This window comes from Leopardus geoffroyi, chromosome C3, assembly GCF_018350155.1.
Source record: "Leopardus geoffroyi isolate Oge1 chromosome C3, O.geoffroyi_Oge1_pat1.0, whole genome shotgun sequence".
Lineage (NCBI taxonomy): Eukaryota > Metazoa > Chordata > Mammalia > Carnivora > Felidae > Leopardus > Leopardus geoffroyi.
The window spans coordinates 71622082-71757771 of NC_059338.1; the positions used below are offsets into that span (position 1 = coordinate 71622082).

The 135690-nt window shown below is 58.2% G+C and overlaps 6 protein-coding genes, 4 long non-coding RNA genes and 1 other non-coding gene across 33 annotated transcripts in view; 5 read left to right on the plus strand and 6 right to left on the minus strand.

Moving 5' to 3' along the window:
- Positions 1–387, minus strand: part of RHPN1 (rhophilin Rho GTPase binding protein 1) — a 10089-nt gene extending 9702 nt beyond the window's left edge. For both annotated transcript variants that reach the window (XM_045453416.1, XM_045453415.1), the window contains exon 1: positions 180–387. In XM_045453416.1, coding sequence (XP_045309372.1) covers positions 180–260 — 81 coding nt within the window. In that variant the 5' untranslated portion in view covers positions 261–387. The remainder of the gene's footprint in view (positions 1–179) is intronic.
- Positions 388–13261: 12874 nt separating this feature from the next.
- On the plus strand, positions 13262–25999 carry LOC123585361. 6 transcript variants are annotated; one of them, XR_006706112.1, is made up of 7 exons: positions 13262–13946; positions 15006–15185; positions 16360–16961; positions 19090–19302; positions 22833–23338; positions 25183–25495; positions 25591–25694. It is a non-coding gene; the product is annotated as an uncharacterized LOC123585361 (long non-coding RNA). The 6 variants fall into 6 exon arrangements; XR_006706111.1 differs by lacking the exon at positions 13262–13946 and having other exon boundaries at positions 14411–15185; positions 22833–22965; positions 23232–23338; positions 25591–25999; XR_006706110.1 differs by lacking the exon at positions 13262–13946 and having other exon boundaries at positions 14409–15185.
- On the minus strand, positions 25020–26603 carry LOC123585362. The gene is made up of 2 exons (XR_006706116.1): positions 25949–26603; positions 25020–25755 (listed from the first exon to the last, which is right to left on the minus strand). It is a non-coding gene; the product is annotated as an uncharacterized LOC123585362 (long non-coding RNA).
- A 5851-nt stretch (positions 26604–32454) lies between these two features.
- On the minus strand, positions 32455–41447 carry ZNF696 (zinc finger protein 696). Its single transcript, XM_045455824.1, has 6 exons — positions 41396–41447; positions 40246–40415; positions 39478–39551; positions 38372–38926; positions 36569–36675; positions 32455–34012 (listed from the first exon to the last, which is right to left on the minus strand). The coding sequence occupies exons 1-6, from the start codon at positions 41445–41447 to the stop codon at positions 32943–32945; spliced, it is 2028 nt and encodes a 675-aa protein (XP_045311780.1). The 3' UTR covers positions 32455–32942.
- A 9375-nt stretch (positions 41448–50822) lies between these two features.
- Positions 50823–73436, minus strand: GLI4 (GLI family zinc finger 4). Of its 12 annotated transcripts, none has more exons than XM_045453427.1 (6): positions 73323–73436; positions 63287–63428; positions 62769–62861; positions 57178–57339; positions 53730–53849; positions 50823–52999 (listed from the first exon to the last, which is right to left on the minus strand). In XM_045453427.1, the coding sequence occupies exons 2-6, from the start codon at positions 63372–63374 to the stop codon at positions 52068–52070; spliced, it is 1395 nt and encodes a 464-aa protein (XP_045309383.1). In that variant the 5' UTR covers positions 63375–63428; positions 73323–73436; the 3' UTR covers positions 50823–52067. The 12 variants fall into 12 exon arrangements, with proteins under 12 accessions (XP_045309383.1, XP_045309384.1, XP_045309379.1 ...); XM_045453428.1 differs by lacking the exon at positions 73323–73436 and adding an exon at positions 69722–69833; XM_045453423.1 differs by lacking the exon at positions 73323–73436 and adding an exon at positions 68087–68200.
- LOC123585366 lies at positions 66428–67609 on the plus strand. Its single transcript, XR_006706118.1, has 2 exons — positions 66428–67007; positions 67347–67609. It is a non-coding gene; the product is annotated as an uncharacterized LOC123585366 (long non-coding RNA).
- Positions 68082–73436, minus strand: ZFP41 (ZFP41 zinc finger protein). Of its 3 annotated transcripts, none has more exons than XR_006706117.1 (3): positions 73323–73436; positions 69722–71349; positions 68082–68226 (listed from the first exon to the last, which is right to left on the minus strand). XR_006706117.1 is itself a non-coding variant. In XM_045453432.1 (3 exons), exon 3 carries the CDS (start codon positions 71162–71164, stop codon positions 70568–70570), a length of 597 nt encoding a protein of 198 aa, XP_045309388.1. In that variant the 5' UTR covers positions 71165–71349; positions 71895–72011; positions 73323–73436; the 3' UTR covers positions 70558–70567. The 3 variants fall into 3 exon arrangements, 2 of the variants coding, with proteins under 2 accessions (XP_045309388.1, XP_045309387.1); XM_045453432.1 differs by lacking the exon at positions 68082–68226 and adding an exon at positions 71895–72011 and having other exon boundaries at positions 70558–71349; XM_045453431.1 differs by lacking the exon at positions 68082–68226 and having other exon boundaries at positions 70558–71344; positions 73323–73435.
- A 6883-nt stretch (positions 73437–80319) lies between these two features.
- LOC123585368 lies at positions 80320–84017 on the plus strand. Its single transcript, XR_006706119.1, has 2 exons — positions 80320–80459; positions 83903–84017. It is a non-coding gene; the product is annotated as an uncharacterized LOC123585368 (long non-coding RNA).
- Positions 83199–89012, minus strand: GPIHBP1 (glycosylphosphatidylinositol anchored high density lipoprotein binding protein 1). 2 transcript variants are annotated; one of them, XM_045453435.1, is made up of 4 exons: positions 85751–86677; positions 85114–85239; positions 84557–84673; positions 83199–84429 (listed from the first exon to the last, which is right to left on the minus strand). In XM_045453435.1, the coding sequence occupies exons 1-4, from the start codon at positions 85800–85802 to the stop codon at positions 84197–84199; spliced, it is 528 nt and encodes a 175-aa protein (XP_045309391.1). In that variant the 5' UTR covers positions 85803–86677; the 3' UTR covers positions 83199–84196. The 2 variants fall into 2 exon arrangements, with proteins under 2 accessions (XP_045309391.1, XP_045309390.1); XM_045453434.1 differs by lacking the exons at positions 83199–84429; positions 84557–84673 and adding an exon at positions 88750–89012 and having other exon boundaries at positions 84680–85239; positions 85751–88268.
- A 22722-nt stretch (positions 89013–111734) lies between these two features.
- On the plus strand, positions 111735–114453 carry LY6H (lymphocyte antigen 6 family member H). Of its 3 annotated transcripts, XM_045455788.1 has the most exons (5): positions 111735–111839; positions 112203–112315; positions 112790–112917; positions 113609–113728; positions 113980–114453. In XM_045455788.1, the coding sequence occupies exons 3-5, from the start codon at positions 112851–112853 to the stop codon at positions 114213–114215; spliced, it is 423 nt and encodes a 140-aa protein (XP_045311744.1). In that variant the 5' UTR covers positions 111735–111839; positions 112203–112315; positions 112790–112850; the 3' UTR covers positions 114216–114453. The 3 variants fall into 3 exon arrangements, with proteins under 3 accessions (XP_045311744.1, XP_045311742.1, XP_045311743.1); XM_045455786.1 differs by lacking the exon at positions 112203–112315 and having other exon boundaries at positions 111742–111839; XM_045455787.1 differs by lacking the exon at positions 111735–111839 and having other exon boundaries at positions 111924–112315.
- An 11174-nt stretch (positions 114454–125627) lies between these two features.
- Positions 125628–125730, plus strand: LOC123587125. The gene has a single exon (XR_006707179.1). It is a non-coding gene; the product is annotated as a small nucleolar RNA U13 (small nucleolar RNA).
- The last annotated feature ends 9960 nt before the right edge of the window (positions 125731–135690 follow it).

The window sequence follows — 135690 nt, forward strand, 5'->3', positions numbered from 1 at the left end:
CTGGCCTCTAGGGGCGAGAGAAGTGGGTTGCTGCCACAAGTCTTGCAGCGCGCTCAGACCTGAGAAGCCAGCGCCGACTCCGGAGCCCCGCGTCCGCCGGCGGCAGGTGGCGGGCAAAAGCGGGCCGGGGGTTCGGGACCCGTCCTCCCGGCGACCCCCGTCCCCGCGGACGCGCCCACCTTGCGAACGCTGCCGGCCGGTTGCAGCCGCGCACTCTCCTCGCCGGAGCCCGGGTCGTCCGTCCTCTCCTCGGGGATCATCGCCGCCCGCCGCTCGGGCCTTGCCCGCCTGGAAGCCGAGGCCGGCACAGGTCCCTCCCGGGCGCCGCGCAGGGTCCCCCACTGTTCTCTCCTCGCGGGTGGCGGGCGCGGGCCGAGCGTGCGAAACTTCCCCTTGCCCAATCGGCGGCCGAGACGACTCCAACGAACAGCAGCGCCAGCCAACCAGAGAGCGAAGAAGGCGGGCCCCGCCGACCAGGCCCCGCCCGCGCGACCGCGGAGTCCCGGGGGAATGCGGTCGCCCCTGGCAACCGCCCGGCCCGACGCCGCGCGGCCGGGCGGGCGCAGACTGCGCATGCGCCACGGCGTGCGCTCAGGGAGCGGAAAAGTTAGGGAAAAAGGAAAAAAGCAACTCCCAAAAGCGTCCGGCCCGACCTCCCGGGCGCCTGCGTGCTCGGCTCCCTGAGCCGACTCCGCAGGCTTGCACGTCGCCGGCTCGTCCCGCCCCCAAGGCAACAGCGGCCCTCCGAGGAGCCTGTCCAGCGCGTTGGCAGTGGGGGGCTCAACGGGTTCGCTGCAGCGAGTGCTGGTGTGAGTCCTCCAGCGACGCCGCTTCCCTCTCCTCTCAGCAGGCGCGGCCCGCCGGCACAGCTCGCTGCCAGAAGCTGCCATCGAAGCGCTCCCCGGAACCCGGCCCCCGCAACCTGCTTCCACAAACGACTTCGAGAACCAGCTCGCCTCCAGGACCGGCCTGGCCCGCAGAGACGGTCTGCTTCCGGAGCCTGCCCTCCCTGCGGGCCGGTCCGAGCGGTGTACCTCCAACGCGGGGCCCCGGTCACTGTGGGACCTACTCAGAGTTCCTGTGAGGCTCCCCTCACCCAACGACACCCCCTTTGTAGGGGCAGGGACACCGTGCATAAGCAGGAACCACGCTAGTGTCCCTCGAGGCCCTCCGAAGTTCCGGCCTTCCCGTCCAGGTCCCCGCTGCTGAGCCGCGGGCTCCGTCTCCCCCCCACATGCACGCGCGGGAGCCTGCGGTCCGCAGAGCTAAACCCTGTAACCAGGCCTCTTGGCCTGCCCTGGCCATCTCATGCAACAACAGCAACAAAATAAGGCGGGTGACAACTTGAAGGAATATAAAAAGTAATCCTAGAATATTACCTGACTCAGCTGTGCATTCTTTTTCATAGCCATCATAATGTAATCAGATGTCCTGGCATCTTGACCCCGGGGCAATTATAACTTGATTCTATCAGGAGGAGAGAGTTGTGAAGGAGGAGGAAGACAGGCCAAATGGAGAGGACAGGTGGAGATGCTGACATTTCGTCCTCCGAAGTCCCTGAGTGCCGCCTAAATCAGGCAACAGTGCTCCAGACGCGGAAGCATGTCGTTCAGAACTGTGGGATTCAGTACCAAATCACCAACTCCAAGAGCCACAAGGGGCTGTGGCGAGAGAGGCAGCAGGGCGCCCTGGAGGCTGCCATTCTGCTGAGTGGTTCTGGCAGAACCATATGCTTGGTGAAAGTGCGCCTTCCATAGCAAAGCCTCCCCAAAGCTTGTTTTCTAGGGGTGCATGCTTAGAAATTGGCAGCCAAGAACATCCAAAGTAAAACATAACCATTTGCAAGTGAAGAGACATTTCAAACAAGGTCTGAGTAGAAAGTTAAAGCACCAGCTGCACGTTACAAAGTACCTACAAGGTAAACAACAGTATATAAAATGTATGGAACAAAGGAAATTCTGCAAACTTAATTGAGCTTATTGCCTGTACACAGGTGTGTGTGTATATGTGTATGTGCATATACGTACATACATGAAATAAATTAACCAAATCAAAAGATGGTACAGACAGGAAATGACTAAAGATTAAAAGTTGGCCTCAGTCATATAACAAACAAGCTGAGTGTTTGGGAAAAAACAAAGTTGATAAACCCTTGAGAGGCGCGATCAGCAGCAAGGAGACACTGTATCGACCAGGATCCACTTTTGACTCCATGAGACCGAGCACCGTTGTTGTTTAGCTGTGTTCAGGGGGGAGATGTTTCTTATTTTTCCCCAGATCATCATTCGGGAAGGGTGGTGGAGGCCCCAGGGTGTGGCCACAGGGTCTCCACTCCCAGGCTCCTCCAGTTTGCTTTCAGCCTCACAACAGAGACCAGTTGTTCCTCCTCAGAGCTCATTTCTGTGTTCCAAGGAGGAAAGCAAAACATTCCCCCAGCTCCCCTAGAACTTGGTCACATGGCCACACCTGCCACAGGGAGGCCAGGAGTTCCAGCTGACACACCGTTGTTCCAAACACAACCAGGCTGTCACTCAGGACCACGAGCCGTGGCTGCCTCGGAGGGAAAACACAAGTACAGCACATTAAGAAAGGAAAAAGAACACTAACCAAGCCTCAGGGAAGATTTTACAAACTTAGAAAACATCATGAATGTCAACTGCAAGGTCTGGAGAAATGGATGTATCAAGACTTAAATGATCAGAGTTGACCCAAGAAACGGGAGCAGACAAGAAGAGACCAATAGCACAGACTCTAAACTGCCAAAGGGGACACAGACTCTGACAGCCTATCCAGTCTATCCAGTCTGCAGACAGCACGTGTCGCCTGTCAAGGGATGCCGGTGTCCTTGACTCAGCTTGCCAGGCTAAAACGCCAAATCTGATGAAAAGAAACCACAAGACACCGCAGATGGGTTTCATCAACAAACGTAAGCTGCAGACGTGCCCCACCCGTGGTTGTCGTCGCCACATCTCGTGTGACCACCTCCTTAGCGAAGCCACGTGCTCCACGGAAAGATGGCCAGTCTCAGCCCCAGAAGGTGTAGACCACTGGTGTATAAACGAAGGGTACTGGAACCATGGTGGTGGGGGAGACACTGTCAGAGGCTGGGGATGTTAAATGTCCTGCAATGCCTGTGCACACCAGTACAGACTCACTGTCCCAAATGCCAGTAGAACACAGTGATCTGCAGAGGTCACCCTAGGACTTCAGCCAGTGATTGATCTGCGCCCATAGGCTTAGGATGCAGTTTTGCCCAGTTGGTCAAGAGGGGAGCCTTCAGGGTACTCCCTGGAGAGGCCCATAGGAGGAAGCTGTCATTACCGGGTGCAACGCCCAGAACCGTGTGGCCATCTTGCGACCGTATGTCCGCAGACATACTGAGGGTGGCAGAGAACTGGGGCCCTGAGACTCCTCTGGTTTCCGATTTGCTGAAATAACCCATCTTCTTTTCAACCCAGTTGCCGCAAGGTGGGCTTCCTGATATTTAAAGCCAAAGGTGTCCTAACTCAACACAGATATACAACTTGAATATAAATAACAGCACATCAGGTCTGGCAGTGTGTTCATGCTTAATGCTCCATGACCAAGTAGGTCCCACATTAGGAACCCACCAGCCAGGGTGATCTCACCAACAGATGAGCGGAAGAAAAGCTGTGCAGGAATCTCCATGTGGCCCCTTAAACATCTGAACAATTCAGCCACTATTCTACAAAAAATTCTAAGTAAAACGGGAATGAAAGGGACTGCCTAAATTTGATAGGCAATGCATCAAATGCAGATAATGAGTACATTACATATTGAAATCTTGAAACCATCGCATTTAAATCAGGAACAAGATTTGAATGCCTGCTACTACCCCTATTCATCTGAGGTTTTTTGAGTTCTCAGTTAAGGAAATAATGCAGTAAAACAAAATCTTAGAGAAAGGAGACACAATTATCTTTATATTCAGAGAACATGGTTGTGTAATTTGAAATACCAAGAAAATCAACTAAAAGAACTATTAAAACTGATTAGAGAATTTGGTAAGGTGGCTAGTTTTTTAAATTTAAGTTTATTTATTTTGAGAGAGCGAGTGTGAGCACAGGAGGGGCAGAGAGAGAGAAAGAGAATCCCAAGTGGACTCGATCTCATGAACCTCGAGATCATGACCTGGGCTGAAATGAGGGTCAATTGCTCGACTGACTGAGCCACCCAGGTGCCCCGGTGAGATATCTAGTTTTAAGCTAACTGTATGTTATGGACTGAATTGTGCCCCCCCCCCATTCATATGTTGAGGCCTGAGCCCCAATGTGTCAGTGTTTAGAAGAGGGGTTTGGGGGAGGTGATTAGGGTCAGGTGAGGTTGTGAGGGTGGGGTCCCACAGCAGGATAAGTGCCCTTATAAGAAGAGACACCAGGGGCGCCTGGATGGCTCTGTCGGTTGAGTGTCTGACTTCGGCTCAGGTCATGATCTCACAGCTCGTGAGTTCGAGCCCCACGTCGGGCTCTGTGCTGACAGATCAGAGCCTGGAGCCTGCTTCAGATTCTGTGCCTCCCTCTCTTTGCCCCAACCCACTCGCATTCTGTCTCTGTCTCTCTCAAAAATAAACATTAAGAAGAGACACCAGAGTTTGCCCGCTTTCTCCAGAAGGCAGGCACACGGTGAGAAGGCAGTTGTGTGCAAACCAGGGAGAGAGCCCTCACCAGGAACTGAATCAGCCAGCACCTTGATCTCAGACTTCCAGCCTCCTCCAGAACTGTGAGAAAATAAACTTCTATTGTTTAAATCCCCCAGGTTGTGGTATTTTGTTACAGCAGCCTGAGCAGATTAAGACACTATATAAGGACCAATTGCTTAAAACACATACACACATACAAACACACACAGCTAGAAACAGAAATCAGGAATATTTTCAGTCACAAATGTGACAAGACTATACGATGTCTAGGAACAAATTTAGTAAGAAAATTACATGATCTACAAGATGTATACAATTTTTATTCAGCAACTTAGAACCAGACTTCAATAGTGGTTTGACATACTATGCACCTTGATGAAAATACGCACTACTGTAAAAATGTCCCTCTCCCTAAAGGTGGCTTAAACATTCAGTGTGAACAAGTAAAGTACCAACAATGTTAGAAGAAAAGGGGGATAATTTTAATAATCTCAGGGTTGAAGGAACATTTTACATCAAAACAGAATATCTAGGTACTATAGAGGAAAAGATTCGAAGATGGGACAATTTAAGACTTAATATTTCTATATAACAAAAGACATCAGGAAAACGTCAAAAGACAAAGAAGAGATTAAAAAAAAAAAAACCGATCCACGTGTGATAAATGGAAGTGAGAGCCCCAAGTAAAACAGTTCCTAAAAACTGATTCCGAAAGAGTCAAAGGTAACCGCAGGCAAAGTGAGGAAAGGTTATGCGTCCGTCCGTGTCCAACCAGGCGAGCAGACGCCACCCTGGGTATTTCAAAAAGAGGAGACTGAACACAGCCACTGGTCCGAAGCTATGGGACAGAGTGGGGGTGGAAGGTGGGGCGCCCCAGAGCCCACAGGCCATGGGTTCCAGGACCCCATGTCCGGCTGATGACTCACCAAAACAAACCGCAGAGTAACACGTCTGTGGGGGAAAACCCCACATTAGCATTTAAAAAAGAAAGACAAGGAAGAAGCTCCAAATACACCTCTTTGGGGAGCCAGCAGAATCAGCAGCTGAGTCTGGCTTCCTCAGGCCCCCGGGCTCAGGGAGATGACGGTCTTCTCCTTACACACGTCTGTATTATTGGACTTCTCTCAGCAAGAATGTACTACTGTGCTTTTGAAGTTAAAAAAAAAAAAAAAAAAAAAAAAAAAAAGATGGGGCGCCTGGGTGGCTCAGTGGGTTAGGCGTCTTGACTTTGGCTGAGGTCATGATCTCATGGCTCGTGGGTTCGAGCCCTGCGTCAGGCTCTGCACGGACAGCTGGGAGCCTGGAGCCTGCTTCGGATTCTGTGCCTCCCTCTCTCTCTGCCCCTCCCCCGCTCACTCTCCGTCTCTTTCTCTCTCTCTCAAAAATAAATAATTAAAAAAAAAAAGACTAGAAGGTAAATGAAAGAATGGAAAGCGAGGAAGTGGAAACTTTTGGTGTGAAAAGGCAGGCAAATGGTGTTGGTCATTAGCAGAGGGGGACGCGGGCCACCACGGGGGTTTCCCATGGACGGGGGCAGGAAGTGCTGAGGGAGTCTGCCTCACACCCGGGTACAGACACTTGGCAAATACGAGCCCAGTGGACTCTCGATGTGAACACGAATGTTCGGACTCGCAGGCCGGGAGGAAACTCAGGCTCCTTCGCGAGCTTCTGCAAGTCCCAAACGAGGACCGGGCTGTTCGGAAACGCAGCGGCCCTGCAGCAGGAAGTTGAAGGCTGGACCCTCGCAGGGTCTGGCACCTTCCGCACACACCAGCCCGTCTCCTGGGAGGGCCTGGCCACGGGAAATGCCGTAAGTGAACTACAAATGCGATCGGGATGTAGTGGAGAAATACGATGAAATCAGCTAGCTGTTCTAGGAAACCCTCACCTGGCCTGGACTGGGCTGCTTCGATGACTGTCTCTCCCCTAGCAGGTGCTGAAAATTTTGGGTTTGGGTTTTTTTGGTTCGATCTCGAATGACAAACAAGTGGTGGCACTTAAGTGACTTTCTTTCCTGTCCCCAAGTCTCAATTAGGTGACAGGGCTGCCGCTGTTTGTTTACATTTGCATTTTTCCAGAATGGGAGGCGGAGGAGTCAGGCTTTGGAGGCACAGGACTGGGCAGAGCCGGATAGTTTAATTACGCGTGTATGTGTTCGCAGTCGTGGCCGAGACTCTGGAGTGTGGGTGCGCACCTGTACTCGGAGAGCACACGACATAAATTGAAAAACAAATAACAGTAAAGCACGAAAAGAACATGATATACTGCCGTGCGCGCGCCGCTTGTCTGTGACAAATGAAGTAACAGGCTGCGTGGGACCACAGGAAGCCTTAATCAATGGCAGTAATAGCCACCGATGCATCAGCGGTGGGGGGGTCACTGAGGGAGGCTGGCGAAGAATCAACAGAACGTGAAAAATGAATTGTTTGTAAATACTATCAACAATTTTGTGTTTGTGAGAGAGCCATTCATCATTTGGAAACCACCCTTAGTAAAAGATGCACCTGGCTTCCTGGTGAGACGGTGCCATCAATCCCACCCGAGTCACGGGGCCGGCTCAGGGCTGTCAAAGGCCCCAGAGAACAGACACACGTATTTATTCTTATTTGAAGACACATTGAGAGGCAGTTGGAGGGGAGCGGGAAGAGCCACTGAGGACCGGCTTGCAGTGGGCACAGTATAAAAAGCCCTTTGGGAACCGAGAGAACTGAAAGTCCCCTTCTTGGGGGTGCCTTGGTGAGAGGGGGCTCTGTGGGCACTGAATGCCCACCACACTCTAGAATCTTCACAGGCCACGTCTCCGCCCTTTCCCTTCTGGACATAAAGGTGCTGGGAGTGCACGCGGGGAGGGAGGGAGAAGTCATGTTCTGGGCAAGGAAGGTGGCTTGCCTGCCGGCCTCTGAGGAACGGGCACTTTTGGGGGATGAAGCCCAAGGAAAGGGGAGCGACAAATTATTGTTCTCGTAAACTTGGCAGAGCGGCCTGGCTCCACGGGCATTGTTCTGACCACTGTGGGCAACTTTCGTCCTCAGAACAGCGCAAGCGAGACCCCCGGGGCTGGCCCCGAGCATTGCCTTAGGTAGTTGGCATTTACTGGTCTGACCACAGGCCGGCAGCGGGAAGCACCTGTAGGTCTCCCGCCACTGAGCCCTCGCCATAACCCTCTGCAGGGGATCCTACTGCTGAAGAGCCGCCTTGGGCCGGGAGGAGCTCTGGAGGGGCAGAGGACAGGTTGGGGGCAGGCTGCTGAGCTGGAGCCTGGGGGTGAGGCTGTGGGCAAGCCCCGTGTGGGCATCTGTGCTGTGCAGTCACCAGAGAACAGTCCTGGGCAGAGGACCGGCTGGTTCACCACAGGGTCAGCAAGAGGGGCTGCCGGGACCGAGCCCAAAGTCAGCCAGCGACGGACGCCTCGTCTCATGCGGGTTGAGGGATGAGGCCAGTGGAGACCTTGCCAGGAGACCTCTAAGAGGGGTGTGGACAAAAGGCTGCTCTGAGCGAGATCAAAAGCGAGCTGAAGGAGAGGAAGTGGACACAGGGAATGAACACATGTCCGGGAGTTCTACTGTAGTGGGAGCACAGGACTGGCGTGACACCAGGTCATAGGGTCGGGGTGGGCCATATGGCCGGCCGGCCTTTCACACAAGTACCGACAGTCTAACCATAGCACAGAAGGCAGAGGAAAGGGGGACACGGGCCTGGCACGTGCGGGGTTGGGAGGGTACAGGGGCTCCCCGTGGAATGTTTCTATGTGTTGCTGGTAGAGGGAGCAAGGTCCCCCACTGACCGTGGGCTTGGGCGGGGCGGGGGGAGGCAGAGGAGTAGCAGGGGGGTAGGGCTCTGTGGGTGGGTGGTTTGCAGGGGTGAGAGGGCACGGGCCGGCCAAATGTTGCCCTGGATAATGACTGTGCCACACTGATAACTCGTGATATGTAGGGAAAAAACCCTTAATTCCAAAAACTGTGATTCATTTTGTGACCTAAGCCAGAAAGATTCACATTCTAGATGGAGCTTACTCTGCTGTCACAGCTGAATACCTCATCGTCAGATAGTTTGGGAAATAATTTATAAAATATTTTTGACATCTGCCCAGCCAGTCAACTGACAACAAGGCGTTTACCCCAAACCTGGGACCACCTAGACATAGCTACCCTCAAAAATATACATCATCAGAAAATATGCATCATTTATTTACCAAGCAAAAAAGGGGGCATTATTCAGTGGAACCAAAGCTTCCTTCTCCCTGAAAACCTGTTTCTATTTTCCACGTATGACTAATTTTTAATCTTAGTGACTGAGCGGTAATGCCATTGTCACTGATGCTGACAATGGGGTTTTTTAAGAAGCATATGATAGATGTTGCCTTCATGGTATCCTTTTTTGGTTATTGTTCCTGTGGCGCTCTGAATAGAATGAGTTCAGCCTCCGTGGGGCCCGAGCAAATCCAGGCACAATTGTAGATTAGATGCCATCTCTATGCAAAGCTTTGGGGGCACATACTCGGCCGGCAGCGTGAGGCCAGCTACACGACAGAAGGCTTCTGTCTGGCCATTACTCACCAAAGCAGGAAAACAGCTATTTACTTAACGTCCATTTGTTCAGAAGGCAGGAAAACGGCATCTTTAATCATCTCAAACAAAGGCACTAGAACCTATAAAACAATCAAACTGTAACGCAAAAGAAACCTGTCCCAGCCTCCTCTGTATTTTTTCAGGTGGTTTCCCTTGACGGGGGTCTCAGGATCAGAAGACCGCCCTAGTCTGCCAGCCGCGCAACCGGAACCCTGCGCAGCGCCCTCAGCTCCTAGTTTCCACCTCCCTCCATCCTGGGCTGGCCACCTTGCTTCGGTCTCCCACGGGACCTCAGCTTCCTGCAGGCCTCCCTGCCCGGTGCGCCGTCTGCCCACTAAGGCCCAGTGACCTCTCAAATGCTAACGTTAGGATATTGTTATATGCTCCCGGACCCGCTGGTGCGCCCATACTCCTACACAGACACACACGCCACCCCACGCAGCCCTTCCCCTGCAGGCACGTACAGGTGCATCCGCCCAGGCCGCGCAGCCTTAGCACCGGCTGTTCCCCTGCGCGCCTTCCTTCCACAGTCACGTGTGAGCGCCTTCGCTAGGGCCCCTCTGGGCCCATGAGTCCGTGCCCCAGCAGAGGGTGAGTGGGGGCCAGCTAACCCTGGGGGCGTCGTCTCCGTCCTCCCCAAGCCCCCTGCACCAACCAGCTCGTCAATACCCCGGGGCCTGGCCTCGCCGCCTCCGGGGCTGCTCCCTTGCCCGTGCTCCCCGGGCCCACCTCCCAAAGCAAGCATTTGCACAAAGGCCGTGCTCCTGAGGGAACCCGGCCTCCGCTTGCACGCCCGGCGTGTGGGCGCACCCACAAGAATCACCCCATCATCCGCCGGCCCTGGCTGTGCCCTGTGCCCACAGCTCCCCGTCCGCCAGGCGTCTGCCGTCGCCTCTCCGGGCGGCCTCCCCACACTCAGTCGACCCCGCTGTGTGTTTGGGGTGCTCCCCTTCTCCCAAACCCTGCAGAACACGCTCATCTGCCTCCCCGCCCCAGCTGGCGACCCGGCGCCCAGCACACCTCGCTCCTGTCACGCGCCCACCGCACCACGTGGGCCCTGGCCACCGACAGTGCCTCTGTGAGCTTTTCTCCAACACTTTCCCATTTGGCGTTCAATCGGCCAAAGCCCCGCGTCGTCTGCGCTCCTTGAGTGTCTGGAGCCGAGTGCGCCCGGGGTGGAAGGCGTGAGGCTCCACCGCAGGCCTCTCCCGTGCCGCCCACCGAGGCGCGCATGCGCCCGCCCGCCTTCCCAGAGGGCCCCCCCCCCCCCCCCCGCGGCAGCACGAGGCGTGGCACGTGGCGGCGGTAGGGGGCGGGGGATGGCAGCTGCGCACGCGCAGAGCTGAACGTCGTGGCTGCGCTGCGCCGGGAGTGTGTCCGGTCGTTTTGGGGGGGGGGGGGGGGGATGTTCGGGAACCCGGAAGAGCCGCAGGGGCGGTGGGACCCGGTCCGTGGGCGCAGAGGGGCCCAGAGGAGGCCCGGCCATGACCTCAGCGAGCTGTTCCTGCCGCTGACCTCGTTCCTCTCGGTGACCCCGGCTGCGCCCTCCGTGACCGTCCTCCCCTCTCGCACGTGCTCCTTCTGTTCTGCGAGCTGCCCTGCCGCCCGGCCTCCTGCTCCGGCCCGGCCCGGCCCTTGCCCCGCGCCACGCCCGCCACGCAGGGAAAGCGCCTGGGCCAGCCCTCGCGGGGTGGGGGGGGAGGGGGGGGACATCCCGCTTGTCCCCAAGGGCTGTCCTGTCTCTTGGGGAGATGCTGTGGATGCGCTCACCCCTCCGCCCCCACCCCATTCCTCTACGCTAAAGGCTTCCTGCCCAGCTCCCGGCCTACCTTAGGGGGCTCCTCACCGCCTGCCTTCAGACCTGCCCTCCTCTTCGTCACTTTGCTGGGAACACCCCGGAATCTTGTAACACCTTGAGTTTACAGGGTTTTTTTCCCTTTTCTTTCAGTCTGATGCGTCTAAATCGGTAAGTTCTCCGCTAGAGTTGGCAAACGGGCTCTTCGCAGTGGAGTGTATGCCTGCATTCCCAGGACTTGGTTGTAATATTTCTTAAAAAAATTTTTTTTTAAACATTTATTCATTTTTGAGAGTGAGAGAGACAGAGCATGAGCGGGGGAGGGGCAGAGAAAGAGAGAGGGAGATAGAATCCGAAGCAGACTCCGGGCTCTGAGCTGTCAGCACAGAGCCCGGTGCGAGGCTTGAACTCACAGACTGTGAGATCATGACCTGAGCTGAAGTCAGACGCTTAACCGACTGAGCCACACAGGCTCCCCAAGACTTGGTTGTAATATTTAAAACTACAAGCGTGAGGGGCCCTTGGGCGGCTGAATTGGTTAAGCGTCCAACTTCGGCTCAGGTCATCAACTCGCTTTTGTGGGTTTGAGCCCCATTGGGCTCTGTGCTGACAGCTCAGAGCCTGGAGTCTGCTTGGGATTCTGTGTCTCCCTCTCTCTCTGCCCCTCCCCACTCGCTCGCTCTTGCTCGCGCACTCTCTCTCTCTCCCAAAAATAAACGTTAAAAAATTTTAAGCAAAACATGAGCATGAAGACATATAATCCCCCAGGAAAATGCTCAGGACCTGTTAACTGAAACTGTTCCTGGAGAGATTAATATAGTAACGGGGGTCAAGATGGAATGCCATCTGTGGACTGTCAGGTCCAATACAGACCTTGTGGGTGGGGTGTCTTTGCTCTTCTCTTGGCTGCGGGCCGACGTGAGGTTGCTGTTGCTGTGTTTTAGGTGTAGACTCAGCTGTACACACCATGGGCTCCGGGCATGACAGGTCATCGGACGTCAGTGCCACGTGTGTCCCAGCTGGCCCTCAGAGCCGACCTGTTGCTTGCCCTGGGGCCTTACACGATGCAGCCCAGCCTTGTGTGTTTTCTTACAGTTACAGATGAAGGCGGGGCCATGGGAGATGGTCACGATTCCAAGCTGTCCGGGTGAAAGATAAAGTTGCCCTATGAGATAACAGAATAGTTTTGGGAAGAAAAGGTGGCCTTTGCTGGGCGGGTTGTGATTTTTGTTCACAAGCTGGCTTGGCTCTGGTAATAGTTTAGTCTGATCGAGCCCCCCCCCCCCCCCCCGCCCCGCAGTGTCGAGAATGGGACCGGGGCAGCGTGTGCGCACAGACACGCACAGGCGGCCTGGAGCAAGGGCTTTGGTGTCAGACTGGAGAAGGAGACGGAGGAGGTGATCTGATCTTATCGCTTCTGCGTGCAGTTTCAGTTTCTTCCCACCAAAGACATTGTTTCAACGTTGGCTTTGCGTTTCTCCCCTTGGGAGTCACGTTGAAAGATTTCTTTGATTAAAGGAAGGAGAGAATACTGAACAGATGAAGCTAGAAACTCAAAGAAGTAGAAAGAAAAGGAACCAAACCCCCCAAATCAGGGAAGATGGGGGGAACACCAGGTTTGAGTCTTTTATTTGCTGTTACTGTTTCATTTTTAAAGGCACAGTCTTCAGTATGTTACATTTTTTTATTTGGGTAACCCCTGGGCCTTTCTTAGTTTGCATGTCATTTTGATAAATCTAAAACTAGGTACTTTGTGTTCACCTAAAGTTCGTTTACTTCAAATTTCATAAGGTGTGCTGCTTTTCTGTGTTGTGGGTTGGGATTGGAATCAGTCCTAGGAGGGGTGGGTGTGGTTATTTGCCAGTGTAACCCTTTTGGTGAGTTCTGAGGACCGGCAGCCACAGGCTGGGGGTGTCAGGGCCACCTGGACCTGATCTCACGTCCCAGGTGCCATATTGGTGATGGTCTGCTTAGTATTTTAACGGAAGTTCTAACTATTTATCATGATCCGGAAATGTTCCCAGTAAATGAATGTTATCTGTGGCTTGTAGCAGTGCTTGGAAAAAAGTACATTCTAGGGGCGCCTGGGTGGCTCAGTCGGTTGAGCATCCGACTTTGGCTCAGGTCATGATCTCACGGTTTGTGAATTTAAGCCCCTCATCGGGCTCTGTGCTGACAGCTCAGAGCCTGGAACCTGCTTCAGATTCTGTGTCTCCCTCTCTCTGCCCCTCCCCCACCAGTGCTCTCCTTCTCTCTCTCTTTCACTCTCTGTCTCGCTCTCTCAAAAATAAACATTAAAAATAAATTTTTTTTAAATTGAAAAAAAGAAAGTACGTTCTCCATTTGGAAAGAAAATCCAGGCCAAGAAAATGGTATTATCAGGTGGGGTTTGTTCTCAGTCCCTTTCCTCTGTGGAGGGGGGCTATAGGGATTGTGAGGGGAATGAGGTGAGTGCAGTCAAAGGGGTCCTCAGTGTGGCCTTGGCAATGGAGTTGAGACCTGCACTCCCTGAGTTTACTGAGGCCTTGCTTTGACTCAAGCAGAAGTCAGAATCCAGTGGGATATAGAACAGTTGGTAACGAGTGCTGCTTGGGGACTGGGTGTCAGTGCCTTGCACATTCACGTGACAGCTGAGACAGAGGCCTGAGGTCCAGCCCTCTCTTGGCTGCCCTTGGCCCTTTGTAGGGTTTTTGTTTTAAATAAATGATGTTGTCACAGTTTAATTGTGAACTTGGCAACAATGTAGCCACATCTTTTTCAAGACTAAAACCAAAAATGGTTTAAAAGGCACTAGGTGTTGTTGTCGCTGGCTTTCCTTTACCTCTCCTGTCTGTTTTCTCCCTCTTTCCTGTGTCGGATGATGGTGTAAATAGCTCCCTTTGTCCAGTGGAACAAAGAAAAAAACCTGATGGAAAAGACTGAGGTAGGTTTTGCTTTTGAAAAGCGTGGTGCTGTAATGAATACAGGGCTCCGTGACAGGATTTGTGTATCGCTTCATGGGGAAGGGAATGATGTTTTATATTTTTTATTTTTTTTTAATGTTATTTATTTTTGAGAGAGAGAGAGAGAGATGGGCATGAGTGGGGGAGGGGCAGAGAGAGGGGGGAGACACAGAACCCATAGCAGGCTCCAGGCTCCGAGCTGTCAGCACAGAACCCGACGCGGGGCTCGAACCCACAAACCATGAAATCATGACCTGAGCTGAAGTCTGACACTTAACTGACTGAGCCCCTCAGGCACCCCTGGAATGAAGTTTTAGAATCAGGTAGTTTGACTTGTGTTGTTCTAAATACATTTCCATTTTTTAAAAATCATTTTTAAATGTTTGTTTATTTTTTAGACAGAAGGAGACAGTGCGAGTGGGGGAGACAGAGCGGGGCTTGAACCCACGAACCGCAAGATCATGACCTGAGCCGAAGTCGGACGCTTAGTCGACTGAGCCACCCGGGCGCCCCAATACATTTCTGTTTTTGAATGCAGCGCCTGGCCTTGGAGTTCAGGAGCCGTTCAACGTGATGTTCTCCCCGAGCAGTGTCAAGTCGCATCTCCTAGTTTTCTGTCATCTGTCCTGGGGAGGAGACGGGCCGTTCCCTTCATGGTCTGCCATTTGCTGCTTCAACCGTGTCCACGCCCTGAGCGGCCTGGCCACCTCTCAGAGGACATGCGGGTGTGGTGGCCCGCACAGCCAGGCTGCTGATTTGTCCAGGTTGCAGGAACTGGGATTGTTAATGCTGAAATGATCCAAATGCTAAACGTTGCTGAAATTGCACAAAGATGCCTGGCTGGCCAAACAGAAATGCGTGTGGCCCACATGTAGCTCACGGGCCACGGTGTTCGGCCGCTTGCTGCGCGTGGACGTGGGGTTTCTCTCTGTGCCTCATGTTCTGTCCCGACTCTTCTTGTTCTCTCATGGAAAATGGCAGAAAGTTCTGGAAACCTTCATTTTGTGCTGATTTTAATTGTGATAAAATTTACATAACAGAAAATTCATCATTTGAACCATCTGAAAGCATCCAGTTCCGCGGCAGGAAGCACATCTGCAGTCTGGTGTCACGACTGCCTCCGCCTGGTTCCAGAACCCCGTGTTACCTGGAACAGAAACCCCACACTCCTCTCCCCCGCCGCCAGCTCCTGGCAACCACTCTACCAGCTTTCTGTTTCTGTGAGTTTGCCTGTTCTGGATATTTTACAGAGTGGACCGTACGATACTTGTCCTTTCGTGTCCACGTTCTTTCGCTTGCCGTGTGTTCGCGATTCACCCACGGTGCAGCGTAGATCAGTACTTTGTTCCTTTTCGTGGCTGAGAATATACCACTTTTCACTTTCCCGTTCATCTGTTGAGGAGCGTCTGGATTGTTCGTCCTCTGGGCCCTTGTGGATGTTACTGCCGTGAACATTCACGTACAGGTGTTTATTTGGACACCATGAGGTGGAGTTGTGGGTCTCGTGATTCTGCATTTGCCTCACAGAGGAGCTGCCCGGCTGTTTCCTAAAGTGGTTCCACCAGTTTTCATTCCTACCAACGGTGTGCAAGGAACTGTTTTCCCTACACCCTTGACAGCACTTGTCATTTTCTGTCTTTTTCATTCCTGCCATCCCACCGGATGTGTAGTTCTGGGTGCGGAGGACTGGCTGTGTATGCCTGGCTCGTGTTTGGCGGGTGACCCGGTGCCGGGTCTCCCCCGACGCAGCCCCACTGGCACGCGTGTTTGGGTGGCAGTGAGGTGATGCCCTGTCACCTGCGCAGGCCATTGCACCTGGTCCTCTCTCTGTCTGGTCTGGGGTCTGTTTCTGTATATATTTTCTCACTCTGGTTATTTCTTTAAAAGTTACTTTTGAAGGAGTGTTTTCTAAACCGATGCTTTCCTGGCAGGCATAGTGTTGATGGATCACTTTGCTGTCACTCCTCCTGAAGCCCCAGGAGGTCGGGACAGAGCCACTTTTGTGGCTTCCTTCTTTGTGCTTCGACTGGGGCTGTGCTCATAGATTTGCTCTTTACCAAACATTAGTAAAAAGAGAACAAAGTCCATTGAAAAGATTGGAGACTTCTACAAGATTTTGAATCTTTCCCTGTTTTTGAAACGGCAGCTTGCTGAGTGAGCAGCAGATCCATACATTTATGTATCAGTTTGTGTTTTGTTTTTACTTTTTATTTTTGAGAGAGAGAGAGCACGAGTGGGGGAGAGGGGCAGAGGGAGAAAAAAAGAATCCCAAACAGGCGTGATGGGAGGCTTGATCTCATGACCCTGGTGCATCATGACCTAAGCCGAGATCAAGAGTCAGACGCTCAACTGAGCCACCTGGGCACCCTCAATTTGTGTTTTCGGTCGGCACAGACCACCAAGCCAGTGAAGATAAAAAGCCATCCGGGAAAAAAAGCCATGTAAGCATCGTGAAGCGTGATTCTCGTGGCCAACTTTATAAGCGTCACACGGAGCGTGATGGTGATTCTTGCGAATACGAGAAGGCAGGGGATGAACCTAGTGCCTAGTAGAGACTTCTTCGTGAAGTAAATGGGTGGAGCCTGGATGGGGGTAAGGAACGGTGTTTGTGCCTGGGGTGGTGGAGCCTGGGGGTGCCGTGCGGCTGAAGCCGGAGGTTGGTCGGGCCACTTCTGGCAACGGCCACGAGGGCTCAGACACAAGCCATTTTCCGAGGCCGCAGAAACACACAGCCTCGGCTCGTGAGGCGCACTGACAGGGGCGCTGTGTCCCATCGGGTGCGGTGGGCGCTGCGGGGTGGCGGTGGGCACTGCGGGGTGGCATGTGCTCTCTGGACCCCTGTCCCTCCCTGTGAGCTCCAGCAGGTGGCCCGCCGGTGTGTTCCCTGTGTTCTGGGGCCGGGGTGCAGGAGGCCCTCAGTGGACATGAGGTGGTCCCCGAGGACGGAGCCCTGCAGGCAGTGCCGCACAGCACCCACGGAGAGAGCACCACGGCAGGTAGACACAAGGCAGGGAAAGGGGTGAAAATGAAAAGCAAACGAGAAATCAAAGGCCAAGCATCGGGAAGGAAAGGGCCGCAAGGGCTTGAGGAGGAGCCCTGGAGCAGGGCCTCGACCTGATGGGGCGGAGGGCAGCGCGGAGTAGGCGCGGTGCGGAGGGCCTTCTCTGGGAGTGAGGAGCTGACCGCTGCCTGCCGGAAGAGTGGTAGAGATCGCGGGGAGGAGTGAGACAGGTGGGAGGAGGGCGGAGGAGGGGTACAGGAGGGGTGGTGGGGGGAGGCGGGGCGGGGCGAGGGAGGAGCGCTGGGGTGAGGGCGGGGTGGGGCAGGGTGGAGGGGAGGTGGAGACGTGGCGGAGGGTGGGGGGGAGGTGGCGGGATGGGGCGGGGCCGAGGGGAGGCGGGGGCGTGGCGAGGGAGGAGCACTGGGAGGGGCGGGGCGGGGGAGGAGCACTGAGAGGGGGCGGGGCGGGCGAGGGAGGAGCGCTGGGAGGGGGCGGGGTGGGGCAGGGTGGAGGGGAGGTGGGGGCGAGGCGAGGGAGGAGGGCTGGGGCGGGGCGGGGCGGAGGGGAGGAGGGGGCGAGGTGAGGGAGGAGCGCTGGGAGGGGCGGAGGGGGGGTGGGGGCGTGGCGAGGGAGGAGCGCTGGGAGGGGGCGGGGTGGGGCGGGGCGGAGGAGAGGCAGAGCCCACGCCCACCTCAGGCCGTTGCGTGGGTGCGGAGCACTGTTAACGTCCAGTGGAGGGAGCCCTACCTGCCGGCGGTAGGGCCTTGGGGAGGCGTGAGGGATGACTACAGAATGTTCTAGTGGAGGCGCCGCTCTTGAAATGAAGGTTTTGTGGCTCTGCTGGGTTGGGTCGGCCTGGTGGCGTGCACCGCCATTCCGCAGTGGCACGTGAGCTCGCAGGAGGGCGACAACAGCATCACCGGCCAGGCGAGGTACAAGGGGCTGTGGATGGACTGCGTCACGCAGGGCACCGGCGTGTTGAGCTGCAAGATCGGCCACACAGGCCACCTGATGGCGGCGTCCCGGGGGCTGGGCTTCCTGGCCACACTCGGACACGATGGGCACGAGGTGTGCAAGCTGCAGGGGAGAGGACCAAGTGAAGAAGGCCCGGATAGCCATGACGGGAGGCATTATTTTCATCGTGAAAGGCCCTGCTGCCTCCAACAGGACAGCTTGTTCTGGCGTGGCCACCAGATTGTCACAGACTTTTTTTTTTTTTTTTTGAGAGAGAGAAAGAGCAGGGGAGGGGCAGAGGGAGAGGAAGAGAGAGAAGCTTATGCAGGCGCCAAGGCTAACACAGGCTCGATCTCAGGACCATGAGATCATGACCTGAGCTGAAATCAAGAGTCAGGTGCTTAGGGGCACCTGGGTGGCTCAGTCGACTAAGCGTCTGACTTTGGCTCAGGTCATGATCTCGCATTCGAGCCCCGCGTCGGGCTCTGTGCTGACAGCTCGGAGCCTGGAGCCTGCTTCGGTTTCTGTGTCTCCCTCTCTCTCTGCCCCTCCCCCCACCCACACTCTGTCTCTCTCTCAAAAATAAGTAAACACCAAGAAAACCCTTTTTTAAAAAAAGAGTCAGATGATTAACTGAGTCACCCGGGCACCCCTGTCACAGACTTTTATAAACCGGTGCCCCCCATGAATGTTAGGTACAAGCTTCGTCCTGCTGTCTTCATTGGCTGGGTGGGGTCTGCCCTGGTCATTCTGGGAGGTGCGCTGCTCACTTGCTCCTGTTCCGGGAGTGACAGCAAAGATGGGTACCGGGTACCCCGCTCCTACCCTAAACGCAACTCTGCCACGCAGTATGTGTGAGCTGGGACCCCCTGGCCCGGCCAGGGAGCCTATGGTGTGCCCAGCGGGTACCTGAAATGACCTGGGGCAGAGCTCAGCCCGTGGGCAGGGTGCGGAGCAGGAGCCTCGTCACCCCTGCCCTGCACACCACGTATAGTGCCCCTGGAGGGTTGGGTGAGGGAGACACAAAGAGGAGAGGCTGTGCTTTTTACACAGGAATAAAAAGGTATGTTTTGGGGGGGAAATGGAGAACCACCACTGATGCACCTGTTCCGTGGCTGCATTGCTTCTGGCCAGTCCTTGATGAGCTCCGTCCTGTTACGATCTTTCAGTGAGGAACGCACAGTACACGCGGTAACACAGGACACAATTCACAATACAAGAAGAAGGGACTTGCTGAAGGTCACATGGCCACTAAGCAGAGGATCAGACGGCGGCTGCCAGCAGCCACGTGTGGCTTTGAACCCGAGATGTGGCCGGTCCCCATGGAGTTGCGTTGTGGGCGTAAAATGCATGCTGACTTCGAAGACTCACTAGGATACAAAGTATGAACTAATGCATCAGTTTTTTATGTTGATGACACATTGAGATGACACTGTTTGGGGTATATTGTTTAAAATTAAGCATGTTTTAAAAATCCCATTCACATTCTTTTGGCTTCTAGACCATTTAGAATCCACATATGGCTGTCACGTTTGCGCTGGGCGCACCAACTCACACCCCGTGAAGGTGGGGCGGGGGCCCTAGTGCAGCCGTGGCCTTCGGGGTCCCAGCAGTCTCCGTCTCTCTTGGTATGGGCTCTCGCCTTCAGCAGCTGTTTGGGGGACATGACGTAAATATCCTGAGCCTTGTTTCTTTCATCTGCGGAGCAGGGCCAAGTGTGAGGGTGCATGTGAAGGGCTGTGGGGGGTGAAGGGTGTCTTTCGGTGTGCGATCGATTGCCTTTCCCTGACGGCTGAAGACGTTGATCTTTTCATGAGCTTGTTGGCCATTTTTACATCTTCTTTGGAGAAATGTCTGTTCAGATTCTTTGTCCATTTTTCATCGGCTTATTTGTCATTGTGGAGATGTAATAGTTACATGTTTTGGACACTAGACTCTTGCCAGATATGGGATTTGCAAACAACAGCTCTGTGAGTTCATTCCTGGACTCAGTTTTGCTCCATTGATCTGTGTGTGTGCGTCCTGATGCCAGCACCACACTGCCTCGACTACCGAAGCCCTGTAGTGTGTTGCAAGGTCGGAATGTGTGGGTCCTCCGACTTTTTTTCTCTCAAGATTAGTTTGGCTCTTCTGGGCATCTTGTATCTGGGTTGTCAGTTTCTTCAACGATTTGGGGATTTGGGTGAGGACTGGGTCACATCTGCAGATTGCTTTGGGGAGTGCCGCCCTCTTAGCACAGTGAAGTCCTTCCACCCCATGAACATGGGATGAGTTTCCATTTGTTTAGACCTTCTTTGGTTTCTTTCACCAGTGGTCTGTAGCTCTCAGTGTGTAAGTCTTTTGCTTCCTTGGTTAAATTCTTTCCTAGATATTTTCTTGTTTGGTGATATTGTAAGTTGAGCTGGTTCCTAATTTTCTAGTTGGGTTGTTTGTTATAGGTGTAAACAGACAAAACCGACTTTCTTGTGTTGACCTTGTACCCTGAAACTTGGTTGAATTCACTTACTAGCTCTAATAATGTTCTGATAGATGTTTTGGGGTTTTCCATCATGCCACCTGCAGAGAGAGTTTACTTCTTCCTTTCCAACGTGGATACCTTTTATATCATTTTCTTGCCTATGTGGTCTTTGGTGAGTGTGATTGTTTTTTTATCACGACCGTGTGGGATTTTGGCAGGTGCCTTTTCTGCGCCTGTTTAGAGATCTTACGGCTTTTGTCCTGCCACACTGTCATTCGTAGTCTGAACTTGAAAGCACAGTGACCTCAGCATTCTGATGATGGAATGGTGGGCCTTTGCTAGAACTGACTTCCGGGTTTTAGAAGGATGGCAGGGGAGAATGTGTGCCAACCTTAAATACGCCTGGCACACGGTGGGCTTGCGTGTCCGGCCAGTGGCTGCACGGCTCCTTCTGAATGGTGACCGCCACCAGGGCCTGCCTAGGTGCTGAGAGGCAGCTGCACAGCCGTGTGCCACAGCTTCCAGAGGATAGGTGTCAGTGGGGGGACGGCAGAGCTGGAGGTTGCTGAGGGTGTGCAGGTGGGCTCGCGTCCACGGCGAGACCGGGCGTGCCATGCGCTCTTGGCATGGACACCCGTACGTGTGCTCTCGCTGAGGTCAGCTGCCCGGGAGGCTACCGCGTTTTATGGGAAAGCGTTGGACTGTGAATGTACAACCAAAGAAGTTTCCCAAAATAACTTCTTCAGCACCTGGCCGAAGGAGGTGGTGCAGGTGGCCGTGGCAGCCGTCCTGGACCCACCACACCAGGGCTGGGTGCCATCGGCTGCTGCCTCTCGCAGCCTCTTGACCTCTGAGGCCACCCGGTTCTCTCAGGAAGGCCTAGTGCTCTTTGGATGTCCCCCTGACTGGCCACTGTCTTTCAGGGGAGCTGGAGAGGCAGGCAGAGGGCATGGGGCCACCTTGCTTCAGGTGCACCTGTGAGGGTGGCCACGGCTGCCACAGAGCGGGGGATCGCAGGAGCCCAGGAGGGGCACTTTCTGGCCCCCGGAAAACGGAAAGCTTTGGCGGGAAGCTCTTTGAAGATAAGGTGCTACGTTTTTATTTCTTTTCTCAGTAAAAAATATTGAGTTACGCGTGGGTCAGCACTAACCTGGGCATCCAGCTGAATCACATTTTTCGTACATGCTCGCCCATGGGACTCCCCCAGAGAAAGAATATTCTGGGCCTGTTCCCAGGCTTCCTTTGGCAGGACACCTGTGTGGCTCTGTCCCTGGATTGCTGACCACTGCATGGTGGTGTCCTCCACTGCATGAACACACGTGACTCTGTTTCCCTGTTGGCATTCAGACCACCAGCCTGAACAAGCACCTCAGGACACGGTGGACAGACAGCCTGACCGCCAAAGAGCTCTGTATCTTCAAGGCCAGCGTCTCTCTGCAGGAGCAGCTGTGGGCGCTGAGTACAGGGGAGCACGTCCCCACCCGTCAAAGGAGAAGGTGTCCTGGCTGTGCGCTGGTGCACGGCTGCTTGGTCCGGGGGAGGATGCTGCACGGCCAGCGTCCAGGGAAGGAGTGGAGCCTGTCCGGCCCGAGGGGACCGTCCACGATCGAGCCGAGTAGGAAGGGTCGGGATGTGCCTGTCTCAGCTGAGTGGCCAGCGGGACCCCAGGCCTGGTCGCCATGCCTCCCTTGCGGGGCCTGCTGCTCCCGGGCGCCTCTGCTCAGCACCCCCTCCCTCATTGTGTCAGTCTTGCAGCCGCACAGCCTCGCCTCTCAGCACCGTTGTTTCTGAAGCGCTGCCACCCCCTCTGCGCGTCCTTCCTGAGCACCAGCCAGCTGTAATCCAAAGACGGCGGGGCGGCGGGAAGTCCGGGAACATGTTGGAGAGAACACAGAGTGCTGGCCTGATGGGTGTGAGGCGGTGTCTCACTGTGGGTTTGATTCGCACCTCCCCTGTGGTTAATGATGCTGGGCATCTTTTCTGTGCCTATTGGCCATTTGTCGGTCTTTTTGGAGAAATGTCTCTTCAGATTCTTTGTGCATTTTTTAAGTTTATTTTTTGAGAGAGAGCAGGAGCAGGAGAGGGGCAGAGAGGGGGACAGAGGATCCGAAACAGGCTCCAGGCTCCACGCTGACAACAGAGAGCCCGACATGGGGCTTGAACCCATGAACTGCGAGATCATGACCTGAGCCGAAGTCAGACGCTTAACCGACTGAGCCCCTCGGGTGCCCCATTTTTGTGCACTTTTCAGCTGGGATATCGTTTCACTGTTGATCTGTAAGGGCTCATTCTTCATTCTGGGTACAAGTCTCTTTTCAAACATATGATTTGAAAATACTTTCTCCCATTCTGTGGGTTGCCTTTTCACTTCCTTGATAGTATCTTTTGAAGCACAAATTTTTAAAATTTTGATGAGGCCAATTAATCTTTTTTTGTTGTTGCTTATTCTTTTAGGTGTGGTGCTTAATAGCTTTGCCTAACCCAGGGCCATGAAGATATATCCCCAGTTGCTTACAAGTTTTATAGTTGCAATGCTTCCGTGGAGGTTATTGATACATTTTGAGTTAACTTCTGTATGTGGTGTGAGGTAAGGCTCCAGCTCCATTCTTTTGCACGTGCACGTGCAGCTGTCTCAACCCCGTTTGCTGGAAACACTCTCCTCTCTCCACTGAGGGTCGTGGCCCCTGCTGAGGGCCAGGTGGCTACACGTAGGTGTTTGGGTCACTTCCGGACCCTAGTCCTGTGCATGTTTATCCGTGTGTGTGTCCTCATGCCAGTGCCACAATGTCTTGATTCTTGTAAGTTTTGAAGTCAGTAAGTGTGAGTTCTCCAACTTTGCTTTTCTCTTTAAAGGTTCTTTTGGCTCTTTGGGGTCGCTGAAGTGTCACCTGAACTTGAGGGTTCAGCCAGCTGGGATTCTGGTAGGGATTGCCTTGAATCTGATCGATTCGGGAAGTATTGTAAGTATTTTCATTTTTGCTGCTGTTGTAAATGGAATTGTTTTCTTGATTTCATTTTTTGGGATGTTTGTTGCCAGCTCTGTTGGGGTCCCCAAGACCACCCTAGTTCAGTGACTCACTAGCAGGCCTCCCGGGACCTGGCGCCACTAAGATGGGTTGCGGTGAAAGGAAAAAGGCACGGAGCTCGGAGAGACCAGCTGTGAGCTTCTGGTGCCCTGGGTTCGCAGGCCGGCCCAGATAACTCAGGTGTAGCTGTTCGGTTTCCGAGATGGTCACGGCCCCCACCCCACATTCACTTTCATTGTTACAGATTTGGAGCTCGTGTTCAGTCATCATGACTTGGCATTTCCTCAGTCACCCTTGTGTCTCCCCCAGACCCTTTCGTCTGGGTTTTGTGCACGGGGGACAAAAGCATGTCCACAGAAAAACATTTCCAGGGCTTGGGCAGGACAGAGTGCTCAATTTCCACAGAAGTTCTAAACGCGCGTGGGTCTCTTCTTCTGCTGACCCAGGGAGTGGCCGCATCTGACAGTCCCCCGCCCGACTGCGTGTGTGCAGCAGGGGCAGCTCAGATGGAGGCCAGCGCTCCCTCCCCCTCTGCACAGTGCACTTACCTGCAAAGTCCAAGGTCGAAAGGTGAGACGTGTGGAGGCCGTGCCCACCTGCTCTGGCAGATGTGCAAGACTCTGGTGGGGATGCACTCAGGCTGTGTCTGGAGCACACAGCCCATCACACTTGATCTCTGTTGGCCCCTCCAGAACACAGGCCTTCTCCTGTGGGCTTGTCCAGCCGCAGCCCTGACGTTTGTGCAGTTTAGCACCCCACGCGCTGGTGGCCTGAATCTGCATCGTCCCCGGGTCTGAGGCCTGCCTGGGGCCTTCTGTCAGCCCTGTTCTGCTGAGGCTGAAACTCCCACAGCCACTAGTGTCTGGTCTCTGCTTGGGGGCCAATCCGGACAAGACCTTTGAATTAGGATCCCAAGCGGATGGGCGGCTTTCCTTCCGCGGCGGCACAGCAGAGACCCTGTGAGTCCAAGCACAAGGCTTTCCCCGGCCCTCATTAGCGTCTGTCCAGAGGTCAGAACCCGCCTGCTCACAGAGACACGCCTCAGGCCAGAGAGTCACCGCCAAGGGCTCATCAGCCGCCCCACCAGCTTGTCAGACTCAAGTGTGTCTCCGTTTGCAGGGAGCACCTGTGTCCCCAGAGGCTCCAGTAGGGGAAACGATGGTAAAAAGCCATCATTTAGGGAGACTCGAGTTTCCAATACTCAGCTTAAATTCTGACCCTCCCACTGGCTGCACGACACAAGGCCGTGGGGTTCCACTAATGCTTTTTCTTGGCACTTTTTCTGAGTGGGACGATCCCTTTAGCATTTATGAAGTTACCAGCATTTAACGTTTTGTATCAATATTTTACTACACAGGTGGATGCAGTAGCCACAAAATAAAGTCATTACAAAAATTCCATTTTTTTTCTTTTTTTTTTTAATGTTTGTTTATTTTTGAGAGAGAGAGAGAGCATGAGCAGGGGAGGGGCAGAGAGAGAGGGAGACACAGAATCCGAAGCAGGCTCCAGGCTCTGAGCCGTCAGCACAGAGCCCAACGCGGGGCTCGAACTCGGGAATGGCACGATCATGACGTGAGCTGAAGTCGGCACTTAACTGAATGAGCCACCCAGATGTCCCAAAATTCCATTTTTTTCTTACTGAAAATTTACTCACACCCCTAACAGTTACGGTCTTTCCAGGGCTAACCTCACAGCTTCTGGGAAGATCCCAGCTGGAATAGGAGGTGGAGGGGGGGGGGCGGGACGCAGCAGCAGTCTTATCTAAAACTTTGTTCCAGGCCAGGGACCTGATCTAACATTGCTTCTCCCACTCGGAGAGAAGGGCAATGCACACTTTGAACATTTTCGGCCCATCCGAAGCCCACTCTTGGGAATTCAGGACGCTTCCTCCCACCCACCTGGAGAAGAGGAGCCCAAGCATCACCTGCGTGGCACTGTCCCCCTCCCGGTAGCCAGGGGACCCAAGCCCGCTCTCCTGGGACTGGATCTGTCATTTCCGGGTCCCACAGGTAACTTGTACCCTCACTACAGACAGCAGCTCAGCCAGTGTTTCACGCCACGGACGATTTCACGGCCACCCGGGCACCAGAGGTATGTCCCGCCTCACCCCTTCATCCTTCCTTTGCAAAATAATGCTCTCCACACGAGTCGGTGAGTCTGAGCGCTAGGGAATCCCGCGTTTACAGCCACCCTGTCAAGGGTCCCCAGGAGCACTTCTCACTGTGGTGATTCTGTAGGAGCCCAGGACTCAGCACAGAGTCACAGCCGTGACTTCATGCAGCGAAATGATACAAAGCAAGCTCAGCAAAGGGAAGAGATGTGCCAGCTTGCGGAGTCGCACAGGACGTGATCTGCAACGACACGCGTGGGACACCGTCCACCAGGACGCTCGCTAGACGCTCGGCCCCCGGAGCGTTCGCAGGGCTGGGCACATAGGCGCCCTCCGCCTGGCACGCACCAAACTTCCGGACGCCCGGAAGGAAAGCGGGTGTTCGGCGTAAAGTGCGTGCGTGTGGACACTCCGGGCCCGGGGAGCCCTCTTACCAGCCAGGGTGGCGCGGTGCAGCCCTGGGGGCACGGCCTCTCCAGGGCAGTCAGGCCAGCCGTGCTGCCCCCCTGCCCGCCTCATGGGCCCAGCGGCTGGCAGCGCTGCTTCTCTCCCTCGTTAGCGCTAGCGCAGTTCTAGTGGGTTCCTCGGGACTTAGAAGCACGTCACCTGCAAACGGTTACTTCTTCCTTTCCAGTCTGGTGCCTTTATTCCTTTCTCTCATCTGAGCGCTCTGGCTGGGCCTCCTGCTCGGTGTCCACCCAGGCAGCCGAGTCCCGTTCCGGAGGCCACTGCCAGCGCCGGCTCTCTCAGATGACGTTTACCGAGTGGAGGACGTCCCTTTCTGTTCCTAGTTTGCCCAGATTTAGGATTTCGTGGAAGGGGGCTGGATTTTGGCAGATGTTTTTTGTGCGTCTCCTGAGGTGCCGTGTATTTCTTTTTCCCGTTGGTAGGGTGCGTTCCGTTCACTGCCTGTCAGGGGCTAAGCCATTCTCGCGTCCTTGGGACGAGTCCTATTTGGTCGTGGTGTAGCCTTTCTTATATATTGTTGGATTTGGTTTACTAGTGTTGTTTGGAGAATTTTTACTTCTTATTTACAGTGGATACTGGCCCACGGTTTTCTTGTGATGTCTTTGGTTTTAGTATCAGGGTAATGCTGGTCTCTGAGTTGGGAAGTGTTCTCTCCTTTTCTGTTTTGTGAAAATTTGTGAAGCATTAGTGTTCATTCTTAAAAATTTTTTTTAAATGTTTATTTTTGAGAGAGAGAGAGAGAGAGAGAGAGAGAATGCATACAAGTAGGAGAGGGGCAGAGAGAGGGGAAGACACAGAATAGGAAGCAGGCTCCAGGCTCTGAGCTGTCAGCACAGAGCCCGATGTGGGGCTTGAACCCACGAACTGCGAGATCATGACCTGAGCCGAAGTCAGACGCCTACCCGACTGAGCCCCCAGGGGTCCTGGTGTTCCTGCTTCTTTAACGTGTTTTGTAGAATTCGCCAGTGAAGTCATCTGGGCCTGGGCTTTTCTTTGCGGGAAGTTTTTAAATTGCCGATTCATCCTCCTTACTTGTTATAGGCCTTTTGGATTTTCCATTTCTTCCCGCATCAGTTTTGGTGGTTCGCATCTGTTCAGCTAGTCCCTCTCTCCTGGACTATCTAACTTGTCAGCATACTTGCTCCTGGTTTGCCCTTCTCACCCTTCCTGTTTCTGTACCGAAGTGTTCCCTTTGTTCTTCGTTGCCATGGCTGTGGTTCTGGAAGCTTTCTCACTGTGACGAGTGTCCTCACAGGCAGAGGGGAGTTTCTCATAGTGGGATGTGTGTAAAGGAATGCCAAGTGGTTAGACCACAGGACATTCATCTGAATAAGGCTGCATGCGCTCCTGACCTTCGGATCCCCAGAGGCAGCTGCTGGAGGCTTCTGGTCTGCCCCCCCTCCCTCTGTTCTCCCCCTAGTGCCTTCTGTCCTCCCTCTGCCCTCAGGCACCTTGGCATTTTCACCTGTGCTGTCCTGGCAGTCGTCCCAGAGCAGCCCCTGGACACGGAGCCCACACTCCTTAACTGCCTGGGGACAGATGCCCACTTTCCAAGCTGCTCTGTCGCAGTGTCTCTTCACACCGCTCCGGCAGCACGTCCACTCGTACCCACATCCAGGCACATTTGAACGTGAGTTCCTGGAAGGAGGACTGGGGTTGAAGCCCATGTGCACTGCTGTCGTCTGCCCTGTGCCATCCCAGGGCCGCGTGTACCCAGCATCTCTCAAGGAGTGTGGAGCAGGGTAAGGGGGCCTTAGTTGCCACACGTTTGATTTTCTTATAAAAGGTGGAACAGGGTGGGGGGTGCCTGGGCAGCTCAGTCGGTTGAGCTCAGGTCACGATTTCGGGGTTCATGTGTTCATCCCCACATTGGGCTGGCTGCTGTCAGTGCAGAGCCTGCTTCAGATTCTCTGTCTCTGTCTCTCTCTCTCTGCACCTCCCCCGCTCAGACTCTCTCTCTCTCTCTCTCAAAAATAAACACACATACACACACAAGGTGGAAGGGGGCTGAGCATCTTCTCAAGCGTGGAAAGGCTTTTCTGTTTGCCCCTTTGCCTGTCGTGTTTCAGATGCCTGCACTGTCCCTTTCTGTGAAGTCAAGTCTGGAATGACTCTCCCTCCATCCTGTGGAGGGCTCTTTGGTGGCGCAGGCAGTGGCCCTGCGGCCCCGGGGCTTCACCCTCCACTCTGGGAGGGTGGCAGCGAGGGAGGCGCGTGGGCCGACGCCTTACCTGGCCGGTGGGCGGGCCAGGGGCCAGTTTGGGAAGTGTGGCCCTTCTTTCGCCAGATTCCTACAGAAGCTGGGGGAGCGGCTCACGAGACTGAGCGTGCAGGCCACAGACAAGGAGGGAAAGCAGGCGGCCTGGGTCAGCGTCGTCTGGGTTCCTGGGCCCCCACAGTCAGCACAGGCCCTTCGTAGGATGGGCACCTCTCTGACTAGCATGCCTGTGACACCAAGTCCCCTGTCACCTGTCTTCCTTCCCCGAGAACTGTGGAACAGTATAAGGCCAGAAGGGGGACAGGGAGCCCCGTGTGGTGTGGTGACCCTGAGCATCAGGCTTCCTGTGTCCACCCACCCATGAGGCGCCCAGCCCGCTGGCCAGGTGTGAGCATGGCCGGGTCGCCCATGAGGCCCGCATGGTGGATACTTGGGCTGTGTCTGGGGAGGCTGGCCCCAGTAGGGCCAGTAGGCCCCTCTGCACCCCTGGAGGGGTGGCTGTGCTGTAGTGGAGACAGGGAGAGAGAAGTGGGGCTCATCCCATGCAGGGCTCGAACTCACGAACCCTGAGATCATGACCTGAGCTGAAGTCAGACACCCCAGCGACTGAACCACCCAGGTGCTTCTATTTATTTATTTTTAAAGTTTATTTATTTTGAGAGAAACAGAGATAGCACAAATGGGGAAGAGTCAGAGAGAGGGGGAGAGAATCCCAAGCAGGCTCTGCACTGTCAGCACAGAGCCTGACGCAGGGCTCGAACTCATGAACCGTGAGATCGTGGCCTGAGCCGAAACCAAGAGTTGGACACTTAACTGACTGAGCCCCCAGGAACCCCTATATTACACATATTTATCAAATATTAGTCTTACACCCCTTCCCAACTGTAGGAGGATCTCAGAGCATTTACACCCCCTTCTAGCAGACGTGCTTTGTTGTTTAGTGTTTCAGTCGACGTCCCTCTTCGATACATGTGGTGCTTGGACCTAGTTCATATCAGTCGTTTGGTTTGCTCACCGCTCCACCTCGTGTCGAAGACCATTATTCTATCATTTGCCTTCGTTTTGCAGGGTAAACTGGAGAGGCTGTTTCAGTCAAAGCTCCAGTGATAAACTGTCTTATATTTTATGTGTCTGTAAATGTCCATGTTCACTTTCTTTATGAACAATAATTTTGCCGGGCATGCAGTTCTAGGGGTCTCCTCCCAGCACGTCAAAGGCACCAACCAACTGCCGCCTCTGTTGCTTTGAGAACTCGACCGATGGTGTGACCATGGCTGCTTTGTGGGTGATTGAGTCTCTTGGACATAAAGATCTCTTCTTGCTGGTCTGTGCTTTCACTGTGTTGTGTTTAGGTGTGGATTTCTCTTTATTTATGCTGCTTCCTCCATCATGCTTCCCAGACCTGGGAATTTATGTTTTTCATTAAATAAAGAAAAGCTTGTAGGAATACTGTAAATGGGGTTCCAAAACAGTTCAGTCCTGTGAAGCGCAGCATCTCGTCCTCATGAAGAATGGAGCGAGCCTTCATACATGCCAGCCCCCTCCAGGCTCTCAGCTGTGGATTGGCACTACTCGTTTGCAGTTGCCCTTTATGACTTAACTATCGAAGGTGATGGTTTTGGGTCTTGAGGGTGGCTGGAACTTCCAGGCTGTTGGTAATGATTTCAATGTCCTTTTCCTATCGTTGATTATTTTGTTGGCCCAATTATGGGGAGACTGGACTGGTTAAAATTGGGAGTGCAAACACTCATCTTCCCCTGGTGGGGTTGGATGACGTCTGCCTGCCTGACCTACCTTCACCTCCATCCTTAACCTTGTACAATATGAGAGCTTGAGCTTGGCTGGAGCAGAGGGACCAGGTGGGCTGTGGCAGCCAGCCGCTGATGAAGTTGGAATTTGCCTAATCGTGAGGCTTGTCACTGCAGGCCCTCACTGGGTGTCCTCTCCTTCACTCTCTCCTCCTGGGGCTCCTGTCAGGTCCATGCCAGACCTTATTCTGCTTTACAAATCCTTTAACATTTCCTTTATATTTTCCATCCCCTTGTGTGTGTGGTATTCTGGATTTCCTTGGATGTATCTTCCACTACACTAATGCCTTCTTCAGCAGTGTCTAATCTGCTATTTAACCTACCCAGTGAATTCTATCAACAATTATACTTCTAATTTCTAAAAGTTGTCTTTTAAAAACTGTGCCTGCTCATACCTGATAGCCTTTTATTGCTTTCTCATTCCTGTACACACTTCATACAGAACTACTCCCTTGCCTGCATTATCTGGTAATTTCATTATCTGAATTCTGAGGTTGATGTGCACTATTTGCTGTTTTCTTTGACCCTCATTCAGTGAGAGCTTTCTGTGTGCCTGGTGATCTCTGTAGGCTCACTGCCTGACTTTATAAACAGGAACACTACAGATCTAAGTAGGGGAAGCTTTCCTCCACTGGTATCTGAGAGGTACCATGAACCTGGGACCCTTCAGCCTATCTGAGGACCTTGGCTCAGCATGGGAGTCCCACGCTCGGTTTCCCACCTCACTGGCCCAAGAGCCAGCAGCTCAATAGCTGTGGTGCCACTGAATACACTCTGAGGGCAATTCTGCCCCTACAGGCTGCACACCCCTGGGCCAAAGCTCACATCTTTTTTTTTTTTTTTTAATTTTTTAACATTTATTTATTATATTACTGAGAGAGAGAGAGAGACAGAGACAGACAGAGCATGAGTGTGGGAGGGGCAGAGAAAGAGGGAGACACAGAATCCGAAGCAGGCCCCAGGCTCTGAGCTGTCAGCACAGAGCCCAACGTGGGGCTCAAACTCACAAACCAGGAGATCATGACCGGAGCCAAAGTCAGATGCTCAACCGACTGAGCCACCCAGGCACCCCTAAAACTCACATCTTAAAAGAAATAGGTGGAGGGGCGCCTGGGTGGCTCAGTTGGCTAAGCGACCAACTCAATTTCAGCTCAGGTCACGATCCCACAGTTCATGAGATTGAGCCCCCTATCGGGCTCTGCGCTGACAGCACAGAGCATGCTTGGGATTCTCTCTCTCTTTCCCCCTCTCTCTGCCCCTCCCCAACTGGCACGTGCACACACTCTCTCTCAAAGAATTCAATAGGTGCCCTCAAGAGCCCTAGACTTGTGCGATTTTTGAGGTCCCAGCCAGTAACAGGACCCCAAATGATTCACCATCAGTAAAGTAGAGCAGACAATTACCATGAGGTGGCACCAAACCACAGCCTGACCAGGATAGATTTGGATCATGAAGCTGGACCCCAGGACTCATGGCCAGGTGACTGCTCAGATTTATCTTCCACGATAAACTTTCAACAACAGGACCTCACTCAATTCATTACGGCAGAGTTCTAGGACATGTGACAAAGACATCTCACCATTCTTACCTGGCAGGTGACACATATATCCACGACCCTGTCACAGTGTGATACGAAAGGTTAAGTCAAGAACAGTGAATTCACTTAAATTTTACTTCCTGCCTTTTCTGACTGCAGATTGCGAGGTCCTGTGGGTGAGCACATTTCTCATACCCCTTCACACCCCCTAGTGCACCCTGGCCTGCTTTGAACACATTTAGCTGATTAAATGTTGATTAAAACTGAAGAACCAGCTCAGGCGTCACCTCTCCTGGGAGCCCTTCCCGGCGTCTTCACCTTGTCCTGTCATGGGTGTGCACCTCTGTCCTGTGCTTCGTCCCCTGGAGGAACTTCTGTTCCTGGACTTTTTGTTGGGCACCGCATGACTTGTTACCCTGGTCTGTAACCTCTCTAACCTGCGAAGTCCCTGCGTGCAGATGTCACACGAATCTGTCTCTCCCAGCACAGTGGCACAAAGCCTGGACAGGTGTGTGCTGGGGAAACATTTGTTGAAAGTACCGGTATCTTAAACTCCCTTTTCTTGCACTGTGTTTCCGAGGCTGAGCAAAGAGAGCTCTCCAAGCTGCGCTCACCGAAAGCAGAGTTGTGTTCTCGCCGCCTCCCGCCAGCCTGCGCTCTCCTCCGTGTGCCATCTTTCACACACTCCCCTACACGTTTCCCTCTTCCGTGGAGTCTATTCGGCTTTGGCATTTTCTGTACCAAGGGCTGTACTTGGGTGGAGACACACAGACATAAACACAGCTTTGATACAAAGTCGACAGTGACTCCTGCCTTTTAAAAGAACTAAACAAGAACAAAAACAAACCAAAACACTGATAGACGGATCTCAAAAACCTGGAATAGAGGGAAAGAAGGAAGACAGAAAAGTAGATATTAAATCATTCTATTTACATCAAGTTCTAGACCGAGCAGAACTATAGTGACAGAAACGAGGTCGCTGCTCGCCTCTGACGCTGACGGCTGAAGGGGGCGACGGAAATAGTCTAGAATCTGGACAGAATGATGGTTCTAAAGGTCAGATCAGATGGTTTGTCCAGTCTCCGAAAACCCGCACGCGAGATCCGTGCGTTTCACCGTACGCGAATCACACCTCCGCAAGAGGCGTGTGGACGCGGGATTAGTTCCGGTGGACCCCCCCCACCCCGTCCCCATCAGAGCCCCGTCTTCGGGGAGGCCTGCGTCCCCTCCGGGAAGACCAGCCTCCCCTAAGGCTCCCTTCCTCTTCAGAGCGCGGGCCAGGGTGGCCGCGGGCACAGCACGGAAACCCCGGAGGCCGCCCCCGCCTCCCCGGCCCGCGGCCTCCCGGCGCTGCGCCCTCCCCCCTCCCCCCTCCCCGGGCCGCGGCGGGGCGGGGCTCACTCGGCGCCGTGCACGCGCCGGTGCTGGATCAGGTGCGAGCTCAGGCGGAAGGCGCGGCCGCACTCGCCGCAGCGGAAGGGCTTCTCGCCGCTGTGCACCCGCCGGTGCCGGAAGAAGCCGGACAGGGCCCTAAAGGCGCGGCCGCACTCGCCGCAGGCGTACGGCTTCTCGCCGGTGTGGATGCGTCGGTGCTCGCTGAGGAAGGAGCTGCGGCTGAAGGCGCGGCCGCACTCGGGGCAGCGGAAGGGCCTCTCGCCCGTGTGCACGCGCCGGTGCTGCAGCAGGTTGGAGCTCTGGCCGAAGGCCTGGCCGCACTCCCTGCACACGTAGGGGCTGTCCCCGCGGTGCGTGCGCCGGTGGCGGGCCACGTTGGAGCTGTGGACGAAGGCCTTCCCGCACTCGCCGCAGGCGTACGGCCGCTCGCCCGTGTGCGTCCTCCGGTGCTTGGCGGCGTCCGACCTCTGGCCGAAGGCCTTGCCGCACTCGGCGCAGCCGAACGGCTTCTCCCCCGTGTGCGTGCGCCGGTGGCGCACCAGGTTGAAGCTCTGGCCGAAGGCGCGGCCGCACTCCTCGCACACGTAGGGCCGCTCGCCGTGGTGCGTGCGCTGGTGGCGGACCACGTGCGAGCTGTGGATGAAGGCCTTCCCGCAGTCGCTGCAGGCGAACGGCTTCGCCCCGGAGTGAATGCTCCGGTGCTTCGCCGCGTCCGAGTGGCACTGGAAGCTGCGGTCGCACGCGCCGCACTGGTAAGGCCGCCCTTTCCGGGGGCCTCTCCCCCCCGCCGCGGAGCCTGCGTCGGTGGCGGCGACCCCGCTGCTGTCCCGGCCGGCCCCCCCTCCGGCTTTCTCGGAGACGGCTGGTGGCCCGGGGGAGCCTCCGGCCTCCTCGTCCCCACGACCGTCCGGAAGCCGCGGCGCCCGCGCAGGCCCCCGGGCCGGCCCCGGACCGCTCTCCCCGCGGCACCCCCCTTCTTCGGAAGCCTCCTGCTTCGGCGCTGGCACTGTGCTCGGAGCCCCCCGCTCCGCCACTGAAGCGGCATGGCCGCCGGCCGCCGGCGCCAGGGACGCTGGAAAAGAGGGTCAGAGACGTGTAACTTGAGGCCCAAAGAAGCTCTAGGACAGCGCACATGCACGCGAGGGGCGCGGTCACAGCGCAGAGCAGACACCTGCGCGCTGCCGGCGCGGTTCCTGCCAGCTCTCCCCCTTCCTTAACAGCCGTGCTCCTAGGAGCGGGCAAGGCCACGAGAGGGCGGATCGGGACCCTCCGCTGTGACTCCAGGGTGGCCTGAGCCTCTACCCACAGTCTCAGGAGGGCAGGGGACAGACGCCTGGGCTCTGCCGTATGGCCCGGGAGGCAGACTAAACCGGCAGCAAATAGAAGATCACCAAAGTAGAGATACCGGGAGGAGCGGGCTAAGAGCGCCTGGTGGCCCACGTCCTGGTCCCAGCTCACTTCTACAACCCCAGACTCCCCACAACCCACAGGGCCTCTGGCCCGCACAAGCAACAGAAGGCTTACTCAGAAATCAGTGCCAAGAGTAAGCAACAGCGACGGGGGACAGAGCCGCTGGGGCTGAGGAAACCCACTCCCGCTCCCGCTCCCCCTCGGGCCGGCTGCCCAGCAGGAGGCTGCTGCCAGCTCTAGGCCCTGCTGGCTCCCGGGCACAGACCACGCGCCCACTTAGACAAATGCCTTTAGGGACGTGGTCGCAGAACACTGGGAGGTCACAATGCGAGGAGATTCTTGCCACCTTCACAGGGCCTGGAGGGGGTACCTGGGAAGGGGGACAAGGATGCTTCCCTGCAGGTGGCCCAGTGGAGGGCAGCCCCCAGGGCAAGCCCATCAGCCTGCAGACCAGCTTTCCAAAGAAGGCTGTGCCTGTATCGCCGGACTGGGGCACTTCCCTTCTCCGCTCTGCCCCCAGAGCTGGGCACAGGTGATAAAGCCCCTTGCGTAGCCGGGGCGGGGGCAAGGCAGGTTAGGGCCCATGGGCACCCACAGCCATTCCCCATGGGTTCCCTAACGAGGGAGCTGTCCAACTGAGCAAGGGCAATGGGGCCAGGCCCAGGCACACGGCTAAGAAACAGGAGGCCCCTGGGAAGGCCCCGACTGACCTGTGGTTTGGCAGACTTAGAAATTCAAGAAAGGGTCTCGTAGGCACTGGTTATGAGGCAAGGGTCATTCAGAATTGGAATTGGAGGGAGGGGGCATGAACACCCTTTCCGGTTCCACTTGGTCAGGCCTCCGGTCCTGTGACCTGCTTGCCTCCTGGGGCAGCCCTGTGCAGGGGGCCCTCCCAGTGACAACCTCCCAGGGGTCCCTGAGGACCCCTGAACACAGAGCACCTGTTCTCGCCGGGGCGGCTTTGCCCCCGGGGCACATCTGGCTTTGTCAGAAAACATCTCTGGTTGTCAAAACTTGGAGGGGGTCATCCTGGCATCCTGTGGGGAGAGGCCAGGGGTGCTGGGGAATATCCTAGAACGCACGAACACCCCTACAGAAGGCGTCTTCTGTTCCAGAATGTCTACATGCCAGAGCTGACAGACCCTGCCGGAAGGAAGTCTTCCCGAATGGTTGTAACTGGAGAACTGTCCCCAGCTTAACATGCACGAGGCCCACCCGGGCGGCGCTGGCCTCACGCTCGCCCATGTCCCACTCGCAGGCCAGAGATCTCACGGCCTGCGCTCAGGGCCAGCAACCAACACAGGGTGCTCTTTATTCCCTGAAAATGTGTGTTCTGCTGTAACCTGTTTCTCTTCCGCCACTCTGTGTGCGTTGGCATTTGCTAAAATCATTTCATCCCAAAGCGAGGGACTGTGAAGAGCCCTGTGTGGACCGGATCTGGCCAGGGTTAAGGTCAGGTGGGGGAGGGAGAGGCCCAGCCTGGACGTCCGGGACTTGAAGGGCAGCTTCAAGGCAGGGCCCAAAAAAGGGGTGAATGTTTGTTCGTGGACACTGGGGTTCTTTGATCTCAAGGGAGAATAGAGGCAGGTGTGTGGGGTTCTGCAGAATGCTCTGGCAGCCGTGGCCACACTCCACCCAGGCCCCGCCCCCCAATGCAGCAGACAGCGTATGTGGTGGCAGAGCCCGAGGCAGGGTGTGTGTCTGCACGGAGGGGAGACGGTGCTGTCCCGAGCGCCACTTGTCCCACACCGCAGCAACAGCAGTAAACTGGATAGGAGTCCTCAGCTTCGACAGCCCTCAAGCATGGCCTTAAGTCTTCAGGACAGAGGGAGCCTGGAGCCCGAGAGGGCAGTGGGTGGGAGGCTAGCCAGATTCTCACTCATCATACTCTTCCAGCCACCTGGTCTGGGCCCAAGCTAGCCAGGGTGCTGAGAAACAGGGCCAGAATTAAGACTCTCATTCTCAGAAGTCTCCAGGGGGGGGGGGGGGGGGGGGGGAGACAAAGGGGGGGGGTGCAGAGCTGGGCCAGGAGAGCAAAGGGATACAGCAGGCAGGGGCGAGGATAGCAGGCAGCAGGGTGGGAACCGGGCCGGGCAGAGGGGATGGGGTGGTGCTGCCCCATCCCAGCTACATCCCTAGCCGCTGGGCAGGTGGCCTCTGGGGGCCCCGATTCCTAAGCTGTCCCCCCCCCAGCCCCACCTGCCTGTCCACCCCTCACCTGTGTGTGTGTCCATCAGGGTGGCCGTCTCATTGGTGTGCTGGAGACCAGACCTGGGGGCGCGCCTCGCTGTGCCTTGTGGGAACGCCAGCAGCGGGTACACCTGCCTGAGTAAGAAAGAAGACACGGGGAGGAAAATGCCAGTTTGGAAAGTGGGGACGAGCCCAGAATGCCTTCAGAGAGGTCAGAGCTGCTCCTGGAGACCCTGAAGGAGCCACCTCATCCACTGTGCCTGTTTCTGCCACTAGAAATCAAAGTCGTGACACCCCAGGAACTAGTGTCCCGGAGGATACCCCCTGGGAATGCTGTCTGGACCACGCTGGCTCCCCCGTCCTGTCCCCAGCAGACGGAGAGCACAGCTGGGTGTGGCAGCCCCTGCTCGCCCGCTGCCTGCGGTGGCTTCGCTCCATGAGGAACAAGCCCACAAGGCCTCCGGTCAGCGCTCAAACGTCTGGAGACGTGTCTAGGGAATTACTTTTTTCTTGATAATCGTAAAGATCTGAATATAAAAATATGAAACCCCCAAAAATAAAAAGTCATTTGAGGGGCGCCTGGGTGACTCAGGCGGTTAGGCATCCGACTCTGGAGTTCAACTCCGGCCATGATTTCATGGTTCGTGGAATCGAGCCCCACATCAGGCTCTGTGCTGAACGTGCAGAGCCTGCTTGGGATTCTCTCTCTCTCTCTCTCTCTGCCCTTCCCACTCTCACGTGCTCCACTAACTAAATAAACTTACAAACGTTATTTGACTGGTGCACTTTTGGATTGAGAAGTGACTTTGCTATCCTTGACACTAAAGTCTGACAGATTTAACTACACAAAGAAATTTAGGATAAAAAACAAAGAAATGAAAAAAAAAAACCTGGGTGGGGGTATGTTTGTAACATAAAGATTCATATCCTCAATGTATAAAGACCACTACGTATTAATGAGAAAACGTGAAAATTGGCAAAAGTCACAAACAAGTAACCACAAAAAGAAAGCAGACAAGTGGCCAATATATTTTTTAATATAGGTCCCTCATTTGTCCCACCTCATTTGCAATTGAGAAATGTAATTTAGGGGCGCCTGGGTGGCTCAGTCGGTTCGGCGTCCGACTTCGGCTCAAGTCGTGATCCTGCGGTTTGTGAGTTCGAGCCCCTGCGACGGGCTCTGTGCTGACAGCTCAGAGCTTGGAACCTGCTTCAGATTCTGTGTCTCCCTCTCTCTCTGCCCCTCCCCTGCTCAAATTCTGTCTCTTAAAAATGAATAAACGTTAAAAAATTTTTTTGAAGAAATAGAATTTAAAATATCACTTTTGACTCTAATGTGGCAGCACCTTGGGGGCGAGGAGAAGGTTGGGGGAGACAGGCACGGTCCTCCACCAACGCTGGAGAGTAAGTGCCCCACTGAGGGGGGGGGGCGCTGGACAACTTACAAAGGCCTTACAGTCCTACTGTGACTTCGCTTCTGGGGAGTCACCCCAACAGCGAGATCACGGGTGCTGGCAGAGACCTGCCTGTACGGACATTTCGTCTCCAACTTGCTCGGGAAGAAACCTTAGACATGACGCCATTTCGACTAAAAACAAGGGAAGGTTCAAGTGCGTGAGCAGCTGGTAATGAAGCGACCCCTGAGGCCATCTCACTGGTCAGGGGGCTCCCGAGGCCGTCACGCCGGTCCGGGGGAGACGCCCCTGAGGCTGTCACTCCCCACGGCGCACGTGCAGCGCCTTCCAAACGAGAGCCCGGCAGACACGCACGTACCCGCCCGGACGCCAGGTTCCCGCCCCGGCACAGCCCGTAGCCGCCCACCGCCACTCACCTGCAGCCCCGCCGTCCGCCGGAAGCGCCGCCGTCCCCAGCGCCGCGGCGCGGGCACTTCCGGTGACGCTCTAGGCCGCGGGAGGACTGTGCGCTCGGCTGCCCGGGGGGCCGCGGCGCGGGCGGCTCTCGGTGACGCTCTAGGCCGCGGGGGGGGACTTCGCGCCCCGGCTGCTCCCCGCGTGGGCTCCGCGCGCAGGACCCTGGCTCCGCTCGCGGCGGTGTCCGGGGGACCTCGCCCGCCCCGCCCGCCTCCCGGAGCCGCGACGCACTGCGAGCCCTGCCTCCCTCGCCCGCAGCCGGGCCCGGGTGAGGCCAGACGGTGGCCGAGGCGGCCGCGGGGCGAACGAACGAGCCGCCGAGGCGCGTGCGGGTGGAGAGCGGTGGCGGCGCCGCGGGGGCAGAGGGCCGTCCGAGGGAGGCCCGGGGGGCCCGCTCCCCGGAGAGGGGCCGGGAGCGCCCGCGGCGGGGCGGCTTCGCGATCGCGGCCCTCCTCCCGGCTGCGGAGACCCCCCTCTTGCTCCGGGTCTCCCTCGCCAGCGGCTTGCAGTGGGGGCTTCACATTGAAGGGCGGCGGGCGCTGCCCGAGGACCTAGGGGAGGCAGGACCGGCCGAGGGGGCTCTAGGCTTCACGCAGGACCGAAATCAAACGCGAGCCGGAGAAAAGTGCAAACGGCGTATTGAGCAGAGGTAGACGGTAGCCGCGAAGCGTCCGGGGGACCCGGGAAGGAGAGGGGTTCTCCCCGCGACGTCGCGTGGGGTGAGGGGCTCACACTGGAAAGGGGCCCAGGGCACTGTTGCTTCGGGAATCTAGGCTAGGGTCCGACCAAAGGCCAGGTGGACAACGGGTGTTACTCTATAAATCATCAAAACGGATGGCGAACGGTTTTCTTCTTCAGGCGTTTCCGGGTCGCTTCCTGTCCTGCGTGTGCTGCTCCCACAACCAGGTGCCAGAAGAGGGCTTTTTCTTTGCCGGCTAGAACGGTGACTTCATCCTGGGCTGCGGGTTATTTTTCTTTTCCAGCAGGTTCAGGGGTGCATCTGAGGGTGGCTGTTGTTTGTTTCTGCTCAGGATCCCTTCCCTCATGGGTTCTGATGAGAGCGCACCTTTCCTTCTGGGGAGTGCTCCTCTTCCCTTCGATCCCCCCTAGATCATTCTGGAGCCGAGGCCACACGGAGCCCTGTAGGATGAGAAGTGGAAAGGCGACGGGGGTCGGGCGCCTGCGTGGCTCAGTCGATTAAGCGTCGGGCTCCTGATCTGCTGGGGCCATGATCTCATGGCTGGTGGGATGGAACCCTGAGGCATGGAGCCTGCTTGGGATTCTCTCTCCTTTTCTCTCTGCCACCTCCCCCTCCCCTCAAAAATAAATAAACATTTTTAAAAAAGAAGAGGAAAGTGACAGACCTGGTCACATCAAGGGTCTGGTCCCGGCCAGGAAGCTTGGATTCCCTGGGTTGCTGAAGCAGCTCCTGACCGCGTGGGCTGCCCCAGGCCCTTCGAAGCCTGTGCGTGCCCCCAGTGGTGCCAAAGAGCTCCTGTTGCTGACGCTGTTGCTTTGGCGGTTGTCCACTTGACTTCAAGGGTCCAGGCCCTGGGCCCCCAAGAGCTGGCAAGTGCCCCGAGGAGCCAAGGGGCTTCTTCAGTAGGGCCGGGCAGGTGCTGAGGGAATAGGCCCAAACTCACGCTGACTGGCCTGTGGCCCCAGCCAGTGCATGTGACCTGTCCCTCCACTGATGCGGCCCGTCTGTAGCCCCAACTGTGCCAACCACCTCTTCGAGTATTAAGAACCCTGAGAGAGAGGCCACTTTGCAGACGAGGAAATCTGGATTTCCAGAACGAGCTGGCACACAGAAAAAGGAAGTGACCCGCCTCACTTGGCCGGGATAATCCCGGCTACTTTCTACCAGCAGACAGGCACCCAGTCTCTGTGGCTGGAAACCACGGCGGCCCACGTGCGTTGCTAGTAGGTGGGCTCTGCTCTGTCGGTCGTTGTCATTCCGGGGCTGGGCCCCCAGCACGGGCGCTGCTGGAACACGGCTGGTCACTAGACGGAGGGCAGAAAGAATTCGGAGGAGGCCTGCGGGCTCTTCGTGGTTCCCTTTTAGTACAGGCCTTAGGCACAGCCAGGTCCAGGTGAACTGGGCTGTGCGATCCTACCGTGGCCTGAAGAAAAAATGACAGTCAAGACCACAGAGGACAGGACTGGCCGGTGGCCAACAGTGGTGCCAGGAGGGAATGAGCCCCGGTGGTCTGAACCCACACTCCCTGCCAGGACAGTTGCCTCTTTTGGCCCCAGAGGAGCTTCAGAATGCAAGAGAAGAGGGCAGATCCCAGGCGGGGAGACCCAGAAGCTCCCTCAGTACCCTGCAGACCCCCACCTTCCCACCTCTGGCCTCCCCCAGACCCCGGCTCCCTCTGGCGCCTCTCCTACAAGCCCCAAGTGCAGCAGCCGGCCAGCCCACCCCCCACGTCCTCTGTGCAGAAGCTTTTTCAGGGCAGGTGGCATCGGTAAACACCCACTATATGTTGTGTATATATGTTGTATTATTTATTTGTAAATAATTATTTAAAAAAACACGTAAAAATTAAAACATTTAAAAGGATGATCTCAATGGAGAAACAGGTTTCCCTCTGCCTTCCAAGGAAATACCTCGGGTGTTCTGGAGAGCTGCTCCTCCCACAGGCGACTTTGCAAACTGCAAGTCCTGCCTCCTGCCCCCAAGCCTTGGCTCCCACCGCCTGCTGGACAGTCCAGCTCGGCCCCGCCCCGCACACGCCCCTCGCTGTCCCCAGCCTTTCGGGTTCAATCCCGCGTCCCAGCAGGGACTGGGACCGGACGGTAGGGGGCTGAGCCACCCCGACCTAGAGGCCGCCCGGCCCTCACTCCCACCCTCCCCGCGGCCAAGGGCTACCGAGCTGCCTAGTGGCGGTCCCCTCAGCCACGCCGATGGAGGGACGGGACTGTGTGGGGGACAGGCGCCGGAGCTCAATCCCGCACACTTGGCGTAAGGGGCCAGACAGTACCAGCGATTTGTAATAATCCTTTAAACCTGTTGTAAGAATCCTGTAAAGACATCGGTGGCCCGGTGGCCGTACAAAAGCGCCCGTGGGCGCCGGGCGGGCCGGCTGAGCCTCGGTCGAGGGTTCTGCCACGGGTGGGGAGGAGGGGGGCGCCTGTCCGGAGGACCCCAAGCTCCGCGCGGCTGCACTCGGGGCAGCGGGCTCCCGGCCGCCGGCGGCGGGAAGTGCGAGCCGGCACGAAGGCTTTCCCGCACCCGTGCGGATGCTCCACCGCGGCCGGCCTCGGCCCAAAGCCCTCCCGCGCTCAGCGCACTTGGGAGGCTTCTCCCCTTCTCCCCGCCGGGAAGCTTCCGGTGCTGGGGGCCGGGTGGGGGGGTTGGGGCGCCGGGAGGCCCGGGGGGCGCTCGGCCTGGCGGATCACTTGATCGCTTGGCTGGATCACCTGCCGGGTTCCGAGGGGCGCCTCCAGCTGGGGTCACAGCTCCGGGGGCTCGCGCCTGTCCAATCTTCCGCGTGAGTCACCAGGTTCACGGTGAGCCTGGCTTTGCTTCTAGGCTCCTGTCGGTGGTTCCTTTCCTCCCTGGGGGTTGTCTGAGGCCCGCAGGTCTTGTGTGGCAGCCCTGCCCGCCCCTGTGCACCCCCATGGCCTCTGCAGGACCCGGTGGCCCAGGCCTTGGGAGCTCTGCCCCCAGACACCCTGCGGCTCAGTCCCCTCCAGGGTTTCTTGAAGGAGAATCTGCTCCTCATTCTGGGTTCTGTGCTCACGGTCTGAAACCAGAAAGGGAGAAGGCAGATGTCACCAGACTCTAAGCCACAGCACAGAGAGACTTTGGGGACAGCACCATTATCTCAGAGACAGTGGGGAGGGAGGAAGGAAGCATGGACAGATTCCCAGGGTGGGATGGGGTGTGTGGTGGGTGATGCAGGGATTGAGGTGAGGGCGGGGAGGCCAGGCCAGAGGCAGGCGGGGAAGGGCACAGGGCCAGGTGGCAGGGCACGGGAAAGGGCTGGCGGTGTGCATCTGAACATCCTGACTCCCACACGGAAGTCAGTGCAGCTTTAGCATCCCGGAGTTTGGCCTCCCTCCCAGATGCGCCTCCCGTGGGAGATCCATGAGCTGGACGCATGGGTTCCTGCAGGGCTGTGGTAAGAGAGCCGACCCGCCAGGGCTGACGGCGCGGTCAGGTTGCCAGGGAGAAGGTGCAGCACCCTCTGGAGGCAAGACAAGGAAGCCGCAGAAACAGCTCTGCGCGGCCGGAACGAGCGCCCGCTCCCTGCGCTGCGTGGAGCCCGGCTCTGGGCCCGGCCCAGGGCGCCGGGCAGAACGGCCTGTGTCCCGCGTGCAGACTGAAGAGACGCCCGTGCGGCTTCGTGTTTCGGTGTCTGTCTCTGGCCCTCTCTGTGCTGATGTGACAAAGCAACATCACTAAGAATATCTAGAATCGGCGTACTTTTCCTAAAATAAACCAGGACTTCTGTTCAAAGATAACTGTGTAGAGACCTTTTACTTCCTTTTTTCCCTCGAACATAAAGGGATAGTAAAGAATGGGGAGCAGCGAGAGGAAGCCCAGAACCACGGCCCGAGAGGCCCCGCCTCTGGCAGGTGTGGCTGAGCGCCGCCCCCCCCCCCCCCGCCCCGCCCGGCCCTGAGGGGCCCAGTGCGCGTGCGTGCGCCAGCACGTGCCTGCGGGCTGCGGGAGACTTCCCCAGGGGGGCACAGTATTTCAGATCTGAGGTCACTCCCCCTTGGAGGACAGGTGCCTCCAGCAGGGACACGGCGGAGCAGGTGACAGAGCGATGAGCTGAAGTCAGGGTGGGTTTGACCCAGCTGCCTGCTGCCCCTCACCCCTGCCTTCCCCCAGGGCGGACCTAAGGGACTTGGGATGCCCTGAGATCGCCCCTCAAACGAGAATGAAGAAATCACAAGTGGCATCACTAACAAAAATGAAGAGCCCACGCAAAGGAACCTGGTGGCACAGAAGGGGCTGAGTCAGCAGAACGCAGAAAGAAATGGAAGGAGAGGCATCACCAGTGTCCTGGAGGAAGAAGCAGGAGAGAGGAACCCCGGCGAGCTGCCTCCAGGGGCCGAGGGATCAGCCCCACAGCCCCAAGGACCTGAATCCTTCAAGCACCCGAAGAGGTTAGAGCAGGGCTGCAGGTGAGGACGTGCGGCCAGCGGGAGGCCCCAGGCAGCCCCCACCGGACTTCCCACCCGGAGTCTGAGCGATAACAAATGGGCTGGGAGAGAGCTGGGGCGGGGCGTGGGGTGGGGAGACACCCTGGAGGCTTTACAGCAGAAAATTCCAGTTCAGCGGGGGGGGGGGAGCAGGGGGAGGATTTGCAGTACATTGAGACCCAGCAGCTGCCCAGGCTCATCTCCACCCGCATGATGCCTGTGGGATCCGGGAGAACCTGCCCCGAGGACTGCTGGGGATGCACACATAGGGCAGCTCAACGCCCACCCCTGGGGGCTCACGAAGAAGGGAGACCGTCGGAGGCACAGCGGTGCGTGGAGCCGGTGCCCAGCAGCGGTGCGCAGAGCCGCCGACTCCGCCGGGAGAGCCGCCTGCGGCACCGCCAGAGCGGGTCCTGAAGCGCCCGCAGGAGGGGGGGAGGCTCCGCTGAAGAAGAGAACGTGGGGAAGGGCCCGGGCCTGATCCCCGGGGGGTGGCCAGCGGGTTCCAGCGGAGAAACCACCTGGAGAAGTCAAAAGGGGTCAAAGTAAACAGGTGTGTGTTGAGAAGCTGTTTAGGATGTAAAGTCCTCTTGGAAGCAGGAGCCAGAATAGCTTCCGGGGCTTTCATTGTTCCTTGTTAATTTCTTGGCCATTCTTCCTTTAGACCGCTTTGTGAAAAAGGAAAATGTATTTGATTACTTAACGTCTATTCCTATGAAACGAAAAGGCAATATCGGAAGTAAAAGCCACGCGAGAAGAAGGGGAAGTTGAATGAACACAACAGAAGGCCAGGTCAGGGGCGTGGAAGACGGATCTAAGGAGCCTCACAAAGTGAGGTGGGAAAGAACAGAACGACAGTTGGAGAAGACGGGAAGGGGAGGGAGACAGAGACGGGCAAGCGGGATACTTCCAGATGGTTTTTCTGAAGAAGACCAGCAGAGGGACCGTGAGACAGTCCTTCCAATACAGAAAGGGAGCCGTGAAGCCCTCTGCCGCAGGCAGGAGCTGCCAGAGGGGTCCTGCTGGGGGGACAAGTGGATCAGAGTCCAGGGAAGCAGTCTGGCCTTTGTGCCAACATGTCGCTCCATCTCGTTCTCGGGCGCTGTTCACCACCCACCATTCTCTGGCCGGTTGCTGCCCTGTAAACCCGTGGGGCACCCTGGGGGTCAGGTGTAACAGAGAGGGACAGCCGTGCAGTGGCGCTGCACACGGAATGCAGGGTGGCGGGGTAGGAAGGCCCCAACCCAGGGTCAGGAACACCTGGGTCAGATGCCGGCACCGGCAGGTACTAGCTGCATAATCTGGGCGAATGACTTCACCTGCCCGAGACCTAAGACGGGGCTGAAGCCCTCAGTTACTGTGCCACAGGCACGTACGGACACCTGTCCTCTCTCACTGCCCCGTGCTGTGGGCGGCCGACGAGTCATCAGCACTGTATGCCAGGCCCCAGGGTGGAAAGCTGTGCTCTCTGCCTGGGAGGAGAGCCTACCTGTGATTCTCTCTCTCTGCTTCCCTCTCAAAATAAATAGACATTAAAAAAAAATAAATAAAGGCAATTTGAAAAGCGTAGGAAGAATAGAACACTCTCTGCCCCCAAAGAAATCAGTCATCAGCAACTCTAGGGAGCGTTTGCCCAGATTGTCAGCCGCTCATTTAGGCTCTGGGCGGTGGCTTACTGTTACAGCAAACTGTGCGAGGGAGAAGCAGGGCCGGCAGCTGGAAGCACGATGGGAGAGCAGGGGCCTCAGAGTCCCAGATCTGGGTTCAAACTGAGCCTGTGGTAACTCTTCTCTGAGCTTTGGCTTCCTGCCTGTAAATGAGGGCCGCCGGTGCCCGAGACGAAGTGAGGGGGGTGGTGATAGGGTGCATAGGACTTCTAGCACCGCTCCCGGCCAACCAGAGCGCTTCAAGATGTGAATGTTACTTTACGATGAGGTTAAGCATTTGGCTCAATTGTTTAAAGAACTGTACCAGTAAGTCACCACCCACAGCCTAAATGAGCCGCTGACAGTCCGTGCAAACCCTCCCTAGAGTTGCTGATGACTGATTTCTTTGGGGGCAGAGAGTGTTCTATTCTTCCTACGCTTTCCAAATTGTCTTTATTTATTTAAAAAATGTTTTCTTGGGGCGCCTGGGTGGCGCAGTCGGTTAAGCGTCCGACTTCAGCCAGGTCACGATCTCGCGGTCCGTGAGTTCAAGCCCCGCGTCGGGCTCTGGGCTGACGGCTCAGAGCCTGGAGCCTGTTTCCGATTCTGTGTCTCCCTCTCTCTCTGCCCCTCCCCCGTTCATGTTCTGTCTCTCTCTGTCCCCAAAATAAATGTTAAAAAATTAAAAAAAAAAAAATGTTTTCTTTGAGAGAGAGAGAAAGAGAGAGAGACGTGAGAGCGGGGGGAAAAGCAAAGATAGAGAATCACAAGTAGGGCGCTGACAGCACAGAGCCTGACGCAGGGCTCGAACCCAGGAACTGTGAGAACATGACCTGAGCCCAAAACAAGAGTCAGCTGCCTAAACGACTGTGCCCCCCCTCCCCCCCCCCCCGCACCACTCCAAATTGTCTTTAAAGAGCAGAAATGACTCTCACCATGAAAACAAACTCCCAAAGGCTATTCAAGAAAAAGAATATTAAAATCTGTGCTCCTTGAAGACTAGACTTAAATTTCCCTTAGATGTGGGGCTTGGCTGACTTCTGGGGGGAGGCGGACAGCCAGGGGACAGGGTGGCTGGGGGCCTCACGGTGAGCACCTGTGGCCCCAGCGACAAGGACTGGTACTTGAGAGGGAAGCATCGCCCCCCACCCCACCCCGGATCCCAGGTTCTGGGAGAGGAGGGCCTGGCCGTGTCTCCTGGGCAGGGGACGCAGGAGCCGAGGTCCCGGAGGCCGCCAGAGAAGCCATCGCGGACGAAGCGGGCCCGCCTGTCCCGAGGTCCCGGCGGGACGGGGACGGCGCCCAGAGCCCTCGGGCTCTCCCTGGGTCGCACCAGCCGGGACTCTGGCAGCTCGCTGCCAGCGCTCCTGGGTGGGGGTCAGGCAGCTCGGTGCCCCCGGGGCACGCGGACGGGACTCAGGCAGCTCTGTGCCAGCGCTCCCGGAGGGACCCGGTCTGGCCGCGAGTGTCAAGTCCTCCAGCGGGAGAACGCCTTAAAGTGCGCAGGGTGCGGAGCACAGGGCCTTGGGAATCGGCCCGCCCCGGGCTGCGGCTGCGCGGACGCCCCTCCGCGGCTCCAGCCCGGCGGGCTCCTGCGGCCCAGCGGCCTCACCGGGCAGTACCGGCGCTGGGGCGTCCGGTCCGAGGAGGCTGCGCGCGCCGCCTCGGAACCACGCGCCCATAGCGCCCCTGACCCTGACGCGGCCGAACCGCGGGCGCGCGCGGCGTTCCCCGGAAGCTCCGCCCCACGCCGCCGGCACTTCCGGGCGCTCTAGGAAGCTCGGAGGACTCGCCCGGGGACCCGCGGGAGGCGGGCTCGCGTCCCTGCAGCGGTCCGAGGGGCAGGGTGCGTGGGGCGAGGGAGCCTCTGGAAGTGGTCGGGGAGGCCGGCGCCGGAAGGGGATGGGCGAGGGGACCTGGCGTGGAGGGGCCTGAAGGCCGTCGGAAGGGCTCTGTGAGGCGAGTGAGGGAGCCCATCCGGCGTGGGACTTCAGAGGACCTCTCGGGTGTGGGGGTGGGACGCGGAGCTTGTCCTGGGTGGTGGGAGTGGCCTGCGGCGGGGTGGCGAGGGCAGCAGGAAGGGCCTGCGGAGGCCGGTGCCGCGCTGCAGCCCGGACTGACACCCGGGCGACCACGAGGTCTTACCGCAGGAGCAGAAGAGGGGCGCGGCGAGGCTGGGCAGAGGGCGGGGCCGGAGCCGCTGCGGGCGTGAGGGCAGGCTCCGCTCCAGGGGCCTGGCCGCCAGGGTCTCCCCTGGGCAGCTGCCTGTGTCGGTGCTCCTCCTTTGAGGGCTGATGAGAGCAGAGGTTCCCAACCCCGGGGCGCCGTCACTGGCACTGAGGGTGATGGGACTGAGCCCGGATTCCCAGCTTTACCCCAGACCCTAGTCTCTCTCCCCTGGGACCGGGCCTGGGAGCCTGTGCTTTTCCGCAGGTTCTCCAGGTGATGTAACTGGTACCTTAGTGGGTTCGCACACCCATGAAAATGCAAGGCAGGGGGTCTCATGTGAGGCCAGTGCCTCGTAAGAATTTGCTCAGCTCAGCATGAGAGCCCCAAAGCCAAGACAGGCGGTGTATGAAGCCGCTCCAAGGAAGAGGTACAGCTTGAGCAAAAAGGAGGGCGAGGCGGTGAAAGATGGTTGGAAGTGTATCCATTGTTTCAAAAGACTCTGCAAAGAAGCCTCCTTCTCTTGGACTTCTTGGCGGGGCGTGTGGCAGCTACAGGAGACAGTTCTCAGCCCCTCCAAACAAGGTTTACTGGACTCAGCACATGGGTCCGGCACATGGCACTTTCAGGGTGTGAGGATGGAAAGGGCTCCATTCTCGATCTTGAGTCCCCGAAATGGGTTTTCCCCGCAATGGGCACACTTGCAGGCTGCGTGCGTGTGGAGATCTCTGTGACCTTGTCAACGCACTGTGTGCACACGATGTCTCAGAAGCTGCTCCAAAAACACCCTACAGACCCAAGTTCCAAGGAATGTGCCCCCTTTCTAGACCATGACCCCAAGGAAACCCTCTGGCCTGCAGAGTCCTCTCCCACCGGCTCACTGTGGAGTGAACGCCCTGGCTGTGGCTTTGGTGTGAACAGAGAGAAGGAGAGTTTCCCCTCCTGCTGCCCGCCTGGTGAAGGTGCTGTTTCCGAGGAAGATCTCTGCCTCAGGGCTTTGCTGTGCCGCTGCACTGCAGCGGGGTGGGGTCCTGTCGGTGGTATTTCTCGGATGCTGAACGTGCTCAGTGACAGTGGTATCCTGCATGGTGACCGTGACAAGGTACCTCTCCAGCCCGGATTATATGATGTGTCCACCTGGCCTGCCTCCATAATCCCCTCCTGACTCCGGTGCGTGCCCAGCGGGCTTTTCCACACTCACTACATTCACAGGGTCTCTCTCCATGTGAACTCTGACCCCGACAACTTGACCCTCTACCCAAGGCTGCGCCAGGTCTAGTCCACTCATGGGCTTCTCTGCAGTGTAGATTCTCCGATGCTGAACCTGGCCTGACTGTGCCCGAACCCCTCCCACAGTCACGACGTTCCAGAGGTCTTCGCCCCCCAGCTCTAACGTTTTGTTACATCGAAGGTTCCGTCCACCTTGGTTACACGTGCTTACATAGCGCTTCATGACACCAGAGCTCTGCCCGTGCCCTCCACGGTCACCACATCCCCTTGTCGAGCGCCCCACGGTTTCCAGCTCTGAGCGACGGGTTGTCTGCATCCACGGCCCCGGGTCTTATGAACACCGGCGGGACTTGTGAAACGCTGGCTGCGTGTGGGTGAGGATTTCCCGCAAAATCTTGGCTGAGGCCATCTGAGCACTGAGTGGATTGTGGCCTTTAGAATCTATCTTGTGAATAACACTCAAATGCTGGAGGCCTCTGTGCCCTGTGGCACCAGACGTTAGAGTTGGTCCCTCAGCTCCACCCGAGCTCCCAAACGAGCCGCCCTCCACCCGCCCCGGTCCCGCACGCCCCGGTTCCTCTAGCCGGTGCCGCCCTGCGAGGCTCCGCCGCTAGGGGCGCCGGACGCGGCGGGCGGCGCGGGGAGGAGGTAGGGACGCGCTCCTTCCGGTGCACTTCCGGCTTGCTCTTCGCGACGTCCGGTTCGGTGGCGGCCGGGCGTCGCTTTTTGGCTTGGCGGAGGCGCTCCTCTCCGCAACTTCCTGTCTGGCTTGCAGTTTTTCCAGCGTCGCAACTAGTATAATGGAGACCCCGCGAGGGGGTCTGGGCCCAGCCCGGCCCTTCCCCAGCTCCCGAGACCCCGGCCGGAGAAACCCTCTCGGCGGGGTCTGTACCCAGCGCGGCCCTCCTCCAGCCCCCAGATCCCGGCCAGAAGTACTCCTCTACAGGGGTCTCCGGAAGAACAGTTTGCCTGGTTTTCACTAACGTCGGGATCCTGCCAGATGTGCTTTAGTGGAGAACCTTGGGTTTAGGAGATAGAGCCGGGGGATCCGACCGCTGACACACTTGGGTGACTCCTAGTGACTGTTCAGTCGTGCAGCAGAGGCACACAGCCACCACTGTGCTGCTGCACCCTGAGGACCGAGTTGGATGAAACTTGCCGTGTCGTACTCAGTCTCCTAGGTGGGGACACGCCCAGCACAGTGCAGGGGCCCAAGAAAGGGTTCTTGAATGAATGAATCAGGAACACAATGCAACAAACCATCATGGGAGAGAAGATAATTATTTTGCAGATGGTAGGCCATGAGGGTTAGGAACCCATACTTGTTAACTTCTGACTCTGGCCTGTGTCTGCCGGTTCTTCACACAATCTCATTTAGTGCTCACAGAAACCTTGTGACGTGGAGTCACCCCCAATAGACCTGTGCAACCCATATGTACCTTGCCCAAGATGGCCCAGGGCGAGTGGCAGAGCTGGGCTACAAAGTAGATCGAATGTCCTTAGAAACTGGATGCTGGGAGATCCCTCCCCGCCTGCTGAGGGGCACGTGGCACACAGCAGATGGCTCCATAGACCACGTGTTGGTTTTGCCTCTGGGTTCTCCACCATGAACCAGGGTCTCTCAGACTGAAACCCCAGGGGATCTGAGGTAGCCCAATACGGGATGTTGCGGATCAACCGAAAAAGACAAGTGTCTGGGTGACACTGGCATCGGAAACGTGCAGGGCACGCTTCTGGTTCCGTCTGCCCATCCCGGCAGCTCCGCCGAGGCAGGTGGCGTGACTGAGGAGTCAGGCTGAAGGCAGTGTCTAAGGCCCATCTCCCTGGTCACAGCCACTGGCCTGGGGATGGATGGTGAATGGCAGGGCCCCCAGCAGAGCCCCCTCCTCAGGATGGTTCCAAGGTGCCCAGGGCTGGGAATATCCCTTGCCCCTCTGGTGGCTACAAGGGGAGGAGTTGGATCTGGGCCTGCTTTAAGCTCTGCTCTGTGTCCTGGTGAGAGAGCACACCTGTAGCAGGAGGCATTGGGCCAACACTATGGCATCAGGTGCAATTCTTATCCTTGCTTGTGGCGGTGAATTCTGTGTGTCAACTTGACTAAGCCACGGGGTGCTTAGAAATGTGGTCAAACGTTATTCTGGGTATGTCTGTGAAGCTGTTTCTGGATGAGATTAACATTTCATTTAGTAGACTGAGTAAAACAGGCTGCCTCTCAGTGTGGGTGGGCCTCATTTAATCAGTTGAAAGACTGACTAGAACAAAAAGGTCCGGTTTGACTCATGCAGGCACTGCCCCATCCAGTCCTTCTAGACAGGTGTGCAGGGCACAGGCATCTGTGGGATAGTCTAGGGTGGTGTGGAGGACCGCCAGGCTCTGCTCTTGGGGGCTGCCTGCTGGGTCCGGTCCTGGTGCTGGTGTCCAAGTGCACTCTCCACGTAGAGGCTGCAGGATGACCCTTCCAGCGCTCGGCCTGATGCCACTGCTCCCCGGGACGCCCTGGGGTCTATGCGTGCAGGCTCTGCGGCCTGGTTGCTAGAGGGCAGAGGCCCCGCAAACCCTTGCGGTATCAGGGAGGGCAAAGAGTGCGAAGAAGGTCGCCGTCCCTCCTCTCTCAGGCCACAGCGCCACCAGCAGAGGCGCCTCAGCTGATGTCCTGAGACTGACGTCTACTCCTCTCCCCTAGAGCTGCTCTCACCTGGAGCGGGGGCTCATGGTGAGAGTCCAAAGTGCTTGGTGGCCACGGGGCTCTGGGAGTGGGGCCCAGAGAGGTGAGGCAGCCCAACCGCAGGGCCCTCAGGACAGGGTCCCGGCCGAAAGGCTTGGAGCTGGGGAAGTGAGGCTCGGAGTTGAGCTGGGGGAAGGGCCAGGCAGCCCCTCAGTGTGGGGATGGAGCGGGGTCGCAAGTGGTCAGGAGGGGGCAGGTGCCTGCTTCCCCACCCTGCTGAGCTCTGTCCCTACTGGAAGTCCGAAGGCAAGGCCCGGCTGCCGCTGCAGAGGCCTAGGCCTGTCTGGAGGCGCACGGTCCGGGCCCCACCTTCTGGTGTCTGGAGCACTTGGCGCGTGGCTGCGGCTGCGGGGAACCGACAGGAGGTACCCCGCCTGGGGCAGAGGCAGGGTGAGCCCCGACCTCGCCCGCCCCGCCTTGGCTCTCTGCGTCTGGAAACACCCGGCTGTGGCTCCAGATCAGTCATGAGGCCTCCAGGCCCGGGTCAGTTAGGACCGCCAGGAGGTCCCAGGAGACCAGACGCGGGACACTCCTCTCCAGGGACAGGCAGGGGCGACTCCTACTTCCGTCAATCAAAAAGAATTTATTTGGGCCACTCGGCCCGCGGGGCTGCCGGCGCCGAGCAGGACGGGGGCAGGAGGCGGGGGCTCTCTCTCCGGAGCCTCCCCCTCCATCGGGGGCCGACCCGCCGCCCCCCACCCCCACCCGGGGCCGCAGGCCGCCTGCCGCGCGCTACTCCCGGTAGTGCACCCGCTGGTGCTGGATGAGCTGCGAGCTCTGGCCGAAGGCCTTGCCGCAGGCGCCGCAGGCAAAGGGCTTCTCGCCCGTGTGGGTCCGCAGGTGCCGAAAGAAGTGCGAGCGGCCGCGGAAGGCCTTGCCGCAGTCGGGGCACTCGTACGGCTTCTCGCCCGTGTGGATGCGCTGGTGCTCGATGAGCACGGAGCTCCAGATGAAGGCCTTGCCGCACTGGCTGCAGGCGTACGGCTTCTCGCCCGTGTGCAGCCGCTGGTGCCGCACCAGGTTGGAGCTCTGGCTGAAGGCCTGGCCGCACTCGCCGCACTCGTAGGGCTTCTCGCCGTTGTGGACGCGCAGGTGCTGCGTGAAGTGCGAGCTGTGGCTGAAGGCGCGGCCGCACTGGCCGCACTCGTACGGCTTCTCGCCCGTGTGGATGCGGTGGTGCTGGATGAAGCCCGACCAGCCGCGGAAGCGCTTGCCGCACTCGTGGCAGGCGTACGGCTTCTCGCCCGTGTGGATGCGCTGGTGCTTGAGCAGCAGCGACTTGTACTTGAAGCTCTTGCCGCAGGCCTCGCACCTGTGCGGCTTCCCGGCCCGCGGGCCGCCCTGCCGGACCCCGGGGCCCGGGCCCCTGCCGAAGCCGCCCTCCGGCTCGGCGGCCCGCTCGGGGTCCCCCTCGGTCCCGGAGGCTCCCTGCGGCGGCGGCGTCACGCGCCAGGTGCCCCTCTTCTGGGGGCAGGGCGCGGTCCCCGGCGGCTGGCCCGTGGGCCGCTCCGAGCTGGACTCCTGCCCAAAGCTGTCCCCACACTTGGGTCTACGGGGAAGGCTTCTCAGAAGGGTCCTCAGGGGCCCCCTGTCCTGGTGCACCTCCTCTTCAGGGTCGCGGGGGTGGGGAGAGGAGGGAGCCGGCTCCGGCTCCGCCTCGGAATCTGGAATCAGAAACGGAGAGCGGGATGGCACCAGCAGGGGGCGCCACAGTGCTGGGGACCAGGGCGAGGGCAGACCCAGAGTGAGGCAGCCAAGCCCCGCCCCCCCTTCCCCGCTCCCAAAAGTGCTGCCCAGGCTCCCGGCAGAAATGCGGGGTTCGCCCCCTCCCGAGGCTCCGCAGGCCCGTGCCCCTCCGGAGCGCTTCCGGAGGCAGCTGTCTCCTGGCCTGGCTCCTCCACGCCCCTCCTGACACTGAAGCAGGGAGGGTCGACTTCCCAGGGATCCAAGCTCTGAAGCCTCCGGCGTCTCCGGAGAGCTCAGTGTACGGGACAGAGCCCCCGAGGAGGCATTTTGCCGGCTTCACACGGGGTGGGGGGTGGCAAAGGGCTGAGGGACCAGAGCAGCGGACAAGTGGAGGCTGAGGGCACTACACAGGGGAAAGAGGGGGCCCAGGGCGACACCCCGGCTGCTGGCAGGGGGATGGGAGCGCAGCTGAGCTGAAGACGCCGACTGACTACGGGCTCTGGACCGCACTCACAACCTGGGGAAATGTCAGCGACACGCCGGGACGGAACGGGGTAGGGGCCACTGGGGACAGAAGTGAACGCCGAGCCAGGGACAGGTGGGACTCAGTGTCCTGGCGGCGGCGGGTGCGGCACAGAGCCTGGCACGGGGCAGCCGTGGGGAGACGCACCCGTGGGCAGGGCCCGGATCGGGGTTCTGCTCACCCACCCGGCCAGCAGGTACCTCGGCCGATCCGGACCTGCTCCACATCTCGGAGATCCAGGTGGGACCGCTCCTCCTCCTCCTGCGGTGGCTGGGAGAGCACCTCAGGGCTGCAGCCAGGGGAGTCTGGGGGCACAGGGGACGGGGCTCATCTCCCCCTCCTCTCCAATCTAGCCCAGGCCTCGATCAGCTGCCTGCAGGTGCCACCTGCTCCTGGGTGGTGCCCCCGTGGAGCTGGTGCTCTCCAAGAGCCATTTGGGTAGATGCTGCAGCCACGTGACACCCCTCTCCTGAGCGTGAGGGTCCCGAGGCACTGCTTGGTTGCTCTGGAGTAGGGGCAAAGGTGTGTGCCCTAACCAAAGCCGCCTGGGCCTTCCTGGGGTGCAACCGTCACACGTTCCCCTCCCTGGGCCCCCAACTGCCCCCCCACCCTCCGTGAAGGGCCCAGGCCCTGGCCGGGCTGCGTCCCACCAGGTGGACATGCTGGTTCCTGCTCATGGGGCCCCATCCTGAAGCACCCTCCCACGCTGCTCAGTGCTGTGTCCCCCGACACCGACCGCCTCTGGGGAGGCTGTGACACGGCACCTGCACCAGGGAGAGGTTTGCTCTACCTCAGCGGAGGCGACCAGGCCTGGGGCCGGCCTTCTGGGGGCGGGGGGAGGCTGTGGGTGGGGTTCTGGGGCCACGGAGCAACAGGAACTTTTCTAAAGGGAGGGGTGCTCCTTGTTCATAAAGTGGTACAGGAAGTCCAAGCTCGGGTGTAGACTAGGGGAGGAGTGAGTGGGGTTGGGGGGGGGGCGGGTGGCCAGAGTTCAGGTCTCAGGTGCCAAAGCCAGGGGCCTGGTCTGGAAGGCCAGCCCCTGGCTGGGGGTGGGGGGTGGCGCTGCCCCCGCTACACAGCTCGTCCCGCCCACCCTGGGGCCACGTGTCTTTCTCTGTCACTTGCTCCTGCCCACGGACTGTCCCTCCAGCTGCAGGGCTCCAGACCATACCTTCCAGAACGCATTCTGGAAGCACAGCCTTGATGTGGCAGGCCCCTTGGCTGGGTCAGCACAGACCTGGCTCCTAATGTGTCTGTCCCGTTCTGCACCCCTCCTGCCCAGCTCCCTGCTCTGGAGGCACAGGGAGGGGCAGCCTCGGCGACTTTATGCCCACGACTTTATGACCCCCAGGGGCCAGCCAAGTGCCCTGTGCGCATGTACTTCCTTCACCTGCTTTGGCGGACCAACGGCTTGCCCGACACCCTCACAGCCCGCCAGCACTGTGCTCAGCCAGAGTCAGAAACTGGCTCTTGTGTAAGGAGGACGTGGGAGACTAATGGGATCCAGTCCCGGGGTGAGGGGGGTGGGGGGTGGGGGGAGTGTGAGGGGCCCCAGGCTTCACAGGGTGGATCCCACCCCCAATGTGCTTTCTGGCCCACCTCACCAACTCCGGCCTGGGAGTTGGGAAGCTGGGGCTCCATAAGTCCCAGCCCCCCTGGCTGGAGGGCCCTGGGCAGGTTCCTGAAATGCTGGGGTCTCTCCAGGGAAGAACTGGAGCACCGAGGAACCGCCCCAACAGAGGAAATGAGCTCGAGACCGCGAGGGGTAGATCCTGCCCCGGGTAACCGATTGGTGGCGGGGCCCAGTTCTCGACGACGCTGGGTCAGTTTCCAGGAGGGACGAAAGCATCGCCTCCCCTCCAGCCACGCCCCCTCCTCCAGTGACCACACCCCTCAGAGCCTGCAAGAAGGGCCTGCTGGAGGCCCCGCCTCTCTCTTCTTTAGGGTCAACCCCGGTTTGTTCCCTGGCCGGCAGGCCCTGCCCACTTGCTCCTGGACAGTCCAGGGAGCGCCAAGGCTGCTGTTTGCGGCCAACACTGCCTCTCACTGGGCAAAGTCCCAGGCACACAAGGCACTTGGATGTGATTCAGGGGGCCAAGCCGGGCCCCTCTGGGCTCTTGCTACCTGGAGACTGGACCAGGGGCAGCCTCAAGCCGCATGGGCTTGAGGGCCTGCATCCTGGGCACCAGCCTTCTCATCCCGCAGAGCCAATGTGGTCAGCATGGCTTCCAGGACAGCCCTGCCCCGGTCCCGCGTCCCTGCCACTTAGGAGTTGTGAACCGTGAGCCATGGCTTGCTGGGCCCGGTCAGGGGAGGGAGTTGAGGGCATGGGCTTGAGTCAGCCTGATGTGTTCTCAGTCCCACTGGCCTTCATTGGCTCCCGTCTGGGCCCCCATGTCCCTGTCCGGAACATGGGGATAGGTCCTGCCTTGCAGGTGGTGGTGAGGGTGGTGGGAAAATGTGGAGGTTAAGGGTCGGCCTCAGAGTCCCGACTGCACAGGGCAGGAGCACAGCCACGGGGGAGCCCCGGGCCAAGGCCCTGAACCATCGTGCGGGGGGAGGCGGCCACCCCGGTGAAGGCCTGCGGCGCATGTGCTGGGTGCCGTCCCGGCTCCTTCTGCGCAGCACCTAGCTCCGTACCCACCCCACACCCCCAGTCCGGCCCACCCCAGGGATGGGCAGGGGCCAGGAGGGCTCCCGGAGCCGGGAACAGTGTGGGGCCAGCTAGGCGCTGCTGCCCTTCCGGTCTTGGACCGACCTGGGGGGTGAATGACACGTTCCCTGTGTGTGACCTCATGCCACCCCATGACCTCTGTGGACCTCACTGCCCTCATCTGTTAATGGCCACCAGAGAGTGTGGTCACTGGACCTCGAGATGACCCACAGCCCTTGGCACAGAGCCTGGTATGTCTCAACCGTCATCCCATTGCTCACTGTGACGCTGAGACCCGACAAAGAGGGCTCCGGGCACTTGGCAAGCCATGCCCCAAGCCACGCCCCTGGGCTCAGTGCCCGCACTCTAGGACAGAGGTGGGATGAAACGCATGCTGACCCCTGACCTGGCTGTCATCAGCTCATGTGTGTCCTGAGCTGTAAGGCCAGGCCTCCTGTGGAACATGGGCGTGGACAGAACCCTGGGACTTCTGATGGCTGAGCAGGAGCAAGACCCAGGGGGCACCGCGTGCCACGGGGCGTGGACACCCCCTCAGCACCGGCCGTCTCACTAGTCATTGGCTACTTCCGTGACTTTGATATCCCGAGACTCCACCAGGAGGGTAGCACAAGGCTGGCAGCTGCATCCCTGCAGGTCCCTGGGGGCCCCAACCCAGACCAGCCGGCCCAGAACTCAGGGTGCTCTATTTTCTTGGTGTGGGAGCAAAGGCTCATAAAGGGAGACAAGAGGACACAGGGCCCTGCCTGCCCAACATGATCCTGGGGGACTGTCCCCTAGGGAGCCGTTGCTCACAAGGCTCAGTCTCCGGCCTCAACCTCAGCTGCCCATGTCCCGACCCAAGTGCAAGGGTGCAGGAGCCCCAGCAGCCGTGAGCTGCCTTGTTTCTGGCCGCGCTGCCAGTGGTGCGGGGTGGGCGGGTGGTGCAGGGAGGTGGAGGGAGCGCAGCGCAGGGTGAGTACCGTGTTGATGACCGTGGAGGTGAAGCCGGGCCTCGAGGCGGTGGGTTCCAGGTGTCCCTGGTGACGCAAGATTGACAGGGGACGGGACACGAGGGGGCTCCTGACCGTCCCCCAGGGTCGCCATCTTCCCCAAGGCCTGCTGAAGGTATGCACACCTGGGACCTGGGGAAATGAAAACCATGGCAGGATGACGGGGGTCGGAGGAGTGTGTGGAGGGTGGGGGCGATGCCAGCTGCTGATCAGCCATGGGGAGTGGGGGGCTCCTTCGCTGGTGGAGAGGGGCAAGGATGTCAAGAGGTGCCATGTGGGACCTGGGGTGAGAGGCAGCTGGGCCCCCGGTTGGTCTACCCCACCGCGGAGCGGCACCAGCACACGTGTGGGGACCTGAGCCCTCATCCCAGCGATGGCCTCGATGTCCTCCCAGCCCACACCCTAAGGCATGCTGCACCTCCCTGAAAACCTCCCACACTACAGCAGCGGGCTGTGGGTGCACTGAACCGCAGGAGGAGGAGGGTGGGAAACTGAACTCTGCCTGCTGGAGCACAAACATTCTAGATTAAATCTTAACAACACGATTCCTGGGAGGAAAACCGTCCTCCTCAGACCCTGAAGAGCCCTCAGAGGCTGCAGGCTGCCAACCACATCTGACTGCCCGAGCCTCCTTTGCGGTGGAAGGTACTCTGCTTTGATGTGGTTTGCAAGAGTGGTTCGGTCCCACGTGAGAAGAACTTTTCTTTCACACTGTGGTGGAGCAGGACTGCTTACTGGGGTGTGAAGAGGGCATGGGAAGAACAAAAGTTAAAGTACATTAAGCAATGGTTGCAAACAGTATCTGCTTCGAGGAAGTGGGGAGGCAGCCCCAACAGGGCTCCTCAGCGGCGCCTGGGCCATCCCGGTCAGCCCCCGCCTCCTGGGCAGCCCTCGGTCCCTGGTGATGGGAAGGGTCACAGACACTCAGGGAAGTGGACATAAGCGGACACAGGGTGGGGCTGCAGGCATGACATCTGGGTGCAGGTCCCCACGCTCCTAACTCTCATCTTGTTACTCGGCTAACCTGCTGGGACTCGTCTGGGACAGGGCACTCACCCCCCCCCCCCCCTCCGCCCCGGGCCGTCTGCGCGGAGGTGGCGCTCACACAGGGAAGCCCACCGGGACGCGAACACAAACTCTGGGGCCACACTGCTGCGACCGACTGGAGGCGGAGGGGACAGAGATGCCCCGGCCAACGGCTGACCTTCCCCGCCCCCCCCCCTGCTCCCCCGCTCTCCTCCCGGCCTGGAGCCCACGCCCCGCGGGGAAGGGCCCGCTCTCGGGGCGCTAGGCGGCGGAGCGCTGCCCGCCCCGGCTGAGGTCCGGCGCTCACACTCGCGACTGCGGACTTCTCGGAGCCTCCGTTCCCCACCTGCAAAGTGGGCACCGCGACGACCCCGTCGCCGGGGTTCCGGGGGCGTGGGGAGGCGCCCAGCAAGCGGACCCTCGCGATCGCCAGGGGCCAGTGAGCCCGCTGCGGCCCGCTACCCCGCGGAGGCCTCCGCTCCGGCTGGGCGGTCACCCGCGCCCCACCGGCCGAGCCCGGGCCACGGTCACGGCGGCGCGGGGACGCCCGGGGCGGGGCCCGCGGGGACGACAGGCGAGCGCGAGCGGGCGACCGGGCCGAGCATCCCCGCCGCCGCCGCCACCCGGCGCCCACTCACCTTCCGAGCGGGAGGCGGCCGCCCGCGCGCCGGCCGGAAGTGCGCCCTCGCCCCGCCCCAGCCTCGCGCGTGCACTTCCGGGACGCTCTGGGCTCCGGAGGATCGGCGCCTCCGTGGCGCGGGTAGGGCCCGGCTGACCCGGGCGGGACGGGCGCCACGGGCGCCCCCAGCCCCGCAGCGATCTCGCCGTCCCCGAGCCCTCCCGGCGGCAACAGCCCCTAGTCCACCGAAGAGCTGCACCCAAAGCATCCTCTGTGGCACCTCTTCCCTCGCGGTGTTCCTTCTGGACGGCCACCGGTTGCTGGGGAGCTGGCTGAAAACAGACTCTCCTTTTTTGGACTGTCTCAAGGGCCCCTCTAAACTGCCTACCACCAAAATGTTCCCAAAACCTAGGGCCTGAGGAGCGGCTGTTACAAAATTTCCCCAAACTTAACATGGAATTCTTCCTGCTGTTCCTCCTAAGTCTTTTTCAGCCCCGTTCTTACATCCCCCCAAAGAAATTTAGGCGTCAGTCTCCTTCTTGTTAGGAAAAGCAAAGAGCTGGAAACAGCTTCTGTGAACCAACCCAGCAGGGATGAACGTCCAGGCATTTGCTTGCCGCGCTGGCCCTGAGTCTCGGCGGGTGGACAGCATGAAGACAGGAAGGGAAGACCCACAGCCAGGGAGCCCCCAGCTGCAGGGATGCTCAGGGCGGAGGGAGGGGAGACCAAGCCCAATCATCTGGACACTGGTCCCAGGCAGGAGAGAAGCTGGAAGATCAGGGGCTTGTGAAGGACTCGCTGTGTGTGTGGGGGGGGGGGGGGGGAGGAGGGGGTGACAGGCCGGTACCAGCCCGCAGCAGTTGACTCCTGCCAAAACGTATAAAGTGCGGACAGCTGCTGCCTGCTCCCAGCTCCGCCAGCCTCACTCCCCGCACATGCAGGGTTCCAGCCGCCAGGCCCTGTAAAAATCCCCTGCGGCTCCCCTCCGCCTGATCGAATGCCAGGCCCTGGGGTATACCTGGGACAGGCCAGCTCCTGGCCTCAGTGGAGCTCACATTCTAGTGCGTGAGGGAGAGAAACAACAAATTGGCAAACACACCCACACCACAGGTGTAAAAGCTTTAAGGAAGCACACAAGGGCTCTGTGGTCCAAGGAGAGCTCACCAAGGAAGTGACATCACGGGGGGGGGGGGGGACGGAGGGAGAGAGAGAGAGGGCAAGCTGGTCACACAAAGGCTGGAGGGAAGAGTATTCAAAGCAGAAGAGCACGTGAAAGGTCCTGAGACACGAGTGTCGCCAAAGGTTTGGAAGAGCCCAGGCAGGCTGGGAGCTGGATCAAGGTGGATGAGTAGTCTGGAAGCCACGATTAGGAACCAGGAGGTACCGAAGGTCCTGGGCAGGGGAGTGAGATCTTAGGTGCATTTTAAGATTGGTTTGGGGCAGCAGGGAGGTGGGAGGAGACCGGTGGTTTAGATGGAGACCAGGCTGGGTAGGACCCGTGTTGGGGATCAAATTCTGACAGCACCTGCAGTTAGGTGGGGTGTGGGGTATGGCACCTCGGGGTTCAGTCCAGAGTATGGCCACAGGTCTGCTGAGATGGGTCGCTGGCCACAAGCCAAGTTCTGTTTTGGACGTGTGGCCCACGTGTGGCCCAGCAGTGGCTGGGGGCTCACCTCTCCCTGCTCCCCTCTCAGTCTGTCCCTCTTCCTCTCCTGGCCAGCCGTGTGTGGCCCTGCTGGTTTAGCTTCAAAGTGGGGCAGGGCACACTCCTGTTCCCTAGGAGGATGGGGAGCTGCGGGGGGCGGGGGGGTACTGCTACTGAGCCTTTTGGCCAAGCACGCTTCCCACCTGCCCCTGCCCCACTTTCCGGGGACTTGGCCCCGGTCCTGTGGTCCCACCAGCCTCCTCAGCCCAAACAGCATCCTGTCGGTGTTCAGGTTTCTGCTCAAAGCTGCCTCACCTTGCTTTCCAGCCCATAAGCCTCGTCAACAGCCCTGTCTGTACCCCGGCCCATCGCCTGACTTCGGGTCTAACTCGAGTCTTGTCCTTGGCTGGGTCCTTTGCCACCTGGCATCCTGTGCTCTGCGGGGCGCTGGGCAGCTTCCCTGCCCCCACCCACATGTATAGCACCTCCCCTCAGCTGGGACAACCAAAAATGTCTCCAGATACTACCATATCCCCTTCTGGGGGCAGGACTGCCCTCGGGAGGATGGCTGTTCCATGCAAGGCAACGTGAGTGAGGGCGTGGGGGGTGGGCCAGCCTGAGCTCTTCAGGACTTAGGGCCTGAAGGGGGTGATCCCAGGCGGGGCACCTCCCAGACCCCCTCCAGGGCTACGACCGCAGGCATCAGGCTACCAAGGAACGGGTAGTTTCCCAGAATCTGGGGCCGAGAAGACCGTGTCTATTGAGGGACACAGTACGTTGTCACACGAGGGGCCACTCTCCTGCTAAGTCCGCAAATCCTCCTCTGATTGACGCGTCAGTCTCTTACAAGTCTGGTGAATGTGAGGCAGCACCTCCCTGGGGAGTCTTGACTGCACCCCCAAACTGCAGGGAGATGAACGGGACCCAGTGAATGGGTCAGAACTGAGGTTTATTACAGGGAAACAGAGTATCCACAGGAAATAGGACACAGAAGCGTTCTGGGATGAATGGGAAGCAGCCGGCAAGGAGTGCAGAACCCAGGCAACACCCTTCTGGATTAAGAAAGCGCGTGAAGTGTAGACCATAGGAAGCAGGATAAAAACAAGACAGAACACGTCTCCAGATGTCGAACACACTCACCGAGGACTGAAGGAAAGTTCAACAGACGTGACTGGTTGGAAATTTACATTTCACGGGCCCACCAGCACCAGCTGTGCGAGCCTGTGTGCGAACAGTCCAGCGGCCACCTCGCCTGGCCACGTGTGGACAGGGCCACGCACCTCAGCAGCGGTGTAAGGAGAACCCCGGTACACCCAGAGCTCAAGCTCACCAGGAAACAAACACGTGTTCACACCGGAATGCCACGCGGGGAAGGCTGCAGTGACCTGGGGCACACGGGCTGGGACAGGGGGCGTGTGGGGCCCCCAGCGCCGGATCCACGTGTGCACTGGGGCTGAAGCCCCCCAGGTACTCCCCCTGCAGGCCTTGGACACCCGCAGAGTCCCTGGGCAGCAGCGCCAGGCTGCCCCCGAGCTCTGCACCCTGGCAGGACTCTGGTCCCGGGGCCCAGGGGTGGGGTGGGGGGGGGACCACCAGCTCGTGGTCTGTGGAACAGGCGGCTGGAGTCTGTAAGGACGACACCAGGAGACCACGAACTCTAAGCTCCCTGCACAGAGGTCCCCGAAGGCCTGGGCTGCTCCAGAGCAAAGCCATGTCCTCAGGCCACAGACCCGGAGCCTGGCCACCACTGTCCTGGCCACTCCCGCCCTGAACTGGCCCTTTCTGGTCCCAATACTGTTTCCCTTCCCTTCCCTGGACGACCCCTCCACCCTGCTGAGAACCCTACCCTCGCCTGCCCCGGTCCAGAGCACACGTCCCAAGTGTCCCTGTGCCACAGGCTTCTGCCACGAGCACAGGACCACCTCCAGTCCTGCCTCGCTCTGTGGCATGTCTGGGGGCCTAGCTCACTTGCAGGGGAAGGAATGACACTTTGGTGTCCAGACTAGGGATGGACACAAGAGGTCACTAGAAATCAAGCCCAGGTGACATCCCGGTGCCTACAGGCTCCCCAGGAAGGCAGGGGACCTGGCAGAGACTAGAGTCTGGAGCCACGGGTCAGCCCCCGATCTGTGGGGAGAGGGAGCAGAACCCCCCCCCCCCCCCCCCCCGCCACATGGCCCTCACTGCTCACTCTCCCACGGTGCTGGCTCCCACCTTCCCTCAGATTGAGGTCAGACGAGGCTGGGAGGGACAGATGCCGGCCCAACTCACGGGATGCCAGTGGTAAGGACGATTGGTGTTGCATCCCCGGGACATCCGCAGCCATCCCCGTGTCTGTTCCATTTGAAGGCCTCCATGGCGCCCCTGCTGTCGCAGAGCCCTCCGTTCAGGGCAGGGCCTCTAACTGCTCCTCCTGCAACGGGAACCATGCTCAGCGCCCCTCCCCCCACCCCACCACTTTCACACTTGGAAAAGGCCTTTCTCTGGGACTTTCCAGGAGCAGAGCGCTGGGGAGTCCTGGACTTTGCCTGCAGTGCAATCCTAGAAGGCCGGTGGTATCAGCACTGGCCTCCTGGGGGGGCGGGGCCGGAGGGGTGAACTTTGTGGCCTTCCGGGTCCAGGTTCGGAACCAGGTGAAGGCGCCCCCCGCCTCAGGGAGTTCGCCCGTGAACCCCTTCTCTCCACTCATTGGCAGGCATCTCCCGGTGTGGGTTTTCTGCCGCCAAGCTGCCCGTCCTGCCTGTGCCCCGTGTCCCCACCTGTCCCTTAGATGTTTTCTTTCTGCTCACCCGGGGGTTTCCTCTCCTCTTCCGTACAGATCTCCGTCCGTCCTCGGAGCTCGGGAATGACCGGAATTCTGTCAGGCCTGAGGTTCATGTTTAGGCGTATTGCATCAGGACCCTCTTGACTGGGGGTGATCTGCTCTCACAACTGGAATCGGACAATGAAAACCTTCTGAACAAAGAAATGCAATTATTACCTGGTTCGTTGTCGGGAAGCCACAACTACCCAAGTAAGGAGCTGGCTTCTGTCACATGGAAGCTGGTGTTTGCCAATACCGTCAGGGGGATGGGCCCCAGACCCGGAAGGCAACAGAACCGGGGGAAAAGTGCTCCCTGTTTCTCAAAAAGCTAAGAAAGTTAGAAGATAAAATACAGTAAAACCTTGGGTTGTGAGGAACTTGTTCTGCAAGATGAGCCAACATTTCTAATAAATTTTAACTTGATAAATGAGCGATGTCTCGCAATAGGGTCACAAGTGGCACCGAACATCACATGATCACAACGAAGCCAATGGTTCTTCCCTCTCTCTCTCTCTGAGGGACTGTTACGAATGCAATGTCACATTTCCGTGAAATCCTCAAAAGAAGGTGAAAGCGAGTGTCATTGGATAGGTTCCTTGCTAAAGTTGCACCAAAAGGGGCGCCTGGGTGGCTCAGTCGGTTAAGCATCCGCCTTCGGCTCAGGTCACGATCTCATGGTTTGGGGTTCAAGCCCCGCTTCGGGCTCTGTGCTGACAGCTTGGAGCCTGGAGCCTGCTTCGGATTCTGTGTCTCCCACTCTCTCTGCCCCTCCCGCGCTCATACTCTCTCTCAAAAATAAACAAACATTAAAAAATAAAAATTAAAAAAAATAAAGTGGCACAAAAAGAAAGATCTCGTTGAGCCAATAGGTGGCAGTGATTCCATTAGTGATGGTGAAAGTCGTCCTACACAGTAACACTCCTCTGTCTTGTCTCCCTCACACCAGGCACAAAGGTTTTCAAAGGCAAGTGCAGGTTAATTTATTTTTCTATTTTGTATTATGTTACAGTATGGTAATCGTTTTTATACCAATGTTTTTGGGTTGTGGAATCAATCATCTGAGTTTCCATCATTTCTTATGGGGACACTCACTTTGGATTACATGCCTGTTTTTGGAACAAGTTATGCTTGCAAACCAAGGTTTAACTGTACGTCAAACACACGTAAACTTGCAGCGTATGTGATGTGGCGCGGGACAGAGCTCAGACACCCGCTTACCATCCACACGGCTCAGGAACTAGATGCCACCCAAAAACCCGAGCCCACGTGGCCTCGCCTGCCCGAGGAGCCTTTGTCTTGAGTTTGGTGTGAGCCGTTCTTTCGTCTCTGTCTTGTTTTACTGCACTGATATTTCCAAACAACATGCTGTTCAGTTCTGCGCTTTATAATAATGACCTCCTGTGACCGACTGACTTCGCTCAGCATTCTGAGATGCACAGGTGGTGGTGAGAGTCTGTCCACTGTTGATGCTCATTTGAGTTATTTCCAACTTTTCTGACAGTCCGCGTGCTAAATGTCGCTGCACGTGGCTTTCTGGGCACCCACACAAAAGTTCTGTAAGATTTTAAGAAGTGAAATTTCTACATGAGCACGACAGGGCACATCTTTAACTTGCTAGGACGTGCTCTTTTTGTTGCTGAACAGATAGATAGCTTTTTAAAATTGCATATTGTTACCAGCACATCAAACCCAATGGGCTTCTGTCCCTGTGGTAAAATCGACATGGTGTTGATTACTTCAGCCATCGGAAGCGCACGATTCAGCGCCATTAAGTACCCACGACGCTGTGTACCCACCACCGCGATCTACACCCCTAACCTGGTTACCGTGCCCGTCAGAAACGCTGCACCCGTGAAGGTCTCCCGTCCCCGCCCCTGGTAACCTCCACTCTGCTGTTCTGTCTGCGCGCCGCACAGCAGCCGGCAGGGCCACGTCCGGCTTCTCTCACTCGGCACCATTTCCGCAGTGTGGCGGCGGGCGTAGGGGCTCGTTCCTCTTTCGGCTGAGTAGCATTTCGTCGTGTGGCTACACCACGTCTCGTGGAGCTGTTCATCTGGTGAGACTCCGGGGCATGTCCGCTGACGGCCACCACGAACGACGCTGCCCCGCGCCTCCACGCACCTGCTTGATTCCGCATACACAGCGCAGTGAACTCCGCCGACCTTCAACGTGACAACGGGCTACACCCTCGCTGACGCCTTGAGACTGTTGTCAGATGCCACGGAGACAGCAGCATCGCCTGCTACACGCCCAGGAGGGGTTTCCCAATCCAGGCCGTGTGCACACGTTACTCCCGGCCTCGCTCTAGGTGGCGCCGAGGGAAAACCCCAAGGGCGGGGGGGGGGGGGGGGGGGGGGGGGGCGAGGGGGGGCACTGGCCACACGGAGCCCTAGGGCACAGCGCTGCTACGGTTTGGGGAGATATTCTGCTTCGGCTTTAGAAAATTCTATTGTATTCCTTATTTGCGGATGTTGGATTTTAGCAAATATTTCTGCAGCTGTTAAGATAATAATATCTGTTAGTGTGAGAAATGATAGCCGCTTTAAGCCACATTGGCCTTCCTGAAACAACCCAGTCTGGTCATGCTCCACGACGTTGCCCCGCCGCGCTGGACGCGGCCTGTCGCTATTCCGTCCGGGAGCAGGTGGCGCTGGCTGTGGCGCTGACATCACGGCTCTAGTAGCTCATAAAAGGTGAGCTGGTTCTTCTTTCCAGTGTCTGAGTCCACACAAGACTAGAATTTTCTGTTTCTTGAACTCACACTACCTGACTTGAATTCTTTGGGGACACACTCTGTGCAGCAGTGACAGGGTCTTTGGGCGGCACCCTCTCGTGCTGGCTTCACCACCTGCCCTTTCTCCTAAAACCCGCCTCGTACGCGCTCACATCCACTGGCTCGGTGTGCTGTCTTTTCCTCCGACGACCTGCTGTCACCTTCCCTCTGCATCCATAACAGTTTACCGGCTCCTTCCCTTTTCCTGGACTCTATTGTCACACGATGCCAGCTTTAACAATCCGTTTTTCCTTTTTAAAATCTTATTATAGAGAAAGTGCAAGTGGGATGGAGGGGCTGAGAGAGGGGGAGAGAGAGCGAGAGAGAGAGATGGGGGGGGAATTTCAAGCAGGTTCCACGCTCAGCACGGAGTCCGATGCGGGGCTCAATCCCATGCCCCTGGGACCAGGACCTGAGCTGAAATCAAGAGTCGGACACTCAGCTGACCAAGCTGCGCCCAGAAGCCACAACAGTCCTTTCAAACAACCAACTTCTGCCTGTGTAATTCTCTCGACAGCCTCCACTCCCACTGGTTTTGATACTTTCGGGCGTGTTACTTGCCCCCTTCTGCTGCTGTTCTTATGAAGCCAGAGGCCCAGCTAGCCGACTCCTAGCTCGCCCGCTGGCGTCCCCACTGCTGGCTGCAGTGGCTCCCAGAGGTTCTGGCAGGTCCTGTTTCAGCGTCCTGGAGGCTGGAGGACTTTATAACTTTCATTATGTATTTTTTTTCTTTTGAGTCAGGTTATTGAGAGGGTTTTTTCCCTAGGATATGAGTGTCGTTTGAACAACAACAGAAAAACCATCAAGGCAGAGATTAATCTGGGAGATCTGCCTCTGGGGCCTGGCGGCGGTGTGATACCACGGTGGCGAACGCAGAAGAAACAGCCCATCTGCCTCGCCAGAGCACCAGGAGGCAAAAGTGGCCACTAACCGAGTTGAGTTTGACTTCGTGATTTTTCTCATGATTGTAAGCTGTATTTTTTTTTTAAATTTTTTTTTTTCTACGTTTATTTATTTTTGGGACAGAGAGAGACAGAGCATGAACGGGGGAGGGGCAGAGAGAGAGGGAGACACAGAATCGGAAACAGGCTCCAGGCTCTGAGCCATCAGCCCAGAGCCTGACGCGGGGCTCGAACTCACGGACCGCGAGATTGTGACCTGGCTGAAGTTGGACGCTTAACCGACTGTGCCACCCAGGCGCCCCTGTAAGCTGTATTTAAAAAACATTTCCAAGTCTATTTTTTTTAAGTGTTTTTCTGTTGTCGTTCTCCAGGCTGATGCTGTTGAAATCAGCCGCGGTCCTACCGGGAGGGGCCCCAAGGGCCAGCGGCACAGGCACCGCTCACGCATGGGAGCTAACATCCACCTCGCTAAGAACACAACACGTGACGGGAAGCTCTACACCCAACGTGGGGCTGAACTCAGGACCCCGAGATGGAGAGTTGCACAATCTACCATCTACCGCCTGAGCCAGCCAGGCGCGCTAAGGGCTGACGTTCTTACAACAGTTAGGGGGCGCCGGCCCTGCGCTCGGGACGTCCCGTCCCAACTCACTGGATCAGGTGAAGCACCATCAGCATCCCTGTGTCGTCCCTGAGGAAACCGAGGCAGCACAAGGAGGTCAAGTGATGTGCCCAAGGTCTCCTATCTCCACGGTGCCAGTGCCGGCTCAGGACGGCAGCCCCTGGCCCGAAAGCCCGAGCCCTTCACCACTCGCTTCCTCTCCAGAAATCAAAGCCAGAGAGGGGCGCCTGGCTGGCTCAGTCGGTTAAGCGTCCGACTTCGGCTCAGGTCATGATCTCACAGTTCGTGGGTTCGAGCCTTGCATTGGGCTCTGTGCTGACAGCTCAGAGTCTGGAACCTGCTTTGGATTCTGTGTCTTCCTCTCTCTCTGTTCCTCCCCTGCTCATGCTCTGTCTCTCTCCTTCAAAATAAATAAAAACATTAAAAAAAAATTAAAAAAAAAGAAATCGAAGCCAGAGAATCAGAGTATGTTTCTTTATGGACACCCACCTGCCTGCTGCTGGAGAGGCCGGGGCAAGCCTGCCGTCCTTGGGCTGTGGGGGCGCCCATCTGGCATGGCCAGGAGGAGGGGATTTGCCAGAATGGTCTCCACCTGTCGATTCCCTTTCTGGGGATCTGTCCTGCTGGCCCTAAATGCAGACGAGATATTTATCTCAGCGTGATTTATAATGCCCTAAACCAGAAACAGCCTACGTGCCCTTCTTAGGAAACCGTTAACCCTTCTGGTCAACGCACCATTAGGCAGCGGTACAAGTAAGGTGTGCTAGTGGCTGCGGCCTTCAGGATAACAGAGAAAGCAGTGGTTTTGCTCCCTCGTACGTCACGTGTTGTAACATACACGTTATGTAACAACACGTTACGTATTAACATACGTATCCCAGGGTATTATAATACTGTAGTAAATAAAAACCAAACTAAATTGAAGTGGCCTCAGACACCCTTGGACATGCGTGGGTGCTGCCATGGCCGTGGCTGACGTCCGTGTGTCCACACCCTGCCTTCCAGTACATCAAGATGGGCTCCCCCCACAGGGTTTCTTTCCACCTTCTGTGCCCAGCTTCCCCTGCCAGCACCCAGTTCTGAAGGGCGGCGACATGCACCGACGGGTGGCCCTCACACACTTTCCATCCAGAACAGGCTCAAACTGGCTGCCGCCGGTCTCTGTAAATAAAGCTTCGCTGGCACACGTTCACGCCTGTGTTGTCTGTGAGTGCTGCCGCATGTCACAGCAGAGCTGAGTGCACACAGAGCCCGTGGGGCCCCACAGCCAAGCACAGTTACTATCCGGCCCTCAACAGAAAACACCCACCGGCCTTGCTCTGGCTTCAGGACAGACCGACACTCAAGCGATTTGCTTCCTTGCTCTCAGCACACATATGTGTCTTACTTGTCTGTTTCTTTGAACTTGAGAGTGTACTCAAGGCATCATGACCCCGTGCCCCTGAAACCTTAGCGCGCGCCTTTTACAAGGATGACGTCTGAGATGGGCCACAAGCCACACCAACACGGGGAGCCCCGAAACTGAGGGCACTGCCGCCCAGTGGACAGTGTGGACACAGGTCTCACAGACGTCCCACGCGTGTCCTTTACAGCTGCCCTTCCAGCCCAGGCTCATACGCCGTGTCTCCCCTCTACATCCTGTCCCACCAGGGGCAAGCTGGGTCAGGTGTGGGAGGGCCTGCTGCGTGGGGGGCTCAGCTCAGGCAGGGGCGTGTACAACATCATAGCTTTTACAGAGAACAGGAGCAAACACCTAACCTGGAGAAACCTTCCCTCCGCGAGCACCTGCGCTCTGGTGTCTGGGACCACCTGTTTGGGAAACGCGTCTGCATCTGAATTCAGGACCTTCTTCCAGGACAGAATCCCCATTTTGGGGGTCCAGATAGCTGCAAGTGTAGGTATCAACATTTTCCTAGTAAAAAGCTGTATTACCGCCTGGCCGACAGTCACCTCATTCCCCCTGTTGCTGTCAAGAAATTCTGGGACAAACCGCACCCCGCTCTGCAGAGCATGGAACCCCATCCAGACCATTCCTGGAGGAAAATGGAGGGTGGGCACAGCATGTGGACTTGGCCGGGGGATAAGATGGAACTTGGAGGGCAGGCATTAAGAAGTGAAACTAACCTGGAGAGCTGATCCCCGGAGGGCAGGGCACACACACTGCCTCATGTCTGAAGACCCCCACGGCAGATGCAGGCTGGCTCGAAGCTGCCCTCACATCCTTGGGGCCCCCACCACGCGTCCAGGGCAGGAATCTCCCATGGTGGCAGCATCTAGGTCCTGAGTGGTCCATCTGGGTGAGTCGGGCTGCTCACCCGGGGTTGGGGGCTGGGCCAGGGGGTCCAGTTCCTGGGGATGCAGTGGGGGAAGGGGAAGCGGAGTCCCAGGACTGGTGCTCCAGCCCAAGGAGGGAAGCCAGACACAAACCACAGGACTGTCACCACGGCCAGCCGAGTGGGGACAGCAGGTGTCTGGTGCAGCGCCGTGGGGACCTGACCGCAGGCCTCCTGCCAGGCTGTGCAGGGATAGGCTCGGGACCCAGCAGGTCAGCAGTCTGCAGCCTGAAGTCTTCGAAGGAGCAGGTGAAAAGGCAGAGACCAGAGCAGGTGCCACAGGGAGGCCGCAGGGAGAGGTGCTGGGCCGCTCGCAAGCTCCAGCTGTCCCTCCCGCCCAGACGGCCGTGACACAATCACACTCACTGTCTCTGGTGCCGCAGCTGCACGCGTCTCCTCCCATGTTATCACGGTGTCTTGACCTGGAGATGGCCTGTACCCCAGTCCAGCACGTGTGTACCGGGCTGGGCTGACCGTCCGGATGGTGGTGGAGACCCACAAGCACAGGTGCACTGAGCGCACAGCCCGCGGGCCCCCGGCCTCCATCAGACGTTGGATGGGGGACGGCGGGACAGGCCCGCCCTGGATGGTTCTCACGGGCGCGAACGCCGACTCTCGGCAGACGGCTTCCCCACGCTCAGTGCTTCTTCCGCGGGTGGCGTTTCCGATGGCGAATGAGACATGAGCTGTAGGCGAAGGCTTTCCCACATTCCTTGCATTCGTACGGCTTCTCCCCAGTGTGCGTTTTCTGATGTTTTAGGAGATTTGAACTGCAGTTAAAGGCCTTCCCACATTCACTGCATTTAAAGGGCTTCTCTCCGGTGTGGATTCTCTGGTGCTTGGTGACGTCAGAGCTGTGCCTGAACAGCTTCCCACACCGATCACATTTGAAGGGCTTCTCTCCAGTGTGAACCCGCTGGTGGCGGAGGTGGTCTGTCTTATGCTTAAAGATGCGTCCACACTCGCTGCACCCATAGGGCTTCTTTCTCTGAAAAGGAATGAACACGGGAACCCCCTCGAAGTCATCTTTAAACGAAGCATCGAAGGCATCAAATAAATGTTCCTCATCCTCAGGACTCGGGCTGGGTTCCTTGCCGTGCTTTTTTGCCAACGTGGACCTCTTGCTTGGCCTTTCCTCCCCAGACGACGCTTTCTCTCCTTTGGGTGTGTCCTTCAGTGAATGCACTTCCTCCTCTGGGGTCTGGGCCTTCCTTCCACCCACGGGCTTTTCCATCGTCCTTTGTTCCCAGGAGGAGGGGCCACTGGAAGCCGGGAAGGGCTGCTGGGGAAGGCCAGGCCGGATTCTCCACTTCTGCAGAAAGCTTGTTCTTTACACACAGCTTTTCATCTGTCCGAGCTTGTACCGAAGGCTCTGGAACGGAACGTCTGCACCAGAGAGAGACTCCACCAACCCCTGTGCTGGTGGAGAAGCCACAGCAGGACTGTTAGATCGCACCAGCGTCTGGAGAGAACACCTGGGGACTCTCGTGTCACAGAATCACTAAGGGACGGATGGGGGCGGGGCGCGCTGGGGAATTTGGCCCCTTCCCTTCCCCGCTTGTGTGTTCGTTCCCCTTGGACGTCTCCTGAGCCTCTCACACTGGACGTGACCAAACGGGACGCTCGCTCTAACCCTCTCCGTGGGGCGGTGCCCCTGGGCCTGTGTCTGGTAGGATCTGACGCGTACCATGACCAGCAATCCCATGTGGTCCCCAAGTTGGGAGTTTCCCCCACCATTTTCTCCCTCCCATCTCCACTTCCTGTATTTGGGACCAGACGACGTGCTTTGGGGGCTCTAGGCTGAGAGGTGGCACGTGCCTGTCACTTAGAGCCTGGAGTCTGAGATGGATCAGACTTGGGGCTGGCTCCCTAGTGGGCGCCCTGCCCTCCCCCCATGGTCTGTCTCCACAGAGCAGCCAGTGAACCCCCTACCCCGTACCTGCCCCGGTGTCCCTCATACTTACAAGCCCTACACGCACCTGACCGGGCCCATCCCTCGGCCCTCTCCTCACTCCCGTCCTCATGTCCAGCTTTCTTCAGACTCCTCAACCATACCCAGCGCTTCCTGCCTCAGTGTCGGGCTGATTCCAGAAACAGGCCAAGCGCAGGTTTTTGCGGGGCCGGCCCCTCACTTCATTCGGAGCTCTGCCCCAAGGGCCCTGCCCAGAGAGGCCTCCTGGACTCAACCAGTGCCCCCAACTCCCTCTTCCCTAACCCGGCCCCAGACTTCCTTGTAGCACTTCACCAGAGCGAACTCCTCCCAGAGCCAAAGCCCAGGCAACTATCACCTAGACCTTGCTCACACTGTCACTGTCTGAAACACCTGACGGACCCTGTCCCTAACTCCCTCTAACAGCATCCCAATTTCGCCACGAAGTCAAACAGGGTTCACACAGCCCAGGTGTTCGCAGAAGCAGCACCCGCACGTCTCATCGTGTTTGCTGCCATCCCTCTCCTGTCTCTTTTCTGTCTCATCCGTCAGCTTCCTGGACCTGCCTCTTCTCTCAGCGCTAACCGATGGAATTCTAGCAAAAAGCCTTGACAGACCTGCAGGCTCTTTAACTATTGGTGGAAGATACTCCATGAGATTAAGGCCTTTTTTTTTTTTTTTTTTTTTTTAAAGAAAAAGCTCCAAAGGCAGGTCCTGTTTTGATTTTCCAACATTCCTTGCAGACCTTCCTTGTTTTTTTTTTTTTTTTTTCAACGTTTATTTATTTTTGGGACAGAGAGAGACAGAGCATGAACGGGGGAGGGGCAGAGAGAGAGGGAGACACAGAATCGGAAACAGGCTCCAGGCTCCGAGCCATCAGCCCAGAGCCCGACGCAGGGCTCGAACTCCCGGACCGCGAGATTGTGACCTGGCTGAAGTCGGACGCTTAACCGACTGCGCCACCCAGGTGCCCGAAAACACAGGTTTTTAAAGTAAGCTCCATGTCCAACGTGGGGCTTGAACTCAACACCCCAAGATGCTCTACTGACTAAGCCAGCCAGGCACCCCCAAGTGATGTAGTTTTAAGGTATAAATACTCTGAATTCTCTTTAAGCCTTTCCTCTTCTCCCCCATGCAGAGGCAATACATAAGAGGACTGTAGAAACTTCCCATCCTGATAAGGAGTTTGAGAATCTAGTTTCTTCTAAATAAAAATGTTTAGGGGCGCCTGGGTGGCTCAGTAGGTTGAGCGTCCGACTTTGGTTCAGGTCACGATCTCGCGGTTCATGAGTTCGAGCCCTGAGACCGGCTGGCTGCTGTCAGCGCAGAAGCCGCTTCAGAATCTCTGTCTCCCTCTCTCTCTGACCCTCCCCCGCTCATGCTCTCTCAAAGATAAACTTAAAAAACAACAACAAAAAGAAATACCCTAAGAATTAACATTAAAAAAACAATGTTTACTTACACTTGATTGGGATTCAGGCCTATATGGCCCCAAAGGCTCTACTGGAGGCAGCTTCTGGGAGGCTGTTCTGAGCATCAGGTGGGAGCCTGAATCGCAGGTAAAGGCAGCTCATCTGGGCTGAGGGGAGCATGTAGAAGTAAGAGGGGACCCCTGCTGGAGAGGGCAGGTGGACGGAGGGCAGAGGACGGAGGGCAGAGGATCGCCGCACCAGGCAAGGAGGCTGGAGTCTAGCTTCAGTGGGAACCTGAAGAAAACCAAGAACCAACATGAAATGAAGACCCACCCAGCGGAGGGCCTGCGTGGGGTTTCTCTGTGCTCCGGTCTCCTGCCAGGACTGCCACCGGGGCAGCAGCTGCCCTGAGATGTGGCTACTTGCGGGCAAGGGTCATGGCTTTTTCACCCCCGAATCCCTGGTTACTGGGCAGGAGCCAGCACATGCCGGTGCCCAGGAAACATTCTAGATAATCGACTTGTCTGCCTCAGTCGAGCTGGCAGGTGCTTGAAGGCAGCAACGGTATTTACCCACTTCTCTAAGTGCACAGCACGCCAAGTTATTAAATAGTTAAAAACGGGGTAGACCAGAGGTTCTGGCCCCTCACTTCACAGGCCTGTGGACACGAGTGCCCGCTGCAGCCGCACAGACCACTCAATCCACCTGGCCGGAGCAGGGGCGCCGGGCCCAAGGGCCGGTGCCCGCCGCGCAACGTCGGGTAAGCTCTTTTACTCTCTGGGCCAGGCCCCTTGTGCCACAAAGCGTTGGGGAGCCACCGCAGCCGAGGCCCCCGGAAGCCCCGCTCACCCTGGCCACGTCCCCCTGCCTTCAGAAGCCGGGGTCTCGGGGGGCGGGGGGTCTGCATCACTAGCGGGTCTGGGATCCAAGGGCAAACGTGCACCCCAACAGTCTCTGGGCCCCCCGCGGGCCAGCAGCCACGAGCCGTGCCGAGGAGGGGGAAAGGGACCCCGAGGGGGCAGCACGACGCACCCCCGCCAACGACAGGGCCTCGTCGGCCAAGTGTGCAGGGCCCTGGGACGCCGCCTTCACCTCGATCCGCACGGAGCTGGTCCTCGCCCTCCTCCCCGCGGCGCCTGGGAGCCCAGAGAACCCGGAATCCCCGGCTGGAGGACGGGGCGAGCGCGCCCGCCACAAGGCGCCCGGGAACGACGTCCCCCGCGCCAGGCCCCGCCGCGCGCCAGTCTTCCCGCGCCGGGCGACCGGGGCCCGCCCGGCCCAGCAGCCGGCCTCTGCGCCGACCGGAAGAGCCCGCCCCTTCCGGCGCCGCTCTAGGAGGAGGCCCCGCCCCCAGGCCTCTCAGTGGTACTCCGTGGACGGCCCCGCCCCCAGCTCCTCGTGCCCTTTCCTGGGAGGGCCTGCTCGTCCACCCTCCGCGCCCTTCCGTGCTCTCACCTCTGCGCCCCCTCCCTCGCGCCTGCCCCTCCCTCACTCCATCCTCCCTTCCTCCACCCTGTCCCTCATCCCTATGCTCACCCCTGAGACTCCTCCGTCACCCCTGCCCCCTCACTCACCCCTCTCCAGCCACCTGACTGTGCTACTCACACACAGCAGGTGCACTTGGCCTGTTCAGTTGCACTGGCAGCGTTCCCTCTGCCCGGATGCTCATCCCCAGCTATCTCCTTGGCGCACTCCCACCTCCTGCTCCGCGTCTCCAGGGAGCCCCGACTGCTCTCTGTATTAGTTTCCCGGTTCCCACAAATTTAGCTGCTTAAAACACTTGTTTGTTCCCTCACTTCCTTGGAATAGATGTCCAGATGTCCTGGCGTGGCTTAGTTGGTTCCCTGCTTGCTCTTGCCAGGCTGCAGTCGTGGTGTCAGTGGCTGCATTCTCAGCTGGAGGCTCATCCGTGGAAGGATCCACGTCCACACTCCGTGGTTGTTGGCAGGATTCATTTCCCGGTGGCTGTGCCACTGAGGGCCTGCTTCCTTTGGCTTTTGGCTAGAGGCTGACCTTAGGTCCCGGTGGCCACCCACCATTCCCTGCCATGTGGCCCCTTCCAAGGCCAGTTCCCAGCATGGCTGTTTGCTCCTTCAGGGCCAGTGGGAGAGCCTCTCTTCCCAGGTTGCTCAGATGGACTGTCACAGAACATAGTCTAACCGCGGGAGTCACCTCTTGGTACCTTCCTCATATAACAACAGAACCATAGGCATTACCTCCTGTCACCATCATACAATGTGACCTAACTGCAGGAGTGACGACCTGTGTCACCTTAGAAGCAAGTCCCAGGTGCCCCCTGCGCTTGGAGAGGGGAGCAGAGTCCATAACACCATAGTTGGTCTCTTCTCCCACCCCTGACTCCCCCACCCGTCCTGCATTTTCTCATAACACGTTCCACTAACACACTATGTAATCTCCTTATTAGTGTGTTTATCACGTACAAGCGCACCTAGGAGGGTGGGTTGGGTTCCAGACCATAGTAGTAAAAGCAAATATTGCAATGAAGTGAGTCAAATGACTTTTTTTGGTTTCCCAGTGGCTATAAAAATTATGTTTACACAATACTGTGAGTTATTAAGTGTGCAACAGCATTGTGTCTTTGAAAAAACAATGTATGTACCTTCATTACAAAAATACTCTCTTGCTAAAACCGCCAGCTGAGCTTTCAGCCAGTGCGTCTCTGCTGGCCGAGGGTCTGCCACGAGGCTGACGGCTGCTGGGTGGTCCGCGTGGCGGCTGTGAAGCTGGGGCGGCGGTGGCCAGTTTCAAAATAAGACGGCAGTGTGAGGTTTGCTACGGCCACGGACGCTTCCTTTCACGAACGATTTCTCTGGAGCAGGTGATGCTGTTTGATAGTATTTCACTCTGGGCCACGGTAAAACTGTCCATTAGAATCACCCTAGCATCCTTGAAAAAATTTTTTTTCAGGTGTCACACAGCTGGTGAAGCAATGCCATAGGGGCTGAACCCCGTGACGCACAACCGTAGAGGCCCCCCGGTGACCCTCGTGGTCTGTCAGCTTAGGGGGCATCAGAAGGCAGGCCCCTCGGTGCAGTGCCGCTCAGCCAAAGCCGTGCATCTCAAACACCTGCACAGCTTAGGGAACCGTTGCCTGGACCCCCCTCCCAGGGGTTCTAACTGATGGGCGGGGGCAGGGAAGTGGACACACAACACTGGCATTAAAAAAATTTTTTTTAATGCTTATTTATTTTTTCAGAGAGAGAGAAAGAGTGTGAGCAGGGAAGAGACAGACACAGAATCTGAAGCAGGCTCCAGGCTCCGAGCTGTCCGCACAGAGCCTGACGCGGGGCTGGAACTCAGGAACCTTGAGATCATGACCTGAGCTAAAGTCGGACGTGTAACTGACTGAGCCACCCAGGCGCTCCCAACGCTGGTATTTTAAAAGTGCCCCTGGACGATTCTACTGGGTAGCCAGGTCCAGAGCCACGGTGTTCGGGAGCACAGGTGTGGCGACGCACAAGGGGCTCAGTGAAGCCTTGGACACGGAGCAAGGTGGAGACATAAGAGGCCATCAGGTTTAGTATGCTTCCAAGAAACGCTGATTCCTTACCTGTGGGCTTGTTCCTCAGTTATGGGTCACACACCTAGAAAAACTCACATCTGACTCCTGGAGCCTACAGTTTATGACAAGGTGGGCAGTAAGTACACTCATTCTCCAATTATGTGATCTTCCCCATGTTCATCTGCGGACAGGTTCCCCTGGAGGCAAATTACTAGGGTGTCGCGTGGGTGGCAACAGGCCAGGGCAGCCCGACCCCCAGGTGACATGTGCCGCGTCCCCCGCAGCGTAAATTCACTGTCAGGCCCACCCTGGGCCGAGAGGCTGTGGTCTGCTCGCACGGCTTCTTCCAAGAGGTAAGCTTCCTTCACTCAAGCCTGTGGCATCACTCTGTGACTCTGTTTCCTTCCCGCGAGCCCGTGACTCTGTGACGGCATGCCGTCTGGAAGGAAAGGCCCCCCGCCTGTGGCTGGCGCATTCGACGCTTCCTCCTCTGCAAACATTCTGAAGTCAGGATTTCTGGGATCGGGTCTCTCCAGGCTGCGTCTTCTGCGGTGGGATGAGCCGGGTCGTGGCCCCGACACTGCCACATTCACTGCTCATCTCAGGCTCCTTTTGGGAGGACCGAGGACACGGAGTAGGGGAAGGCATGAGTGAGGCTTTCCCGTGTCTCCATTCCTCCCCCCTCCCCCCATTCTCTAAAAGCCTGTGGCCAGGTGGCCCCCCCACCCCTGCCAGCAGGCCCATCACAGAGCCCAGGCGGCCCCCCTGCCGCTCCCTCAGGCGGGATGCACCTCTGTGCAGGGATCCTCCTCTGAGGCTGGGAGGCCTGAGTGTCAGGGGACACTGACCACAATGAGACCCCTCCGCAGCTCTCAGGTGGGGGCCCGTGATCCCCCTCTTTCTGGGAGGTTCCAGATGAGCCTTGGGTCCATCGGCTTCTGCAAACCTGGCGGTCACCAGAGGGCCGGGATTCAGCAATCTCCATCCTCAGGAACGTCCTGCTTTTGGGTCAATGCCTCATCCTCACAGGGAGAAGTGCACTGTGGCCACCTGCTTCCTGTGTTGGGAGAAAGGAAGTCCTGAGACCACCTTAGGACTCAATCCTGAGGTGGGGTTGGGTCAGTGGACAATGGCAGGCCACCAAGGGGACAATGGGCGGGGGCAGGAGAGGGGAGGAGCTCAGGGTCATGGGGAGGACGGAGGCTGCAGGGGAGGGGTGCCCAGGGAGGATCTGCATGTGCCCTCCCCCAGCTGGCAGGTCCTGTGGGCCCAGAAAGGAAGGGGGCACAGCATTCTTCCTCAGCTTGCTCCCAGTGTCAGGACTGGATGGGGCACCCAGTGCCCTGAGGCAGCCCCAGGCTGGTTTCAAGGTGGGGGTGGCGAGGCACCTTGGGTAGGGGTCCCTCGGCCTTGTTTGTCGACTCCATGTTAGGGGTCACTTGTCGGGCAACAGAAGGGAGCAGGGTGAGTGGGCGGACTCAGTGCTGGGAGGGGAGAGAAGCGATGCCTCCACAGGCCAGCGTGAGGGGGCCTGGAGCCCCCACCCCCAGGAACAGCTCCAGGGGTGAGAGCAGGGGCCATCACAGTCAGCCCTGGCATTGGAGCACCGGGGCCTGGCAGCCTCCGCACGGACCCTCGGAGATGGGTTCTGCTTTTCTCCAGTTTTGTGGACAAGAGGACTGAGCACAGACAGGCTACATGGGTGGCCAAGGTCACACAGCCCGCAGCGGTCAGAGGTCAGCCCCGGGGCTGCATGGGCTCCTCTGTTGTCTTAGCAGCTCCCCCGTCACACTGACAAAGGTCAGGAAGCCTCGACAGCATCCACGCTGCAGGGCAGAGCCTTTACCCAGGGCCACCAGGCTCCAGAAGTTTCCAGCATCAGGCTCTTGAGGAGCACCCTCTGAGGGTCCCAGTACCCGCACGTGCCCTGGGGTGAGGGGCAGGCTCTGAAGGTCACTCAAGCCTGACCAAGGCCCAGAGGCTGGCCCACCGCCTGCAGCCTCTCGCTGTCCTGTGCCGCTGGCCTCTGGGACACGTGTCCTTCCTTGTCGATGGGTGAGCCGGGCTTTTGGAGGGGTGCCTCAGGCCCCCTGCTCAGTGTAGAAGCGGGGACCTCACACGAGTGCGCACTGTCACCCACCGGCGGCGCCAGGAGAGCTGACGCACTTTGCCCAGGAGGCCGGTCCAGACGAGGGCCTGGTGTCTGCAGGGCCGACCTCTTCCGGTGGAATCGCCGGGTCACAGGGCGCGCTGGCCCAGCCCCCCCCCCCCCCCCCCCCACCGCAGACATCGTGCCAGTCTGCACGCCAGCTTCCAGATTCCTCCGGAGCGCGGCATCCTCGCCGCTCTGATGACGGAAGTTGCGCGGGGCTCCACCACCCACACGTGCCACAAGCTCCCGAGGGCGGTGGTGCGGGTCCACGATCCCGGTTCCAGTGCGGAAGTGGGGCCTGGGAGTTGTTAACCTTCAAAATAAAACTTCCAGTCGTCTTACCAGCAATAATGGGTTTGTTCGGGAATGGCAGAGAGCCGCAGCCCCAGCAACGCAAGACCGCAGGCAAGTCCGCAGAGCCAGGAAGAAGGCTCTTTTACAGAGAAGAGGCGGGGCTGGGAGGGGCTGTTGTAAACTCAAAGTCCATTGGACTAAACTGGGAGCTGGAAGTGTAGTGGCTGCTCATTGGCTGGGCTGTGACAATCTCTCATTGGCTGGGCTGAATCAGCCTCTCATTGGCTGGGCTGTTGCCGGGGCAGTAGGAAATCTTCCTTCCACCTGCCCAGCGGTAAAGGAGTTGGGAAAGTGGTAGGACTGCCAGGACCCCTCTCTTCCTGTTGCATTTGCGGGAGAGTAGCGGGTGTGAGAGCTCCCCCTGCTGAAACTCCCCGCTCCCATGTTAGTGAGGTTTCCTTTCCTGACTTTTCTCAGGTGGGGTACCTGCCAGCAGGCTGAGGCGGGGAGGACGCCTTCCGGTCCGGAGGGGCTCTCTATAAGGCATGCGCATGGGGTCTGCAGGCGAGCGACCGCACAGCCTCCTGAGGCCGGCCCAGGCCGAATCACCATCGAGACCACCAGCTCTGCAGGACAGGGACACCCTGGGGAATCGGGTGGTGGGGGTGGGGTTTGCGGGTGGGGTTTGCAGAGAGGGGCGTGTCTCCATTTACAGAGAAGGTCTGCGTGCAGAACCCAGTGCTCTCGGGCCGGGTGGATGTTGCTACTGCAGAACTTATGGGGGACACGGGCATGACAAGGGCCATGACAGGTCACTGAGCACCCTGATGGACAGATGGAGGGAGTACTGAGGAAGCCAGCAGGAGCATGTAATCCTGCCTGGTGGCCAAATGTGGTCATAAAGGCCACGGGCGGGAGCCTGGTGCCTGTGAGCTGAATTCTTGGCTTTTTGAGCATGTGCTATGGCACCCCCATCTGTCTGCAGGCCCCCCCACCTGCGCCAGGCTGTCACCATCAGGCCCCATCTCCCCCATCCTTGGCAAACACCTCCCTAAACTCAGCCCAGGGCTGACGCTACTCTCGCTGCCCTCACGGAGCTCTGTCTCAGCCCCTTGTTAGTGGCCGCATTACGTCCCCAAGATCCATACGCTGAGTCCTGCTCTCAGGGCAGCAGAGGGTGACTGTGCTTGGAGATGGGTCTTTATGGAGGTGATTAAGGTAAAGGAGGTCACTGGGAGCCCTGATCCAGGCCGACTGGTGTCCTTACAAGAAGAGAAGCAGACATGCTGGGGGGGGGGGGGGGGATGAGCATGTGAGGACACGGGGACAACCAGCCTGTGTGGACCAGGGAGGAGTCCCATTCCCCAGATACCTGGTTCCAAGGGAGGGTGAGCGTTGGGGTAACCCTTGCTGCCCCAGTGCCCAAGGGGGGTGGGTTCTGGGGAGGCCTGTCACTCTCGGGCTCTGTCACTGTCCCTCTCACACCCTCTGGGGTCTGTCTGCATCCTCCCACCCCTACCCCCTACCCTGGGGCCGCCCGCTTCCTTGGGGGGCATTAGATCCCCACGTCTCTGTGCCTGTGTCCTCAGATGGTTAGAGCTCGCGGGAGGGAGGTGTGGTTAGAATCTGTCCCATGAATTATTGGAATCTCTGTGACAGCCAGCGGTGGCGCGTGGCTCCAGGCACAGCTGCGTGTGGGCAGTGGCGCATCCGGCGGAGGGAAGGGTGTTCTGTCACCTCAGGCTGGGCGTGACTGCAGCCTCTAGGCACAGGCAGCCTTGCCCAAAGGGGCAGCGTGGGGGCTCGCCCTCCCCCACCGGCCCATCATATATTCAACCTTAAAAATCCTGACCCTGGGGCGCCTGGGTGGCTCAGTTGGTTGAGTGTCTGACTTCGGTTCAGGTCATGGTCTCACGGCTCGTGAGTTCGAGCCCCGCGTCGGGCTCTGAGTTGACAGCTCAGAGCCTGGAGTCTGCTTTGGATTCTTTGTCCCTCTCTCTCTCTGCCCCTCCCTCGCTCATGCTCTGTGTCTTTCTCTCTCTCTCAAGAATAAATAAAACATTAAATTAAAAAAAAAAAACACAAAACTCCTGACCCTCTAGGAGCCTGAATCCGGTCATGAGCAAAGGCGGGGTCGTCTGAATCCTGTCTGGATGGCAGGTGTATACTTAGGGGCCACGCAGAGGCTGACAGCCACCCCTGACTTCTGGGCTGTGGCTCCTGTGACCAGGTGAGCCCTTCCGCTGGGCCTTGGGACTGGGCTTTATCCTCCTTGGGTCCGAGGCCCAGCGCACAGCCAGGCAGGCATCCAGGGGGTCTGTGTTGGGTGGTGCTAAACTCACTGGCTGACATCCAGGTCCCAATCCCTGGAGCCTTGGACGTGTGGCCTCATAGGCACAGGGCCTTTGCAGATGTGATGGCTTGAGGGTCTGGGGATGAGAGATTGTTCTCAATTATCTGGTGGTCCCAGGTCACCACAAAGGCCCTCGAAAGGGGTTGGTGGAGGGAGATTTGAGGCACAAGACGGTGCAGAGACAGAGGTTGGAGGGGGGCTGCGAGCCGGAGCGCAGGAGGCCATGAGGAAGAGAGGGAGCGGGGGCTCCTTGCTAGAAACAATAGGGTGTCCTGCGGCACTGGCCAGAGGCTGAGTACAGGAGGTGGCTCACGTGGCTGTGGGGGCCGAGAGGTGTCCCCCCTGCCTCTGCAAGCTGGAGACCCAGAAGCCTGAGGAGTGGGGGCCCCGGTGCCTGAGGACAGGGGAGGATGGACATCGAGCTCCAGAAGGGTGAACTTGCCCTTCCCGCCTTTTCATCCTTTCGGGCCCTCCCCTCGGTGGCGGATTGGGTGAGGCCCACCCACGCGGGCAGGGTCGATCTTTTTACTCAAATGCTAATCTCTTCTGGAAACTCACAGACACACCCAGACATCCTGGGGCACCCTCCATCCAGTCAGGCTGACACGTAAAACGGGCCGTCGCAGCTCCCAAAAGCACAGCCTGCCGATGCCTTCATTTCAGCGTCTCCTTGTTCAGGCGGACTTGTTGGGGTGGCGGGGACACTGGGCTTGTTGGGGTGGCTGGGAGGGGCAGTGTTTTGGGACAGGGTGCCCGGCAGGCAGGCTTCTCTGCGCCACGTCAAGTCCTCACCACATCTGAGCCTGCCTCCTCCTGTGCCCTCAGGAGCAGGTTAGAGCCCCAGGAGGGGTCAGGCTGCCCCTTCTGCTTCCCTAGGGGCAGGAATGGGGAGGGGGCAGGTCCTGGCAGGGCCCCAGGACCCCAGAGAAGAGGCTGTCGCAGAATCAGGAGCCCGAGGCCAGGGCGGGCTCTGTAGCCTGCACCTGGTGCCGAGGACCGTGAAAGAGATGTTGGGGGGTCCTGTGCACTCAGACCTAGAGCACTTAGAGCAGGCTCTAAGGCAGAAGCTGGAGGGAGAATTCTGTGACGCAGAAGCACCCAGTGCTTCTAAGGGGGGAGGAGCAAGGCTAATCAGGTCTCTTTTGGTCGCAAGGGACTCCCATCACACGCGCAGGAGCTGGGGCCCGTGGGGTTGCACCGACAACAGTTCACTTTTGCTGAATGCGTACTGCCTGCCGGGCGTGTCGCGTTCCCTAGGGCCTCACTGCGGCTGGCCCGGCCAGGAGGGCCCTTCTCCCCTCCCACCTAGTAGACAGGGAAACCCAGCTGGGGGGTGAAGGCGTTCATCTCGGTCATGGAGCCGGTGGGGCATGGCATTCACCCAGGGTCGTGGAACCGGGGACCTGGGCTTACCTAACATTTTAACTCAGTGTGGCCCCAAAGCTCTGCTGTTCTCTTATGTGCTTTAGTAGGGGGCCGTGTGGGTGGGTGTGTGCCCATGAGTGTGTGCACTAGTGGGAGTAATGTGAGAAGGGACGCACATGCGGGAGTGCACATGTATGATAGAATGTGAAAAGGCAATGACAGAGAAACCCAGACAACTTGCTTCAACCCCACAGCAATTTATTTCTCTCCCAAGGAAAGGGGTCCTAAGGTAGGCAGCGTGGGGCTAGTACAGTGGTTCCTGGTCACCAGCGATCCAGGCCCCTTCCTCCATGCTGCCCTACTAGCCTCAGTGTGCTGCCTCATGGTGCAAAGTGGCTGCTGAGCCCCAGCCATCATTTCAGGGAACAGGAAGGAGGAAGGAGAAGAAGAAAGACATGTCACCTCCACCTCAGGGATCTGTCCCCCCCACCAGACCTGGAGGTTTTCATTAATAAGGAAAGAAGGAAACAGAGAGTGGGAAACAGAGAGTGTCTACCTGCTGGAGATCCTTGACAGGCAGCAGAGGACCCTGGGCTTCCCTACCCTGGGGATGTTGAGCTGGCGGAGATCAAGGGCCTTGTTCCATACTTATCCACGGGGAAACTGAGGCCCAGACCCAGGCTTCCTCCCTCCCGTCCCAGGGCTCTGTCTTGGCACCAGCCAGGAAGGCCAAGAGCCCAGCAGCCAACGGTGCCAGCCTGGCCACAGTGGACACTGGGGCACACTTGGGTTCTCTTCCCAGCCCCTCCCACCGCCCACTTCTCAGGAACCCAGGCAACAGTCACGTGCATGGAGGCGTTTCAGTGGCGGGAGGGTGAGGAGAGAATGGGGCCGCCCCCCCCGCCCCCCACTCCGGCATATGACATGTGTTTTCTCTCCCCAGGCTGTGTGGACCCACCCTCTGAGCAGCTGAGGCCTGGACCTGAGGCCCACGTCTTGGCACAGGCAGTGGGGAGAGAGGCCGCCGATGCCGGACAGATCGGACACGCGGGGACACGCGGGGACACGCGGGGACACGCGGGGGAGGGAGGAGCCAGTGCTGGCCGTACCCCTGAAGTCGCTCCACGTTTATTCTCCAAAGCCGGGGGGTGGGGGACGGGCGGGTGGGTAAGGCACTGGAGTGAGTGCTGGCCATCCAGGGTGTGAGCCCGGCTGGGGTCGGGGTGGGACCACCCACTCAGGACCCCACGGCCTGAAGGCCCGGGAGGAGGCTGAGGAGGACAGTGGCCACCAGAGTGGGGCTGCCCTGGGGGCTCCCTGCCCCCCTGCCCAGTGGGTCCTGCCAGGGTGGGAGGTTGCAGAGTGTGGACTGGCAGCAGGTCACGGTCATCAGGGTCCCCTCCACTGTCTTGGCGAAGGGCTGACACGCGTCTGCGCACCACGCCGAGTAGGTGGTCAGAGGGCCCGACCCTGGGAGGGAACGGCTTGGTCACCAGGGACGGGCCGGGGCAGGGGGGAGGCCCCGCTCCGGGCTGTGCGCTTTCGGCAGGGGGGGACGGGGCTCCTCCCGCTGTGGCCACCCCAGTGGCCCGCTCACCGGTGTTCCCGTGGGAGATGACGGCTTTGCAGAAGCGGTGGCTGTGGACGCAGTTCTGAATCCGGTCACAACTCTCCCCCCTGTGCAGGGCCTGGCAGGAGTAACACTGCCGCAAGGCTGAGAGGCGAGGAGGGCTCAGGCGGGGCCGCGGCCCACCCCCCGCGCCTCCCCCTGCAGCCCGCGCTGCTGCCAGCTCTCACCCCTCTGAGAGCCTGCCCTGCAGGAGCCTCCCCGCACCCCTTCCGCCCCCCTTCTCTGCGCCCGGGGCCTCTGCGCTAGTCTCCCTGTGCTGGGCCTCCACCGCGCCCTCTCTGCTCCGCCAGCCCCTACGGCCTCCCCGCCCCGCAGCGGCTCCGACTCTAGGCTCCCTACTCTGGACGGTGGTGGAGGGTCCCAGCCAGGGGAGAGGTGACGGGTGTGCCGAGGGCCAGGGCTCTTCCTCCCCCTCCCCCGGCAGGCAAGGTGACACACGGTCCCCCTATGCCAGCCGCCAGCGAGCCCGGCACTCAGCGGGGCGCACACAGTGCCTGAGCCCTCGGGTCGGGGGAGACGGGCACCTCTGCCCCTGCCGCCTGCAGTCACACTGGCCTCCTCCTCCTCTTCCTCATCGTCATCGTCATAGCCATCCAGCCCAAAGTCCGCGTCGTCGTCCTCCTCCTCCTCGCCCTGCACCTGCCCTCTGCCTGGCCACACAGGCACGTCTGTGAACCCCTGCTACCCGCGCACAGGGGACACACGCTCAAGGCTGTGTCCCCTCCCCGCCCCCCGCCTGTGCTTCACCACTTCTGTGCTCTCTCCCTCCCCACCGGGTCCTCCCTGGTGGCCCCCAAGCTGGCGGCCCTGCTGGTGTGTGGCCTGGCGTTGTCTCTACCGACACCATCCGCGGCCGTGGGCCAGCCCTTTGCAGCAGCTGCCCCCCACCCGGAACCCCTCAGGGTGGGCTAGTTTACAGAAGAGGAAACCGAGACCGGGACCTGCATTTTGAAGAAGTGAAATCTGGGGCTAGGGAGGGGCAGGTTTGGGGATCTGTGGGAGCCCAGGACAGCTGACGTCCACCTCCCTCTGGCCTCAGATTCCAGCCCGATCCTTTTCTCCCCAGTCCCGCCCCCAGGCTGGGTGTCCTGAGGGGCCCTGTGGGCCCGGACGATGCTGCCCCCCCCCTCCTGCTGCAGGGGTGTCCCCTTGCCCCAGTACCTGGCTGCTGGCACAACAGCAGGGCCAGGAGGACGGCCGTGGGCACCTTCATCCTGCTGGGGTTGACGGGGCTGTGTGCTTGTCTCCTTGCTCAGGCGCTGGATCTGTGGGAAGTGGGACAAAGGGCACTTCTGGGGGCTTCCTGGAGGCCCCTGGGCCCCGGCCCCCCCCCCCCCCCCCAGCTCCAGCCTCAAACAATGGGCCTCACTCTGGCCCCAGAGCCAGGCATCAGGCCAGGGACGGCCATTTCCCTCCCTGACTTCGGGGGCCGGGGGGAAGGGGAAGTCACTGTGGTCGGCCTTGGGGGCGTCCTGTCCACCTGTGCCGCTACTCCCCAGCCTGGCTCGCTCGCTGGCCCGCAAACCTGGCCCCGGAAGCCGTCCTGCCCACCCGCCCTGCACCTGCGCCCCCTGGGAACCAGCCCCGGCTGCGCAGACACCGGAGCTTGGCGTCCCGGACCCTCAAGCTGCCTATCACTGACCTTCAACCCTGAGTCAGCCTCGCCAACGTTCCACAGCTGCTCGGAGAGTATTTTAATACAAACACCATGGCTGTGCCCGCTATGCGCCACCCCCCCCCCCCCAAGGCTTTGGTGGGTGCAGCTAGCTCTGCCTGTATCCGAGGGGCTCATCCCTCACCTGCTGAGACGGCATCTCCTCGGAGAGGCCTTCCAGCCCCCACCCACCACACACCCCATCCCTCCCTGACCTTGGAGGTACCCCCGGCCTCTCCCCATGCTGCTTGCTGAGTGGGAGCTGGCCGGGCAGGGGGGGGGGAAGCTTCCTGGGAGCCTCAGGGACCCGCCTTCCCTTCTCCTGCCCTCCAGCTGGTGGTGTATCGTGTAAAAGCCAGCCTGGCAGGCCCCCCACCTGTCTGCCCGGGGGCACCCCTCCTCCTTTACCGGCCACAGACCTGAAGGGGTGTCGAGAGCCCCTCCCCCCTTCCTGGTGGGACCGAGGAGTCGGGTGGGGCAGGGGGCTGGCTTGGACCTGGAGTCGGGGCTGCCTGCCTCAGTGCTCAGGCCCCTCCCTTGGCCTCTCTGGGTCGGTGTCCCTGACTGTCCACAGGCGGCACCTGTCTGAGCCCGGGGTTCCAGGACACGGCGCCTCCTGCAGACCCCAGCGCAGGGACTTGGCTCCCTTAGAGGGAGCCACCCCCTACCCACAGGGCTCAGGGCTGGCGGCTGGGGCCCATGTTTAGAGCCTGCGTGGTAAACGGCTCAGAGCCCTTCTAGGTCAGGGCTTCCTCCCTCGGCCATGCCCAGATCCAGGGGCAGCCCCGGGGCCCCAGCTCCCTGCCCGAAGACCCCTGCACAGCATGGACCCGGTCCTGCCTGCTCTCCCCAGTTTGGCCAGGCTGGCTCCAGTGGGTGGCTCCCCCACCCCCCAGACCTGGCCTCCCTCAGGCCACGTGGATTTAGCAGGTCATTCTGCTCTTCCTGCCAGTTGTGGCCCCGGGCGCACGGGTGGCCCCACTTCCTCTTGCCCTGGCAGAGGAGGAGACCGTGGGGGCGGGGCTTTCCTTGGGGCCCTGTGCTGTCCTGCGCTCGGAGCCCCTATTCTATCCCTACCCTCATCCTCCGCGTGTTGGCCTCTGTTAATCTGATCCAGACCTGGGAAAGGGTGAAGTGTTTCTGGCTGAGGGGCAAAGGTCTGACATCTGTGGGGACAGGAAGGGCATCTGTCCCACCTGCAGGACACAGGAACGGGGGAATGGAGCTTTGGGGGGCAGATGTGGGCTGTGGGGACAGATGGGGGTCTCCACTGCCCTGCACCCCCACTCACACCCAGGAGCCTGTGACGTGACTGTCAGCGTCTCAGAAGCTCATCTGTTCGTTCCTCCAGGCGTGCGGGCACCCATCGTTCGTTTGTTCAGCCTGGCCCCCACCTCCCCCTACACACATCCACACCCCGGAACCCTCAGTGCTCATTTTCTCTAGTCCTTGGACACCCCTGACCCCATCCCCCTCAACCTTGCAGAGTCTCACCTCCTCTCTCCCCGCAAGCACTGTGGTGGAGGGTGACCGAGGGTCCCCGGCATCCGGCACCACAGTGGAGCTGCCCACAGCCTATTAGCGCCCCCCGCTCCTGCCCCCTCAGCAGGTTACCTGGCCCCGCTTCTCTGGGGACCTCTGGGGGTCCCCACCGTCCTCCTCTGGCCCTGATGACTCCAGGGACCTCACGGAGGTGAAACGTATGGTGTTCGTCCTTTGTGACTGGCTGATTGCACTGAGCAGAATCCTTCAGGCACACCCATGTTGTCGCGTGTGACAGATTTCCCCTCCTTTTTAAGGCCGAACAGTCTTCCGTTGTGTGGCCCCACTGCATTTTCTTTACCCATTCCTTCAGCCCCAGACGGACGCTGGGATGGCGAGCGAGTTCTGGCTGCCGTGACTCGCTGTGTGCACATGATGGGCGAGTGTCTTCAGGTCCCTGCCTTCACTCTGGGTGTGTGCTCAGGGCTGGGGTTGCTGGAGCATATGTGAGTCTCTGTTTAATTGGTATTGGTGTCTGTCCTTCTGCATGTAAACACACATGTGTGTCTCACTAAAAAAAAAGATAATAAAAAGCCTTGAAAATCTCCGTCTTTCCTTACCACCTCCTTCTTTGTGCGGCTCTCCGGGCGAGTGGTGACATTCACCAGCCAGGAGCTGAGCTCTCATCCATTGGTCACTAAGCACAGGCTTCCACGCAGAAACATGGAAGGGGGTCAGAACAACCCGGAGGTGGTGACTCCAGCCGCCTGGCACCCGCCTCCGCCACGCCGCCTGCCCACCAGGCCGCCCCTCCCTTGGCCTGGGGCACTGGAGGTCCACTAGGCACTGCCATCCCCAGAGACCCGCTCCTCACTCTGTGCCCCTGCTGAGGGGTTCCTTGCTTGGCCCCCCAGATGTCTGGGGCACCAGTGCTTTATATTGGGGCTCCCCTTGGGAACACCCATGGGGGGGGACATCATGCGTGTCACTTATCTCATTAGAAATCAATCTCCCTCACACTCACATCTTAGAAAAACTCTGAAAATTATTTTGCAGGGTTTCTCTGCAGCCGTATAAAGGAATGAAGAAGCTGTGTCCTGAGTCAGAAAGATACGACTTGGCACGCAGCACGATCTCCCGTCTCCAGAGTACCGTCTTCCATCCAAATACGCGCCCCCTGGGCCTGTCCATGCCCCTGCAGAGGAAACAGTGGGGGCGGGGGGAAAAGGCCTGGGGGCCTGGAAAGAAAGACCCTGATGACTGAGATGGAGATAGGAGTCTGCGAGGGGGTGGGGATCACTTAAGTTGAACGTGAAGGCGGGAAGCTCCAGGACCGCCCGGGGTCCCAGGTTGCGCGGGGTCCCAGGTTGCGCGGGGTCCCAGGTTGCGCGGGAGCCCCACATGGGTGCTGGGCTGGGTCCGGCCCCCAGGCTTGGCTGGTTGCTGAGGCCCGTCTGGGAGCAGTATGTCTTCACATCCATGGACAGCAGAGGACCTGTGTCCTAGGGAGGTCCCACTTGGATTCCTGGCAGGTATGATGGCAGAATTTCAGATACAGGGTGTGAAGATTAATAAAAGCAAACCTCACTTGGAACGGAGCTGGGAGGCCAGCACCGGCAGCTCTCATCCCCGACCACTCCTCAAAATCAAGTCCAGACAGGAGACTGACGCCTTCCAGGCTACCAGGCTGGAGGAAGGAAAGTTTCCTCCTCCCCCAGCAACAGTCCGGCCAATGAGAGACAGTCACAGCTCAGCCAATGAGGAGCCACTACACTTCCAGTTTAGCCCAATGGATTTTCAGTTTACAACAGCCCCGCCCCCCGCCATAAAAGAGCTTTCTCCGCTTTGTTCCGCGCTCTTATTGCTTGCTTGTCCTGGCTTGCTGTTCTCTGCTCTTCCTTAATAAATCTACTTTTTTGCTGGTAGGGTAAGGGGCTGTTTTATTTTTAAGTGTTAGAAAACAAAATCCAATGGAGTAAAGTTGAAGACCTACCTGGCAGTCATGAATCAGGCACCGTCCCTTCTAGCAAGTAGAGGACAGCTAGGAGAAGTTGTACAAGATGGAAAGATTTCGTAGGGGGAGCGCACGGAGGTCATAAGTGTTAGCCTTCATCTAAAACCTGTTCATATAATTAGAGTCAGGCGGTGCTTACTCTCTCCTGTCTGGATTCTTTTACTCCTGGTAGGCCTGCGAGATCCATCTGTATCGTGAAAGTCCCAAAGCATCTGTTTCTTTGAAACGCTACACAGTATCGTGTCATGGGAATACGCCATAATTTTTTAAAAATCCACCGTACAGCTGATGAGCTTTGGACAGTTTTCAGTTTTAAGCTGTTTCAAATAGCGCTGCTAAGAACATTCTTGTTTCATGAAAAGGATTGTGATAGAATTTACATACAGCTAAGTGTGCAAACTGCAGTGTATAGATGAATGATGTTATACATATACACAGTAAAACCCTGGGTTACGGGGAACTTGTTCCGCGAGTGTTTGGCAGGACGAGCAAACATTTCTAATAAACTTTAACTTGATAAACGAGCGATGTCTTGCAATATGAGTAGTGTGTGATCCCAAAGGTCTCATGATCACAACTGAGCCAATGGTTCTTCTCTCTCTCTCTCTCTGGGATCGTGGGTGATTGTCGCCCATGCTTGGATGCTCGGTCTCAGGCCATGGTGTTTGCCAGTGATTTTTCAGAATGCTGGAAGGTGCCCACAATGGGAGCTAGTGCATTTTTTTTTTTTTTTTTTGTCACCGCAAAGCACCTGTGGACAGTCCTTTGCTTTTCCAGACAAGAGTGAGCTTAGGAATGCTTTGCCTCATTCTAGGTCAGGTCGCCTGCAGAAATAGACCCTTTCCTCTGCTGCCTTGTTGCCAGTTGCATGAAATACAGTATATGACAAAACATTACTAACACTGTGCTGTGGTCAACATCTGTGCGAGTGTATACAGTAGCCCCCATGTAGAAAAAGGTTGAAAAGAAAGGCGGTAAAAAGAAGGAGGGGATTACAGTGAAAGTTAAGAAGGAAATCATCGAGAAGTATGAGCGAGGCAGGTGAGTGGCCGAAATCTTAAGATTTTTATAAGAAGTCTATGTTGGCCATTTGCACAATACTAAAGAAGAAAGAAGAAATAAGGGGGCTAGATGCAGCGAAAGGAGTCACAAGAATATCAAAACAATGGCCATGTGTTCTGGAAGAGGTAGGAAAGTTGCTTCTGGCTTGGATAAATGAGGAGTGACTGGCAGGTGATACTGTGACCGAGAACTTTATCTGTGAGAAGGCATAGGCCTCGTACACCGACCTCGTAAGTAAACCGCCTCGTAGGTCAACAGAAAACAAAGAAAGCTTCGAGGCAAGCAGGGGATGGTTTGATAACTTTAAGAGAAGTGGCATCCGTAGTGTTGTGAGGCTCGGAGAGGCTGCGAGTTTGGACGCTAACGCAGCGGAGGCATTTGCTACCGAGTTCCAGAAGCTCATGGCTTCCAAGGGTTACCTGCCAGAGCAAGTTTTTAACTGTGATGAGATGGGGCTTTTTTGGAAAGAGATACGAAAGAGGACGCACATTATAGAAGAAGAGAACGCAGTGCCCGTCACAAGCCCGTGAAAGACCGTCGCACCCTCTCATTTTGCGCTAACGCAAGCAGGGGTTTCAAAGTCAAGCCCCTGCTCGTGTGTCATTCTGAGAATCCACGAGCCTTCAGGAAATGCACGATGTGGAGGAGCCAGTTAAACGTTACGTGGAGGTCCATCAGCAAGGCTTGGGTCACTCGTATCTTGTTCGTTGAGTGGATCAACGAGGCCTCCGGTCCTGCAGTGAAGAAATACCTTTTAGAGAAGAATTTGCCGCTCAAAGCCTTGCTGGTTATGGGTAATGCCCCTGCTGAGCCTCCAGGCTTTGAGGACGACTTACTGGAGGAATTCGAGTTCATTGAGGGCAGGTTCCTTCCTCCCAACACCACTCCAGTCCTCCAGCCCATGGAGCAGCAGGTCATTTAGAACTTTAAAAGGCTTTACCCCAAAGCCCGATTTCAGCGATGCTTCGAGGTGACCGAAGGATAAACCTCACCCTCCAAGTTTTGGAAAAATCATTTCCACACCATGAACTGCCTCAAGATCATCGATAAAGCCTGGGATGGGGTCACCAAGAGAACCTTCAATTCTGCTTGGAGAAAACTGTGGTCCGATTGCGTTCTTGGACGTGACATAGAGGGGCTTGCTCATGAACAGCAGCCGTCAGCTGTCAATGAAACTGTGACTTTGGCTCGGGTCATGATCTCATGGCTCATGAGTTTGAGTCCCACGTCAGGCTCTTAGGCTGACAGTTCAGAGCCTGGAGCTTGCTTTGGATTCTGTGTCTCCCTCTCAAAACTAAATAAAGATTAAAAACGCATTGTATTTTCTTTACTATTTTGTATTATATTACAGTATTGTAATCATTTTTATATGATTATTTTTGGGTTGTGGAATGAATCACCTGAGTTTCCTTTATTTCTTTTGGGGGAATTTGCTTTGATATACAAGTGCATTGGATTACAAGCATGTTTCCAGAACGAATTATGCTCACAAACCATGGTTTTACTTTACATACTAACAACCACTCATACCAAGATACAGAGCATTCCAGAAACCCAGAAGGCTCCCTTGGGCTCCTCTCAGTCAGTATCCATCCCCTGAAGGTAACCACTATTCTGACTCTAATACTATACGTTGCTTTTGTCCGTTTAAAAATTCTGTGTAAATGACATCATACAGTGTCAGCTGCTTTCTGTTTGGCTACTTGCATTCAGCTGTAGTGCTTGTGAGAACCACTCTGGGGCTGTGTGTGTCCGCAGTCTGTCCGTATACATTTTTGTTACCAGGCAGTGTTGATCGTGTGGGAATTCTGGAGCTGGTACCTAATCTACTGTGGGCAGCATTGGGCTTGTTTCCAGTTTTGGCTTTGATGACGAATGCTGCTCTGCACATTCTTGCACATGTTCTGGTATAAACAAGCCTTCCCGTCTGGTAGACACCGGGGGTGAGACTCATGTGTGACCCGCTTTGGGAGGTGCCACCAAAAACCTTCCAACACGTCTCCACCTGTATTGTGAGAGAGTTCCAGTTGCTCCACGACCTCACCGACACTTGGTGTTGTCAGTCTTTTAAACTGTAGCCATTCTGGGGCCTGTAGTAGTGCCTCATTGTGCTGTCAGCCTTTCGTGTGTGGAAACTGATCAGTGGATTCCAAAATGCATATGAAACCAGCCACACCCTGGAGTCCCTTCCACTCTCTACTTCTGCTTGCTTGTTTCTCTGTCCGCCAGGGGTGGCCTCTGCCTCGGCCAAAGGCAAATTCTCAGGCTCCCATGATCACAAGGGCCCCAGTGTTTGGGGGGCAGCTGGGGGTTTCCAGGGCAGGTCTGCAGGTCTCCCACCTCTGGATTTCAGTTCCTCCTGCCTTTGGTGCTCCTCCAGCTCTCTTGAGTTTTAAAAAGATGGTTTCTGTGATTTACCTGGCTTTTCTTATCGTCAGTGGGAGCCTTAGGCCGCAGCAGACGACTTTCTCCTGCAATGAAAGTCAGCCATTAGGGAAGCGAGGGGGCGAGTGGTGTTCATTGAGACTCTCCAGTCAGAGTGGCGCCAGCCAGGCACCACCTCCAGGGCTAGGCTGGGGGTGCAGTTACATGCAGGGCATTTATGAAGCCAGGCATTTTACCAGACTTCTCTTCGCAATCACTCACTTAGCGTATGGGCTGACCCTGTGTACCAGGGACCCCCATCTTTATGTATGAAAAGCAAAGGGGGCCTGGGAGCTGCCCAAAGTCACACAGATGGGACCCAAGCACCGGTGCTTCTACATCAATTTTATAAAATGTGAAGGTTCTTCTGAGGGTGGGACACAGCAGGATGACACTGGGGCAGCTGGAGGGCAGAGCGCTGGCCTCATCTGGGGGCTGTGCCGGCCGGTGTGTGTGTGTGTGTGTGTGTGTGTGTGTGTGTGTGTGTGTAGTGCCTGTAGGAGCAGCTCGTGGACAGCCAGCAGGGCCAAGGAGCTGGGTCCCACAGGCTCCCTGCAGATCGGCTCATTTGAACAACTTTGGCACCTCTAGGCAGAGGAGCTATCCCTAGTCGTCTGGCACCCAGCCCTGGGGCGGGGAGGGAGGGTGTTCAAGAGTCCGGATAAGAGGTGTGGTTGGGGCGTGTGCATCAGTGGCTGCCCAAGAAAGAGACTGTGCTCTTCAGCCGGAACTCAGCACTGGGTCAAGACTGCACAACAAAATAAAATAAACAGCAGAGCTGGGATCTGGGCTCAAGGCCTCTGTGCCCCAAATTCCTGCTTCCCAGTAGCTGGTCTCAGCATCCGCTTACCGGTGTCAGGGACTCTGAGACTCTGCACTAACTTAAAAGGAGACAGATCCAATTAGTCACAGAAGTTTGGGTAACTATTTTTTATCGTCCTCATGCAGTCAAGGAGACGCATGGGGACAGGATCCAGCCCTCTGCACACGTGAACATTTCATTAGGACAATTTCCAAATGGTCACAGTAGTGGAGCCTTGTGAGTCTGTGACCTGCAATAAGATATACCTAGCGGGGCGGCTGGGTGGCTCAGTCAGTTAGGCGGTTAGGCGTCCAACTCTTGATTCTTGATTTCGGCTCAGGTCATGATCTCCTGGTCTTGAGATTGAGTTCCCCACCCCCCCCCCGCCCCCCGCCCCCCGCCTCTGAGCATGAAGCCTCCTTCCGTGCCCACCCCCCCTGCTCACTCACATGTGCACACACTCTCCCTTTTCAAAAATAAAAAAGGGAAATATCTATGGGAACACCTCGGGGTGTTTTCAATCTATTTTTTTATTAAAAAAATTTTTTTTAATGTTTTTATTTATTTTTGAAGGAGAGAGAGAGACAGCGCATGAGCTGGGGAAGAGCAGACAGAGAGGGAGACACAGACTCCGGAGCAGGCTCCAGGCTCTAAGCTGTCAGCACAGAGCCCGATGTGGGGCTTGAACCCACAAACTGTGAGATCATGACCTAAGCCGAAGTCCGAGGCTTAGCCGACGGAGCCCCCCAGGCAGCTCTGGGCACGCCTTGTCTTATTGTGCTTTATCAACACTGCGTTTCCTGCAACGGAAGGTCTGTGGCAAACCCCACAGGCAGGTCCGTCGACACCAGTTCTCCAACAGCGTTTGCTCACTTCGTGTCTGGGTCACATTTTGTTAATTCTCACAGCACTTCGGACTTCTGTGGCGGTGACCTGCGACCAGTGATCTTTGAGGTTACGGTGGTAATTGTTTTGGGGCGCCACGGACCACCCTGTCCCTGGTCAGCTCTGTTCTCTGAGACACAACGACGCTGGCATCAGGCCAGTTAATATCTCTGCGGTGGCCACTAGGTGTCCCCTTGGGGGGGACAGTCGCATGTCTCTATTTAATTAAATTAATTAATTTATTTTTATTTATTTTTTTAAATTTTTAAATGTTTATTCATTTTTGAAGGAGAGAGAGACAGAGTGTGAGTGGGGGAGGGGCAGAGAGAGGGAGACACAGAATCTGAACCAGGTTCCAGGCTCCGAGCTGTCCGCACAGAGCCCGACGCAGGGCTCGAACTCACAAACCACGAGATCAGGACCTGAGCCGAAGTCGGACGCTTAACCGACTGAGCCACCCAGGCGCCCCTAATTTATTTATTTTTAAAATATAATTTATGGTCAAGTTGGCTAACATACAGTGTATACGGTGTGCTCTTGGTTTTGGGGGTGGATTCCCGTGATTCACCGCTTACACGTAACACCCAGTGCTCATCCCAACAGGTGCCCTCCTCAATGCCCATCACCCATTTTCTCTCCCCCCCACCCCATCCACCTTCAGTTTGTTCTCAGTATTTAAGAGTCTCTTATGGTTTGCCTCCTTCCCTCTCTGTGACTATTTTTCCACTTCCCCTCCCCCATGGTCTTCTGTTAAGTTTTTCAAGATCCACCTATGAGTGAAAACCTATGGTATCTGTCTTTCTCTGCCTGACTTATTTCACTCAGCATAATACCCTCCAATTCCATCCACGTTGCTGCAAATGGCCAGATTTCATTCTTTCTCATTGCCAGGTAGTATTCCATTGTATATATAAACCACATCTTCTTTATCCGTTCATCAGCTGATGGACATTTAGGCTCTTTCCAGAATTTGGCTATTGTTGAAAGTGCTGCTATAAACATTGGGGTTCCAGTGCCCCTCTGCATCAGCACTCCTGTATCCCTTGGGTAAATTCCTAGCAGTGCTATTGCTGGGTCACAGGGTAGATCTATTTTTAATTTTTTGAGGACCCTCCACCCTGTTTTCCAGAGTGGCTGCACCAGTTTGCATTCCCACCAGCAGTGCAAGAGGGTTCCTGTTTCTCCACATCCTCGCCAACATCTGTTGTTTCCTGAGTTGTTAATTTTAGCCATTCTGACAGGTGTGAGGTGGTATCTCAATGTGGTTTTGATTTGTATTTCCCTGATGATGAGCGATGTTGAGGATCTTTTCATGTGTCTGTTTGCCATCCGGATGTCTTCTTTGGAGAAGTGTCTATTCATGTCTTCTGCCCATTTCTTCACTGGATTATTTGTTTTTTGGGTGATGAGTTTGGTAAGTTCTTTATAGATTTTGGATACTAACTCCTTATCTGATATGTCACTTGCAAATCTCTTTTCCTATTCCATCGGTTGCTTTTTAGTTTTGTTGATAGTTTCTGAAGGAAACTGAAGAAGACACAAAGAAATGGAAAAAACATTCCATGCTCATGTTTTGGAAGAATGAATATTGTTAAAATGTCAATACTACCCAAAGCAATCTACACATTCAATGCAATCCCAATAAAAAATGCACCGGCATTCTTCTCAAAGCTAGAACAAACAATCCTAAAATTTGTATGGCACCACAAAAGTCCCTGAAGAGCTAAAGTAATGTTGAAAAAGAAAACCAAAGTGGGAGGCATCACAATCCCACACTTTGGCCTCTACTACAAAGCTGTAAGCATCAAGACAGTATGGTTCTGGCACAAAAAGAGACACATAGACCAATGGAATAGATGGAGAACCAAGAAATGGACCCACAAATGCATGGCCAACTAACCTTCGACAAAGCAGGAGAGGATATCCAGTGGAATAAAGACAGTCTCTTCAGCAAGTGGTGCTTGAAAACTGGACAGCGACACGCAGAAGAAAGAACCTGGACCACTTCCTTACACCAGACACAAAAATAAACTCAAAACGGATGAAACACCTAAATGTGAGACAGGAAGCCGTCAACACCCTAGAGGAGAAAATAGGCAACAACCTCTTTGACCTCGGCAGCAATAATTTCTTGCTTGACACGTCTCCAAAGGCAAGGGAATTAAAAGCAAAAATGAGCTATTGGGGACCTCATCAACATCTCTCTCACCTTCAAATCAAAAGCTGGAAGTGATTAAGCTCAGTGAGAAGGCGTCAAAGCCCGAGACAGGCTGAAAGCGAGGCCTCTTGCACCAAAGGGTTCGCCCAGTTGTGAGCGCAAAGGAGCCACTCTTGAAGGAAAGTACAGGTGCTTCTCCCGTGAACGCGGATGATAAGGAAGGAAAACAGCCTCGTTGCCGATGCGGAGAAAGTCGGGTGGTCGGATGGGAGATCAGATCAGACACGACGTTGTCTTAAGCCAAGGCCTGGCCCGGAGCAGGGCCCTCCCTCTCGTCCGTTCCACGATGGCTGGGGGAGGCGAGGGAGCCGCGGGAGGAGAGCTGTAAGTCAGCAGAGGCTGGTTCCGGAGGGTTCAGGAAAGAACCCATCTCCACAACCTACAAGTACGGGACGAAGCAGCCAGTCTTCCAGAAGATCGAGCTCAGATAGTCAGCGAGGGCGGCTGCACTAAGCAGCTGGTTTTCGGTGTGGATGAGACGGCCCGGTCCTGGAGGGAGACGCCGTCCCGGACCTCCGCAGCCAAGAGAAGTCGGCGCCTGCCTTGACAGTCCCGGAGCACGGGCTGGCTCTCTTGGGAGGGGCCGACGCGGCTGGTGACTTCAAGAGGGAGCCGGTGCCCAGCGACCATGCTGGAATGAGGGCCCGAGGAGTGGTGCTAGGTGTCCTCCACCTGCGCCCCAGCAGTGGGACCACAGAGCCCGGCTGGCGGGCATCTGTCCACGACACGCTTGACTGGGTATTTGAAGCCCACCCTCGAGGCCTTCTGCTCAGAAAATAAAGATTCCTTTCAAAGTCCTGCTGCTCCTGACAAGGCGCCTGGCCACCCCAGAGCCCCGCTAGGGATGGACGCGGAGATTTGTGTTGTGTTCGTGCCGCTAGCACAGCATCCGTTCTGCGGCCCACAAATCAGGAGTTAACTTTTGACTTGCAAGTCTTCTTACTTAGGAAATACATTTTGTAAGGATACAGCTTCGGGGCACCTGGGGGGCTCAGTCAGTTGCGTGTCCGACTTTGGCTCGGGTCGTGACCTCGCGGTTGGTGATTTCAAGCCCCACGTCGGCTCCCCACATCTGTCAGCACAGAGCCTGCCGCAGATCCTCTGTCCCCCTCGCTCTGACCCTCCCCCGCTTGCGCTCTCCCAAAAAATAAATACGTATGTTGTTTAAAAAAAACATTTAATTAAAAAAAAAAAGGATATAGCTTCCATAGACAGGGAGTCCTCGGATGGATCCGCGCAAAGTTGACAACCTTCTGGAAAGCAGTCACTGTTCTAGATGCCACGAAGGACCCCTGTGATTTCGTGGGAAGAGGTTGAAACGTTAACACCGACAGCAGTTTGGAAGAAGTGGCTCTGACCCTCGTGGAGGACTTTGAGGGGCTCAGGACGGCCGCGGAGGACGGCCCCGCGGAGGCGGTGGGGACCAGAGGGCCGGGATCAGAAGCGGAGCCTGAAGATGGGACCGAACTGCTGTCATCTCAGGGTAAAGCTGAAGGGCGAGGAGGTGCTGCTCGGGGAGGAGCAGAGAACGTGTTTTCTGGGGATGGAAGCTCCTCCTGGCGAGGATGCCGTGGAGACTGTTGGAAGGACAACAGAGGATTTAGAATATTCCGGAACCCTAGTTGGTAAGGCGGCGGCAGGGCTTGGAGGACGGTCCCCACTTGGGAAGGAAGTTCTGTGGGTAAAATGCTGTCAGACAGCATCACCTGCTCCAGAGAAATCGTGAAAGGAAGCGTCCGCTGTTGTTGCAAACTTCACGCTGTCGTCTTGTTTTGAAACTGGCCACCGCCTCGCCGGCTTCAGCGGCTGCCAAGCGGACCAGCCAGCAGCCATCGGCCTCAGGCAGACCCTCGGCCAGCAGAGAGAAGCACTGGCTGAAAGCTCAGATGAGGGCTAGCGATTTTTAGCAAGACAGTATTTTTTTTTAATGTTAATTTATTTATCTGTGGGGGGGGGACTTGAGTGGGGGAGGGGCAGAGAGAGGGAGAGGGAGAGGGGGAGAGAGAGAGAGAGAGACAGAGAGAGAGAGAGACCCAAGCAGGCTCTTGGATCCGATGCAGGGCTGGATCTCACGAACCATGAGGTCATGATCTGAGCCGAAATCCAGAGTTGGACCCTTAACTGGCTGAGCCACCCAGGCGCCCCTAGCAAGAGGGTATTTAAAATTTTTTTTTTAATGTTTATTTATTTTTGAGACAGAGAGAGAGAGAGAGAGAGAGAGAGATACAGAGCACAAGCAGGGGAGGGGCAGAGAGAGAGGGAGACACAGAATCCGAAGCAGGCTCCAGGCTCCGAGCTGTCAGCACAGAGCCCGACGCGGGGCTGGATCCCATGAACCGCGAGATCATGACCTGAGCCGAAGTGTAGCAAGGGAGTATTTTTAATGAAGGTACGTACATTGTTTTCTAGACACAAAGCTGTTGCACGCTTAATAGACAACAGTGTAGCGTGAACATGACTTTTATAGCCACGGGGAAGCCAAAATTTCACTTGATTCGCTCCGCGGAGACGTTTGCTTCGCCGTGTGGTCTGGAGCCCAGCCCGAGTACGTAGGCGCCTCTATTCTTACCTGCGGTTGTTTGCGAGGGAGGCCGCCCGGAACCCTGGGCGCGGAGGGCGCAGGACTCAGTGTGCGGAGGACCCTGCTCTCCCAGCACGTGGTCTGCTCACCTCTGTCACCAGTGCGGAAATAACAGCCTCCTTGGCCGACCCTCCTACGGCCAAGGGGCTTCGCTTCCGGAAAACATCGGGACCACAGCAGCCACAAGCAAAGCACTTTGGGTTGTTTTCATTTGCTTATTTTTTGCCAGGGCGTGAGTTGTGGTTAGGGTGTGGGCCGGGTTTCCTTCCTCTATTTGGGGTGCTCTGTCTCTTTATTTGTGCTTTATCCCAGGATTCCACGTGGTTTGTGAAGTCTGATGCTCGGTCACATTAGCTGCTGTCCCCCGGGCCGCCGTAGACAGTACCTCCCGAAGGCGCATGTAAGGGGACACCGCCTAACGGCGAGACGGGTGCAAGGGACTCCCTGGAGTGTCTGCGTGGGGTGCACACCTGTGACTTGGGGTGTTTGCCCACAGGATGGGCTGAGGGGCTCCCCTTCCCTGGCACCAGCCGGATCCCAGGGTGGGGCTGGGGTGGGGACCCCGGGGGCGGGGGGGGGGCCGTGGGCTGGGCCCTGGTCCAGGCCAGGCTGTTGTGCTGGAGCCTGATCTGAGAGTCAATGGAACCATCCACACGTTCCCTTTCTGGGGCCTGGGACCCGAGTCCAGGAAGCATAGGTGTCTCATAGATGCCCTTGAACCCCGAGATCTGGCCCCAGCAAAGACGGCACTGAGGGAGCACTGGACCACGGGCTACCCGGGGAGAGGGCTGGACGAAGAGCCAGGGGCTTTGCTGCCAGAAGCTTGGGTGTGGTTGGGGGCATGGGGGCAGATACACACATATACACATGGGTGTTCGGGGGAACCCGCTGTGTGGGACCTTGAGCTGGGAGCTGGGGACAGAGAGGTGGCAGGCACGCGGAAACAGGAAAGGAGGGAAGGCTGCGTCAAGGACCCCTCATGAGGAGGCAGTAGTTGGTGGGGATCCACCAGGGAGAGCTTCCTGGTGGAGGTGGCTTTTGAGCTTGGTCAAGAAGAGACCCTCAGGTGGAGTGTGGGAAAGATGGAGAGGGCTGGGCCGGGTGTGGCAGAACCATCCAAGGCTGGAGAGGAGTCCGTGTAAATAACTAAGGGCTACCAGTCACACGTTTCAACCCCCCACAGTTATGAGCCCCAGGATGCCTCCCACTCATGCTTCACGTACACTGGCTGCCGTGTCCCGGCCACTGCCGTTAGCACACACGCCTCCACTCAGAGATGAGCGGGTCTGAGCACGGACACCTGGGTGTGGGGAGAACAGCGTGAACAAGGGAGACATCCTCAGGGCGGGGAGGTCCAATGGAGACTGCTGCCAAGCAAGCAGGGCCCCAGACACTTGTTGAATATGGTGGCTTGTGGTTGGTTCTACAGAGAACAGTCACTGGAGATGCTGTGAGAGCACACGGCTTGAGGAGCGGTGTGGGGGGCTTCCCTGGGGAGGTGACATTGAAGACAGGACCTCAGAGCTGAATAGGACTTGGCCAGTTGCAGGAGAAGGGGTTGAATGGTTCCAGCCTTGGTGAGCTGTGTACGCGAAGGTCCTGAGGCAGGAATCTGGCAAGTATGGGAGCTGAAAGGACAAAAAGGACAGCGGTTGGAGCTGAGGCGGTGACAGAAGAGGTGGGAGGGGCCAGGGGTCACGGAGGGCTTTGGGCTTCATCTTGAGAATGATCAGAAGCCCCTAAAGCATTTGGACACTGAGTTTGTGATAGCCGCTCTGACCTCCTCTGGAGAATGGGTTGGGGTGGGTGGGAGTGGGCGCAAGGAGCCCGGGTGACACCCTGGCGGGGGTCCGGGTGAGAGACGGTTGGGCCGGGGCCAGGTGAGGCCTGGGGAGGACAATGGATGGTCAGAGAGCTCCCAGAATATTGCTGGCCCTGCTGACAGATGGACTGCTTGGTCCCCTCTCCGGGGCCTGACCCCTGCCCTCTTGTGTCTCTCTTTCCGCTGGGGCCCCTTGGGCCTTCCCCCACCTGGGGCTCTTCCCCAAAGATGCTGTTTTTTCTGGTCTTTGCTGGCTGTGTGTGTATGTGTGTGCACACGCGTGTGTTTGTGTCTGCACATGTGCGCGTGTGGGCATGTGTGCATATACAGGTGTTTGTGTCTGCGTGTGTGCATGTGTGTGCATATGCGTGTGTGTGCATGTGTGTGGTTGTGTGTGTGCATTTTTACGTGTGTTTACGTGTATGTGTGTTTGTATTCGTGTGTGCGTGAGCGTGTGTTTGTCTGGTGTCTACTGAGTGCCTCTCGGGCCCCCACAGCGATGAGACACCCCCTGGGCCACCTCCTTCAGGAAACAGGAATCCCCAACATCAGTTGCCCCTCCGCCGACAGGGACGCCCATCAGGAGCTTCAGGAGGGCCTCGGCCTTACAGCCTGGGCTGGGTTCATGCGTGGAGGGCAGGGCAGTGGAGTGGAGGGGACATGCTCCTCTTCACAGGCCTGTCTCCTTGGTTCCCAATCTAGGCAGGAAGGGGCCGCATCCCTGTGGTGCGGGGTGGGGGGTGGGGGGAGGGGGCTCACGAATGGAGGAGGGGACTCTCAGCCCCCCCCTTGAGGGGAAAAGGCAGGGGGAGGCCAGGCCCCGTGGGCCCTGTGGGGAAGTCGGGGAGGTAAAGCCGGGGCAGGGTAAGGTAGCCTGAGCCCCCCAGTGGGGCGGAGGTGGGGGAAGAGGAGCTGTGGGTGGGGCTGAGAGCCACCCCACCCTCTCCCTTCCGTGTAAGGTGGGTGCTGGTTCCGTGGAGGGGGTGGTATTAGCCCCTGATCTGGTGGCATCTTGCCCCTGGGGGGGTGTCCTGTGGGGGGGGGGCTGTAGCCGCACATGGGGCCTGTATCCTGTCCCTGTCCTGCTGGGCCTGGGGGGAACCCCTTCCCAATGACGGACTGTCCCCTTCCTGCTCTGCCCCTAAGGTGGACCCCTGCTCCTGTCTAACTTGGAGGCCCCACAGGGGCGCCTGGGTGGCTCAGTCGGTTGAGCGTCCTACTTTGACTCAGGTCATAATCTTGCGGTCCGTGAGTTCGAGCCCCGAGTCGGGCTCTGTGCTGACAGCTCGAAGCCTGGATCCTGCTTCGGATTCTGTGTCTCCCACTCTCTCTGCCCCTCCCCAACTTGTGCTCTGTCTCTCTATGTCTCTCAAAAAATAAATAAATGTAGCTTGGAGGACCCGCTGCCTGCCCCTCCTTCCCAGGCCCCTGGGCTCTGCAGGTGGGTCTGGGTGTGACTGAGTCTGCCGGGCCCAGGATGCGTCCCTGGGTCCTCAGAGCACAGGAGGCCCTCCGGCTTCTTGTACGCAGGCAGCTGGCCAGGGCTGGGGGCACTTCCCTCTCACAGCGCCTATGACAACATGTGTTTGTTTCCTGCAGCAAATCACAAACTTGGTGGCTTAAAACAATAAAAAGTCTCTAGGGGAGGGTCCTTCCGGCCCCTTCCGGCATCTGGTGGCTCCAGGAGGTCGGTGGCCTGCGGCCACACCCAGGGTCGGCCTCCGTTGCCGCGTGACCTTTCCCCGTGCCTTTGTGCCTCGCATCTTTCTTTTCTCATCTAAGGTCTCCAGATGCTGGGTCTAGGGCCCACCCCAAATCCAGGATGACCTCGTCTCTACATCCTTAACTCCATCTCATCCACAAAGAGCTTTTTTCCAAATAAGGTCGCGTTCACGGGTTCTGGTGGCTAGAACTTGAGCGTCTCTTTGTGGCCACCGTTCAGCCCACGTACACCCTGCCCCCCACTATTCTGGGGGTCAGAAACTTTCTCCTTCTCTGAGTTCGGCGGCTTTTCAGGAAAGGCTTGACACAGCGTCCCTGTCAACCCTTGGCCCTGTGAGCACGCAGGGCAGTCTTCGGGAAAACTCCGTAGCTCTGGCCCGCGGCCGCATCCGTAGTCTTGGACGGCTCGGAGGGTTCTGACGGTGTCGGCCGAAAGACAAGGCCGGGAGCTCTGGGAGCACATCTCGGGCAGGACGCCGTCCTCGGCCCCCGCTGCTGCTTCCGCGGGCTTAAGGCTGAGTGCGGTGGCTTTTGACGCTGTCCCTGGTTCTGACCACCTGAGAGCTGGCTCTGCTCTGGGGCTGGCCCACCGGCCAGTCATCCGGGGCCTGAGCACAGCGTGGGATGAGGGTTCCTGCTGGTTTAGCGCTCAGGGACTTGTCACTGTGCCCCTGGACAGAGCGAGGTCTCCGTGCTCCCTCACCGGGGTCTGGGTGTCTGCGCCAGGGCGGGTCCAGAGGAGGGAGATGAGGCTCCTTGCAGGACCTGTGCAGACCGCAGGGCCAGGGACACACAGGGACTTGCTCTGCTCTGGCTGCCGGAAAGAAAGTCCTTTCTCCTGCTAATCGTGACTGATTGTTACTCTTTGTTTGCAAAATCCTGATAGGGTGAAACTGACCTACATGCATTGGAAGGAAGCTGAGTAGCTTGGAAACTGGGTTAGGAATCACCATCTCCCTGGCAACCAAGTCCACCCAACATGGGGAGAGGGCAGTCTCAGCTCTCTGAGGAGCAGGCCCAGTACCGCACTCCCCAGGGGCTGGGGCCGGACGCCTAGGACTTTAGTCTTCAAGACACCTGACGTCTGTTCCCCCACCCCCCCACCAGGCCCAAGTCAGGCCCTGCCCACTTGCGTGATCTTTTGTTGCATAAATTACTCCAGAACTTAGGGGCTTAAGGCAACACGGTTTGTGCTCTCCCGGTGTCCGTGGGCTCGAAATGCAGGCATCACCTCTACGTTGGGGTCCCTGAGGAAGCTGGGGTCAAGCTGTCGTCCGGGGCTGTGGTCTCATCTGAGGGAGGCCTGGCTGGGGGACCCACTTCAAGCCCCCTCGAGTGGCTGTCGGCAGGCAGGACTCACCCCCTCCGCAGGCGGGGCAGCCGGATTCCCCGAGGGTGAGCCGGAGAGGGCCTGAGCCTGCCTCAGAAGCTGTTCTTTTTATAACCTTGTCTCAGGGACACCATCCCTCCACCCACTCTCTTCACCACAGGCAAACGGCTAAGTCCAGCCCAGGCTCAGGGGAGGGTAGCAGGGGTGTCCCAGGGGTTCTGAGAGCCCACCCACCACACCGCAGGTTCCAGATGTTGGGCGTTGGCCGCCTTGCCCTAGGCCTGGCAGAGACCCCTCCCCCTCCCGTCTCCTCCTCCTCCCCCCTCCTCTGCCCACCCCCGCTCCTCCCTCTTCCTCCTCCCCTTCCCTTCCTCCCTCCTCCTCCACCCCTTTCCTCTTCTCTATCCTCCCTCTTCCTCCCTCCTCCCCTCTTACATCACTTGGCTCCTCTCCCAATCACCCCTGCTCCGTCCCGTCTCCGGGACTTGGGTCTGCGCCAGCCTCGTCTTCCAGGCCCTGGCTCACTGTCTCCTTCCAAGGCCCCGTCCACGCCCCCCCAGCTCCTCTCATGACAGCTCACATCACCCCACAGCCGCCTTTCTGTTTGCCGGCTCTCCCCTGCTGCCTCCCTCCCCGGGGTAGGGCTCGGCTGTCTCTTTGGCTGGTGGCAGGAGTGGATGGCTGTGCCGTGGTGGTGCCCTGCCAGACGCTGGGCCAGACGCCCAGTGAGCACTTTAGTGGTGGCATTGTGTGTGCTCCCCACAATGCTTTCACAGGTGGCTAGCCCCCCCTATTCTACAGGCGAGGGACCGAGGCTCAGGAGGTCACGCAGCAGGCCCAGACCATCCCCCCCCACCACCCCCCAAGCATGGCGTCTCCTGTCTTCCCCCAGAGGCTGGATGTCACCACTCTGCTGTTCTGCTTCTGCTTCCTGGAAAGAGGCCCTGGACGAGCCGGCTACGGTCACACACGACATGCCGTCGAGAGCACAGAGCGGAGCCCTGTGCGCTTCAGGAGCTGCTGACCTGCTGGGACTGAGGTCTCAGTGAGTGTGTGAGTAAGCATGTAAGTGTGTGCGAGCGTGCAGGTGTGGCAGAGGAAGTGCATTAGTGTGGGTGTGGATCTGTGACGGTGTGAGTGTGCATATGTGTGAACGTGTGTGTGCACGTTAGTGTGCACGCGGTGTGAGTGTGTGGAGTGTGTGCATGAGCGCCGGCGGCTGGGGGGGTGAGGAGCTCTGAGTGCTCCCTGCAGTGGGAGCTCCCCCAGCCTGGACCCTGGGCCGGGTGCTGTGCTCAGGCTCCTTGCAGCTGCTCTCCGAGCTTCTAACACTGCTGGGAAGGGGTTCTTTGGAGCCGACTTGAGCTTCGAGAAGGCTCAGGTGTCTCGAAGGGGACCCTGCATGCTGAGAGGTGGTCTCGGGCAAAGGCAGATGATGCAGGCATGATAGCCACGGAGCCCTGGAACGGTGGCCGGGGTCGCGTAGCTGCCCGTGCTGGGTGGGGGGCGACGGCGGGCTCCCAGAGACACAGTGCATTCATGGGAGGAGGTGGGAGGAACTAAGATCTGACCTTCGCTCTGGGTCCAGGGCCACCAGAAGGCCGGCTTGGGGGAAGGGTCCAGACTGCCGACTGCAAAAAGGAAGTGCAGGCTGGGAGGGAGGGAGGTGTCGGGATGGGTGTTACAGGCGGAGGGAGCCCATGAGCAGAGGCTGGAGAAGTAAAGCGTCGGGGACCACGGGCTCCTCTGAGGCTGTGGCTTGACCTGGTGCAACCTCCTCTGCAGGAATGTTCCTTTGATGCCTGGACATTGGCACAGGGAAGGTGGAGAGGAAGGTGGCAGGCGGGAACAGCACAGGTGCTCAATGCTGGTGGCAGAAACGCCCCCAGGACGCTGGCCTGGAAGGAGTAGGCCGCCCCAGGTGACAGCTGACAGCTGTCCCTGCCCGGGACATGTGCTCAGAGCTAGGCAGGGGTGGGGGAGAGGAGTCTCCCCAAGCTGGGAGAGCACTGGGGCTTTGCCGGGGAGTCCCGTGGGCACGGCTGGGGCCTGGGAGGCTCCGGGGAATTGGAAGCGGTGTAGCCTGGGGACGGGTGTAGCCTGGGGACGGGTGGCTCAGAGGGACCAGAGAAGGGAAGGGCCTCTGTGTGAACCCTTGCTGGGACTTGAGCCAAAGTGGGCCTAGGTGTCAAAAGGATGACACACAGACAGATGGACAGACAGATGGACAGCTCCTGGACTCCGGCAACAGTGACATCCTGTGAGGCACTCGTCTCCCAGTGACAGGACCTGTCTGCACCTTCGCTGCTTGGGCGGGACCCTCAGCTGGCCTCGCTGTCTCTGCACTTTCTCACCTGGAGACCCCACCTGTTCCCTCTGTGCCGACCCAGACCACACGTGCGTCTCCAGCCCAGACCCTGCGCTGAGCCCTGCAGGCACTTGCGACCCGCCGTTGGTGCCGTCCAGGCGTCCCCAACTAACGAAAAGGCTTCAATGCCTCTCATGGCCAGTGTGCTCACCGTCCTGCCCTGGGTCCACCCGCTTCCCGAGCCAGAGCCCCGGAGGTGGGCATCCTGGGCACACGTGGCCAAGTCTTGCGAACCCATCCACCTGCCCCATTTCTACAGCCACCCCTGGTCTGAGCCGCTGTCCTCCTCACTCCCCCTCCCCCTCCCCCACCCCGGCCCCATTCCATTCTAGAAACTTCTAGGCCATTCTCCACTCAGCAGCCACGGGGATCTTCGGAAACGTCGACTAATGACGTGTGTGCCTGCCTCGGCCCCTTCCCCCTGCATTTCCCTATGATGTTGACGGGAAGTCTGGGAGAGTGGGGGACAGGGACAGAGACTGCAGCGGGCTTCGAGCTCCAGCGGCCCTCACTTACCGGGTGTAAGTCGCTCCCTGTAATGGGCCGGGTTCTCCAGAGAAGCAGAACCAATGGGACGTGTAGAGTTACATAGAGTCGTTGTAAGGAATTGGCTCGTGTGATTTTGGAGTCTGGCAAGCCCAGAACCCACAGGGCACGCCAACGGGCAGAAGAGTCAGTAAGAGCCAATGTTCCAGTTCAGGTTCAAAGGCTGTCTGCTGGCACAAGTTCCTTTTGCTCAGAGGGAGTCCATTTTTGTTCTATTCAGGCCTTCAACTGATTGGATGAGGCCCACCCACACCATGGAGAGCAATGTGCTTCATTCAAAGTCTACTGATGGAAATGCTTTTTTTTTTTTTAATGTTGATTTCTTTTTGAGAGAGAGAGAGACAGAGAGAGCATGAGTGGGGGAGGGGCAGAGAGAGGGAGACAGAGGGTCCCAAGTGGGCTCTGTGCCTGATGCGTCATGAACAGCGAGATCATGCCCTGAGCTGAGTCAGACGCTCAACTGACTAGCCACCCAGGCGCCCCTGCTGACGTACATGTTAGCCTCACCTACAGACATCCTCACAGAAACCACCAGGACAGCGTCTGACTAAATATCTGGGTGCTGTGACACACGGACATTCTTTCCCTTCCCGCGTGAGGCGCTGCCCCTGGCCCTTCTGCTGGTTACCTGGAGGCTTTCTCCTGTACCCTTATCGTCCGAGCACTGTCTGAAGTCCATGTCCCGCGCTGCCTCTCAAACAGCGCACGGCTCTCAGGACCCTCTGACTCAGTCACCCCGCCCGTTGCACGTGCCTTGTCCTCGGGTTCAGTCTTTTCAAACTTCACATATCGGACATTCTTCCCGCCTCAGATGACGACCCCAGCTTCCATTTCCCTCCCAGAAGCCAGTTTCTTCCCACATGCTTCCTTCTAGAGTCGAGCCCTTCCTTCTGGAATACCTTTTCCTTCTGCACTGCATTCTTCAAAAGTTCCTTTAATGAAAGGCCGCTAGCGGTAAACCCTCACAACTCCTCCAAAGTGTTGTCAGAAAACATTTGCGTGCAAACTTTTCATTATCTGAAAAATTTCTCTTGTGCTTATTTTTGGAAAACGGCCGAGGTCCCGCCCCAGCAGGTCCGGGGTTCCCGAAGGATGAACGGCGTCAGCGAAAACAACAAATGGACACGGACAACGGCAGTGGGTTCGACTGGCCGCTTTATTGTGGCAAGCGTGGCCTTACATTTGTTACCAATTTTCTTGTGGCGTGCGTTATCTATGTTTCTCGGCATTACCTAATTCTAAAAATGTTCCTTTGTGTAATCACCCATTAAGGAACAACATATTTTCTTGTAAGTTCCCTCCTGCCCTTTCAAGGTCATCTAGCTCTCAACACCTCAAGTGGAACGTTTACAGGGACGTGACTTCTTAATGGTTCCTTTGAACCATTTGCGGCACAAGGAACAAAAGCGTTCGCTTTGGTCTGGGTGCCGGGAGGGAGCCAGGAGGGCCCTGGAAACCCACGCCTTATGCGATCCCAGAGAGACAATGTTTACCTGGGAACTAATGGTTATTCCGTACCTTAACCCCCCAGGTCCGGTTATCATCTGGAATGCCTCCTGGGGGCCAAGCGGGCCTAGGGGTTGGAGCAACTTGTACCCATAGACACATTCCTTTGTTGCCGGAGTGGGGATTTCGAACCCATTCGTCCCCCTCCTCGGCTGGGAAATATATGGGCCCATCCTTCCTTTGGGTAGAGGAGTCTTTCTAGGGGGTGGCAAGGGCTGGATGCAGAGCCGCATGATTTCCCTGCGGAATCTTATGTCTTTCCCCAGTGGTTCTTCTCCCGGGGGGCCTGTCGTGGGCATTCCCAACTGACAAATCCCCAGGCACTTTCATTGGTAGGGGGGCTCCCCCGACCAACGCTAAGGCCAAATTACATAAAAGCAGGAGGACAAGAAGCTTCCCTTCTGGCGGGCCGCCATGCAGCCCCGATCCGTCCACCGCCCGGGCCCTGCCATCAGGCTCCTTGGATAGCTTGGCTTCCGGCAGAAAACGGTGTAGAAAACTCTTAGCTGGCAGTTACTTTCCTCTGAGCACTTTGAAGACACTTACTCCACAGTCTGGGCATCCATTTCTGCTGTCAGTTTACCTGCTGTTTCTTTAGTGCGGATATCGCTTTCCTTTAGGCTATGTTATTAGAATTTTTTTTTTAATGTTTATTTATGTTTGAAAGACAGAGAGCGCGAGCGGGGGAGGGGCAGAGAGAGAGAGGGAGACACAGAATCTGAAGCAGGCTCCGGGCTCCGAGCTGTCAGCGCGGAGCCCGACGTGGGGCTCGAACTCAGCAACTGTGAGATCACGACCTGAGCTGAAGTCAGACGCTTAACCAACTGAGCCACCCAGGTGCCCCATCTTTTGGCTATTTTAAAGATCTCTTGCCGTTGGTGGTCTGTGATTTCACTCTGCTGTACCTAGGTGTGAATTTTCTTTTTGTTTATTCCATTTAGTATACATTGCGCTTCTCTGTAAATGCTTACCTGTCACCAGTTCTGAGGCATAATCTCTTCGAATACTGGCTGTCTTTCCTTCGGGACTTTGACCATCCCTCTCTCGGCTCTCGGCACGGTGCATGCTGTGTGTCTCACCCTCTCTTTTCTATTTTCTGTCCCCTTATCCCTTACACCGCAGTCTCGATAATTTCCATAGATTTAAATTCCAGTTTGCAAATTCCTTCTTCAGTGGTATCTAATGTGCCGCCTAATGCATTTGCTGTTTTTTTTTTTTACAACAGCTTTGTTGAAATGACTCACATACTATAAAGTTCACCCTTTTAAGGTTTTTAATCCAGTGGTTTTTAGTCCATTCACAGTGTTGTGCAAGGATAGTCTCTATTTTTAGAATATTTTCATCACTTGAAAGAACGCCTTGACCACTAGCAAGAAGTCCTCATTCCTTCTTCTTCCCAGCTGGAGGCAACCATGGATTGACTTTCTCTTTTTTGGATTTCGCTATTTCGGACATCTCATGTAAATGAAGCCATATCATATATGTTTTTAAACGACTTTATTTTCATTTAGCCTAAATCTTTCAAAGTTTCTGATGACCTGCTAATTTCAGTGAGAGCTTTTCATTTCTAGAGGTTCCCCTCTCCAACAAAGCACAGTTCTGGTACTTCCTTGTTCTTTCCTACAATCTAACTTCAACCTACCACACAAATGAATCTTGTATTCTGTATCGCACACTTTCAGTTTAGAAGGTTTGTGGAGATTTACATCCGTATCTCTTCATCGTTTCTTCTGTGTCTTTGGAGGCCCATTTTCTTTGGATGTTTGCTGATTTTTTGACTTTGAACTCACATATATTTAATGTTTATTTTTATTTTTGAGAGAGAGATAGTGCAAGTGGGAGAGGAGCAGAGAGGGGGGAGACAGAACCCAAAGCAGGCTCCAGGCTCCCAGCTGTCAGCACAGAGCCCGACGCAGGGCCCGAACTCACGAACCATGAGATCATGACCTGAGCTGGAGTTGGATGCTTAACGGACTGAGCCACCCAGGCGCCCCTGAACTCATATTTGAATTGAAGGTGTGGGAGCCCCAGTCCCCAAGTTGGAGTTGCCCGTCTATCTCCTTCCCCTTCACTCCTCCAGCCCGGGGCCGGGTTAAGGTGTACAGGTTCTAGGGTTCCAACACTCGCTCTTGGGCGGGGAGCTCAACCTGTCTGTGCTTCCGTTTGCTCATTGTAAGGTGGGGATGCCAACAGCACTTGCAGGGAGGGTGTGAAGCTGTCACGACATAACACACGGGTTTACACAGAGCACATACCATGTGCCGAGTCCATGTGACCAGCGGCACAGGTCACAAGGGGATATTAGTGATAATCGTTTGTCTGAGGTAAGATCGGGCGGGGGTGGGGGGTGGGGAGGGCGGAGCTCTTCTCACAGTGCTCAGCACTAGGCCAACCGTGGGAACTCCACAAATATTTGCCCGGCCAAACGAAGGCAGACTAAAAGAAACCACCCCCAACACGTGCACAGGAGCTGGGGCTCACTCGGCGCTCAGCAGCGATGGATTCCAGGCACAGGGGGCAGCGGGTGCGAAGACACAGCACTCAAAAGCTTTGTGCGGCGGGAAGGCGAGAGACAAAGCTGAGAAACGGGCCAAGCAGGCGGCGGAGGGCATTGAATGCCGAGACTAGCATTTGGGACTGGCGCCTCGGATGTGGATGTGGCGGCGGGTGGGGGTGGTCACGGCTGCTCCGGGTCCGGGCGGGGCGGGGGTGCGCACCCGCAAACCATCGAAGCGGGGACGGCTGGCCTGGGGAAGGCCCCTTCGCTGGGAGTCTGCGAACGAGGGCCTGAGCGAATCACCTCCGCTGTTACCCGCCTCCGTCCCTGCGTCTTTGTGCGTTTCACTCGCTTCCTTTCGCAGTAAACGTTCTTCCGAGAAATTTCGAGGGGATCTCCGCCAAGCGGAGGGGGAAGGGCTCTCGCCCGCGCCGGGGGAGGGGCGCGCGGGACAGCCGCGGAGGGAGCCGGCACCGGAGGGGGCGGACGCGCGGGCCGGGCGCTGGCTGTCGAGGGGCGCGGACGGCCCGGGACGGAGACCCGCCGGGGCCCCGAGCCCCAGGCGCCCAGCCCGCCCTTCTCCCGCCGCCCCCGCCCCCCGCGCGCCCCCGCCCCGGCTCCGCTCCGCCCCTCGCGCGGGGTCCGCGTCTGCGGCTGCGTTCCCCGAAAGACAAGGCTGCGCCCGGGTTCCGGTCCGCAGGGAGACCGAAGGGCACCGCTCCCCGCGCCTCCCGGAGCCCCGGAGCCGCGAGCCCCCCCAGGGATGTGAGTGCGCCCCCGACCCGAAGCCCGCGCTCCACGCCTCGACCTGCGGTGAGCGCCCGGGCGCGCGCTGGAGGCGAGGGGCGGGGGCTCGGCCCGGGGTTCCCGGGCCCCCAGCCCAGGGGTGGGGGGGGGGGACGTGGCGCGCGCCCCTCCCCCATCGGCAGGTACGGCCTGCTCGCACCTTGTCTTGCCCTTTTCTCTCCGGACGCACCTGCCGCTCCCCAGGGAGAAGACGCGCTGCCCCCGACCCTCCCCCCGCCCCCCACAGGTGCCCGGCGCGGGTTGGGGGCATTTCGAGCTGTCACCCTGCCCGAGACGGCGGACCTGTTCTCCCCGGAGGGGATGCCGTGATGGTGGACGCTCTGGGGGATGGGCTGGGGGTAGGGCTTCGCGAGCTAGCGGACCTTCCTCCCCTCCCGGGATTTCGAGGCGGAGGTTGCGCTCCGGGGCCGCAAAAGGAGGGGGGGGGGGCTTGGGTCCGGCGGGCGGCGGGGACCCCTGACCGAGGCGTCTCCTTGCCAGGCCTGCGCCCCGGAGGACCTCCGCCCACAACCCCCGCGCCTTCCCGAGGCCCGCCTGGAGCATGCCGCCTGCAGCCATGAGCGGCCTGGGCCTGGTGCTGCTGGCCGCCCTGCTGTGCTCTGCGCCCGGTGAGTCTGGGGGCGGCCCGCGGGGCTGGGCCGGGTCTCCGGGAGAGCCGGGCTGTGGGGCCGCCATCCTCCGACGGTGCCCGTCACGTCCACACCCGCTCCCGACCCCGGCGACCCCAGCCGGGCCCTCGCGCCCGTCGCTTTGACTCACGGTGCTCCGGCCCCAGCCCCAGCCGCACGGGGCCCTCCTGGCTCCTGCCCGCCCTTGTACCGTGGGCTAGTTCCGCACGGACGCCCCCCGCGTGCGCCCCATCGCTTCTCAGAGCCCCCACCTGGCCTCCCAGCGAGTCCTTCCTGGCTTGGAACCGACCGAACTGTGCGGGGAGGTGTGGGAGCATGTAGGAGCCTGCGGGAAAGCCCCATAAGTGTGAGGTGTGTGTGGCTGGTGTGTGCGTGCATGTGTGCACACGTGTGTGTGGGGCCACGGAGGGTGCCCAGGGGCTTCCGGAGTTCCGGCGGCTGGGAGCCTCCCCGCAGATTGCCCAGAAGGCACCGCGGTTCTCCCAGGGCCTGACCTCCGGGGGCCAGTCTGGCCTGGTCACCGCTGGTCGGCGAGGGGGGTGTGGTGCTTGGCCTCCTGGAGCTGCGCGGTCCTCCCAGGAGCAGCCTCGGTGGCCAGGGGAGTGGGGCACACACGGGCCAGCTCGGGCCTCAGCTCCTCTGCTCATCCGCGTCCTCGTGCCCTGCGCAGCTCACGGCCTGTGGTGCCAGGACTGCACCCTGACCACCAACTCGAGCCACTGCACCCCGAAGCAGTGCCAGCCGTCGGACACGGTGTGCGCCAGCGTCCGGATCACCGACCCCAGCAGCAGTGAGTCGGGACCTGGGCCCGGCAGGGGGCGGTTGGGGGCGTCCTCTGAGCCCCTCCGGCCGTGGATAAGAGTGTGGGTCTGTGGGTAGGACACTGCCTTGCTGTGTGACTGTGAGCGGCGTCGCTCCTGCCCAGGCCCCCTCCGTGGCCCTCTGCGTGAAGTTGAGGCGGCGTGGGTGGGTCCCGTGCGGGGCAGGAGGAAGAGGGCGCAGGTGCGGCTCCCGCCCCAGGCTCTCCCCGCTCTGCCCCAGGCAGGAAGGACCATTCCGTGAATAAGATGTGCGCCTCGTCCTGCGACTTCGTTAAGCGGCACTTCTTCTCGGACTATCTGATGGGCTTCATTAACTCTGGGATCTTACAAGTCGATGTGGACTGCTGCGGGACGGATCTGTGCAACGGGGGGCCGAGGGCGGGGGGTGGCCCCTGGGCCCTGGCCGGGGGGCTGCTGCTCAGCCTGGGGCCGGCCCTCCTCTGGGCTGGGCCCTGAGGCCCTCCCCCTCCCACAGGGCTTCCAGCTGACCCCCCCCTCCCTGAGACTCGAGGCCTCCCTCTCTCTCCACCAGCTCCGAGTCCCAGCCGGCAGGATGTCTCCGGGCCCCGGGGGTGCAGGCAGGGGGCTGGGACCCCCAGGTCTCCGAGGGAAAGGCAGGCAGAGCCAGGCCCAGCCCCACAGCCTGGCTGTGAGGGCGTCTTCCGCGGAGAAATAAAGTCGCTTCTGGTCCAGACACGTGGGTCTGAGCCTGGGGGTGGGGGTGGGGCTGGCCGAGGGGGGGGAGGGGACAAGTCCCAACGGAGGACGCGCGGGCAGAGGGCGTGAGGCACCGGGACTGGGGGCTCGTGCGTGCGTGCGTGCGTGCGTGTGCTGGGCTGCCTGGGGGGGCCTCGGGCCTCGGAAGCGGCTGTGGGGAGGCTGGAGTGGACAGAGTCACGGCCGGGACACGAGGGTGAGGCCTTAGAACCATGCGCGTGTGCACGCGGACACCAGACGTGGGAACACGCACACTAACACACACCCGTGTCTGGAGGGCTGTGCTCTGCTCCCGCACCCGCGCGCACGTAGCCACACGCTCCCGAAGCGTCTGCAGGTGCGCACTGAAACGTTTACGTCACGCCAGCTCGGGGTGCCCCAGCCCATGCGCACCCACGTCTGGATGCACACCACTCGGCCCTCCGTGTCCAGCGGACACACGCCCCTGTGTCTCCTCCTGCTCTTTCGCATGGCCTTGGGGTGATCAGACTGGGGGGCCGGCTCCCCTCTGAGCTGTTGGGAGCACTGTCGTGCCCAAAATTGCCTCTTAGCAGACACCCCCTGCCCCCAATCTGAGCGGGGCGCCACCTCGGGCAGGGTCCTGGAGGCCAGCCTGCCCACCAGGGGCCGAGGAAGCCCCGTGTGGGATGCCCCAGACAGACTGGGTGCTGCGGGTGGGAGGCGGCAGGGGAGGACGTGTAGGTGAATCTTAGGGAACCACGCGCTGCCTGCTCTCGCGGTGGGTCTGCGGTTTTGCCCCCGCACCCTGAATCCAACCCAACCTCCCACACCTGCCCGGCTGCGGGGGTCGCCCTATGGCTCAGGCACACCACGTGATGCTTGGCGGCCACTCTGGGCTTTCTCAGGGCTCTGACCTCTGCCAGTTCTTTCTCCTCCCCCGGTGGCTGACCCAGGCCGTGGTCGCTCCTGGGTCCTGGACTCCTAGGCAAGAACCGTGCTTTCACGGAGGGCTGGCAGCGGAATTCCTCCTGGGGCTCCCCCGGCGTGAGCGAGGGAGAGGGATCTGGGAGTCCAGGGTGAGCCAGAGAGGAGAGGGGTCGCTGGAGACCGGTGTCGACTTCCTGCTGGTGCAGACAGCCGGGACTTGTCTCTTGCTCGGTTTGAAGTTTGCTCTGCTTCTCTGCAATGCACCCGTCCCCGCCCCTCCCCAAACTCAGCAAAGTGTGCTACCCACTGGGTGGGTCTGGTGCTTTGGGGAGCGTGGGGACCGGGCCCCGTGGGCGGGTGACCCGCAAGACCGCAGCTTGAGGATTCAGATGCCGGACGCTGGTGCCGGCGAGGACACTGAGCAGTGGAGGCCGCCGACACATCGGGAGGACGAGGCCCCCCCCCCCCCCCCCCTGCCCCGGACACGGGGTTCCGACCAACTTTTCCGGCCATCTTTGCGTGGGGAGTGTGCAAAACACAAGTGGGGAGCCCCTCCCAGCGCTCTCAGCGTGCTGTGTGATTCGAGGTGGACGGGGGCTCCGGGGGCAGCATGGCCTGGAGCCCCTGCTCTGACGTCTCCCCTCTGCTTCCAAGCTGCCGCCTTGAAGTCTGGGCCCGCGCGTCCGAGGGCCTGCGAGCGGTCTCCACCTTGACGGGCTGTCCTCGTGGGGCCGAGCCCCACCGGCTGCGGCGCGCTTGGTCCGGCTGGGCACGTGGACAGCGCTGGTGAACCCGTGCGCCCTTGGGGCGTTTTTCTGAAGAACTGGCCAAGGACACCCTTCCGGATCTACACAGAGCTTTTGCTTTCGGGCTGTGCGTAGTACTCCCCCAACCGCCTCTCACCCCAAGGCGAGGGGTCCGTTCTTTTTTTTTTTTTTTTTTTTTTAACGTTTATTATTTTTGAGACAGAGAGAGACAGAGCATGAACGGGGGAGGGTCACAGAGAGAGGGAGACACAGAATCTGAAACAGGCTCCGGGCTCTGAGCTGTCAGCACAGAGCCCGACGCGGGGCTCGAACCCACGGACCGTGAGATCATGACCTGAGCCGAAGTCGGACGCTTAACCGACTGAGCCACCCAGGCGCCCCTGAGGGCTCCGTTCTTTCACCAGCACCCTGTGTGACCAGCGCGACCGCCCTCCTCCTCATGTCCTCTTGCAGTCGAGTGACTCTCTAGGGGACTCAGGAAGCGGGTGGCTGAGCCAGGAGAACATCCGCGTGGAAGGAGATGGCCCCCAAAGAAGGGAAGGAAGCCGTGTCCCCTCCCCACTCCTCCCACCCCTCACCGTGGGACCCTCCTCTTCCAGGAGCTTCCGTCAGTCTGGGAGACCGAGCGGACCCTTGCCCTGATTTCCACTGGAAAACGCTTTTGCGAGGTTGAACGTCTCACTAGTTTGTCACGACTTGTGGCCCTTGTGTTGTGGCCCTTGTGTTTTCTTACAGATTTAGGGACCCTTTTGTGTGTTAGGTGCCGTCCTTCCCACGGTCCTGTGTTCTGGTGTCCTCGCCGTCCTCGCGTGCACGTCCTCACGTTCTGTGTGGTCCAAGCTAATTGTTGTGCTTTCTGGATCTTAGGAGGGCCTCCTGTGCCCTGACCTTGAGAAGACAGTCCTCATATTCTGGTGCTGTTATAGCGACGGCCACTACCTGCGGACATCCAGGCCCCTCGGGGCTCGTCCACGATGTGGCAGGACTTCTTCGAAATAAATGGCCGTTGTGTCTCAGTGCCAGCCATTGAAGAGCCCGTCTTTCCCCCGTTGATGTGACGTGCCACCTTGGTAACAGCGCGCGGCACCCGCGTCCGTGTGGGTCCGACCCGCCTCGCGTCAGGGCCCCGCCGGGCGCTTTGCTTCTGGCGGCTTCACAGCGAGTTCCAGAGCTGCTGAGGCAGCGCCTCTTTTTAGAAGGTCGCTGCTTCTCACCGTTTATTCTTCCAGGTGAATGTTGGGATCCACTTGTCCACTTCCAGAACGGCCTCGGAGGGGTGACTGGAATTTCGCCTGTTTGGGGGTGACGTGGGGGAGGGGGTTGTGGTCCCGGTTTGAGGTCTCACCGCGCAGCCAACTGCCCCATATGCCCCTTGGCGATTTCGTTTTCTTCCTCTGCGACTTGTATCTTCTTTGGCGTCTTTACTGCTCGGCAACTTGTAGCTTTGGGGGGGGGCATTGTAAGTGGGATTTCCCCCTTTGCTGTAAACCACACTGGTCGTTTTCGGTGTGGTGACCTGATGTTTTTCATTTTCTTCGTGCCGTTCTTTCCAGAAGTGCCCACCCCCTACCTGGCCTTCATTGAAGCAGGACGGCTGGGGGGTGCCTGGGAGGCTCAGTCGGTTGAGCAGGCGACTTCGGCTCGGGTCGTGATCTCGTGGTTTGTGGGTTCGAGCCCCGCGTCGGGTCTGTGCTGACAGCTCGGAGCCTGGAGCTGCTTCGGATTCTGTGTCTCCCCCTCTCTCTGCCCCTCCCCCGCTCACGCTGTGTCTCTCCTTCAAAAATAAATAAACTTAAAAGAATTAAAATAAAAAGCAGGATGGCTGGGGGCTTCAGGTGTCAGGCGGGCAGACGACCGAAGCAGCCCCTGGATCACCGGCCTCCATGTTTCTGGGAGCCACCACCCACAGGGCCACCGGTGTCTCTGAGACAGGACAAGACACAGACAAGGAGTCTGCAGAGAAGCCCCTTTGAAGTCAGGGAGGGAGAGAGGAATCTTCCTCAGACGAGACAGAGATGCCCCTGGGCTGAGAAGGCAGAGGGGCTGGAAGGAGCCAGGGTAGGGGGGTGGACCCCAGAGACAGGTTTCTGAGGGGCAGGACCTCTGAGCGGTCCTGTCTGGAGCTGGCCCGGGTCACCTGGAGACAGCCTCAGGCCACCAAGATGTGATGTGGCCTGGGGATGACGGTCAGGGTGCGGCCGCGCCGACAGGAGTGACGGCCGTCCGGGTACAGCCTGGGCGCCCTGGTCGCTGTGCAAAGACCAGATCGGCCAGCCTGCCCCCCATGGGACGCAGCCCCGGGGGGAAAGAGAAGAGGCGGTGTTCCACGTTGGCCAAGACGTCAGGATTTCCCCCCCGGTAAGATGGGTCTAGAGGGAAAAATTGTGGCAGAAGGATTAAAGTTCCGTGCCTCGTTCACCTGGGTTGGGGGCTGAGTGCCACACGCTCCAGTGTGGCAGGGCCGGGGTGCTGCTCCGGGCGGCGAGCTGGCCGGCTTCCCGCTGCCTCTTGGCCCTCCTCCGCGGTCTCTGGCGGTGTCGTCCAGAAGCGTCTCCCTGGCAGAACCAGACGCGGCGGGCCACCCTAGGGGCTGGGAGGCTGCAGAATGCAGTTCCCAAATTGCAGAGACGCAGGGCTCGGGCTCAGGGACTGCCAGCGAGGTGCGGGCGGGCTGGGGTGACCCAGGGGCCGCCGCAAACAGCACGGCCACGAGAGCAAGGAGAGGCTGATTTTCCAACACTTAACCTTGGTCAACTCCACTCCTGGCGCTTTCGGGTGCACGACCAGGCTGCCGCCGAACGGAGATAATTTCGACTCTGCTTTCTGTGTGTTTACTGCTTCCTCAAGTTTTGTTGCTGTTGCCTTAGCCGGACCCGCAGAGCGGCTGAGTAATGACATTGCCGTAGGGCGCGTCTGTGTTAATGGCAGGCCTTTCCTGCGGCACCTCGAATCGAAGTTTGCTTTTGGGCTTGAAAACCAGTCTTTATTCAGCTGAGACTCTTTATTCATATATCAATTAGATTCTTTTCCATGAGGAATGGAGGCTGTGAGTTTTAAAGAAACAGCCTTTCACCATGTGTTGCTAGAACTCCCTATCTGCTCATTTAATGAGTAGTCGAGACAGCGGGTTCTGTCGCCGGACCTCCGGATGGTTAGGCACCCTGGCTTTTGTGACAAACGAGCTGTGGTCAGCTCCACAGCCCCCCCCCCCCCCCAGCCGTACTTTGTTAGGAGAGCTGTGTCAGATTCATGGCTGGGATCTGTCTCTAGTCCTTTGGACGTCATCCCTGGAGGTGAGCTCAGGATTTTGGCAGCCTCACAGAGGTCACAGGCACAGCCCACGCTCTGGAGCAGTCTGGCTGGGGAGGGCGTCAGTGGAGTTCACCTTCCCCAGGGCCGTCTGGGGGGGTCTGGGGGAGTCTGGTGTGGGCCCAGGGCAGCGGCAGGGTCAGTGGGTGCCCTGTGCCCGCCGCCCCCCCCCCCCCCACATCCTCACCCGGTGGGTGCGGGACCTGTCCACCTCCTCGTGTGCACTGGTCTCAGCCCGGTCAGACCCCCAGGAAGCAGACCTGGAAGAGGTAGGTAAGCAGGGACATTCGGAAATGGTCGGTGCGTTTGCAGGGAAGGCCGGGGCTCAGATGCCTCTTGCTGTTTGACCCGGACCAAGTCCTGCACCCGCTCTGAGCCTCGTTTGTGACGTGGGGACACACCCAGCTCATGAGGGAGGGGCGGTGTTTGCAAGCAGAGGAACCTTGTTCCAGCTGGCAGAGTGCTGGTCCCGCAGCAGGGCTGGAAGAGCGGGGGGGGGGGGGGGGGGGGGGGGGGTGGACTTGAGGCTGGCCCTTGACCCTCCCTTATTCCGCCAAGCCCCCCTCCCCCGGACCTGAGGGCTTCCCTGAAGCGCAACCTCTCCGGGTGGTCTCTCTCCCACCCTTCCCCCTGGCCTGTGCCCCCAGCCTCCTGAGGACGCCGATGCCTCGTCCGGTCCGTCCGGTCTGTATCTCGTGTCCCTCGGCCCCCACCCTGGGTGCTTCCGTCTCCTGGGGCCCCAGGGCACTGCTGGCTCAGCCCTGCACACGGCCAGTGCTGCTAACCGTTGGTGGAGAGGGCCGAGCTGGCCGAAGCCCCCAGGCACGCCTGCTTCTTCCTGTTCCACTGGAGGGACATTTATGTGGGATGTCGCCAGGTGTCCGCCACCTCCACCCAGCATCTGCACACTGGGGACCCACAGGTCCTTGAGTTTGGCATTGCAGGGAAGCGGACCTTTCCCCAAGGCGTGGAAGGAAGTCACGCCTCCCCGTGGCTGTGGGAACCTGTCAGCGGAGGGCTTTGGTCGCAGGCGCCCAGGCCCTGCACCAAGATCCCGACTGAAGTGCCCGGTTCCGGCTCCAGGAATCTGCAGCACCCGCGCCCACAGCACACGGAGGGGCCACCGGGACAGGTGGCAGCAGCAGGCCCCCGGTGTCATGTGCTTCTGGATTCATTTTCCACTTTTGGGAGCTAAGTGCTAGGCTCTAGGCCCCGGGAGTGAGCAGCGGGCGGACGGCCCTGGCCCTGGTCCCGTGCCGGTACCAGGAGGGGCCCGCTCTCCTTCCCCGGGGACCTCCTTACCCTTCCTTGAGGGGGCTGCTGGGACGGGGCGGCCCCAGGGCAGGGGGCGCAGGGACCCTGGGCCTGGGAATTAGGCCAGGGGCTTCTCCGTTTTCTTTTAACTTAAGTTTTTGAGCGGGTGCTGCGTTCCCGCCATAAGCAGGTGGGAGGCGTGGCCCCCGCATCTCCCGCCCTGCCCCCCCTGTGCCTCCAGGTGTCTGTGCGAGGACAGGGCGATGTGGCCATAGTTCCGCCCTCCGCGTCCTTTGTACACACGAGTCGTGGGCGGTTGACTTGTCTGTCCCGAGAGGTTTCGCGGGTGCGGCGTGTCCACACCGGCGCAGACGGGCTCCCCCAGCCCTCGCTTTCCAGCTCCCGTCTGTCTCTGCTTCCTGTCCGTCGGGCCTGCTTCACGTACCCTTGTGTTCAGACACTGTCAGGTGTCCATCACCCCCCCGCCCCAGCTGGCCTCGCTGAGCCAGAGGGTCACTCTGGCGGGAATGGCGGTCGCGCTGCCCCAGGGGCGGTGACAGCAGAGGGTTGTCCCCTCAGTGGGGCTCTGCCGTCGGGGGGACACAGTTGTGTTACACGTTTCAGGAGTCGCTCCCCTGTCCTGCTCCCTGCCAGCGGCTGACGCATTTGTCTGTGCTGGCCGAGGCCGAAGTCTGAGGAACGTTTATGAAAAGTGACCCCGAGTGAGGAGGGGGCGGGCGTGGGCCTCACCGCTTGGGCAAGGGGCCTGGCTCCTCCCGGGGAGACCACACGCTGCCAGCCCTGAGCTTCTGAAGGGCTCGACAGGTGGGCCTTGCGGCCAGCACGCTTGTCAGGGGCAAGGGAGACAATGATTGACCGAGTTCAAGCCTGAGGAGCCCAAATTTCAGGAACCCGGGCCTGGACACCTTTGAACTGCAACCTGTGGGTAGCCAAGAGCTGACCGTGTATCTGAGTCACGGGCTCAGATCCACGTTCCCAGAAGGGCCAGCGGGCCACCGTGTGGAGCTGGGGGAAGGCCTGGAGGTCCGGGGTCTGGGGCGTGTGACGGGGGTTGGTGCCTGTCTAGGGCAGTAGGACTCAGAGATGTGGGGTGGTGGGGAGAGTGAGGGCTCAGGGAGGGGATGGCCCGTGCCAGGCCCTGGGGACGGTCGCCAGGTCAGGGCACAGGCGAGGAGAAGGTTGGGACAGGTGGAACCGGTGACAAGCTCAGAGCTGTCCAGGCTGACGTCACCCAGGGGGACGTCCTGGAGGATGGGGAGGTGTGGGGCGGGGCCCTCGTGTGTGGGATGGGAACGAGGACGAGAGTCTGTGGGCGAGAGTCTGAAGTTCCAGAATTCCTAGGCTAAAGGCAAGTGTCGCCCGTCCCCCACTGTGCCCAAGTCCCCCTGATCCCACGCTGGTCTTGGTGCTGGCTGGGTGAGGGCCGGGGAGAGGTTTGGGGAAACGCACGAGTGTCTGTCCAGCCAGGTGACTCCGTGGCTGTGTGGGAGGGTCCGGAGGCAGAAGTGAGGCTGGGGGCTTGGTCTGCACCGGCCGCTTTGCCCAGGGAGCACCCAGCCATTTGCCTGGCTTGTGTGGGGAGGGCGTCAGCGTTAGGGGGGCTGCTCCCCGTCCTCCCAGGTGGGCTGCTTGCTGGGAGGTCACGCACTTGGAGCAAGAACCCCGACCCTTCCCTGGGCAGAGACCCCTACTCACCTCCCAGGCCAGACCCCTGCAGGCCGTTGGCAGTGTCGCTGAATGAATGAATAAAACACAAGATGGAAGATGACTTACCTGACGGACAAGTCATGAGTCGTGGGTCACTGAGAAAAGGCGGCTGACAGGGCAGCTGTGAGGCGTGCAGGTGTCGGGGGACCCTGCTATGGACTGGAGCCCTCAGTGTCAACACTGCCCCTCGGCCCCGGTTCTCCCCAACTGCCCTTCTCCCCAGGTCTCCCTGTTCTGAAGGGAATATCCGGGCCCCTGCTCCAGTCCCTCCAGAGCACCGGGCCCTCGTCCCCTAACTTGGGGACCTAGCAACCCGTGGCCCCAGGTGGGCAAGGAGACGCACGGATGATCAGAAAGTCAGTCACCTTCCCGAAGCAACGAGGTCGGGGCTCTCGATCCAGAAAAGACCTCGGAGGGGAGCGCTGGTCTACCCGAGCGTGCACGACTGGGAAGGCTTGAAGATTAGCTGATCCGAAAGGAAGTCGTTCTTTGGTGAGCGTCCCCGGTGTCCCATGCGGTGATCACCTGGTTACCGTGCCTTCAAATCCGCTGGGTTTCCTCACGGAGCCCTCCCGCCGAAGCCAAGCTCTCGTCTCTAGTCTGTGGAGGTCGGGCGGAGCCAAGGAGAGCCCCGGGTCACCCGCGGAGGACACGCACGCGGCAGAGAGATGTCCAGCACTACTAGTCGCTGGGGAAATGCCAACCACAAACGAGAGTCCTGCCCCGAGGTTAGCAAACGTCCACAAGCCTGATCGGGCCACGTGATGGAGGCCACGTGCACGGCCAGATTCTCCTGCACGCTGCGCGTCTGAGATCCTGGGGCACAGCCCGCCCGGGGACACAGCGTGGTGCATTCTCTGGATGGTCTGTTCCCGGAACCAAGCAATCGCTTCACATCGCCCAGTGAAACATCTCACGCAGGCGAGAATGTGTATGGTCGCTCTGTGCGCGAGAGCGGCCGTCTGAAAGCCCAAATGACCATCGCGGGGTTTGGGTTGATGAGCTGTGATACAGTCACGTGATGGAGCGCTCTGTGGCAGTTGTGGGGAGTGAGTTAGCCACAACACGATTCGGAAGGAGGCTAGCAGCGCGAGTCCCGACACGGTACATAAAGCTGACGCTCGTATGTAAAGTACACCGTTGTTCTATAGAAGTGTGATGGGGCAAGCATAGCTTCACAGACAATAACGCTGTATGTCACCTATCTATGTGTCTGTCATCTACCCAACATCCATCCATCGGTCCTTCCATCCTTTTGTCCATCCGTCCCCATCCATCCATCCATCCATCCATCCATCCATCTGTCCGTCCATCCATCCATCCTTTCGTCCATCCATCCATCCATCTGTCCACCCATCCGTCCATCCATCATCCATCCATCTGTCTGTCCATCCATCCGTCTATCCTTCTGTCCATCTGTCCATCTGTCTGTTCGTCCATCCATCCATCCGTCCGTCCATCCGTCCATCTATCCATCCATCCATCTGTCCACCCATCCATCCATCCATCATCCAACCATCTGTCTGTCCATCCATCCGTCTATCCTTCTGTCCATCCGTCCATCTGTCTGTTCGTCCATCCATCCATCCGTCCGTCCATCCATCCATCCATCCATCTGTCCGTCCATCCATCCATCCTTTCGTCCATCCATCCATCCATCTGTCCACCCATCCGTCCATCCATCATCCATCCATCTGTCTGTCCATCCATCCGTCTATCCTTCTGTCCATCCGTCCATCTGTCTGTTCATCCATCCATCCATCCGTCTGTCCATCCATCCATCCATCTGTCCATCCGTCCGTCTGTCCGTCCATCCATCCATCCTTCCATCTATCCGTCCATCCATCCATCCATTCATCTGTCCGTCCGTCCATCCATCTATCCACCTGTTCGTCCATCCATCCATCCATCCATCCATCCATCTGTCCGTCCATCCGTCCGTCCATCCATCCGTCCATCCTTTTGTCCATCCACCTCTATCAATCATCTATCTGAGGAGAATGAGAACAATCAGGGGAAGATTCCAGAGTGTGGTGTCACTCCCCCAGGACAGGGAGGTAGGGGCGTGCAGGGGCGCAGAGGGGACTGAGAACGGTCTCACAGGGAAGCAGCGAGTTAGTGTCAAAGTATTAGTCTTCCTGCTGGTTGGTGAGCTCACAGAAGGTCGTCACATTATTAAAAAGAAAGAAAGAAATGAGGACCGCATAGGGACCAATGAGGAGTGGGTGTCGTAGACCATGAGTGAAAGTCCACTTTATGCCCCTCAAGTATCAGAAATACCCTCATGTGAAACAAACCAGAGCAGACCCCTCACCACACGCGTCTGAGCCGTGAGTCCCCCATTATGAACACGTGACTTGTCTGTTCCCAGACGCCTTTCTATCAGGAGGGCTCCTTCCTGAGGTCCCCCCTTCCTGTGGATGGGAGGCATGTTTGTGCTGAAAATGTCATCCCCAGGGCAGGGAGGCCCCTGTCCTGTCCCAGTGAATGGAATGGCAAGCCTGACTCTCACTTTGGGGGGGGAGGGGGCGGTGGCAGGGTTTGAATGTGAGGAGAAAGGAGCTTTCCTGGGGGCAGAGAACAGGGTTTTGAGGGGCCCTGGACCCCAGAGACCACGGGCTGAGCTGGAGGCAGAGAAAGATGTTGGGGACAGCTGGCCTCCACTGGGCCCTGGGGACTGCGATACGTGAGAAGCCGTGGAGAGGCTGTCAGCATCCAGGTCTGTGACAAAGCCCCACAGATGACAAAAGTCTACCCTCTCCGGGCTGGAGTCAGACGCTGAATTCTGGGTGTGGAGGGCCATGCTCCCTCCAAACCTCTGGGGGAGGGTGCTTCCTGCCTCTTCCAGCTGCTGGGGCTCCTGGTGTCCTTGGCTTCTGGCCTGTCCCTCCAACTCTGGCCTGTCTCCACGTGGTCTCCCCGGGTCTCTGTGAGTCCTTCCCTGTCTCTTACAAGGACACTCCCATTGGATGGAGGGTCTGCCAAGTCCAGGATGGCATTACTTCAGTCCTCTGTGACACGACCACACCTGCAAAGACTCGATTTCCTAACAAGGTCACAGGCTGAGGCTTCCGGTGGGCATGTGCTTTTGGGGGCACTTCACCCAGGACGCTGGTTCTGGGCCTGCTCCCCGTCACCCTGGGGCTGACCCCGGTCTGTCCTCGGCAGGATCATTCACCCTCACACTTAGAATCAGGCTCCGGGGATCTTTCTGTAGTTCGTAAGCGTGATGATTGGGCTTTCACGCCATCGTGGGACCCGTGGCTCCCTCAAACCTTGTTACGACCTCAGCTTGTGATCCGTTGGCGTGGAAAAACAAAACAAAAGAAAGGATCAGGGGCGCCTGGGTGTCTCAGTTGGTCAAGCGTCTGACTTCGGCTCAGGTCATGGTCTCGCTGTTTGTGGGTTCGAGCCCCACATCGGGCTCTATGCTGACAGCTCGGAGCTTGGAGCCTGCTTCGGATTCTGTGTCTCCCTCTCTCTCTACCCCTCCCCTGCTCGCACTGTCTCTCTCTCTCTCTCTCTCTCAAAAATAAACATGAAAGAAAGAAAGAGACAAGAAAGAAAGAAAGGAGAAAGAAAGAAAGAAAGAAAGAAAGAAAGAAAGAAAGAAAGAAAGGGGCCCCAGGGGACCAGGCGGCGGGGACATTGGGGACAAGGCGGTGCAGACTGGAGCACGTGGTGGCCTGAAGGGCAGGTGGCTGTGGGGGGAAAGGGGGGCTCCGGGGTGGGGGTGGGGGACTCCACCCCGCTCAGCCTTCGGTGGCCGTGAAGGACGGGGCCAAGATAGGCACTCGGTGGTGGAGGGCGGTGCTTGGGGACTGTAGCCCAGGGCACACTGGCGGTGAGTGCGGCTGCCAGGCTCCCGCAGTCCAGGCATCTTCACGGCCCCTCTGGGAGGCGGGGAGGCCACAGCCTTAGCTCTGGAGCTGCTGGTGATAAGCTCCCTGCTGCCCCTCCCCACCCCCCCCCCCACCCCCCCCAGCTCTGCTGCTAGAGAAAGCAAAGGGACTTTCCCTCAGGCAGTAAGGACTTTTTAAAATTTCAAGGCCACCTCCATTACCCCAGTAACCCGAGCCCGAGCCCGGAGCGCCCCCATGCCTCTCTTTCTCAGACCTTCTTCCATCTGGCCGCCCCCCCTCCCCCCCATCCCAGTCCCACCTCTGAATGTCTCTGGAAGCTTCCCAGGCCTTTCTTCCCGCTGCTATGACCCCAGACCAGGACTTCACTACTTAAAAAAAAAAAAAAAAAAAAAAAAGATAAACAATTTATTTAAACTAAAAAATCTGACAAAAACAGCTCAGACATTTCTTCCCTGCCTCTGGCAACCACCAGTCTGTTCTCTGTGTCTATCAACTTCGTTTTTGTTTTTTTTTTTAATGTTTATTTTTTTTTGAGAGAGAGACAGAGTGTGAGCAGGGGGAGGGGTAGAGAGAGAGGGAGACAGAGGCTCTGAAGCAGGCTCCAGGCTCCGAGCTGTCAGCACAGAGCCTGAGGCAAGGCTCGAACCTATGAACCTAGAGGCCATGACCTGAGCCGAATTGGGCGCTCAACTAACTGAGCCACTGCCCCTTAAATTGTTTTTTACAAAAACATATTTTTTAAGTTTATTTGATTTTCTTGAGAGACAGAAAGTGCACACCTGTGGGGGAGGGGCAGAGAGGGAGAGAGAGAACCCCAAGCACTGCCAGCACAGAGCCCGACGTGGGGCTTGAACTCACAACCGTGAGATCATGACCTGAGCCGAAATCAAGAGTCGGACACTTAACCGACTGAGCCACCCAGGTGCCCCTCAACTTAGTTTTTTGAAAAATTATTTTTAGGGGCGCCTGGGTGGCTCAGTCAGTTAAGCTTCCAATTTCAGCTCAGGTCACGATTTCACATTTGTGGGTTCGAGCCCCGCGTCGGGATCTGTGCTGACAGCTCGGGGCCTGGAGCCGGCTTCGCATTCTGTGTCTCCCTCTCTCTCTGCCCCTCCCCTGCTCATGCTCTGTCTCTCTCTCCTTCAAAAATAAACATTGAAAAAAAAAAAACCAACCACTGCGATGGAGTGTTGGGAGTTAGTGTGTGTGCCCCCATTGCCTGCCCCTTGGTCGGGACGTCCAGCCGCTTTCTTCCTTGGCCAGGACGGGCACGAATCATTGGATTTCTCAGTTTGGTAACAGTTGTCCAAAGGCGGCCCAGACTTCCAGTGAGAAGGGGAGGACTTCTAGCCACCGTCACCCGCGGTGCGGCGTGCCGTCACTCTGCTCCAGCCCCGCTTCTGTGAGCAGCCAGCTGGGTGCAGAGGGACCGTGGCGCAGACACAGGGACGGCATGGTTCCCGGGGCTCAGGCCAGGTCTGTCCCCAGCCCCACCACACTTTCTCCTCAGCCTCGACGGTCGTTGCAGGATTTTACGTGTGTCCGTGGAGGCACTGAATCGCGGGGGGATTTTTCACAGGCCAGATGCTCTTTGCTTCCCGTCTGATCTGTCTTCAAAGGCACCGCATTGACACAAGGCTCCAAACAGCCTCCCCACACATTTTCTCCTGAGGTCATTGCTGGCCCCAGCCGGGTTTTTTTTTTTTTTTTTTCCTTAATTCAATTTTATCGGAAAACGGACAATCCCTTTCTCCCTCCTTACAGCAGGGACGGAGAAATTAAAATGACATCTGCGGCCGTGACACCTGAAACTACAGTGTCACTTCCCGTTCCTGGGGGGCGGAAATGACCTTTACTCACGTCCCAGGGCACGGGGCGCCGTGGAGCAGGGGCTGGTCCTTCCTGGCCCCCGGGATGCAGCACGGGTGTGTGTGGATGCCGGCTCCCGCTGTCCTCAGGTGACACCGGACAAGGACACCTGGGGGGACGCGCTCGGCCCAGCTGGATGGTCCCAGAGTCGCGCTTCCTCTTACACTGTGGTTCTCGGGTCCCTGGAGGCCACGCCGACCAGCGATGTCCTTCCACGACTCAGTCTCCCGTAGCGCCTCCCGCCCCGCCCCTGCCTGGCCACTGACCTTCAGAGGCACCGGATACCTCGGTGGCTAGAAGCCGGGCATACGCTCCTGTGCGCGGAAGGAGGCAAGCCCTGTCCCCCATGTTGCTGACGGGGTGACCGTTCGCTGATGGCTTCTATAGCCTCCTGAGCGAATGACCTTCTAGGAACACTTCTGCCAGACTCAGGACCCCGGCTCCAAATCCTAAACTCCCACAGAGCTTCGGGCAGGGTGGGGCGGTCGTATCTGGGCCAGTGCACGAGTTTCCACCATCCCATCCCGTAGAGTTTGTCCAGCTTGGGAAGACGGCATACTTCCAAAACCATGCGTGTGCGTCAGGGTGACCCCAGCTGGGTGTGCTCTGTCCCCGACCTCAGCCCCGCGGCTGCATCGGAGGCTCCTGTCCCCCGCCCGGCTGTGCCTGCAGCGGGCAGCTGTCCACGCCATCAGGCCGCTGAAGCCACACGTCCTCCGAGCGCATTCACGCCCGTGGCCGTCCGTCTGGGGACGCAGACCTAGCTCTGACGCTGAGGGGGAGACGGCAGCCCCCTGCCCCCCCCCCCAGCTGCCCGGGCAGCCTCAGGGCCACACCGAGCCCCCCGGAGGCCTCAGTGGTGTCGTCTCTCTCAGGGCATCTGGACAACGCCCATATCGTGTGCGGACAGCCTGGGCTGGTTGGCAGCCAGCGGGGGCGCCGGCTCATTTATGCTCAAGGATCACCCCGGGGGTGCGGGGCCCCGTCCCACGCTGGGGACGTTTCTCCATCACCCGCCTTCAGTGGGCACACCTGTGGGGGAGGGAGCAAGGGTGTTATTGATTCTCGTGCTCCAAGGGCTCCCGTGGAAGTGGGGGGGCCGTGTGCCTCCAGGGACCGTGGCTGTGGGGCGTCCTCCCTGCTGGCGGTGGGCTCCACGTCTCCTCGGCCGGGCAGTGTCACCGGGTGCGGGCTGAGGGTGCAGGTCCGCACGCCGGGGGCGCTTGGTCTCTGCACCCACATGCCGGCTCATCCTGGGACCTGCGGGTCTCGCCCTGGGGGTCTGACCAAGGTGCCGGCCGGGCCTCGGTCCCCTCTGGGGTGGCAGTGGGAGTTTTGGCGGGTGTCTGTGCCAGGCACTCGGGTCTTCCTCGACGTTCCCACGGGGACTCACATGGCTGGTGCCCTGGGTGGGTCTCACTGTCCCATCACTGGAGACTCAGCTGCCTGGAGACCCTGTGGTACTAAGGGCTGCCACCAGAGTCTGGAAAAACCCAAACACCCAAACGTTCCCCGAGCGTATGGACCTCCCTCCTTTTTCACCGAAAAAACCCCGTTCTGAGAGTCAACCTCAGGGAGGCTCATCGTCTCTGGGGTCCCCACAGAGCTCACCGCAGGCCTGGTGCACAGAAGCTGATCTCCTAGCAGCAAAATGGCCTTGCCTGGGACCCGCCTTGGTGGGGATCCAGCCAGGATCCGGCCGGGCAGTCCCGGCTAGGGCCCTCGGAGGCCAATGCCATCAGGCAGCCGTGTCGGGGCCCAGACCGTCACCTGACGGGCCGCTTCCTCTCTGGTCACAGGCTTCTTCCCGCTGCCCATGACACGGGGCAGCGTTTCTGGTCTCAGAATGATCTGATGCCTTCCACGGTCAGGGTGGTGGTGTGCAGAATTCAAATGCCCCCAAGATTCTTTTTTTTTTTAAGACTTTACTTTTAGGGGCGTCTGAGTGGCTCAGTCGGTTAAGCGATTAAGCGTCTGGCTCTTGGTTTGGGCTCAAATCACGATCTCACAGCTTGTGAGTTTGAGCCCCGTGTCGGGCTCTGCACTGACAGTGTGGAACCCGCTTGGGATTTTCTCTCTCTCTCTACTCCTCTCCCCCCTCTGTCTTTTAACATAAATAAATAGGGGCGCCTGGGTGGCTCAGTCGGTTAAGCGTCCGACTTCAGCTCACAGTCTGTGAGTTCCAGCCCCGCGTCGGGCTCTGTGCTGACAGCTTGGAGCCTGGAGCCTGCTTCGGATTCTGTGTTTCTCTCTCTTTCTGCCCCTCCCCTGCTTACACTCTGTCTCTCTCTGTCTCAAAAATAAATAAAAACATTTTTAAAAATTAAAAAAATAAACATTAAAAAAATTTTATTTTTAAGGAATCTCCACACCCAACATGGGGCTTGAACTCACAACCCCGAGATCAAGAGTCCCTCGCTCCACCGACTGAGCCGGCCAGGCACCCCAAATCCCTTTGGACTCTGGTCCTGGTTACTCGGTGGGCACCCTTGCCCAGGCGCTGCTGAGCGGGGATGTGCAGGTGAGGAGACGGCCAAGTCTCCAGCACTGTGATTCCTAGGTGTGGGAGAGCCCGCAGAGGAGGGGGACTCGGGGGAAGGAATGGGGCGGCCTCTAGGGGCAGAGAGGGGTCCCCGCTGACCTCAGCAAGGACAAAGGGGGCTCGGCCCTACAAGAGGAGCTCTGCCAGCTGTCGGATGAGCCCCTGGGCCCCGGAGGGGAGCGCAGCCTGGCCGCACGTTGGCTGCAGGGAGCCCAAGAGTCCTCCCAGACTTCCTGTGGGCAAACTGCCAGACAGCACCGGGGGCTGAGCAGGTGGCGGCGGGTGACACGGTGGCCGCCTCGTGGGTCTAGGGTCCCCCAGGGTGCTGGTCCCACCCTGGTTTTGATTTCTGCCAGCGGCTCCTGCCTCTTGTGTCCTAGCTGCCAGACCCTCTGGTATCGGAGGGTCTGTCCTCTGCACAAGGGGACTGCTGGGCCACCCCGGGAATGCTCCCCCCTTCCCCCCACGCCGCGGCGGGTTCAGGTCTCCTCACAGCGACCCTGAGCAGAAGTCACAGGGTTCCTGGAGGAGGACTGTGATTCCCCCCAAACGGGACAGCTCAGGAGTGTTTCCGGCCGTGGCAAGACTGTGGCAGTGGGGCACAGAGATCACCGGGGCCTCAGAGGGGACGGTCAGTGTAAAAAGGCTTCAACAAGTAGAAGGTGGTTAACCACTCAGGCGTCCAAAAGGGCGCTGCAGGGCAAGGGGATGGTGGGGGGGAGGGGGGCCTGGGGACACTGGGGGAGAGGGGAGTTCCGGGGAGGGGGGCTGGGGGGCTCGGGGAGAGTGGGGGGGTTCCGGGGGGAGGGGAGCCCCGGGGACACTGGGGAAGAGGGGAGTTCCGGGGAGGGGACGCTGGGGGGCCCGGGGGGAGTGGGGGGGGTTCCGGAGGGGACACTGGGGGGCCTGGGGAGAGTGGGGGGAGGCGGGGCCTGGGGAGAGTGGGGGGAGGGGAGTTCCAGGGAAGGGACGCTGGGGACCCGGGGAGAGTAGGAGGGGGGGTTCCGGGAAGGGGACGCTGGGGGGCCTGGGGAGAGTGGGCGGAGGGGGGCTCGGGGAGAGTGGGGGGAGGGGAGTTCTGGGGAGGGGGCGCTAGGGGGCCACGGGAAGAGTCGGGTCAGGGAGGGGGGGCCCAGGGGGGCCCCCACCAGGCAGCAGAGCTGCACTGGGGCAGCTGGAGGGCCTCGTCCTCAAGATTTCTCTTCTCACTCCCACTCGTCGTGATGGGATGTGAACTGCTCGAGAGTGGGGAAAAGGGGACAGATGGGGGACCCTAAGAGGATGATGGGTGAGCAGCTCCCAGTGCCCGCCTGGCCATGTCCCCGTTCTCCGTCCCATTCCTAACAGCGGACACTTCCAGCCGTGTTTACTCCCCACCCCCAGGCGGCCTTCTCCTCCTCTTGGAGCAGACCTCTCCCCTCCCCCCCGCCAGCCTGAGGCCCCAAGGGAGGATCGTACAGATACCCAGCTTGGGAGACCCCTGGGCACAGCACCTGCCACATCCAGCCAGGAGGCCACGGGCACTTGGAACTTTCCTGCTGCTTTGGAAGGAGTATGTCAGTTTGGGGGGGGCGGTTACTTCTCTGGGGACAAGCCCCCACCCCCATCACCCCCTGCAGCCAGTCAGTTGTTAAATGTGTTTGCTCACAGCAGCTTGTAGACAATTTGGGGGCTGACCCGGGACTGGTGGCCAGGTGACCGCATCCAAGTCTCCCCTCCCCTCAGCAGTGTCTGGAATGAGGGGTGAGCCTGCCCTCCTGGTGCTGATTTGAGGACCCCCAGTGCCCAGTCCTCAGACTTCTGCTGTCACTTCCCCCAGGGTGTCCCAGCTGTCCGACAGAATGCCGCTGGGCTCCCCCCTCCCCCAGCTCCCTGGAGCTGCCTTCCTCCCCCTGCAGAGCCTCTGAGCAGATGGTGTTCAAGGCTGGGTGACCTTCCGAGGGAGCACAACGTCTGTCTCATTGGTCACAGGAGAAAGAAGGCTTGTCTCAGGGTGGAAAGCTCTTCCTCATTGTCCAGCTGCTCCTGGAGGCCCACCTGCTTGCCCAGCGCCCCCTCCACCTGCCCCCCTCCCCTCCTCTTTCCCCCCCGCCCCCCCCCCCCCCCCGACGCTTGGCTGGTTCCGAGGCTCAGGCTCTGGCCTCTGGCCTCCAGATGAGGATGGGGAGACAGACGTCCTGGCAGAGGGGAGCCCGGGGAAGCATCCAGACACCGCCCAGCCTGCCCTCCTGACACCTCATGGGGGGGGGAGGGTGCAGAGAGAACCCCCAGGGGTGCCCGGGGCCTTTGCCTACACGAGGATGTGTTTCCATTGAGAAACATTTTCCTTGGAAATCCAGTAGTTACACGGAGATACTGACATTTCCCTTCGGCCGTGATAAACCCAGACTTGTGTGTGATGAGCCTAAACGGGCCGACATGAGAACATGTATTTATCTGTCCAGGAGGAAGCGCGAGCTCCGATAGCAAGTCTGCAAGGAAATGTGCGGGATCCCTCCCCCTTTCTTCTTTTTCCTCGCTTTCTCCAAGGCATCCCCGGGGGAGGAAGGAAAACTGTAACCAGCTGCTAGCCCTCCTTCCCAGGCATGTGTGAGTGTGTGCGAATGTGAGTGCGTGTTTGTGAGCGTGTATGCACAGTCACGTGTTGTGTTTCTTTTTTTTTTTTTTAATGTTTATTCATTTTTGAGAGACAGAGAGATCGCAAGCAGGGGAGGGGCAGAGAGAGAGGGAGACACAGAATCAGAAGCAGGCTCCAGGCTCTGAGCTGTCAGCACAGAGCCCGACGCAGGGCTCGAACTCACGAACCACGAGATCGTGACCTGACCCGAAGTCGGAGGCTTAACCCACTGAGCCGCCCAGGGATGCCTCACATATTGTGTTTCTTGATATGGGTCATGGTCAGAGAAGGGAAATGTCCACTGGCTTAAAGGACCGAACTCAACCCACTTTCCTGAAGTTACTTCTGGATCAATCCAGATCACCAAGACGGGCACACCATGCCCCCACCGTTGCCAGCTGCCAGCCCGCGGCATGAACGTGCACCGAAGATGTAAAACTGTCACCGTGTGCGCTCGGCATGATGTCGATAGGCCCGTCCTGGTTGGGGTCGTGAGGGAGACCCTGCTTCTTGTCACGGTCCCCTCTGCCAGGATGCCGCATTAGAACTCGGACACCTAGGGACCTTGCTCTGTTTTGGCTTATGGGCGGGAGAAAGGGGCACTGGCCTGTTTTTCCACACCGATTCCAGCCTCCCTCCCCCCACCCCCCACTGCCACCTCTGCCCAGTGCCTTTCAGTCTCGTGTTGGCTCCTTCGTGGTTCATCCGGGTCACACCTTTGTCTTCTTTCCCTCCCCCGTTTGCCTCCAGCTCCCCAAGTCTTTGATTATCAGCTTGCACGGTCCCTCACTCGGGCTGTGAAGGCGGTGAGCATGTCAGCTGCTCTGGCCCTCCCGTTTCGGGACCCCACACAGAGCACCCCCTGAATGTCTGCCCCCCTCTGCCTTCACTCCCGAGTCCGGAGTCCTCTGTGTGGGCTGAGCCTCTCTCTGAGACTCCTTTTAGCTCTCTGGAGACGAAACGAGGAACAAAGGTAAGTACACATGGATCTCAGGGTTGATTCAGCACCCGGGCAGGTGTGAGCGCTGAGATGCTGTGGGGACATCACGGGTGCTCCCGGGCCACGGGTGCGTCCTCAGATTAACCGGATTTTGGGGCTCTGGGCCGTCAGATGTCTGCTCTTGACACAACTTTCTATCTCACAAAATGACAGCATCGACCTGCCCTCCTCCCACTGCCTTACTCCGCAAAATTAATGTGTCTCACCACAAGAATAGGCAGGTATTTGCTCTGGAACCTTAAACAGTACATCTGAGAACTTTGATGTCATTCCAAAGGTCCAGACTTCTCCTAGACGTCTTCCCACAACGGCCACACTCTCCATTCACCACCCACCTGAAGCTAAACGTTAATACAAGCAAGTAAACAATTATTTGTACGAGTAAATTAAATATTCTTCTGATATGTTTATGGATGAGAAATGAAATCACCATGTAAGTGTAAAACTATCTTTAACTAAATACTAATGAAAAAATTACATACAAAGATGTTTAGGGTACAAGGAAGTGGTGATTTTTACCCTTGCCTGCTTATGCTAGACAATCAGAGGAGCTAAAAGTGCCCAGCTTTGAACTCAAAAAATGAACAATGGATTAGATCCCCCAAAAGAGATACTAACGTAAAAGTGGAAATGAATGAGGAAGGACAGTCATGGCGGGGTGATGGAGCCCGCCAGAACCCATTATGGGTTCCAACAGGAGGAGCTCCTGACTCGACCCAACAAGGGAGGGAAGTAGGTGAGGTGAACACCGTCAATACAGATAAAAGTAGAACGTATCTGTAGATAAAGCACACACTGTGTAGCAAGTAATTCAAAACATTAGATGACGTGAGACATTCATAGAAAAAAATAACCTGAAAAGTGGGCTTGTAATTAGATAGCATGCATTGTACTGTAATTATGAGATAACTGAAGCAAAATATTTTTTGTTCTTTTTTTTTATTTTAGAGAGAGAGAGGGAGAGAGCATAATGGGGGGAGAGAGAGAGAGAATCTTACACACTCTCCATGCTCAGCGTGGAACCCAGCTCAGGGCCTCGATCCCAAGACTCTGGGATCTTGACCTGAGCCGCAATTAAGAGTCGGACACTCAACCGACTGAGCCACCCAGGCGCCCCCGAAGCAAACCACTTGAGATCACCCCAGAGAAGAGGAAGAGAGAATACTCAGCCACCCATCCAAATCCAAGAGTCCAGCACAGGGCAAAGACCTGAAGAGTCATGACAAGAAACGTTCTGGGTCCATTTACTCAAAAACAAAGAAATAAGACTACAAGTCAAATTTTAACAAACGAAATCTGAAAAGACGTATAAAAATGTGTATGTATAAAAACATAATTCAAGATGACCAAGGTAGGTTTAATCCAGGAGTGCAAGGG

Excerpts from the sequence above, each read along its gene's own strand:
- GLI4 (XM_045453419.1), bottom strand. The coding sequence starts at position 59,307 with ATGTTAAGTTTGGGGAAATTTTGTAACAGCCGCTCCTCAGGCCCTAGG. Across the intron at positions 57,340-58,871 it reads GGCCGCCTCCCGCTCGGAAG|GTCCCAGGTGTGCATACCTT; the intron begins GTGAGTGGGCGC and ends TCATTTCCCCAG. Across the intron at positions 53,850-57,177 it reads CCTCCACGGTCATCAACACG|ACTCCCCTGGCTGCAGCCCT; the intron begins GTACTCACCCTG and ends CTGTGCCCCCAG.
- ZNF696 (XM_045455824.1), bottom strand. The coding sequence starts at position 41,447 with ATGTCTTTACAGGATTCTTACAACAGGTTTAAAGGATTATTACAAATC. Across the intron at positions 40,416-41,395 it reads AGGATTATTACAAATCGCTG|TGACCAGCCGTGTTCCAGCA; the intron begins GTACTGTCTGGC and ends CCCTCCGTCTAG. Across the intron at positions 36,676-38,371 it reads GGCGGACGGCGGGGCTGCAG|GCAGGTGTACCCGCTGCTGG; the intron begins GTGAGTGGCGGT and ends TTTCTTACTCAG.
- ZFP41 (XM_045453432.1), bottom strand. The coding sequence starts at position 71,164 with ATGGAAAAGCCCGTGGGTGGAAGGAAGGCCCAGACCCCAGAGGAGGAA.
- GPIHBP1 (XM_045453434.1), bottom strand. The coding sequence starts at position 85,802 with ATGAAGGTGCCCACGGCCGTCCTCCTGGCCCTGCTGTTGTGCCAGCAG. Across the intron at positions 85,240-85,750 it reads GCTGTTGTGCCAGCAGCCAG|GCAGAGGGCAGGTGCAGGGC; the intron begins GTACTGGGGCAA and ends CTGTGTGGCCAG.
- LY6H (XM_045455788.1), top strand. The coding sequence starts at position 112,851 with ATGCCGCCTGCAGCCATGAGCGGCCTGGGCCTGGTGCTGCTGGCCGCC. Across the intron at positions 112,918-113,608 it reads CCTGCTGTGCTCTGCGCCCG|CTCACGGCCTGTGGTGCCAG; the intron begins GTGAGTCTGGGG and ends TGCCCTGCGCAG. Across the intron at positions 113,729-113,979 it reads GATCACCGACCCCAGCAGCA|GCAGGAAGGACCATTCCGTG; the intron begins GTGAGTCGGGAC and ends GCTCTGCCCCAG.